We start from the raw sequence: 142,038 nt of genomic DNA on the forward strand, positions 1-142,038 counted from the left end.
AAAACCTGTCGCATACAGGATCTAGTTGACCCTCAGCTGCCACCCTGCTTTGGAAAGCAGGAGAGTTGCCTGCTTTCAAAAATTCCCTCCCAACCTATTGAAGAGGTGTAATTATTTCCTGCGATTGGTTAGGGTAGGCGAGATGGTGAAATGTCCCATGTGTTACAGAATCACAGAAAAAACATCTGGTTGAGACAGATCACAGTATCACAGTATCACAGTATCACCAAGGTTGGAAGAGACCTCACAGATCATCAAGTCCAACCCTTTACCACAGTGCCCAAGGCTAGACCATGGCACCAAGTGCCACATCCAACCTTGCCTTGAACTGCCCCAGGGACGACGACTCCACCACCTCCCCGGCAGCCCATTCCAGTGCCCAATGACTCTCTCAGTGAAGAACTTTCCTCCTCACCTCGAGCTGAAATTTCCCCTGGCGCAGCCTGAGGCTGTGTCCTCTTGTTCTGGAGCTTGGCCACCTGAGAGAAGAGAGCAACCTCCTCCTGGCCACAACCACCCTTCAGGTAGTTGTAGACAGCAATAAGGTCACCCCTGAGCCTCCTCCTCTCCAGGCTAAACAACCCCAGCTCCCTCAGCCTCTCCTTGTAGGGCTTGTGCTCGAGGCCTCTCACCAGCCTCATCGCCCTTCTCTGGACACGCTCAAGCATCTCAGTGTCCTTCCTAAACTGGGGGGGCCCAGAACTGAACACAGTACTCAAGGTGTGGTCTGACTAGTGCAGAGTACAGGGGCAGAATGACCTCCCTGCTCCTGCTGACCACACCATTCCTGATGCAGGCCAGGATGCCACTGGCTCTCTTGGACACCTGGGCACACTGCTGGCTCATGTTCAGGCGGGTATCAATCAGTACCCCCAGATCCCTCTCTGTCTGGCTGCTCTCCAGGCCACTCCGACCCCAGCCTGTATCTCTGCCTGGGGTGTTGTGGCCAAAGTGCAGCACCCTGCACTTGGAGCTATGAACCCATCCCATTGCCTCTGCCCATCTGTCCAGGCGGTCAAGGTCACGCTGCAGAGCCCTTCTGCCCTCCAGCTCAGTCACATCTGCCCCCAGCTTAGTGTCATCTGCAAACTTGCTGATGACTGAGCTATGCCCTCATCCAGATCATCTATGAAGATGTTAAAGAGGATGGGGCCCAGCACAGATCCCTGAGGGACACCACTAGTGACTGGCCGCCAGCTGGATGTGGCACAGTCACCACCCCTCTCTGGGCCTCGGGCCCTCCAGCAGTTCCTAACCCAGCAGAGTGTTACCATCCAAGCCGCGGGCTGACAGCTTAGCCAGCAGTTATGCTGTGTGGGACAGTGTCAAAGGCCTTGCTGAAGTCCAGATAGACCACATCCACAGGCCTCCCCACATCCACCAAGCGGGTCACTGATCATAGAAGGAGATCAGGTTAGAAAGGCAGGATCTGCCCCTTCCTAAAACCCCCCCAATCTGGCTGGACCAGAGATCTTTGCCATCCCCTCAGTGTGCGCAGTTATTGGCCCCAAGAGAACCTGCTCCATCAGTTTCCCTGGCACTGAGGTCAGGCTGACAGGTCTGTAGTTCCAGGTTCCTCCATCCGGACCCTTTTTGTGGATGGGGACACGTTGGCCATTTTCCAGTCTCCTGGGACCTCTCCGGTGAGCCAGGACTGCTGGAAAATGATGGAGAGCGTGCTTGGCCAGCTCAGCTGCCAGCTCTCTCAGCACCCTGGGATGGATCCCATCTGGTCCCATGGACTTGTGGGTGTCCAGATGGCTCAGCAGGTCTTGAACTAGTTCCTCATGAATTTCCAGGGGAACACACTGCTCCCCGACCCCATCCCCCAGCTTAGAGGCCATTTGCCTCCTCCTCCTCTCTCTTACTGTTGAAAACTGAGGCGAAGAAGGCATTCAGGACCTCTGCCTTTGCTTCATCATCAGTTATAGTGTTCCCCTCCTGGTCCGTAAGGAGTGATCCCGTCAACCCTCGACCCAGCACTGAAGAGTTGACACTAAACCATCTCCCCTAAATGGTAGGTGCATTCAGCTTCAACACCTCTAGGGACAGAGACCACCACCGCCTGGGCAGACCATTCCAATGTTAGAGAACCCTCTCTGTGAAGAAATTGTTTCCTAATACCCAGCCTAAACGTCGCCTGGCACAGCTTCTTAACCTTTCCTATAGTCACGTCACTTCAGACCAAGAAAAGGCTCCTCCCCCTCCTTGCTTCTGTCTCCCTTCAGGTAGCTGGAGATAGCGATGAGGCCTCCCCTCAGCCTCATCTTCTCCAGACTGAACAACCCCAGCTCTCTAAGAGGCTCTTCATAGGTCCTGTGCTCTGGGCCCCTTACCAGCCTCACTGCCCTCATTGTCTGAGCAGCTGCAGAACCTCAGGTGTACAGAACTGGCTCCAGCCGGGGACTTGCATCAGCAATGCCAAGATGTCAGTTTCAAATTCTCTTCAATCACCACTGGCTCTTTTGAGAGTGCATAGTTTTTAAATTGGCTAAATTCATAAAGCACATTGTTACTCCCTTGTCAAATACAAGAGCTATGTTATTCGTCAGAGTCCACTCACTAACCAGATCAAATTTAAGCCTGTCTATCTAACCTTGTCTGACAAGTTTAGCACAGAATTAGTCTTCTGTACAAATACTGGACTTTAACCTTTATATAGCCTTCTTTGTGCTTAGTTGGAATAGAGGATCTTTATCTGAATAGAACTCCTCCATTAGAGACCAAAAAAACCAAACACATTGTCAACAAGACTTTCAAGACAGGCACTTGCCCAGAAGGACCTCTCTAGGCCGAAGGTTTTCTGCTCAGAAGGAGCTCTTGTTCTGGAGCACTCCAAATTCCTTTCTTCTCCTCCCCACCCAATGGGTTTGAATGGGGAGGGGACGATGGTGCAAAAACTGCATTCCTCCCCCAGCCTTGCAGGCTTGAAGGTGCCTTTCCACATGTGGAAGCCCACTCTGGAATCAGGCTGGTGGTCTGCTGAATTTTCGCACCCAGCATAAAGCATAAATAGAGCAAGGGAGAAGGCGCAAGGTGGTTCCTGCCTTGAAAGAGTTCCCTCCTTGACCGAGGTCCCAACAAGGCAGCTTCCTGCCAAGACTGAATTCCTGTTTTTGGACCATCCCCACTTTTTGACGTCTCCTACCTTTTTACACGGCTCTCAGTTTTACACTGTCCCTACCTTTGGACAGTTCTCTCCACTGTGCACCATTCTGTGCAAACTTGCAAGCTTGGCAAGTCCTGGCGTCCATTTGAGAGAGCTGCTAGCATCACCCAGACCTGGCTACTCTCGGATCATATGACAGCTGATTTGCTGGCTGCTATTCCGGACTGGGGATCCCTCGCAGTTTGGCTCTCCCCTGCTGAGGCATCACTCTTTCACGAAACCCCTCTCTTGTGGAACACGTGTCCGGAGACATTTCTGAGTTTGGCAACTTTTCCACTCACCTTGGCCTTCTGATGCATGGATCTATACTACTGGATATTGCTTGCAGTGTCAGAAGGCAGCCAAGCCACAGAGAAATCCAGCAAGGGATCATGGCTGAATACCTATCTCACCTCCATGCATAAAGCCTGCTGTTCCCTTAATTCTCTGCTCAGCCTGATTGATAGTGGGGTAAAGCTGTGTTTATAGCTTAGCCTTTTCCATTTCCTGACTTCCTAAATCTCTAAATTTGTCCGTAGCATCCTTTTGAAGAATTCCCAATCGAATTAGGATCTGTAAATAAACCTAAACTAGTTTTGTATATAGTATATGGGGGCAAGGTTTCCAGGAAAATACAGTAATTCTATTTTTATAATTCCTGAGTCAGACACATTAATTCCCTGCCTCCACAACAGCTCCCTTTGCTGAAGATTTTCTGCTGAGAAGGACCTCCCTAGGCTGAAGGTTCTCTGTTCGAACTTATATCTGTATGCTGAAGTCTGACATCCATTGTACCAGGAGCCCTCAGCACTGAGCAGCTGTACACAGTATCATCAGGGTTGGAAGAGACCTCACAGATCATCAAGTCCAACCCTTCACCACAGAGCTCAAGGCTAGACCATGGCACCAAGTGCCACGTCCAGTCTTGCCTTGAACAACTCCAGGGACAGCGACTCCACCACCTCCCTGGGCAGCCCATTCCAGTGTCCAATGACTCTCTCAGTGAAGAACTTTCTCCTCACCTTGAGCCGAAATTTCCCCTGGCGCAGCCTGAGGCTGTGTCCTCTTGTTCTGGTGCTGGCCACCTGAGAGAAGAGAGCAACTTCCTCCTGGCCACAACCACCCTTCAAGTAGTTGTAGACAGCAATAAGGTCACCCCTGAGCCTCCTCTTCTCCAGGCTAAACAATCCCAGCTCCCTCAGCCTCTCCTCGTAGGGCTTGTGCTCGAGGCCTCTCCCCAGCCTCGTCGCCCTTCTCTGGACACGCTCAAGCATCTCGATGTCCCTCCTAAACTGGGGGGCCCAGAACTGAACACAGTACTCAAGGTGTGGTCTGACCAGTGCAGAGTACAGGGGCAGAATGACCTCCCTGCTCCTGCTGACCACACCATTCCTGATGCAGGCCAGGATGCCACTGGCTCTCTTGGACACCTGGGCACACTGCTGGCTCATGTTCAGGCAGGTATCAATCAGCACCCCCAGATCCCTCTCTGTTTGGCTGCTCTGCAGCCACTCCGACCCCAGCTTGTATTTCTGCATGGGGTTGTTGTGGCCAAAGTGCAGCACCCTGCACTTGGAGCTATTAAACGCCATCCCATTGGACTCTGCCCATCTGTCCAGGCGGTCAAGGTCCCGCTGCAGAGCCCTTCTGCCCTCCAACCCAGTCACATCTGCCCCCAGCTTAGTGTCATCTGCAAACTTGCTGATGACTGACTCCATGCCCTCATCCAGATCATCTATGAAGATGTCAAAGAGGATGGGGCCCAGCACTGATCCCTGAGGGACACCACTAGTGACTGGCCGCCAGCTGGATGTGGCACCATTCACCACCACTCTCTGGGCTCGGCCCTCCAGCCAGTTCCTAACCCAGCATAGAGTGTTGCCATCCAAGCCCCAGGCTGATAGCTTAGCCAGCAGTTTGCTGTGGGGGACAGTGTCAAAGGCCTTGCTGAAGTCCAGATAGACCACATTCACAGGCCTCCCCACATCCACCAAGCAGGTCACGTGATCATAGAAGGAGATCAGGTTGGAGAGGCAGCATCTGCTCTTCCTAAACCCATGCTGGCTGGACCTGAGCCCTTTGCCATCCCTCAGGTGCGCTCTTATCACCCCCAAGAGAACCTGCTCCATCAGTTTCCCTGGCACTGAGGTCAGGCTGATGGGTTTATAGTTCCCAGGTTCCTCCATCCGACCCTTCTTGTGGATGGGGACCACGTTGGCCAATTTCCAGTCTCCTGGGACCTCTCCGGTGAGCCAGGACTGCTGGAAAATGATGGAGAGCGGCTTGGCCAGCTCAGCTGCCAGCTCTCTCAGCACCCTGGAATGGATCCCATCTGGTCCCATGGACTTGTGGGTGTCCAGATGGCTCAGCAGGTCCTGAACTAATTCCTCATGAATTTCCAGGGGAACACACCGCTCCCCGACGCCATTCCCCAGTACAAGAGGCCACTTGCCTTCTCCTCCCTCCTTACTGTTGAAAACTGAGGTGAAGAAGGCATTCAGGACCTCTGCCTTTGCTTCATCATCAGTTATAGTGTTCCCCTCCTGGTCCAGTAAGCAGTGGAGGCTCTTCTTGCCCTTCCTTTTAGCATTGATAAATTTATAAAAGTGCTTTTTATTATCCTTCACTGAAGTGGCCAGCCTAAGTTCTAGCTGGGCCTTAGCCTCTCTATTTTTTCTCCTGCATAATCTGGCTACCTCCTTAAACACATCAGGAGAAGCCTTCCCCTCCTTCCAAAGATGATACACCCTCTTTTTCTCCCCCAATTCCTTCAGGAGCTGTTTACTCATCCAGGCTGGTCACCTTCCCTGCCGGCTCATCTTTCGGCACATGGGAACTGCCAGCTCCTGTGCCTTCAAGAGCTCCTGTTTAAAGTAGGTCCAACCATCCTGGACCCCTTTGTTCTCAAGGACTGATGGCCAGGGGACTTTGGAAATAAGTTTCTCAAGCAAATTGAAGTTTGCCCTCTGAAAGTCCAAGGTGTGGGTTTTGTTGTAGTGCCTCCCTATCTCCCTGCATATTGAAAACTCCACTATCTCGTGATCACTACACCCCAGGCAGCCTCCCACTGTCACATCTCCTACCAGCCCTTCTCTATTGGAGAGCAGCAGGTCAAGCTGAGTTTGACCCCTAGTAGGCTCGCTTAACAGCTGGGTCATGAAGCTGTCCTCCATGCACTCTAGAAATCTCCTGGACTGCCTCCTCTCTGCTGAATTAAGTTCCCAGCAGATATCTGGCAGGTTAAAGTCACCCACAAGGACAAGTTGTGATGATCTTGAGACAGCCTCCATCTGTTTGTAAAATATCTCATCTGTTTCCTTATCCTGGTTGGGTGGTCTATAACAGACTCCAACCAGGATGTCAGATTTATTAGTCCTCATACACACGTTCTTCACCTTCATCTGTGCCAAAGAACTTCTCTGCTACCTCAGGTTCCATCTGTTCATCCAGCTCTGTGCTCTCTTGGCACTCTTGTTCATCTCTTTCTCCATCACATTGGATCCTAAACTTAGCCATCACCTCATAGTAGTAACACACCACAGGAAAATAGGTCTTGCCACACACCAAGCCTGCCAGACATTTAATAAGGCAAAAATTTGGCTGTCATCAATTGCAGACTTTGCTTCTAGTTCACACTGAGCAATATGAAATTTCACTTTTCTGTCTGCTCTTTAGACAATGACAGATGTCACTTCTAGATCTTTTATCTTTATAAGAAAGTCTCAAACTACACGGGGGAAAAGATCATGTATTAGCTGATATTCACACTACTGCTAGAAATTACAGCACTGTACATTAAGAAATGTAATTAATGTTCTGTCATGGAAATTGTATCAACAAAAGTGTCAAAGTCTCACAGAGAGTGGATAATTGAAGTTCACTTTATATAGGCCTTGGGCTTAGATCAGAGATAGCAGCCAACAATATAAAATAAAGAGCAAGTCAAGAATAGGATTTGGGGAGGAAAAGATTAAAGGGTTCCCAGCAAAAATTGCCATGTAGTCTGGAATCGGGTCTAGCTGAGTGGGAGTTTTAGCCCTTGACAAAAGTTCTTTTGCAGCCTGGCAGAGGTAATCACTGTTGGCTTCATCTTTAGTGCTCAGTTAGCCCTGACTTGACATGCTTACTCTTTTAAATATTTTTCATTGTTCTTCTTTCCATGAGTCCGAGTTAATATTCAGAAAAACAAGAAAATACTCTGGCTGTGATCATTTTCACAAAGAGCAGCAGACAGCTTCTTTGAAAACATAGGCCTACCATCACCTGAACAAAGCTGCTTTGTACATCTTGGTAGCTCCTTCATGGAGTCAGGGGGCACAGGAGGCATGGCCACTACTTAGTGCTGCTCTAAAGATAGACTTTAAGTGGTCACTTTTGTAATGCTGGTGTTTGTTCTCCTGATACCTGGCCTAGGCATCAATGCCTTTATTCAGGTTTTCTCCACCCTATGTTTGGATGCCATGGGACAAATGTTTCCATTGACCTTAACCTAATTTATTTGTGCAACTCCCAGTTCAACAGCACATTGCCAGGAGGGAGTTTTAGTAGATGTTCATCTGACCTATGCTGGTCAACAGATAAAAGCAGCCCTGGTTTGGAATAATCACAATTACATCTTTGTTTATTTCTCTGCTGCTGCTTCTTTGTGTTTGGTTGGAAGGGTTGGTGTTTTGATTTGGGTTTTTGTTTGTTTGTGGGGTTTTTCTTTTTTTTTTTTTGGTTGTTTGAGTTTTTTTTGTCTGGGTTTGGTGGAGTTTTTTTTCCTAATGAAACTAGGTCAACTCTTCATATATAAAATTGTATTTCTCTTAGGAGCAGTTCCTTTTGGTTTACCTAAAGCTAATTGGAAAGCTATGCTGAAAGGTATTAAACTTCAAAATTAAAAAAGCCAGGCTACCAAGAGATTTGGATCAGTTCAGTTGGATGTTTTTTTGAGTTAGATGAGTAATGCAGCCCTTGTCACCCACCCATAAAGTAGACTTGCAATCTGTTCAAAACTGCAATTGCTGGTACACTGCTGTGTGGTAACAGGATGTCAGCAGTTCCACAGGTGTTTCTCTGCCCCTTTGCACACAAAGAGCTGGAGGCCACATTGGTTTTTCAAAGCTGCTCCTAAAAAAGGATGTAGTCTCTAATTCTGCATGCTGAGCCTACTGCCTTTGGTTGTTCAGATGGAAGGGGAAAGTTACACTGATTCAGACCCAGAAGAAATAAGGGACTGAGCATCCCATGACCTTTTCATTAGCCTGTCCATTCTGTAAAGCATTATTAATGAAGTAGCAGTAACTCTACAGCTGTAATTAGGTTTTTTTCTTACCTAGGATGGACTTGCAGAACATAGGCTGTTTTGAGGAAAATCTAGAGACAGAGCAACAGTAAAAACTGTTGATAATTTCTAAAATAAAAATGTTGATAAATTTTTGTTTGTTTTTCTTTTCTCATGAACTTTTAATAGCGTCCATACTGTTCTTACAAAGTCCTAGAAAACCTGTGAAGTGGTCCAACATCACCAAATTAAACTGAGTTAGCCTGCGGAAATGATCTTTTTTTGAGCCGTTGGATATTACTATGTCCATGTCTCTCTGCCATTCCTTTCCCTTTAACTTTAATTGCTAATTTCAGCTCAAATTCATAAGAAGGCAAAGCTCTCAAAGATCAGTTATTAGAAGTTTCAAGAGTACAAGTGTGGAAGCAGACAAGACCAATATATCCTCAACTGAAAGCAGCTGGGTTTTGTGCTGACCCACAGCAGCCAGGTGACATATTGGTAGCTGTGTACCAGTTACAGTTATGTTATTTCTTAGCGAATTTGTCTTCTCTTTTAGCAGGGGAAAAAGTATTTGAGCTATATGGAGATGTGGTGGAAAACTGGTGGCACTGTGGGAGTAGAAGATATGAAGAAGGCCTGGTGGGGCAAAGAGATCACTTAGACCACAAAGGAAACAGCTGGGATTAGAGATAAAGGCAACAAGGAAACTTCTACATAGACCACAAATGAAACAAGCAGGTCAGTAGAGCTTGCTGTGTAGCTATGGGAATCTGTGGGATACACATTAAAAGCATTTTCCATCCTAGAATTGATCCCTAGAAAGTCCATCCTGGAAAGCAAATTTGTGCTCACACTTTACAAGTGCATCCAGCACATACCCACAGCCTGCAGGACAGAAGGGAATATGCCTTCCTCACCCCAGCCTGAGGATCCAGTTAACTTGGCATGAACCAACATGGCTCACCAGCTTTTGGAGTCATTTTTGCAGGGGTGTGGGACTTGTTTTGAGGTCTGTAGATCTGCTGATTCACATACTTCTATTGCTAAGGACAAAGAGCAAATAAATAAAGATTCCATCTGTGAAGAACTCTGGATCTGACAGCTTTAAGACAAAGTTTCAGACTTGTTCACAGGATCACAGGGTGTTAAGGGTTGGAAGGGACCCAAGGAGATCAAGTCCAACCCCCCTGCCAGAGCAGGACAATCCTGTCTAACACAGACCACAGAGGAACACATCCAGACAGGCCTTGAAAGTCTTCATAGAAGGAGTCCCCACAACCTCTCTGAGAAGACTATTCCATTGCTGTTGCCCCCAGATACAGAGAAGACACATGGCTAGTGTCAGTTTAACTCCAAATTACACTTCTAATCTACCCTTTGATTCATGTTGTGGGCTACTAAAGCAGCTTATATTTAACAGTAAAGTCCTTTAATTTGTATGTCTAATCCTAGTATTTCACGAATTCATTTTCTCTCCTTTATAATTTCCCATTACTGGCACACAAGTTAGAAGAAAGAAAATAAAACAAAACCTCAAACCAACACCCAAGCACAACCTCTCCCTCCCTTCGAGCTATGGTGCTGCTCTGCTTTTGAAGTAAGCTAGCAGGAGGAATTTTTGATCTCAACCAACATCGGAGGGCTTCTAACACCACTAATTCCGCGGGAGTGATGCGATTAGAGCAGAGGAGCAATGGAATGCTCAAATCAGCCTGTAAGGGGCAGGGTTCTGCCCTTGAATCAATTTGTGTTGCTTTTAACGAAGAAATTGCATGGATATAAAGAAAGAGCCTGTGACAGTCTGCTTCTGCCTGATACCTATATTTTAAAATACAGCAGCTGAAGTAATTTAGAAAGAATCTAAGTTAGAATAAGTGTGAAAGAGGACTTTAACCACATTTTCACTCAAAAAAACCCCCATAACCATGGGACATGCATGGCATATTGATTTTTAGTTCAGATGCAGCAGAAAGCAGAATGCTCACAAGGGACCCTTGTAACACAGGAAAATCCTTGGGAAACTGTGCTGATGTTTTGTGAGAAGTTTTCTTACAGAGATTTGTTTGTTTTCAACTGCTTCATTTTAAAGAAAAAATTCAAAAGAAATTTCACTCACAGAAAAGTATTTCCACACTGAGAACTACTTTTCATATGGGGACATCTGAGCATTTGCCTTTGCATGGTATTACCAGAGCAAGGATTTCTCAGAATTGAGAAGCAAAGGGGTAGTAGAGAGAGCTCAGACCATTAAGTGTTTTCATATAAAGTAACAACTTCAGACACTTCAAAGTCCTTATCTCTTTCTTTATAATTGGGGCTGAATACGTTGTGTAGCCTCCTTCTGCTGCTGGTATTTGTACTAAGTGAAAAGGGACAAGACTTGACTACTTTTGATTTTATAGAATGGCATTAATCATTTGAATTGCCACAAAGACACTCACACTCAGCCTCATTGTGTGTCCATTGGCAAGAACTGTCAAGCCTTGAGTGGTTGCTCCAGGTTTGGCTCTTCGCACCTTATAACAGCCTTGGCACCAAACCCTCTGCATTGGAAATGAGTCACTTAGTACAATAGTAGAATCTATATGATTTAGATTTTCTCCAAACCACAATTAAACTTACAAGAAAAAAAAAAAAAGGCAAAAAATGAGAGAGGCCAATTTTATCCAGTAGAATTTTTTAAAAGGCATACATTATTAATTTCTTAATGTATTATTCAGCTCCAGGTTTTGGGAATGGGGATTCTTTCTCTGCTCTAGGTTTTAGCAGTCGTACTGGTTTTTATTTACTGCCCCCTTCTGCTTGCTTATGTGAGTGAATGCTGCCTGGTGGCTAATTAGTCTCAGTTAGCCCTCACTGGATGATAACATTTCCCAGTAACTAGCGAGAAAGAAAACAGCTTTATTAAAAAAGAAAAAAAGTGTGTGTGGGGGGGGAATCAATCAGATTATGGGAAGGTGATCAGTGAATCTCCTCAGACCTCAGTAATTTAATTTCATTACAGAGAAAGAGGAAATGTGATCTTGGTGCATATTACTGTCTCTCATCTTCCATTTATTCTCGATATTTTCTCTTTTAATTTAATTGTTTTGCATACTGCAGTCACAGCTGAACTGAGAAGACAAGGTACAGGCAGCCAAACTTCCTGAGATGAAGCACAGACCTTATAGCAATGTGTAACACTATTCCCAGAGCACCAGGAGAGCTCACGCAGATCTTTTGATGCATCATTAAGTCATAAAGGTTTAAAATAAGGAAGACCATCTATCACTATACAAGGAAGATTTTTAGGTCAGTAAGAGGCAATAATCTGCACGTAAAGCTGATGGAAATAATTAACAGACCACATGAGGAAGTGTCTCCTATTCCTTGGAAGCTTGTAATTTGTTTGTTATACAAGAGCTGTAGAAAATCACTCACAGCTCTCAGAGCTTGCCAAAGCCATCACCAGAGCTTGCTAAAATATCAGAAGGAAGTGAAGAGCATTAGCAGAGAACTAAACAGCTAACCAGATCATGCCATTTCAGTAACTTGCTTAATTACTTATGGTTGAAGAAAGCATAAGGGATAGCTTCAGCACAGAAATCTCCAGCTTTAGCCATTCTTCCCATCTCAACAAAGTTGGAGGAAGCAACAGGTCCTGCAGCATCCCAGACAAAGAGGTAAAGACCAGAATGCAAGTTCCCATCATGCTGAACATGTGTCACTCTGGGACGGACTTTACTTCCATCGTCCAGCATACCTTCCATCTTGTGCAGTAGGTGAGCAGGGCAAAACCAAAATTTACAACCAAGGAAAACTTCTTCCAAAGTGGCAGCAGGGACAGTAGGCTGTGGAAATGAGCTAATCCATGGCCAGCAGACCAAGTGACACTGGCCCTCTGTCCTGTCACACAGAATGCCCTCTGTCCCTACACAGCTGCTCTCACCCCATACATGCCTATGCTCTCTGAGCCTTCCTCCTGCAGTGCTGCCAGCTCAGTCTTCAACCCTCTAACCACTTACAGGAAACAGTCCCTGCAGTAGCAAATTATGGCCCCCTAAATGGTACTCAGCTGCATCGTATGTGTGCTGCTGCTCATTAAATGACAAGCAGCAGAAGAAACTCCTGATCTTTTCACTTATCACTCAGTTGGCAGGAGCTTAGTGTCCTTCCTGGTAAAACAGAGGTTGGCTAGGTGGCTCAAAATCTATGAGGGAGAGTAGAGAAGTGAAACAAGCAAATGGGGGAAAAACACAGCCTCACTTCTTGACTTGGTTTGGGTTCTCTGGTGTTTCGTGGGCTGATCTTCCAGAAAAAAAAAAAAAAAAAAAAAAAAAAGATGTTACTGCATCAAAGCTTGCTGTACAGGCACAAGAAAGCTTGGTTAAAATATCTCATTCTTAGATTTTCCAATTTTGGGTACAAATTTGCATTTGGAAGGATCTTGTTAGGTAGTAGTCTCAAGCTTTTAAGAAGCAAATGAAAATAAAATTTAAATTCTATAGTGACATCAACACAGGCAAAAAATAAAAATGAAGCTATCAGATGGACTTCACCTGGTTCCTGCACTTCTGCCAAGTGAACTCCTGCTAGCAGCAACAGTCTGTTGTACTGCAGTAGGAGCAGGGCTGCAGAGAGATGAAATGCTTTGCCAGCAAGTTTCACAGATACATACTGACTGCAAAGGAGCAATTTGCTGCTTGGACACATTCAGGAATCTCAAGTTTTACTCCAAGTTTCCAAATGTCTTGCAAGGAGCAAACCTCATCTCCATCAGTCTTGTACTCTGCTATGCTCTTGTTCTCCTTAATGACCCTTTTCACCTTTTTTTATGGTTCAACACTGCCTTTGTGTAGCAACTGAAAAAATGCACTGTTCTGAAGGTGAAAAATACTCAAAGAATACACACAAAAACATTCACCTGTGATGTAATTGGCCTCCATGCTAGCATGAGTGATCACTAATGGCCAGGGATCACCAAAACCTGCAAAATAAACTATTTCTGATAAACAGCAAGGCACTCAAAATGCAGTTGTTAGCTATTAATTTTGAAGAGCAGCCCTCTGCAAACTGCATCATCTCTCTTCTGTTAATCTAGGATAATCAAGTGCTGAAGCAGACCACACTCTGCTACATGGCATTGCAGATAGAGTTTGTAATATATCTTTAGCTCCTTTGGCTTTCAGTAGCAATTTTTTTCTCTTTAATTAAAATAATCAATCCAGAGGGTCTCTGCCGGGAAGCGTGTACCAATTATCCTGATGGTGTGGCAGTTACTGAAACTGGAAGGATGAAAAGCTTTGGAAAGCACACCCTGAGTTGTACTCATTTCTTCGGGCATCTGTTCTGAAGGGCTAGTTTGTTTTGCCATGTCTCAGAACAGTTCCAGGGATAAAGGGACATTCAGCAAAGCAAACCATTTCAGAAACCCTGCTGCCCACTGCAGAGACCAGACACAGCTTCTATCACTGGCAACTAGAGCAAATGAGGAAATGGAACATTCCAGAGCATGCATCCATCACAGGGTGTTTCATCTACCAGATACATGAAGACAGACTCTCATCTGGCAAAATAGCAGTCTAAGACTTTTATTCCAGTAGCTTTGTCTACAAAAATAGGGTTTTGTCACAGTGGCTTTATCGTTTATGCAGAAAGCTGTGGTATGGCTTCTTCAAGCCCAGGAGCCTGGTGTGGCTTCTGCATTATTCCAGTCTTTCCCAGTTCAGGAATAAGCAGGTACAAGGGCAATAGGCCATATTAAAAGGACAAGATTATTTAGCTGTTCTGTTCTTTGTTAGTCCATAAGAATCCTTGTTCCTGTGAACACATGTGGCATAGCCTTCCATCAAGATTTTGCTGGCCACTTGCAAGTGCGCCGAGAACTTTACCAGAGCATGAATTGTTCATGATTTGTGCAGGTGTGTTCTCTCAAACCTCCATGTTGTGCCACCACCACTGCATGCCACTGCTAAGAGCAACACAGACTGACTACAATGGGCTGCATAAGGTTTGGTAGGAATGGGGCACAGCACCCCTGAGGTGGGAGCCACCACTTTGATCAACGGTGGTAACTTCAGCTGGTGATTTTCATCCTACAAAGTACTTATTGCTGCTACTTCCAAACAGGTTTTGTTCTCAAAGCAGGAGCCTTAAAAATTAGTGTGCAAGGAAGGGCAGCATCTAAAATGTTTATGCAAGGGGAAAAGTAGATCTTGTACATCCAAATGCGAGGAGAAAGGTAGATCTTGTACAGCCAAATGTCCTGTACTTATAGTGGCAAATCCAAACTTGGCAGCAAACAGAGCTGCTGTGTTCCCTACAGTCCCATTTAAAAATACTAACAGGTAATTAATATAAGATTTTAACTTATTTTAAATCTTTTAGTTGCAGTTTAGCATGCAATGTCACAATGGTATAACTATGCACCACAGTTTGGATCAGAAGTAAATCAATGTACATAACACAATGAAGATCTAGGTGGAGTTTCAGTTAATTCTACTGCTTCCCTTAGCAGGGATTATTTATTACATGCTGGGAGGTGCTCTGACAGCTACTACTGGATGCTACTTTCTAAAGTACAGATGTTAATCACAAAATCATCTCTCTAACCACCTCAAATCATGTTAGGTCGTCTGCTGCAGTACTGAATACTGGTCCTAATGAGAAGTGTGTGGTATGACAGACTGCACAATTTCCTTGACATCTCCAGGGAAGAGTATGAGGTTTCATACAGGAATCAGCTGGTTCATTGCCACAAATATTTCAACTGAACTTCTCAAAGGCTTCAGCACTGCTTACTAGGAAAAAGAAAAAAAGAATCTGAGTTAGAGCAAACAGCAATAAATGGTGTTTAGCCACAGGCTTGACTCATCAGGTCTTTCTCTTTGCGAACATTCCAAGCATGCTGTACATTTAAGTGCAGGTTATCAGCTAAGAGAATTGCAGCACATAAGTACTGCTGCTGCGTAGATCACACTGATCTGATGGCTGGTGACAACTCGCTCAAGTATAAATGAATTCCCCCTGCGTGCTGAACACATTCCACTAAGTCTTACTTCTACAAACAGTTACTTGCTTAACATTAAAAATGAGGTAAACTAATTGTGTTTGCTGATATTACTGATGTAATTAACTTCATAGTCATGTGAATTTGGGGCCAGAAGCCATACACAGCACAAGTGCTGTACTCTGGAAGGAAACATGAACAATTGCATGTTCCTGCTCAGGTGTGCTCTGGGCATCAATCTGAGGCTTCTTCTAAGCGTTTAATATGTTATTACTACTTCAATCCCTTCACTGAGTGGGGTGTTTTAAAGTGAACCAAATTAGTAATTTGATTCTCATATCAATATTATTTTTCCTATGAATTGCCCCCAGAATATTATTTGCTTTTATGCAAATTCAAAGTTAAGTTCTGTACCCTCAAGTGTTTACAATAAAAATACTTTTTTAAAAAAAATAATTCTTTCCTAACTGTGGCTCCTGACTTGTAAATTGGAAAAACATTCAGCCTGATTATCAATCCAGCAGTAATCTCCCAGCACTAAGTGGTAAAATACAATCATAAACATTCAGTGGTTTGTTTTTTCCCCAATTTGATTGAATCAGAATGTAGTAAGACACACTTTTTGTAAACTTATGATGCAATATCCTTTTTTTTTTTTGTGAGGGGAGGGGTGTTGTTTGTTTGTTTGTGGTTGTTTTGTCTGATTGATTTGGTTTTGTTGTTTTTTCTTCCCCAAAAGAGCCCAAGCAGTTTAAGCTGAAAGCGCACTCTTGTGACATCCCTGCACATCTCTCCTATGTTCATGAAACATCTGTTCTCTTTCACTAGGAGAAGAAATCCTAGCAAAGGAACATATGTCACACTAACATTTGTTAATGACTTTATAACTGTGGCTTTGCTTTATTTATTTATTACTCCTTAGCTTTGAATGCTAAAACTAAATGGAAATAAGACCATGTGGTTTAAGAACAATATTTATCTTTCATCCCCAAATGATCAGAAGCGTTCTTTATAGTGCAGGGAGTGAGGGAAGTAGCAAACACACCAAGGACTAACAAGACAACGATCAGGTTATCTAAAGGTATTTAGAACATAAATTATGATGCTACAGTGGAAAGTAACTCTCTTTGCTGTTTCCTTCTTAGAGCACCCCTTGCAATGGTGCTCTAAGAATTAGCAACATAAACAAATTATGAACTCCTGACCTGGGAGATTTGTTTGCTCAATTTTCATTTGTTTCTCTTCTAGTTAATATATTTTCTACCAAAATTCCTGTTCATATTTCAGCCAAGCCTTCAATTCTCTCAGGTTTCTATAACCATCTTACAGTCCATTTTGGATCAAGAAGCCACAGGGAATAGCAAAATAGTAAGAATGTTGTAGACAAAGTATTTTATTCTTTAAGGCAATTAAGCCAACTGAGCAAGATAATACCAGAATAGTAAGACTGTTATGTTCAATAGTTTTCATTAGCACAAACTAAACAGCCTAGAAGGTTCCACTATCTTTACACCAAGTGTAACAAGAGGAGAGTTCACTTGGATGGGGCAATAATCCACAAGTTTAGGATCTATATAATTTAAACCAACTTCCAAACCCCACAACTCTTGGGTCTTTATCCAGTTCACACGGGAGTAAGATAAAACTATAAATAAATACCCAGCATGAGAACTGATACAGAGAATTTTGCTCCCCGTTCTCTAAAAGATGCCAGCAATGGTTCCCAAACCCTAAAAATTATTTTGGTTAAGTTCTTTGCAGTGTACTTGTTTGGAGCAGAAATGAATGTTCTCCACCAGAGTGCACGTGCAGACCCACCATATCCTACAGCTGTCACTGACTCAATAAGGGAGGTGAGGAGTGGGAAACCACAGGCCGCAATTGTATTGTGTACCTTTAGGCTTCCTTAGCAACTTCATTGGGTGTCTTGTCCTCCACAGAAACTGAAAATGGAGACAAAACACCACTTAGAAACATTCGATACAGCTTACTCAGTGATAAATAGTCAAATAAGTTGTTCCCTTTGTTCTGGAGGATCCAAAGATTCACAGCTTGCACTGGGCTGGAAGGGACCCTCAAAAGTCACCTTGCCTAACCCCTCTGCACGCATCAGGGACACCTCCAACTAGATTAGGCTGCCCAGGGCCACATTGTATCTGATCTTGAATGTCTCCAGAGGTGGAGCCTCATCCCTAGGCATTCTGTTCCAGATCCAAAGGTCCAAGTGACACAGTTTACAAAGTCATATTAGGTACAGACATTTTAACTTAGCTTTTGAATTCTAATTGGAGAAGAGTTTAGAGGCCAAACTCCTTTGAAAATCTCCTCAGTGATGATTTTAAGACACATTTTTCTTTGCATTCATTTATATTGTTCAACCTCAACAGCAATAAAAGACAATTTGTAGCTGCAGGGAAACACTGTGAGGCTTATAAATATCACATGCTCTATATTTTTCCTTACAGCAATGCAATTTAAGAAAATCTTTCAAATTAATTCAGATATTAAAAGAAAAAAACAACAACAAAAAAGAAGAGTGTGTTGCATCTCACGCAGCACAAAGGAGAATGCATTGTTTTTAATGAACTTTACATTTAGCCATGTAGCAGAGCTAGAGAAAAACACACTCCCAGCATCCAGCTTAGCAAGACTTCTTCCCACTTCATGGCACAGAATTTCAGTTTGTCATTTCCTGCTCAGGTGCCAAGCAGAGTTATTGCTAGCAGCCACACTGCATCCCTTGAGTCCTGCCTGTTCTTGCAGCTAGTTCAGTGCAAGCAGCCATCAGTGCTTTCCAGAGACAAAGCATCCCAGACCCAGCTGCACTCTTGCACCTTCTGAAGCCTGCCTCAACTCCTCAGCATCGACCTCCTTGTTCCTTGAGGATGTGTCAGAAATCTTGATAGCTGCTCTTTCCTTGTCTAAGTTTTCCTCATGAGCAGAAGAAGCTGCAACATCCAAGACTTCAGCCACAGTTTCTATGAATCAAATTAGAGAGAGAATTGTCTAGTCTTTCCATTCAGCAGCATGAAGGAGGGCAAGCAGCCCAGGCTGACAAAATGTGAAGGCCCCACCTAACACACATATCTTAAATGACTGAGGGCAGCAGGAGCTATTACATGATTGATTTTTATCATGCAAATACAAGTTTGCAAGTGGAACTGCAGGGAAAGTCTCACTCTGGGGCAGAAAATTATAACCATGAACTATTTTCACATTTTTAGATAAAAAGAATTCTCCAACATCTCTTGCAGATACCTTGATTTTATTGCCTGACTGTTGTCAAACTATCAGTGATGTGTAAGATACTAGTGATGAAGTTTCCATGGAAATAATTTTAGTCTGATCAGCACAGACTAGGACATCACACAGACACTCCCCATAACCTTGCGAAGATATCAGCTAATTTAAAGGTAGAAATATCCTGAAGGCTGAAGGTTGAGGCTGAGATTCCAGTGTAGCATGCCTGCCAGTGAGCCAGTGCCATAGTATGGCTGATAGGCCCAAAATAGGCTTAATACATATACTGGCTTGCCCAGGCATGTTTTTCTGCTCCATGAGAGAATCAACCACAAGAAAAGAAGACAGAAGAACCTGGAGCCACTAAGTCTAAGGACTCTGGCCTGCCCAGACTTGTCTTCATCCTGTGGTAAACAAGGTACACACGCTTAGCTTGTGCCTGCCTTGTGCAAGGCCTGTGCTTTTCCCAAATTTGGATAAAGCAAGTCTATGGTTTTACCTAATATGGTAAGGTTTGGCTAACTGCCATTCTGATTGGCTATTCTGTGTCCAAAGAGCAATTAATCTCGGCTCACATTGATGAAAAGAGATATGCAGGTAAACAACGTGCTCTGCCATGCTATTCATGCCTGCTGTTGCCTGCTGCCATTGCTTACTGCCTTATTGTTTGCCTGGAAACCCAAGTGTACCAAGAACAGGCTCTAAGTGTCTCCATGCAACCAGCCTGCATGGCCAGCCTGACATCATGCTGAGACTATATGTGCTAGTTTGAAGCTAGCTAGAATGTTTTGGTGAGAAAAAGTAGATTATAGGCTGTGAAAGGAAAACAATGGTGATGTCTGCTTCCCTCAGAGTCTTGCTGAACAAGAAGAAAGTAAACACTAGATAACACTCTCGCCATTTTGCCTTCACTCTGCTTCTGGCTTCGGGCTGAGCTGCAGCTCCCTAACCTCACTTTCCACTAACTTTGCTTCTTAACCTCTTGGCTGAACCTCTGTTCTTCCTTAGGACAGGGGTAAGGTTGAGAGGGGCAGGGGGAAGGTGCAGGGGTGGTTGAGAGCCCCTCCTGGGGACTCAGGTTTCTGGGAGGGGAGTTGTGTTTCTGTATTACTTTTACCTTGTATATTTTTGTATATTTCTGTAGATATTGTAAATAGCTGCTTGTATATTGTGCTAGCTGTAAATAAATAGCTTCATTTATATTCCCAGAGCCCGGCTGAGTCTAGTGGGGTACTCCTAATGTGTGGGGGGGCAGGGTACACCCAAACCACCACACTGTACATCACAAGAAATCCTGCCTGCACCTGAAAGTCTCCTGCTAAGACCAGAAGTCCTGGAGATGCACAGATCGTCCAGAGGAGTCAGGAGACAAGGTCAGAGATTGTCTGCCTCCTTTCCCCAGAAGCCTGAGAAGAATAAAGTCTCAGCAGCCAACAAGACAGAGTTCCCTGAAAGAGTATGGGCACTGTCTGGGTCTGTGGCTAGCCCCCACGAGTCAGGTAATAATTTTATGAGTAAATACTTAGAAGCCTCTTTGTTATTCTCCCATTGCCTTCTGACATAAGCAGAAAGATCTCCTTGAGATCTTTACTGCTTAAAATTTGAAATGGCTTTCACATCCCTTCCTTGGGCACACCAAGCTGGAGATGGTAGGAGCCACCTCTCTGGTGCCACAGCTGAAGCGCTCTGTACAGGAAGAGAAAGCTGACAGCACTGGTGGTCTGACTACGCTGCCTCCCATCAGCAGCAGGCATGGCAGCCTGCAGCAGCTCAGTATCAAACTACTCACTGTTACTAATGTTAGGCTTGGCACCACCAGCTGCTCTGAAAGGAATTTTAACATACCCAGGACTCTAAGGACAAATGTCCTCAGGCCTCTCAGACACCCTGACATATTTCCACTATGCAACCATGAGTGCACAACCTCTTTGGACTATTCATTGCTTACAGGTAATACTGAACCCTAACAAAAATATCCCCTGCTGCTGCCCATGACAGCTACAGGCACTCTTGAGTGGTGTTTTGCTCCTCTGCTTTATGAGACAATCACAAGATAACAGTGTTGAGAAGAAACATTATCTTGCCAAAGTGCACACACAGCACCAGAGCATGACTAGGCAAACACCAGTAGCACATTACATATGCAGCAAGCACAACAGCAAACCAGTTGTGTTATGAAAACACATCTGTTTTGAATTGAGTAAATACAGAAAAGGAAATTGAATTTTCATTTGTAAACATGAGGGATTTACCCTTTAACTATAGGCAGGAGCATTAGGAAGCTACAGCAATTTATCAGTATAATACCAATTTTTAGGGAGCTATCCCTATCATTTCAATTTAAAAAAAAGGGGGGGGGGGGGGGGAGGGGCGACGGGGGAAGGAAGAGGGGGGAGGAAGAAAGAAGAGAGGAGAGAAAAGAGAAAAGAAAGAGAAAAAAAGGAAAGAGAAAAAAAACAATGAAAAAAGCAGAACTTGCTGCATTCTGTACAAAAGATTTTGTGCCATCTTTACAGACACAGTTTTCATTCTGCTGCAGCTGCACTGAGAGCACAGGATTCTGTGTTTCTAGGCTTTCACAGTAGGACAAAAAACATTCCAAATCCAGGGAGCTTCAGCATCCTGGTGATGGGCATTTGAATTGTCTGAACATCAGTAAGCTCAGCATTCCCCTGCGGAACAAAGCAGTGTGACAGGCAGGGGCTTGCACGCCCTCTGTGACTGACTTAGGATCTCTTCCATTAATAATAATATCCTTCCCTCCAACAGATTTGCTCCCAGTAATAGTAAACAAACCACAACACAAAGCTCCATGCACATGGATTGACTTTCTGAAGATGCTCCTGCTTGTATAGCTTCTTCTCCCAAAGCTTTCAAAGATTTAAGCTTTCCAACTTTCCTAAAGGGGTTTTTATGTGGAATCAGCCCGGACATGACAACAACAACCAAACCTGCACAGGCAGTAGTTTCCTGCAGTTTTCCAAGTTACTTAAAAATACTCTTTTTTGAGTGAAGCAGTTAGCTTGAAGCAGTATCCTTCATATCACCAATTATTTGTTTGGAGCAGTCAAGATGGGACTGGGATCTGCAATGCAGAACACCAGGTTCAATTACTTTAAAAAACAAATTAAAAAAAAAAAAGCAGAAGAATTTGGCTTTATAAAGATAAAATAATACAAGTTACCCAGCATAACACAAATGGAATCTGCCTGGAATGCAGGAGCCACAGCTGGAGCACAAACCAAAGCTTTGGTACTTTGAGCTGCCTATAACATGACCAATGTCAGATGCTAATTCCAAAAGGAAAAAAAATAGTCAAATTTAATTATGGAAACAGAAATAGTATTTCATTTTGGTGGGTTCAGAGAACCACTCATACTAGAATGTGAGGCTTTTGTGTAAAGCTTCTTCTCCATAAGGTCCACTGAAGGTCTCAGCATGTCCCCCAAAACAATTGAACAGGCAGAGCAAAATAATTTCCCATGCATTTTCATCATTTAAAGACCTGCTAATGGAAAACTGTCAGGAGAGTAAAACTCACTTCTAAAAAATCAAATTCTGCCACATCTGAAAAGTGATTCAAGAATGTTTTAGACTGCAAAATGGAGCACAAGAGGTGGAAGTACCCAGCTCCCTGTGCTGGTTTGAGGCTAATTGGAGTATTTTAATGAGAGAAATTAGATCACTGGTTGTGAAAAGAAAATAATGATTAAGTCTATAGCATTCATTGGTTTTGCTGAGAGGGATGAAAAGCCATAAAGTAAACAATTTGTCCCACTCTGGTCTGGGATGCTGAATCTATTAGTTGCTTCCTCCTTCTGCTCTAATGTCTCTCCACTAACCTTGGCTAACAGAAAACAACTTAAGTGTTGCTGGTTGTTTTGTTTGCCTGTCTGGGAAAACAGAAGGTAGCTCTCAGCCCCTTACGGGCAGTTTCCTTTGTCCAGGAGGGAGTTTGTATTTCTATATTATTTCTACTTCATCTATAATTGTAAATACTTGTATCTATGTTATGTATATCTCCTTGTAACTTTTTCTGTGCTGTGAATAGAGCTTCATCTTACTTCCAAGCCATCTGAGCTGGTCTGGTAAATTTCACACAGAATCACAGAAACATCCAGGCTGGAAAAGCCCCTCAGGATCACCAAGTCTAACTTATAACCCTACTCAACAAGATTCACCTTAAACCATATCCATAAGCACCACACCCAAACAACCCTTAAACACATCCAGGGTCGGTGACTCCACCACCTTCCTGGGCAGCTCATTCCAGTGCCTGAAATTCATTTGAATAGTAGGGGGGGAAGTTCCTAACCCAGCACACTCCCTCAGATCTAACGCAGGGAAGACACAGCAATAGCAGCAGGAGACTGCAATTCCCTTTAAGACAAACTTAACACACTTTGATTCCACCATCAGCTTTAAGGAAGATGGAAAAGAAATGTGTTCAGCAGTGTCTCCTGTTCTAAATGCTGAGCTGGTAGTGACAGCTAAGGTCCTTTTCCTTCCTTCCTCTCACTAGAAGCCATTTGCTACCCCAGGTAATTGCCCCGGGTTCAGCATCTCCTTCTTTAGCTTACATGGGCTCAAAGCACCAGCAGCCACACCAGCAGCAGAAAGAGAAGAAAATAATCACCAAGGCAGTTTGGGACAAAACAGGCAAAACACTTCATATATCCCTGTAAAGGGAGCAAATGCTTCAGGTTTCATTGACCAGAAAGATACAGGGAGCTCAGCACTCAGGGCTTGCAAATATCCATTGGGAATATCCCAAGCACTTAGGAATGTCACTCAGAACTACCTGAAATGCACTCTCTGATCACTGGCATTTTATTCAGTGACCATTTAGGACCATAACCAGCTGGAGTAAGTTATCCATCTCTTTGGAAAGAAAATACACTAAACACCGGACTTGAGGAAGAAAAAACTCCTGAGTGGTTAAACACAGACCAATGCCTCTCTCTCACACTGAATTCAGTGCTTGAGATTCAGACACAAACTCTATATGCTAAAATGAATTAGGGAACTAACAACTACTTAGAACAGCACTGATTATTTTTCACTCTGATCAGTTCCTTGAATGCAAGGGACAGAAACTAGTGGCTGGAAGCTCTGAAGCCATTGCTTGTGGAACTGCCCTGGCCTGACCACTGCATTGCTTGGATGTGGCACAAATGCAGCTTCAGCCTTCCCTAACTCACAATGCCTCGCAAGATCCCATGGGCAGTGAGCAGTGGGAGTTGCCTCCCACTGGCATTTCAGCTGTTTTGTAAATGAAACCTGAACTCTGGTTCAGGTTCAGGATCTGGATTTGGTTCAGGCTGAGAATTCAAGGTCTTGGAAAAAATGATTAACAAAGGCAGGATGGGATTTCTAATAATCTTGCTACCCCAGAAATATGTCACCTCATCTACTATCTACTACTTGTCTAATCTAGATAAAAATCCCTTAAGGCCAGCTGAGAGCATAAACCATGGCGGTATGAAGGACATTTTGTTAAAAAATATTTTTCTTCACTCAATAAAGGAAGAGAAGAAGCACACTAATTCAGTCAAACACTTTTTGCAGGTTGATTGTGCATAATGTAGGTCACTAGTTCCTAAGAAAAGCCTCATTAGTTTATACTAATGACCAGAGGACTCACTTCAAGAGAGCTGACTCTGCAAAGGATGAGTAAAAAAAGATTCAGATACTTGCAATGGTCAGACTAGAAGCATTGCAGTGCAAACCACATTAATCCAGAATGGGTTTATGCACCTCATGTGATTCCAAATATATAGTTTTATATTCTGTAGTAAGGATTTGTAGCAATGAGGAGCAATTCACATTGTGGTTGGATCGTTGAAACCTCAAGCCACTGATTGGAATGTGTTGTGAAGAAAAGTGGCTGAAGTTAACAGAAATGGCAAATAAGAAAATGAGGAATTTTCAGCAACCTGTGAAGACAGATTAGTTTGGTAACTTATCAAGCCAAACCCATGCACACTGATCACATTGGGTGACTCTCTGCTTGGCACAGCTGTGCCAGCGGGTCAGCAAAGTCCTGCCCAGAGAACAGTCAGTCTGTGGTGGTAAGCTTGATGGGGCAAACACGGGCTTATCCATACCCAGACGTGTTCCCCTGCCACCCTCCACCACCTTCTGTGCTCGGGGAAGCAACCGTGGGAGGGGAGGGCAAAAGCCCTGCTTTGCCTAATATGGTGAAGCTTGGCAAAGTGCCACTCTGATTGGCTAATCTATGTCCAATGCCCATTAGTGTCGGGCTGGATATTGACAAAAGGAATAAGCAGGTAGCACGGGACTGCTGCTGCCTCATTATGCATCCTGAATTTGCCTAGAGAACTTACCAGGAACAGGCTCTAAATGCCTGCACGCAATCGGCCTGCCTAGCCAGAGTGACATCATGCTGAGACTGCACATCACAAGACATCCTGCCTGCACCTGAAAGTCTCCTGCTAAGACTAGAAGTCCTGGAGATACACAGATCATCCAGAGGAGCCAGAAGACAAGGTCAGAGATTGTATGTCTCCTTTCCCCAGAAATCTGGGAAGAATCAAATCTCAGGGGCCAACAAGACAGAGTTCCACGTGCTTTGGGTACTGTCTGATTTATACTTTGTGAGTAAATACTTAAAAGCCTCTTCCAGTATATTTGCGCTTGCCACTTTAAGAAATAAATGTTCTAGTTTTGCCTGTTCCTTGTATGTATAAATTTCCAAACTGTGCGTTTTTGAACCTGTGAATAAGTTTTCTGGCGAGGCTTACCATGGAAAGCAGTGGCACATTCACCCACTAATCCTCCCCAAACCCAGTTACTCATCCAAACAGCATTTGGAATAGCAGTGAAGAGACCATGTCCTTCAGGATTTACAGAATTAAGAAGGCACTTATGCTCCAAAAAATCAAAGTTTGAAGCTAATTGCTCTTGCAAGTCTATCTGAGAATACCATAACCTCAAGCCTCAATACCAGAGCTGGAGAAAAGTTTATAGCCACAGTTAAAGTCACAGATGCACCCACACTGCCTAACACAAACAGCAGCTTGCCAGTCTGTGTTTTACAGCATTTGTTCTACCTGAAGAAAAATTGATCTTAATCTATGGTCCCCACAGAGAGTACACTTAGGAGAGCAGCAGGAAATGTATCTGCATTAGGCAGTAACCAAGAGTGACACTGCAATAGCTCAAACAAGCAAAAGGTACAGAAAAATAAAATTTAGAGGAAGCTAAAAACTTGGAACTAGATTATCTTTAAGGCCCCTTCTAACACAATGACTCTGTGATGTGTATGTACACAGGAGCTGGAGACAAAACGTCCACTGGCACCTTGCACTTCCAAACACTGCAGAAAGAATAAAAGAAATAACTGCATTTGGAACAGCAGAGGTTCATTGCTAGCAATAACAACACTTGCACCTTCATTTGCAGAGGTAACATCAAGCTATCAACAAATCCAGTGAAAGTTATTGAACCAGGTAATTCTTTTTCAAAGTTCTGAGAGAAAAAGCCTTCCCTAGCTGTGTAAAAATGTAGATACTTTTTTCCCTCTAAATGGAGAGAAAACATGACACAGATGGCTAAAAACAGAACTGAGAAGCAGTTCCAGAAAGATTTTAATTCTCACTTTAAAAACAAACACAATCATCACCAGTTGTTGAGTGCAGGTAAGCACTGAACCAAGTGGTACCTAAGGAACAGAGAACTTTTGAATCAAAATCCCATCTTCTCTACTCTAAGCATTGTGCCAGTGGGAACTATCTGTTAGGTAGCTTCAGGGAAAGGATGTTGGTCTCAGCCTGTGTGTAAACATACACCTACTGCTTGTGAAACCCTTCGTGCAGCCAAGAGCCAGAGGCTGACATTGATTCCTCAGACCCAAGGAACAACTTCAAGGGTAATGCTGCTCTCCTGCAGATGGAGCCTACAGGAGAGCAGTCCCTAAAGGGAGGCTCAGATGACCCAGTGGCAGGAGTCTCTGCAGCCTCCTAGGGCAGGACTCTGGTTGCACAGCAATCACAGTGGCTTAGTCCCATGGGGAACCTCATGTGAACTGCTTATGAGAGCCACAGGCTTCACCTTTGGCTTTGGCATACCTGTTGGCAACAGTCGTTTACAACAGCCTTCACTGGGGATCAGTGCACCACAGAACTGCTCTCCAGTGTGGAGAGGGGGGGTTGGAAGGGACTTCCAAAGATCGAGTCCAACCACCTGCTAGAGCAGGGTCATCTAGAGCAGGTGTCAAAACCAACCTGATGTTTTACTGAATTATGACATTTTTAGTCCTAGTGACCAAGATCACAACATTTTGGCTGCTATGCAAGACTTGGTTACACTGACAGAAGAGCTGTGACTATTTAGTCTGGTTTAGGAATGGCCAGTGAAATACAGCATTTGAGATTATTCCTTAACAGTCCCTGAAGAACCAGGCCACTGAAACAACTGTTTAACCCATCATATGACATGGTCACCTTAATAGAAGATCTTAAAGAAAAGACCTAGAATGGGGTGGTGAAATACATTTTTCATTCCACAGAGAGTAACTGTGGTGCCACAGGCAACATGCTTATGGAGACACTAATTTAATAAACTGAATTACCTTCTGCTCAAGACATGTCAAGGGAGCACCTGAAATAGTTTTCACTGCAAGACAAACTCTGTTAGGAACCCTGACATTTGTTCTTAATGTTCTGTAGTAGGAGGCAAAATTTATAGAACCCACAACACACACACAAAAAACTGACACTGTGTTAACCTTGCACTGCAGCAGCTTCTGAATTAGCGACGACTTCCAAATTAGCAGCAGCTTCCTGCTGTGCTTCCTCCACAGCAGGGGGTGCCTCGGGAGCCAGCAAATCCTTCTCCTCTCCAGTTTCTGAGAGTACCCCAGAACTTTCATCCTGTACTGCAGGTCCAGCAGCAGCTACTGCAGCAGCCTCTTCCATGGCTGTCTCTCCTTCAGTGACTCCACTTGTCTCTTCTTTGTCACCTTGTAAGGATTCATTTAATACAATAAAGAGAGTAATGTGCATGCATGCAACACAAATTCACTAACTACTCTTTACCATCATCCTCACCTACATTTGAAATGGGAAACCAAGACTTGGGATCAGAGTTTACAAAATTAAGAAACCAGTACTTAATCCCCATATACTGTCTAATGTGGCACCATAACAGATGTTTACAAGATGAGGAAACCATATTCTTAATTACCAAGTTTCAGGATTGCTTCAGCATGGTGAGAAAATAAACTGTGTTAAAGCAAGAGACTGCAAGAAGTGGGACTGCAGGGAAGGAGGGAAAAAAAAAAAAGACTCAAAGTGTTGTTCCAAACCCACTCTGCTGAAAGCGCCGATGATAAAGCAGCCATGAATGCCAAAGGGAGCAGGATTCTTGCCCTGTCTGCACCCAGCAATGGAAGTACCACACTGGGAATAAGACATTTGCTAACATACTTAAAAGAGTTGATTAGCCACCAGACTCACGGCTTAGAAGCACTGCAAGCCAAGATGTACCTTCAGTTTGTGCAGGGCTACTTTAAAGATGGCTAACTTGGCTGCCACTAGCTACAGAGGTGCCAAGCCTAGTGGTGATTAGTTTTCAGATGGGTTTTGTGCCATCTAGCCCTGTGTTGCACCAGGTGCTCTGCCCTCCCTATTCCTCTGCTGTACTGAATGACTGTGACCCCTGCAAGAGCCTTCAGGGAAGAAGGGCAAGGTCTGTGAGGGAGAATTAAACAGGACATTCTCAGTGAAACTAGATTTATATAAGAAATACCTTGCTAATTTTACGTGGTTAGCATTCACTTCACTGGAGATACAATGACGTGCTTTTTTTTTACAGGACCCAGCTGTCTTTTAAAGTCTTCTTTAGGCTGCCGTGGACTGGTCTCTTTAGAATCTGAAAACCCCAGTGCTTTCCAACCATACACTACTTCAAACTCAGTTGAGACAAGTCTTAAACACTAACAGCACAAAGCAAGGTCGATGCACAATCATAACAAAAGAAAGTTTTGTTCTACCTGTTCATTGCAGGTTTACCTCTAGAACCAGCTCACCATGTAACAAAACACAACTGAGAATGACATTTGTGATACCATGTCAACTAAGCGAGAACAGAAACAGCTTAAAGGAACATGGTCAGAATTTATTTTATTCCTTTTTTTTATCTGTTTAAAAGCTAAACAGATGAATTTTCACTCTGGATTTTCTTGTGCTAGTTCAAGACTATCATTTTGTGTCCAGGTTTAAACACAAATCTCTTCACAGCTCAGGAAGAAAACAAGATTTGTATTGTGCAACCTGATCATGTCCCTTTAAGAGGATGCTGCATGTCAAAACCACTAAATTGATCACACAAAGAACAGCCAAGCTCAGCATTCAGAACACTTTATTGGACAGTCAAACACAGAGTGTATTAATTCAGAACATCCAGCTTCTCAATTTCAGAACTACCTTCTACAAAGCAGATTCAGTAGTAAGCTCAATATGGTTTGGCCTTGCAAACACAGGTAGCTCTTTTAAAGTCTCACAAGGAAGGAGTTTTACAATAGAAGGCATAAAGTCATCCCAAAGTAGGCTGCAAGGTACGCAATGGTGAACGACTGTCCTTTGTATTTAACTTCCTCGGGTTTGGAAAGAGATTTCCCTTGTATTTTAGTCTGGAAAGTGTAAAAGCAAAGCAGAGATTAGAAAGATTGAATCAGCTTGCATCAAGTCAAAAAGAAAAGTCACTACTAATAAAGAAGGAACTGAAGTTTAAAAGAGGTGCATGAAACAGAAGACAAAACTCACGTTTTGCTACATAAGCAAGTAGAAAGTTCTGCAAGGCAAACATCATTTTACAGTCCAAATGATGTCCCAGACTTTCTACTGCTCCTTCAAGTCAGTCTTCTGACAGGGGCTTATTAAAACCCCACTCAAAATTTGCAAGCAGCTTTCAGTTAAGAAGAGCTACAGAAAACTTTGCCATGTCTTATATAATTTCATTAAGATACCATTAAGTATCATTCCAGCTCGCCAATAAACAAAGAAGCCATTTAATTGTTTCTCTTGCTTTGACAACCTTGTTTGCTACATGCAATTCTTTGTAATAGATATTTGAGATTTGGGCAAAAGGGGAGAATTTCTCTCAGGATGAGAAACTCTGGAAATTATATATATCAGGAGACTCATTCTCTGATTAGCTGCTCCCTAGTATTAAGTTCTCCAAGCTATAAAGTCCTCTTACCACAGGACATAGAGATGCTATGCCGTGACTGTTTGGCATGTTGCTGTTACCAGCACTGTTACACAGCTTATCTTAAGCCTGATTTTATGTGACCCTAAAAAATATATCAGATCGCTTTGAGAGTAGAATTTGTAATCACTCTTATCAGCAGCGCTCACTGTGACAAAGTGTTACAGACTACCTGTACCTACAGAATGAGTGGGGAAAGAAGCTTGCAGAGGCACCTCTGGGAAAAGCAGCACTATAGGAACACTCTGACAAGATAGACACAAAAATAAAACTACGCAGGGAGCAGGAAAAAAGAGGAGAGAGACATCGATTCTTTTGAGCAAGCACACAGAGGGTTCTATAGGAAAAGTAAAAACAGAAACCTCTTTTGAGAGGATACAACTGGGAGCGAAGAAGCTGATTCAACAGTAGTTTTGTATTCTGAGCTGGAATTGGCCACTCAGAAGTCCAGTTAAAAGCTCCTGGTTAAGCATTTATTCAGAAATCCAATACTGAAGATCATACAGGAAACAAGTTTCAATTGTGCTCCCTGGATAGCCTTAGAAACGTTCTGGACTTCTTACTATCAATAATAAGTGTTGGGAATCACGTTCGGTGGAGCGCTATGGGAAGATGACTCTTTATTCACCAATATGGTTAGATGGTCAAATCCACTTTATTTCCGTGATACAGTGACTTATATGCATTCTAACAAGAGGCGTGCTCAGCTTAAGATTGGTTACAGGTGATAATTGAAAGGTTACATGTAATGTGCACATAGGTTAACTTATCACAACATTCCAAGGGTCAACCCTCCAGACCACCCACTCCAGCCCCCTTGGTTATCTAGTCTCTGCCCACTGCAGCTGTGTGTGGGGTGCTCAGTTGTTTACATCTCGATTTCCTAGCCTCGCTGGGAACCAAGGACGTTCTCAGCGCCAGTTACCCATGTTTATGACTTTATGTCCTCGACTGGCGAGAAATTCTTCCACAAATAAGGGCGGCAGCAATCATCCAATATTGGCTGGGGCATTCATCTAAGTTACTAAGCAGCACAAGATTACAGGATGTCTGGAGAGCACTCAGAGTCAGAATGAAGTTACAGAGCACTAAGTACTCTCACTCCAGTCTCAGGTAACAGAGGTGTGGCCTTCGTTAGTCAACAGCACCAGTGACTGTGAGCATCCCACTCAAACGTTTCGGTAGCCTTAGGGATAAAACTCAGGACCTTGCAGAGGTGAACCTTAAGAGAAAACTGGGAATATAACAGATGTCATTTGGAGTGCCCTGGAAGTTCTGCTTAATTAATTCACATCTACCACGTTCTTCGGATCCTATCAGTCAGAATGTCACTAATGTAGCCCTCATTTCTTTCCTGAACACCATGAACACCAAAGGTCTGCTTTGGTCCTAGTTAGATTTTTTTTTTTTTACTTTAAGGACAACACAAGATTGCATTGAATTTGTGGCAAGATTCTCAGCATTTTAAAACATTAAGTTTAAAAAACATATTGCTTCTAACTGCTTAAAAGAAAGGAAACTGAAGTTTTTTTGCCATTCTATATCTTAAAATTTAAGATTTAGAACTTTTAAAGTTCTAAAACTAGAGGCCATATTGTGGAACTTCAAGACAAACAGCTTCAAATTACATGATTTGAATTATTCAAAGCATGTTCTTCCATTGTAACAGAAAAAAAACCCAACCTAACTGAGGACACTTTATTCAAATATATTTTCCCTCAAAGAATAAATTAAATCAATTCTCCAGATGCCAGCATGAGAAAAAATAAGGAACAGCATCAAGTGCTTTAAATGTATTTATTTATGACATAAATAAAAACATAAAAATCCTCTATACGTTTTTTATTGCTGTTCCTAGCAAGGCCATGCTTGCCAAAGTTTTGTCTTTGATGTTAATGCTATCAAAACACTAATTGATGCAGACAGAGACAACATTCCATTACAAGTATTTGAACTAATGTAGTCTAATTATTTAAGCACGAATAGCTAAGTGAAGATCTGCCATACATTTAGGTGGTGTCTGCTTTTCATTTAATCCCAAGATTTAAAAAAAAATCAAATCAAATCAAAGTTATGTGACAGGAAATGGGTCCCATTTACTTTTTTTTTTTTTTCCAAAGTAGTTTTTTTTTCCCTATTGAACTGTGCTCCCTCCTGGCACATGGCCTGCAGCCAAGCTGTTGACCAAGAGAAAGGTACTACCTCCTTCCCCCCGACAAGCAGAAAAATAAAAATTATTTTGACAGCAGGATGCATTTAGTCAAATTTCATTAAGCTTCCAGTAAATTAAATGCAAACACTCAACACACAATTAATGGTTCACACATCAACTCCTTCCATCCCGCAGGTTGATCACAGGCCAGATTCACTGCCTAAACATTAAGCCCATTCCCATGAGTTGTGCAGAAGTAGCTCTGTAACAGAACCCTGTACAAATGTGTTTGTCTTTACTCCCACTAACAGAGCTCAGACAAGGACTTGGCCAAAGTTAAGGCCTGATTAGACAATCCAGAAATCTGTTCTAGATCCTTGCGTACCAAGAGAACAAGAGAGAAGAGCTCAACTCACCCCTGCTCGACCAAGGTTTGGTTTTCCGCCCCTCAGCCCTCTCATGAAGAATATTCATATGTTCAATGTAGTTGCTGCGGGACGAGCTGACTACTCTGTAGGCCTGCAAGGTAATTACACCTAAATTTACTGCTACATTCTTGCAAAGTTCCAGACAGAAAGAGGGAAGAAAGTGGTTCTTCAGCAAGTGCTACATCTCATCTTAAAGGCTTATCAAAGTATGTTAAGCAAGGTTACGAAAAAAAAAATCTATTTTGCTCTACTAACATACTTACTTCTTATTTCTCCACTGTTAACAAATATAATACCATGCAGCTTTCAAAGTGCTGTTTGAATCAAACAGTGTTTTGAGCTAAATATTTAAAAACAACAACAAAACAACGATAAAAAGACAGCCAGAGATTCTGTTACTCCTCCAGAGCTGCAGTCACAGAAGTTTGATGCTATGAACAAGCAGCAGCTACTTACCATTCAAGTGATTAATCTGTGGGAGAGGGAAACACATACATCTCTGGGGTGTGCTAGTCACTGTCCTGTTTCTTGTCATTATCACAAATCTCCTCCACTGGTGGAGTAGAAGGAAGCTATGAAATGGAGGCTTTGGGTATGTGAAGCACAGTCTGATATATTCAGATGCAGGGAAGAGAATGATCACCAAAAAGGTTGACAAAAACAGATGTTTACAAAACTTTAACATGTTTTTTTAAAGTAATATTCTTATCATGAATGAGGTTCATAATCTTCCCCCTGAAGCTTCAGACAGCTTACTTCATATCGGTCTTGCCCACTTTGAGATACTCTTAATGTTTGTGGTTGACAAGAAGAGGTAAGGGGTTGGAGGCAGCAGGTGCCTTACTCTATCTTTGGATGCATTAATTTTGCATAGTCTTAGGTATGTTTTCCACTAAGAATAACAACAGCACCAGATACTGGGTTAACAGTACAACAGGCAAGCACTAGGCATTCAGTTTCTTTAGCTCTCTTGAACTGATTTTTCAGTTAGACTGTATTTATATACTATGACAACCACATTCTATTGACTGTCTTTAATCCAGCACACACCTTATACCATGCCAACTCAGAAAGCACAAACAACTCCATTCCCAAACACTTACATAAAATAAACCACCAAAAGCAGCAACACCAGCAAGGAGGTAGTAAATCATGTTCTCTCCAGAAGAGCCAGGAACACTCCCAGATGACATCTGGCGAGGAGGTGCTACAAAAATAATTTTTGAAATTGATGTAAAGTGCTGCTAAAACACCAGCACAAAACAGAATGAAAGAACCTGATCTTTGTATGGGAAAGGATTACTTAAACAGATGTAACAGAGAGGTACATCTTAGTGATGTTTAGACAACTGAACAACACAGAGTGTGGTGCTTAACTGAAGGAGGTACATGGCTGAGGTCTCCATAAGAGTGTAAGATTTTCTGGGAACTGTGATCTCTGCCTAACAACACCCAAATACTGGATGCAGCCTATACTGAATAAGGAACTACCTAAGGAACAAAACAAACAAACAAAAAAGGACTGTAAAAAAGTTCCTGCCCGAGGTATACAAAGGAATTAATCTGTCCTTACTCAACCTTGCTGCAGTCATAATTAGCAGATATAACAAACCTTCAGTTTAATAATTAAGTACTTTTAAGGAAAACTCTTTTACTTTGAATTCACATTTCCCCCTTCTTAAATGGATTGCTATTTAGATACCCATCCATAACTCAGGTATTGATTGGCAGGGCAGGCAGGATTACATTATTTTAACCCTGATCAAGTACATATTCACTAGATCAGGAGGGTTATTTTTGTTCACTATTTCTGTAGCTTTGGTGCTTGTTATAGAGCATGGATTCTTCAGTACATCTCAAAAAGATCCACAATAAGACCCACGACCATCATTCTGTTCAGCAGCAAAGCTTTCAGCTGAATTTGGCGGCTTCATCCCAAATGAGAAGTGCCTCAATGAAAGGGTGTTTGCTAAACATTAAAACACCTCAGAGCATTTCAATCGGCAGCTGCAAAAATAGTCTCAATCTCAAAACGTTGCCATCGGGTGCTGGATTATGTTCAGTATTATCTGTCTCATGACACACTTCTCCGATCCCTCTCCAATAGCCGAGCATCCTAATAGATCTTCTGATATTTGCATCTGCATTCCGCAGTACTTTGGCATTAAGGCCGCCTTCGCAAAGGCTGCACATTACAGTCGAAGGGTGCTCATAGAGCCTGCATTCATTCAGCACGGCCTCAGGAATTTTTTTTTTTTTTTGCTACTGGTTACACAATTCCTGATGCGCCAAAAGCCATGGCCGCACACACCGGGCTGATTCACGCTGTCCCCAGAGCTGAGGAAGGCGCTGCTTTGGCCGCCCGCTTTCCCCTCTCTACGATTTTTTTTTTTTTTTTTTTTTTTTCCGGGGTGGCAGTGAAGACGAGGGCGGTCCCCTCGCTCCAGGAGCGCGGTCACACCTGCCCGCCACCGAGCCGCTTCCACGGAAGAAATGGGGAGAGATGGCGGAGCACGGCCCCACTGGCAGCCGCTACTCCCAAGGACGAGCCGCCTCGCGGAGCGCGATCCCGCCTGGCTCGGGCTGGGGCTCCTCGGCGGAACTCGGCAGCGGTTTGAAGGCAGCCCGTTCCCAGCAGGGCTGACCAAGCACCCGTCCGGATCCTCCTGCCCCGCACACGGCGGGAGCCGCAGCCGAGCCCCGTCACCAGCCATAGCATGCAGCATCCGACCCGCGACCTTCGCGCGTCCTCCTGCCTCTGCAGTGAGACGCGGCGGCGCGTCACCGTCACCCTCCCTGTCCCGTCCCATCCCGCCCCGCGCGTCCCCCTCCCCGCCTCGCACTGTCCCGTTGACCTCTACTCGGCCCTCGGTCGAGATCCGAGACGGTCTCCGCGTACCACGCTGCTTGAGGCGGCTGGCAGCAGGGGGAGCCCTGCTTAGGCGGGAGGCCAGTGCCTGCGAGGTGGCCCTGCAGAGGTACATGGCGGCGACAGCGATGGCTGGATAGCAGAGCGGGCACGCCGGACTGCCTGACAGCGCGAAACGCGGCGGAGGCAGAAGACACCGATCCTCCACCCCTCTTTCTTGAGGGGCGGGACCGGCGTAGCCCCGCCCCCGGACCTGTGCCCGCGCACCTGGGCACGCTGCCGGCAGAGATGAGGATGACCCGGCGCTGCGGCGGCCTTGTCGGGGAGCGGAGGCTCTGATGCGGTGAAAGAGAGAACCTCCCGTAATGCAGGGATCATACCGGGTACCGCTACTTAAACGTGAGCCAGAGAAATGGAGCCATCGGCGGTCGCTGTTGAGACCCGTGTAATGCGAATTACTGGAAACTCCACAGCCCCAGAACAGGATGAAAGACACCGGGGACTGCATTCATCAAGGGTAAGTGCGGGAAACCTACTTTTTCTTAGTAAAGCAATGTTCCTTCACCAACATAGTTCCTGGAAAAAGATCAGGAGGAATTAACCAGGTTGGAAAAGCCCTTCGAGATCATTGAGTCCAACCTATCACATAACCCTTCTAATTAACTAAACTTAACTAAGTGCCTCATCCAGCCTTCTCTTAAACACCTCCATGGATGGGGACTCCACTTCCCCAGGCAGCCTATTCCAATGCCAATCACTCTTGCTGTGAAGAACTTCTTAACGTCCAGCCTGAACCTGCCCTGGCACAGCTTAAGGCTGTGTCCTCTTGTTCTGTCCCTGGATGCCTGGGAGAAAAGACCAACGCCACCTGGCCACGACCTCCCTTCAGGTAGCTGCAGACAGCAATGAGGACTGCCCTGAGCCTTCTCTTCTCCAGGCTGAACACCCCCAGCTCTCTCAGCCTCTTTTCACAGGGTTGCACTCCAGCCCCTTCACCAGGCTCAGTGCCCTCTGGACATGTTCCAGTACAACATGTTTCTCAAATTGAAGGACCCAGAACTGGACACAGTACTCAAGATGTGGCCTAACCAGTGCTGAGTACAGGGGTAGAAGGACTGCCCTGCTCCTGCTGACCACACTCTTGTTGATCCAGGCCAAGATGCCACTGGCCTTCTTGGCCACCTGGGCACACTGCTGGCTCATGTTCAGTTGCCAGCCAGCATCCCCAGACCGCTCTCTGCCTGGCTGTTCCCCAGCCACTCTTGGGATTGCCTCGACCCAGACACCTGGCACTTGGTCTTGTTGAACCTCCTAAGGTTGGCTTGTGCCCACCTCTCCAGCCTGTCCAGGTCCCTCTTGATGGCATCCCTTCCCTCCAGCATGTCTGCTGCACCGGACAGCTTGGCACCATCAGCAAACTTGCTGAGGGTGAACTCAGTGCCACTGTCCACATCACCCACAAAGATGTTGAACAAGACTGGTCCCACGCCTGATCCCTGAGGAACTCTTTCAAAGAACATCGGAGGCTTGTTAAGCCCAGCAAGCTTGCACAAAAGATTGCTTATGGTGGGAAGCCATCCAAAGCAGGGATGGTCTGGTCCCTCAGGAGCTTGTCCTTTGCAGTTCCCAGGGACTCTCTCTCTGCAGGAACTATCCAGGCTGGGGAGAACCCCAAGGCAGGAAGCATCCCAATATTTATACCTTCCTAGACAAAGTGTCGAGTTACCATTTCTAGGTGCAAAGCACACAGCCAATCACCAGCCCGATTTCAGCGCAGGCATCTGCACGGGTCACTCCTCCTGCCAGAAGGAGCCTTTGCTCCCTCCCCTTCAAGCCTGCACGGCAGGGGGTGAAAACAGGTTTTTCGCGCCTTTCCTCTCCCATTCAAACAACGGCGTTGAGAAGAGCTTGGGCTATCTAGAACAATCACACAGAAAAATGTCCACCTTTGATTTTTGTCTTAAAGCTTCAGTTCTGCCCTATAGGAAGAGAGAAAAAAAAGTAAATTCAGTTTAGGCCAGAAAGGACTGAAGAGCAGCAGCACTCAGCAACTAGACCAAACTTGTAAACAGATGTGTAACTTTAATTACAGCATCTAGAAGACTTCAAAAGTTTGACCTAGTGACTACCTGGTCCAGACAGAGTTCAAAGCTGCTGCTTTAACATGTGAAGTTACAAATGCACAATTCAACATTTGTACAGATTAGTTTTATTACTTCCCGCAAATCCCATTTCTTGTATTTGCTTATTGCTTGTATTCTAAATTTAGCAATGAAAAATGATGGCAGGGCTAGAGTACACTTCTGGAATATCTGCCGAACTTCCTCTGATCTGATGTCTAAGTTTGTAATACACCTCCCAGAAAAACAAGAGAGCTTTGAAAACAGCAATGACAAACTGTAAAACAGAAAAACAATTTCAACACCAGAACAAAATATAAACGTCAAGAAAAGTCTTCACAGCTTCCTTCCAGACTTTATAATTTATTTCATACTTTTACACATGACATATATGAACACAGAATTATTTAGATGCTTTATAATTCTGCTGAACCCATTTGCAGGGCAACTGGTGATCTCACTGAACATATACCATCAACCTAAAAAGAAAGGGAAAGAAAAAAAAGAAAAATAGATAAGATGCATATGGTTAGAAATGTCTTTCAACACACTGCAATTTTAGCTGGACAGCATTAGGAACAACCACAGCACTACCAACGTATGGTGTGCTTAACACTGCTTGCGTAAGCAATTCTTTCATGTGGTATATTAACTACTCTGGGACCATGATGCCCAATAGTTTTTTCAGCTGGCAGGAAAGGACATTAACCATGTACTTTTTTGCCTTGTAATGGAAGTCTACAGGTATTTATCATTCTTATGTGCAATACAAGGGTGAAACAGAGATGTGTTTCCCACTCTAAACTGGTTAAAATAATAATAAAAAAAGATTTAAAGAGAGTGACCTTTGTCTCCTTGCTGCTGAAACACTTAAGTGGCATTATCTTTGCAACCTAAATTTATTAAGTATGTGTAACTTTCCCCAAGGTTGCTCATCCAAGACAAAAATCTGGCAGCAAGCACTCACCCAAATGAATATCAACTTCTGTCTTTTAAACTAGCAATAAGTTAGAAGAGAACAAAAGCCAAGTGTAAAGTATTAAGGAAAATAATAAGGGACAGGGAAGACAAGTCTGTCCTGTATCTTGACTGCTTAGAAGTCAAAGATCTGCAGACTGCTGTTCAGCCAAGTCAAAAGCATCTGTAAATACACCACTTACTATGAACATCCCATACACTTATGATGTCTCTCTGCTTTTCTTCTTTCATACTCCATTACATCATCCTCATGCTGCCTGAAAAGCTATAAAGAGTAGTATGATACAGTTACATAGTGCGCAGCTGGAAACAGAAAACAAAAAGGATTTCTATAGAACATAAAATTGCTCTTATCTGAATGCATGCCAATCTGTAACTGGGACAATGCTAAGTTATCTGTAGATCACCAATTGTCCAGTGAGGCTTTTTTCCTACACCTTTCTCAAACCTTTTCTGCTGGCTGATTGAGGGGGAGAGGTTCCTACTATCAATCAATCCACTCCCTACAACAGGGAAAACCCCAAAGAGAATTCACTTCACTCTTAAAAGTTTTGTCATCAGGAGAGCTCTGCTTATACCTACATTTTCTCAGGAGAGCTACTTGCTCCCTGCTTATTTATAAGCAGTGAATCTTTGAACTCTCCGAAACAGAGAGCATCTTACAGTTGCACTTCACTTAGAAAGGAGGTCTTAACTGACTACAGCTGAAAAAAGAAGAAAATGCATATGTAATAAACATAATAATGTTTAGACATATACCAGTGTCTTTCTTTTTTTCTTAAAGATCCACCGGGGAAAACAGCATTAAACCCTTAAGTTAACACATTTGAATTAATTATTCTATTGTGGCTGTTTTAAGTTTGCATCAGAAGCTTAATAAGTTGCTAGCTGTTTAAATGTAAGTTAAATAAGTTATTCATTTTTATAAATGAAATGCACACCAGAGATCTGGGAGAACATAGTTAATCAACAGATCATGCTTTAATCCTGATACTTGCTATGACCATCCACTACCCCAATCAACTGAACAGGTTGCAATCACTGCCATCAAATCACTGTACGGTTTGGGAAGAATTAAGTTCAATAAAACCAAGTGAAAACACTTACAAAAGCCCACAAGGCAGCACTGGTGCCAAAAGCCAAGGCTACTCCAAACCAGTTTGGTTGGTCATAATTGCGTTTTTTTGCAACAAATGCGGAACGAGTAAAAGCTAAAATGGGAAAGGTTATGAACATGTTAAAGTTTTCCAGATTTTGAATACCAAGTCAATTATCGACACTCAGTCAGGGGGGAAAGCACAACTAAACAACCCACAAGAAAAAAAAAACCACAAATCCAGTTATAAGTTATAAATGGGGCCTGTAACATTGTAGTTAAACTACTTGTAGATATACTGCAGCACACGCTCCCTGAGCTGAGCGGATGGAGTACTGCCCACGGTCCCAAGCAGTGCATTTATCCATCTTTTCTTTATCCACAAACAGCAGACTCTGCACATTTTCTGTTGGTACTGCCTCACTGTTCCCTGTAGAAAGCTACCTCCAAGCTTCTCCCACTTGCCCACAACCGCCCCACCAAGGGCGCCCCCCAGCACAGTCTTCTTCAGGAGAGCCGCACCACAGCCGTAGCTAGACACGGCAGGAGCTCTAAAGGACCTGCAAGCAACACCAAACTAATAAGCTAAAAACCCTAGTAACAATGATTACTGGCTGGGGTTTAAACAAAGAGGCAAACTGCTACTACAGCTTGCTTTAATTCCAGCCATGAAGCGAAGCGTCCTCCAGCTAAGGGGGCCGACATCAGCAGCCCCTCATGCCGCCAGGTTCTCACAGCGCCCAGGTCAGCGGACAGGCCCCAAGGCACTGTCGCGGCCTGCTAACGCGCAATACCCTTGAGGCAGTGGACGACAAACTTTCAGTCCCCCGAAAAGATGCTCCCCACCACCACAGTGACGGCTAATGAGGCCCCACTCTCTCCACACCGCCGCCACTCACCGAGACTCACCGCTGGTGCCACCAGCCGCAACCTTTTCGCCACCCCGAAGGCCACCATCGCCATCTTGTCGGCACGGTGCAGCTCCACCCACGCCGAAGTGGCCGCCCTACGTGCGCGCCGCGGGCGAACGCCCTGCCTTGTACGGCGCCTGCCGGGCCGGGCGCCGGCTGCGCTCACACCCTAGGCTTGCGCAGTCCCTCCAGGCATTCACTGGCAGAATAGCGCCACGCTGCCCGCCCCGCCAGCAGGCTGAGCGGATTGCCCGTTCTCTCCGTGCCTGGAACCGTCTCTGCCAGGCTGGGCACGTACCGCGACCGTGGGTACAGCGACGACCGCCACCCACCCTCTTCACTAAGCCACCACGTCTAAAAAAGGCGCTGTGCCCCTCAGAGCCGATCAGTGAACGCCCTGCGCGGGCAACAGATTGAACTACAAGTACCGGACTACCCACCGTGCCTCCTCTGCGGAGAAGCGCAGCGCCGCCCAACCCTGGGACCAGGCCTGGCCTGGCCTGGTCTGTCCCAGCCTAGCCTAGCCTAGCTTAGCCCAGCACACCTTGGCGGCAGAAGGGGGCGAGGGCGGGCTCGACGACCGCGCGGGGTCGCAGCGCATGCGCGCAGGCCGCGGTGACCCGGCTGGGGAAGCTGCTCTGAGGTGGCCATTTTGGAGGCGCCTTTCTCTGGCCTGCTCAGTTACCACGTGAACCGCCGCCCCGGGGTCGGCGCGGCGCGGGGTAGCCCGGCGCGCAGACGGCGGCCGGGAGGGGCCGGGCCCGCGGCCGGCGATAGTGCGGTGGTTTGAGGGAGGGCGGGCGGGGGGTGGGGAGGCGAGGCAGCAGTAGTAGCCAGATTCCGGCCGAGAGGCTCCCGGCAACAGCGACGGAGCGGCGGGGACGGGACGCAGCCCGCTCGTACACCCACCCCCCCTCCCCGGGGCCCCTCAGCGGCGCCGGAGCTAGTGGCGGGAGCAGGAGTGGCGGCGAGGATGCCTTCGGTGAGCTTGCCGCCCAAGGAGAACGCGCTCTTCAAGCGCATCCTGGTGAGTGGCGGGAGGCCTAGGCTCTGCCGTGGTGGGCCATGGATTGCCGGAGTGGGGTGGAGGGGATGCGGCAGTGGCCCGTACCCGAGCCTCAGCCTCAGCTCATCCCCTAGGATGGAGGGGAGCGGAGACCCGGCGCCGCCCCGCGGGCCCGGCGCCGTGGGCCCGCCGCCATCTCCCCGGCCCTTGCGGCGCTCTGACCGCCGGCTCCTTCCTGCTGAGGCAAGGCCGGGCTGCAGGGCGCCTGTCACCCGCGTCTTGTCTCGCCCGGGCGCGGCCTTCGCCGGGGTCGAGGAATGCCGGAGCCAGATGTGTTTCCCTCCTCATACCCGAGCCAGTGCCCGCCCCTGGGCAGAGCTATGCCCGGACGCGAGAGGCTGCCCCATTCCCCAGCGCTGGCCGCGGCGAAGCACTTCGACGGCTCCGCGGAAATACCACCATGTTCATTCATCGGCTCGCTGGCTGGAGCTGTTCTGTCGAACCCTTCTCTCTTGCTTTTCTTGTTTTGTATAACTCAAGATTTTGCTGTAAATAGTAACCACATTTGTCGGTGGGTGGGGATGATGTCTTTCAAAGGAGGCAGTGGAGAAAGATGAAGGCTCCGAAGTCTTCGTGAGCTTTAACTTGGAGCTAGCTCTTGTTAAAGTTTGACGTTCGATTTTTCATGGACGAAACAAACTGTAACCGAATTTAGGCAGAAAGCCTGGGTTTTAGAATGAGACTAAAATAATGTGCAATCCAGATACCACCTAAGCGTGCACGGTGCAGTTACATCTGAAAGAACTTGTTTCAGCTCCGATGCAGTGTTGCAGGAACCTTACGTTTCTAAGGACTTTGAGTGAATCAAAAATAAAAAAAAACATGCCAGTGAGCAACTTCGGTGGTTTTATTTAGAATATTTTTGTTACCTGGGTTAAGCGCTGTGTTGTTTTCTCTGAAAAAGTCGGTTTTATCTAAAAATCTTGCAACTTTTTTCAAAGATGCTTAGACTACTGTTTTGGATCCTTTCAGAGTTCAGAACTAAGATACGTAGTGTAGTTCTCTTGGAGTAACAACACACATCTCTGTAAATTTCTGTCACTGAAGTGGGGGGAATGTGTGTAATCTCCTGTCACTTTCCAGAATACTTAGTGAAAATGAAATAATCTGTGGGAGTTGTAATCGATGTGTACAGAGATCTCAATATGAGACTTGCAGCTTCAGTAAGTGCATTGTAGCTACTTTTTAACCCTGTAAAGCTTATTTCTACTTAAAAAGCGTCCATCTTGCATCATGCTGTGGCATTGTACTAAGTGTGTAAATTTTGCTGATTACGAGGTGGGAAAGTAGTAGCCTTGTTGCTCACTCATCCACCTTCCTTTGCACTGAGCATGGTTTGTGTGGTTACAAGGCAAACAGGATCCAGGGGCCTGTCTGTGTTTAAAGTGACTGGCTCAGGCTTTTTTTTTGGGTTTGCATTTTTTTTTTTTTTGTTTGTTTGCTTACTGGACTTGGTGCATGACTCTCACACTTTGTGTGGAGGGCAGGAATAAGGAAAGAATAAGAATTTCGTCAGAGAAAATGCTGGCTCAGCATGGGTGAGTTGGATAAAGCTTTACAATGTGGTTCAGGTTAGAAAAGAGGTGTGCTTCAGTTCCAGCAGATCTCTGTAAACTGAAGACATTTAAATGTTGCCCTTTTTAAAAACTGAAAATCTCTAATTAAAATACAAGGGTCTCAGGTACCAGATAGGCAGAAGTTACTCTGACATTTTGATGTTTTCCTTTATCTTGAAGGGAGGAACTTGTGGTGTGTAGTCCAGTATTAAGATTGTCCTGTGTGATGACTAGAAAAAGCTTAAAGCTAGTTTTCATTGCACTGAAACTTGTCTACTGAACTGCTTGACTGCCCTGTTACAATGACCCCACTTGGTGAAGGTTTGATCACGTTTGACTTGAATTAGTGAGGCATCTTTTGGGAAGTCCCATTTATCAATGGAAATCCAAAGAAGCATTGCTTCCTTACTTCTGTGTCTTTACCTCACTGTTCCTCTCCTCAGTGTGCACCTTCTTTTCTGGAAGCTTCATTTTGCCATTTTCACTGCTGGCTGGCTCTTTGGCCCATGGATGGCTAAACACCAGCAAGAGGAGCTTGAGTCTACCTGGGCTGCTGTCTCTCCAGAGGGGCCTCTGAGCCCTGGGCCAGCTGATAAGGTGGTCTGATTGTCTGACCCTGGTTCTGCACATGCTGTCTCCTGGCCCACGCAAACCACAGAGTTGTTCTGTTGAGCATGCCTGGATGAGATTTTTTTTCAGCAGATGCTTCAGGAACCAGCCCAAGTGATACTGAAAGGATGCATTACCCTTCAAATAGATAATTACTGGTACACAGGCTGTTTACACAAATACAATTCGTATTCTGATTTTCATGGAGGTAGTAAACATAGGTGTTAAGCAGGTAACGACCTCATGTTTTTGTAAGTGAAGCATAAAATGGAAAAAAAGATGGTGCATTTTAAATTTCTGAGGCCTCGTTTCTTTGCTCTCTTTAAGAAGTATGCCTACAGCATAAACGTTAAATGTAGAGATTTATAGTAAGCTGCCCAGCTGTCATAGGGAAGGTCAGTAATTAGCCTTCAGAGTTTGAGAGGCTTGTGTTTGTTTTACAGGATCAGTAAATGTGTTCTGCGTGTGGATTTGCTTGCAAGGCAGCATTTCCACTTAACTGACACGTTCTGAGCTGAGAACTGTGTGCACTTTGCCTTTGCATGTTGTGGTGCACTAGACTAACCTCTTCTACTCACTTTGCAGGTATATGGAGATTCTAATAGAAACCTTTTTCCACTTAAAGGCACTCTACAGTTTAATGTTCTTATAGGACAAAGGGATCTGTGTGATTGGTTTGAATAGAAACCCACCCACAGGATTATTGATCACTGTCCTGCTTAAACTTACACTTCCATTAGAAACAAAACTTCTGGTGTATATTGTTCATAAAGTTTGAACTGTTTGCTGTGAGCCTGCAGGTAGATACTGCTGTTCTGCTCAGAGGTTCTGTGGAATTTAGGATCTCTATATTTTTCCCTTTTTGTGGTTGAGTCCGTGTTGTCCTTTGGGACACAGATAACCTCTAGGCAGTCCAGAGAGTACTCGAGAAGAATTCAGATGGAGGCAGAGGAAAGGATAGAACAGCAATGGCAGGAGTCGAAGAAATGGAGAAGCTGACTATTTTGTACCCAGAAGCCTGGATGCACTGTGAAGTAATGGAAAAAGCAGTTTACTCTTTTTCCTCACCTTTTTACAGTAGCAAGTATGGAACTAGTCATTGTAGATATTAAAACTGATTGATTTTTATTTATTTTTAATTAAATATAACTGATGAGTGTTTCTGACATTTTGCTAAATTATTCAGCCACTATGTCTGCTCAAGTACAATTCATCAAATGTGTTCAGTTCCATTTCACAAATCCCAAAGACTATATCCTATGAACTTTTGTTTGGATGTACAAGTTAAATGTATTCAAAAATACATGAAGAAATATTAAATATAAAGCTATTAGAAATGCCATATGGAAGACTTTTTAAATTCCTCTAAGGAGCAGAGGGTAAGGTTCTTGGAGTCACCATGTTCTGACAGTACCATGGTTCAGATACTTCTCCCCAGAACGAGTGGGTTTAGCCTCTAATTGAATACGATTTGAGCAGGGAGAAAAATATCGAGGTATTTAAGAAGTGAAACATCGTTGCATTTTATGGTGCAAGCAAACAATTCAGGTGAGGAGCTAAGTGTGTTCAGGCCTTGTTTAAACAGTTTAACTGATTTATAACTCTAGTACATACTGTGGAAGTAGCACATAATGAAGATGCCATGCTGGTCTGGGCTTTGTCATGCATTGTATGTGGAGAAGAGTTTCTGTTTGTTCAGGACTGGTGATCATCTGTGGTCGTCGTGAGATCTGGAGAACCATAGAGCTTTCATCTCAGTTAGCTTGTGTGCTAGGCATGGCCAGAACCTGTGTCCTCCTCTGAGGCATTGCACTATCCAAGGTGTCTGCTGCAAGAAAAGGGAGTTCGAATCTCACCTTTGATTGGTCGTTTGTGCTTGAGGATGTCTGGCTTTGAGCTGGTCTTTGTGCCTTCTGTGATGGTTTGGGGGTTACCCCACCCCCCCACACTTTTGAATTTGCCCCAGCTAACTCAGACGGACTCTGGGAATATAGATGAAGCAATTTATTTACAGCTAGCAGAATTTACAAGCAGCTATTTACAATATATACAGTTATATACAGTTATATACAGAAATATACAAAGGATAAACAATACAAAAGCACAACTCCCCTCCCAGAAACCTGAGTCCCCAGGAGGGGCTCTCAAACCACCCCAACACCTCCCCCCGTCCCTCTCAACCTTACCCCAGTCCTCAGGAAGAAAAGAGGTGCAGCCAAGAGGTTAGGGAGCAAGGTTAGTAGGAGCAGGGTTAATGAGATGTGACCAGGTCTAAGGCCAAAGCAAGAGTGAGAAACAAAATGGAGAAAAAGTCTTTCTTCTTCCCAGAGTTCTCAGCGTGACTGTGAGAGAAGTTGACATCAATTGTTTTCATTTCACTGCCCATTATCTAGTTCTGTTACCAAAACATTCTAGCTTGCTTCAAACTAGCACAATCCACCCCTTGTCTACTTCGCTCAGAGTATCGCTGAGAATTATCCAATCTAATCTAAACCAATATTTACACCAAAACTATATATACAAGTTCAGTTCACACTTCAATCAGATGTAGGTGATTCAAAAGCTCAGAACAGGGACTCCCAGGTGATGTTGGGTTCGTGCTCACGTACTGTAGATTCTATCGTAGATTCTCTCAGTGTTGGGCGCCGATGTTACCTAGAACAGAAAACTCCTAACAGCTTGAATTTAAACTCTCTCAGCTAAGGTTAAATTTCTCTGTGGAATACACTGGATTTCACCATTCTCCTGCATTACCCAGTATGTATGACCAGGACCTTCAGCAGAAACCACCCCTCGGACAGGTTTCCCTTCACCCGAAGGAGAAAATACCCAAACAGTTTTCCCTAACAGATTCTTCTCACGTACAACAGGAACTTTATCACCGTCTACTGTTTGGACCAAATCTGATTGTGCAGGTCCTGCTCTGTTTACTGAACCTCTACTATTTACCAACCAAGTAGCTTGTGCTAAATGTTTGTCCCAGTTTTTCAGAGTTCCACCCCCCATGGCTTTGAGGGTGGTTTTCGGCAAACCGTTGTAGCGCTCAATCTTCCCTGAAGCTGGTGCATAGTAGGGTATGTGATAGATCCATTCAATACCATGCTCTTTGGCCCAGTTTTTCACAAGATTATTCTTGAAATGAGTACCATTGTCTGACTCGATTCTTTCTGGAGTTCCATGTCTCCACAAGATCTGTCTCTCCAAACCAACAATGGTGTTATGTGCAGTAGCATGTGGAACTGGATAGGTTTCCAACCATCCAGTGCTGGCTTCTACCATCGTTAGCACATACTGCTTGCCAGAACGTGATCGAGGTAAAGTGATGTAGTCAATCTGCCAGGCTTCACCATACTTGTACTTTGACCATCTATCACCATACCCTAAGGGCTTGATTCGCTTAGCCTGCTTAATAGCAGCACAAATGTCACAGTCATAGATGACTTGGGTGATAGCGTCCATGGACAAGTCAATTGACCTATCACGAGCCCATCGGTATGTTCCATCTCTGCCTTGATGTCCAGATGAGTCATGGGCCCACCGAGCTAAGAACAGCTCACCTCGGTGTTTCCAATCAAGGTCAATGTCAAGATCAGAGTTGGTATCAACTTGGGCAATCTTAGCAGCTTGGTCTGCCTTCTGATTATGTTGATGTTCCTCAGTTGCTCTGCTCTTAGGCATGTGTGCATCTACGTGCCGCACCTTCACTGGAATTCTCTCCAGCCGTGCATCAATGTCCTGCCATAGATCAGCACACCAAATAGGCTTTCCTTTCCTCTGCCAACCATTCTTCTTCCAGTCCTTCAGCCAACCCCATAGAGCATTGGCTACCATCCACGAGTCGGTGTAGAGGTAAAGGATAGGCCAACTTTCACGTTCAGCCACATCAAGAGCAAGTTGAACAGCTTTTACCTCAGCGAACTGACTGGATTCTCCTTCTCCATCTTTCGTTTCGGTAACTCTCCTGGTTGGACTCCAAACCGCTGACTTCCATCTTCGCTTGTTCCCAACAAGACGACAGGAACCATCTGTGAACAAAGCATAGTTCTTTTCCTGATCAGAGAGATCACCATAGGGAGGAGCTTCCTCAGCACGAGTTATTTTCTCCTCTGGAGGTTTGGAACAGTCTGTGCCTTCCGGCCAGTTGGTGATCACCTCCACCAGACCAGGTCGGTCAGGATTACCCATTCGTGCTCGTTGGGTTATCAAAGCCATCCATTTAGACCAGGTTGCATCTGTGGCATGATGTGGTGATGAACCTTTGCCCTTGAACATCCAGTTAAGAACTGGCAGTCTAGGAGCTAAAAGCAATTGTGACTCAGTTCCAATCACTTCAGAAGCTGCTTTCACTCCCTCATAGGCTGCTAGAATCTCTTTCTCTGTTGCAGTGTAATTTGTCTCTGAACCTCTGTAACAACGTCCCCAGAAACCAAGAGGACGACCACGTGTCTCATTTGGAGCTCTCTGCCAGAGACTCCAATTTGGACCATTGTCACTGGCAGCCGTGTACAGAATGTTTTTAATGTCCGGACCAGATCTCACAGGTCCTAAGCCCACTGCATGGACTACTTCTCGTTTGATCTGATCAAAGGCTGCTTGTTGTTCAGGTCCCCACTCGAAATTGTTTCTCTTACGAGTCACATCATGCAGAGGTTTGACAATCTGACTGAAACCAGGAATGTGTAGTCTCCAAAATCCCACCACACCAAGAAAAGAAAGTGTGTCCTTCTTACTGGTGGGAACTGCCATGGTAGAGACTTTGTTAATCACATCCTGAGGAATGTAACGGCGACCATCCTGCCACCGCACTCCCAGAAACTGAATTTCTTTGGCAGGTCCTTTGACCTTGTCTCTTTTAATGGCAAAACCTGCTTGCAGCAGAATGTCAATGATTTTGTTACCTTTCTCGAAGACTTCCTCAGCAGTTTGGCCCCACACAATGATGTCGTCGATGTACTGGATGTGCTCTGGAGCTTTACCTTTCTCCAGTGCATTGTGAATGACTGAGTGACAGATGGTTGAGCTGTGTTTCCACCCCTGAGGCAAACGATTGAACTGGTACTGGATTCCTCTCCAGGTGAATGCAAACTGAGGCCTGCACTCCTTTGCTATGGGAATAGAGAAGAAAGCATTAGCAATGTCTATGGTTGCATACCATTTAGCCTCCTTCGATTCCAGCTCATACTGGAGTTCCAGCATGTCCGGCACAGCTGCACTCATGGGTGGCGTCACCTCGTTGAGGGCACGAAAGTCAACTGTGAGTCTCCAGTCGCCCGTAGGTTTACGCACAGGCCAGATGGGACTGTTGAAAGGTGAATGAGCTTTCTCGATGACAGCCTGACTCTCCAATTGACGAATCAGCTGATGAATGGGCAACAAAGAGTCACGGTTAGTTCTGTACTGCCTATGATGAACAGTTTGAGTTGCAATTGGCACTTCCAGGTCCTCTATGTCATGATGTCCCACAACTGCAGATTCATCAGAAAGTTCAGGTCTAACAGACAATTTCAATTTATCATCCTCAATCTCTACAGATGCTATTCCAAAAGCCCATTTATGACCCTTAGGATCTTTGAAACAACCTTGTCTCAAAAAGTCAATTCCCAAAATGCAAGGCGCATCAGGACCAGTTACAATAGTATGTGTCTTCCACTCTTTACCAGTTAAACTGATCTCAGCCTGTACCTTAGTTAACTCTTGAGATCCACCAGTGATTCCAAAGATAGAAATGGACTCTGTCCCTTTGCAATTTGATGGCAATAAAGTACACTGAGCACCTGTGTCAACTAAAGCCCTGTATTTCCGAACTCTTGAACTGCCAGGCCACCTAATGAATACATTCCAATAGATTCGGTTCTCTCCACTATCCCTTTCCTCCTCCTGGCTGGAGGCAGGGCACCCCTAATGCTGAACATGGCATGTAGGGTGTACACAGTGATTGGTGTTGTTGTGAGAGAAATTGCAACTGTTGGAACAATTGCAGTTGCTCTCGGGAGCTGAAGAAGTGACAGCTACCTTCCTGGCATTGCTGCCTCTGTTTCTGCCACTCTGCAGATCCCTGAGCCTCTTTGAAAGAGCTGAAGTAGGTTTACCATCCCATTTGTTCATGTTCTCACCGTATGTGTCACGCAGAAGTATCCACAGTGACGCACGTGATTGCTGCTGTCTGGGTGGAATTTGTCTCCTCCTAGGCTGGAATTGCCTTGCAGGAGGTGGGCGTCTGTTCCTGACTGCAGAAACATTCACCCATTCAGATGATGCAGGAATGGTATCCTTGACCAGATTGGAAATTGAGGTTGTAAGATCCTCCTTCAGTTCTTTCATGCTCTCCTTAATGCCATCTCTAATACCATCTTTAAGCTCTGTAGTCATAGTCTTTATGGCACAGATTATACCAGAATGTGACAAGCTGTCCTCAATCTGCCTGAGCTGATCAGTGAATTCACCAACAGTGAAAGATCTTCCATTATCACTCCTTGCTAGAAACTTACTGGCCAAGATGTTAGCATAGGATGAAGGAGCAAGCTTAATCAGCTTCTTCATGAGACCTGTTCCCAAAGGAATATCATCAGGCTCATGAGTGCCATGATCTCCATAAAGCACTTCCTTCACAGCAAACTCCTTCAGAAGCTTAATTCCCTGCTCAACAGTGTTCCACTTCTTGGCAGCCCATGGCAAATCATCTCGGGAAGGATATCTCATAGCCACAGCCAACAGCAGGCGTGTCCACAAGCTAACCCTACCAAGAGGACTTGCTAGGTGTTTGTCCACTCCACTCTCCTTAGTGAGTGGTCCCAGCTGCTTGGCAGACTTGTCTCCTACCTGCAGAGCATTAGCACCAATGCCACGGCATCTCACTAGCCAGCTTAGGATTGGCTCACCTGATTCCCTTGTGTATTCCTTCCTAACTTCCCTGACCTCTCTGAGTGGATCCTTTGAGCCTTGGATGTCATCTTCCTCCTCTTCCTCCTGTTGTTCTGGTGGTGCCTGGCCTAACACAATCTTCCTCATAGCATTCCTAAACTCATTGGAACCATCCTCTCTCCTGGCAGCTAACCTCACAGCGCTCCTCTCACTTGAGTATTGTTGTCTCAGCACATCTACAAGGTCTCGCAGACTAACTGCCTCCTCTTCCTCCTCTTGCTGCTGATCACCAGAGGTCCCATCTCTTACATCCTCCTGCGAACCACTCTTTGTCTTAGCTTTTGCCTTAGCAGGTGCCAGAAGGGCCTGAGCAGCAACAGACTTGGATGTGTCTGCTGGAGGATTTGAATCTTTAGGAGTCTGACTTGGTGGGTTTGAATCCTTAGGGGTCTGACCTGGAGCATTTGAATTATTTGAGGTCTGACTTGGAGCATTTGTATCCTTAGGGGTCTGACCTGGAGCTTGTGAGTTCAAATCTGCCTTGCTTTTAACAGGAGGATTTTGGTTCTGGTCTGCTGGCTGGGGGTTTGAATTAGCTGAGCTGGTGTCATTAGGATTTGGACTGACTGGGCTAGCGTTACCAGCACTAGTGGGATTGTTTGCCTGTCCTCCTGGGATGCCTGCCAACCCTGAGGTGTTTTGATTGTTGCTAGGGACATTCTGATTTTGGGTATCTGCCTGTGCTCCTGAGGCTCCTGCTAAACTCTGTGGATTGTTGTTGTTTTTGTTATCAGTGTTTATGTTAGTGGTGGGAACACTGGCTGTGTTCCCAGAACCTACAGAGGAGGGTGGAGAGGCTGGCAAGGGGGAAGCCGATAACTGTGTTCCCTTGTTTTGCTGTGAAAGAGACTGCTTCTGAGACACAGAATTTTTCCTAGCTCTTACAGAAACTGGTTTTGAATTTTTCACCAATAATGCCAAAATTAATATGAATATTAAAATCATGAGGCAAATATTAAAAACTGTGAGAAGAAAAACAGTTTTACACGAGCATGTACCTATGCAAACAGTTGGAATTCCTGTCTTTGGCTGAATAACTCTCATTAGAGCCATATTTAAAGCAGAATTTCCATTGATTGTCACATTATTGACCAGAGCTCCTGTAATATCCTTGGTAATATTCTCAGAGATATTAAAACCAGCATAACCAAGAATAAAATCACCCCAGCTCCAGAACATATCTGAAACCTTAGCTTTAGCCTTATTATAAGCCAGATCAATGAAATAAGCAACAATTTGACCTTTTAACCAACTAAATACCAAGAAAACAAAACCAGACCAGAGCAATGCACCAACCAAATACAATAGCTGCTTGATTAGCTTCATCTTAATTCCCAGAGCTAATTTCCACTCACTGAAATATCTAGCCCCACGTTGAGAAAGCCAATTAAAAAAATGATGGTTTGGGGGTTACCCCACCCCCCCACACTTTTGAATTTGCCCCAGCTAACTCAGACGGACTCTGGGAATATAGATGAAGCAATTTATTTACAGCTAGCAGAATTTACAAGCAGCTATTTACAATATATACAGTTATATACAGTTATATACAGAAATATACAAAGGATAAACAATACAAAAGCACAACTCCCCTCCCAGAAACCTGAGTCCCCAGGAGGGGCTCTCAAACCACCCCAACACCTCCCCCCGTCCCTCTCAACCTTACCCCAGTCCTCAGGAAGAAAAGAGGTGCAGCCAAGAGGTTAGGGAGCAAGGTTAGTAGGAGCAGGGTTAATGAGATGTGACCAGATCTAAGGCCAAAGCAAGAGTGAGAAACAAAATGGAGAAAAAGTCTTTCTTCTTCCCAGAGTTCTCAGCGTGACTGTGAGAGAAGTTGACATCAATTGTTTTCATTTCACTGCCCATTATCTAGTTCTGTTACCAAAACATTCTAGCTTGCTTCGAACTAGCACACCTTCCATTATGGCTTTGACAAGTGTCCTACTAAAAGATAAAGGAACTTCCTGATGCTAAAAGCCTATTGAGCTGTATCTCTTCAGTGCCTTTGCTGTAAAGATGGCAAATCTCTCCTGCTGGGCCATCTTCCTGTTACTTCATTCCAGAATCTGCTCCCTGTCCTTGAACCTTCAACTGGACAGACCTGCGCTGCACCTTCATGAATGCTTTCAGCAGCACTAGTCCTTATAAAACAGTGTTCTGTCTCATGAAAGTTTAGGTGCTGACTTTAAGTTTGCTAAGGTGGCAGACTTGTAAATCTTCTGAGTGATCTTGAATCAAGATTAAAGTCTGATTTCCAGAATTTCACTTTTTTAGTAGCTAAAAAATGAGCACATTTTGTATGTGGTCACTGTTATATTTGCATGACTGGGCAGTCATCAAGTGTGCTCACCACTGGAGTTTCACCACTTTGTATCTCATCTGAAGTGTGGAATTTCTGACACGGCTGTTCCAGTACCTTGGCTGTTAAAATGGGAATTGCTTGGTTTTCCTTTGCTAAAAGGAATACCCTGCTTTGCCTTGCCAAAAGTAGCAGGAAAAACTATGTCTTGGTTGAAATGTTGCTGTGGAAGTAAACAGACATGCTGCTTTAAGCGCAGGTACTCTTTTTTTTTTTTTCCCAGAAATATTTCTGAGACTTGCTAAAGAAAATAATTACTGTTCGAGACTCTAGGATACCATTAAAGAATTGTTTGAGGAATACTGTTGTTGCTTAAGCCTGTTCACCAGATTAGGCCATTTGTTTTCACTGGGGCTGTCAGAAGGTTTTAGGAGAAGGATTCCGTGCTGTAAATTTCCGAGGAGCACAGTAATCTTGTTCCTTACCTGTTTCAGTTATGAAAATAAAAGACTTAAACACATCCTGATTTCTTCCTGGCTGTAAGATCATAGCCAATCTTACGTTGTTATGGCTATAGATACACTAAATGGGCCCAGAGTGGGTTTTGTAAGGATGTAAAGCTAGTTTAATTTGGGACAATTTTATGTGGTGCCACCCTTTATTACCCTGTACTCACTCTAGAATTTGATCAAGTTGTCTTTGTTCTTTGTTCTTGTTATTCTTAATGATTTGTTTTTTCTGATTGGACTTTTTGGGCATCTCAAGTTTAAATCTCTTGTCCACTGTAGTGCAGTGTCATTGCAACAGGAGATGTGAAGGTGTTAAGATGTTTCCTTATTTTGCTGATAGAGGATTTAGGGAAAATGGATTCCTTGCTGCCCTTAAAACTGAGGTCAGTGCAACCTGTTACAAGGATTTCTGTTTGCTTCCATGATGTCATACAACAGGGCAGCAAGCCTTGTAATGCTGAAGAGCAGCCTTTCTTACCCTACTAGCCACCTTTAACTGTTTTGCAATGTCTCAGTGCTACAAGACATCTCACATATCTCAGAGCTAAGGGGACATAAGGGCTCCAGGGTAATGGGCAGAGGTCAGATGATCTTAGTTGGCATGAACAGTTTCACAGTGATTCTCCTCAAGAAGGAAAGATGAAAGTCTAGCAGACCTCATGTTGAATGATGATTTCTCAGCAAGGCTTGCTTCAATGAGTGAAGGAAGCTTTCTATTTCAGTTCAACAAGAGCTGTAACTGTCAGCAGTTCTGTCCTGACAGGTTTCGTCAGATGCAGGAATGAGGCCAATTCAAAAGTATATACATAGCATATATATAAGCAGGTTATCTTGGGGGCAATAACTGCGCACCTGAGGGATGGCCAAGGGCTCAGGTCCAGCCAACATGGATTTAGGAAGGGCAGATCCTGCCTCTCCAACCTGATCTCCTTCGATGATCGGGTGACCCGCTTGGTGGATGTGGGGAGGCCTGTGGATGTGGTCTATCTGGACTTCAGCAAGGCCTTTGACGCTGTCCCCCACAGCAAACTGCTGGCTAAGCTGTCAGCCCATGGCTTGGATGGCAACACTCTGTGCTGGGTTAGGAACTGGCTGGAGGGCCTAGCCCAGAGAGTGGTGGTGAATGGTGCCACATCCAGCTGGCGGCCAGTCACTAGTGGTGTCCCTCAGGGATCAGTGCTGGGCCCCATCCTCTTTGACATCTTCATAGATGATCTGGATGAGGGCATGGAGTCAGTCATCAGCAAGTTTGCAGATGACACCAAGCTGGGGGCAGATGTAGCTGGGTTGGAGGGCGGAAGGGCTCTGCAGCGGGACCTTGACCGCCTGGACAGATGGGCAGAGTCCAATGGGATGGCATTCAGTAGCTCAAAGTGCAGGGTGCTGCACTTTGGCCACAACAACCCCATGCAGAGATACAGGCTGGGGTCGGAGTGGCTGGAGAGCAGCCAGACAGAAAGGGATCTGGGGGTGCTGATTGATACCCACCTGAACATGAGCCAGCAGTGTGCCCAGGTGTCCAAGAGAGCCAGTGGCATCCTGGCCTGCATCAGGAATGGTGTGGTCAGCAGGAGCAGGGAGGTCATTCTGCCCCTGTACTCTGCACTGGTTAGACCACACCTTGAGTACTGTATTCAGTTCTGGGCCCCCCAGTTTAGGAGGGACATCGAGATGCTTGAGCGTGTCCAGAGAAGGGCGACAAGGCAGGTGAGAGGCCTTGAGCACAAGCCCTACGAGGAGAGGCTGAGGGAGCTGGGATTGTTTAGCCTGGAGAAGAGGAGGCTCAGGGGTGACCTTATTGCTGTCTACAACTACCTGAGGGGAGGTTGTAGCCAGGAGGAGGTTGCTCTCTTCTCTCAGGTGGCCAGCACCAGAACAAGAGGACACAGCCTCAATCTACGCCAGGAAAAAATTAGGCTCGAGGTGAGGAGAAAGTTCTTCACTGAGAGAGTCATTGGACACTGGAATGGGCTGCCAGGGGAGGTAGTGGAGTCGCCGTCCCTGGAGCTGTTCAAGGCAAGATTAGACGTGGCACTTGGTGCCATGGTCTAGCCTTGAGCTCTGTGGTAATGGGTTGGACTTGATGATCTATGAGGTCTCTTTCAACCTTGATGATACTGTGATTTTTATTTTTTTCCTGCCCCAGTATTAAATGAAAAGGTACATATTCAGTGTCTTCTTCCTCAGATCAGTTTGCATTTATCCTGTTCCTCTAAGTTATCTTCTGCCAAGTAATGCTAATTAGGAGTGTGTTGGTCACTTCCAAAGAGTAAGGTAAGCTGTGCAGGAGGAAGATTTTGCAGCCACTTAAATTAGGCAGTTGCTAGAGCTGTCTTAATACAGATCACTTCTGTTCATTGACACTGCAGAGAAGTATATGGGGACGCTTGGTTTAGATTTGACAGCAAAAAATTGTGCAAGTTTGTTCCAGAGTTTTTCGGCATTAACATCTGTAAGGGTTGTGTGGGTTTTTTTTCAGTAATTTGGTTCATATGTCTTATATTTGTCATGGAACTGAATCAGTGTAGTGGAAGCTTTTGCCCAGAGCTTCTGAGATGCTTGATGTGGTTAGTGCTCAGAAGATCCACTGATTCATGGTGAGTAGTTGCTCCTAATGCTTCCAGCTTTCAGAATCTTCTTTACTACCTTTAGCTTGAATCAGCACACCTTAGTGACTTGACTTGATCTAGTTGAGCTGTGGGGACAGAGTCTATGCTGGGAAACAGCCATGGGCTGCCCAGTGCCTGAGTTTGGTATCTTTTAAGTTGATGCATCTGGAGGGGCTGGAAGAAACAGATAATGTGGGACTGGCAGACATGCATGTCATGCATTGTAAGCACACATCTCAGCTCACGCTAAGGCCAGCTATGCCTGTCAGAAGTCTGATGGTGCTCTGGCTGCTAACATGATGCTGCAGGTGTACATGGCTGTCTCTGGGAGAAACTGCAGTTTCCTGAGGAGTATGTTGCTGTAGTTCAGTTGTCCACCTTGGTTTTGCTTGAGCCTCAGAAGCCCTGAGGGAAGAGGGCCTTGTTGAATCCCTGAACTGTTCTGGCAGAGGAGCCAGTTCTCCATGATACATTCTCCTGGGGATTTTCAGATGCAAATACAAAATTTACCTGTGCCCAGGTGTATATCAGTTGTCCTATCTGGTAACTCTTGTTAATGTGGTGGGGAATAGTCTTGCAGTTTGTTGCCTTTTACTTATAATGCAGGCTGTATCACCCGCTGAGGAAAAGGCTGAGTACAGTAAACTAGTGATGAGAAGTTCGGTTTCTGTCTCCCTTGTCTTTTGGGGCTGGGTCCAGTTTTGGTGCCCGTGCTAGAAAGGCAGGTTTTTGCTTTCTGTGTTGTGATTTAGGTGATTCTTTGCTTGAGTCCTGTGTGGTGGCAGTGTGGGATCACTGTGCTATGAAGCTTCTAGTAAGCTCCATGGTAACTCCTGATGTTGTGCTGAGGTAGAGCTATTAACTATTGATGTTTATGAACACACAGGACACTTTAATCTGTGGTGTAGTGATTATAAAATGTCTTATAAATGACAAATCTGAGTTGGGATGGCTCTGAAATGACTTAGTTATTAAATGCTTGAAGGACATGAAGACTGCCTTGTGATAGAGGATTTGCACTTTTGGAACTGAGTGTGTGTAAAGTATTCCATATGTTGTTACATGTGGAACATGTAGCAAAATCTGCTCTGCTATTTGCAGGGCATTTGATGCTGAGATAGATGCTTGCATGTCAGAATGCTACAGTTGACTATTATCTATAGTTTTTAGTTGGAAAAATAAGTATTTGGCTATTACAGTGCCTGTTTTAAGAGGGAAGGAATATGTCAGGTGCTGACCTAAGGGAATGTCAGCAAATGTGGTGCCTGCTCACGGGTAGCATGCAATTAGGGAGGCTGCTTATGTTCATTTCAAACTTGCAGATCTAAAATTCCCAAAATGCACTTAATAAAAATGTATTTGCTTGTACAATATGTAAAGAAAACCATCCTGAATTAAGCATCCTGATAAAAGTAATCTCTCTGCTGTTGTCATCAGCCCTGAAGAGAGCAACTCTAACCATGGCCTTTGTACGTAACCTTACGGGTAACTGCAAGAGTTGTGTAAGAATCTCCGTCTTAGTTGGTAGTTGTATGTTTGGTAACAAGGTTCACAAGGTAGGTACACTGAAGAAGGATGCCTCAAAACTGGAAAACTCTGGCAAGGAAGGAACAATAGTTAGCTAGCTGTAGGTAAGCTGTAAGTAGTGAAATATTTTCACTTTTCTTTATGGCAGCCTTCAAGAAAGAAGTGCAGAGGGATTCATTTGCACTTGGCATGCTGATGTGTGTATCTGTAAGATATCTGCTGGTTGGAGACTGATTCTGCACAGATGCCCTAACACAGTTTAGGGGTCCAAACAGTGGAGCATGAACCTTTCTTTCACCTCAGGCTTGGAATTCTAGAGAATGTAGGCTAGCTCTGTTCCTTACAAGTTCACTATCAGTCTCTATTAATCATCATGCATTCAAATTATTTGAGTAAATACTGGGGAGAGCGATGTGAGCAGTGCAGATGTAAATTCTCTTCTATATGCTGTGGTCTTGCATGATTTTCAAGGAGTTACACCTTATGAATTCTATGCAGAATTAAGTATTTGCTTTAATATTTAAATATTAAAGCAGGTGCTATTTATTTGCTGTAAATACACAAAATGAGCTAAAGTGTATACAGAGAATCTTTGTGTGTTTGAAGTAGGCTGTAATTCTGGCCACAGGCATCTGTAGAGAAACTTGGCAGATATCTTAAACATTTTGGTAACTCATGAAAGGAAAACCTTTGAAGGGCAGGTAATGTTGATGGAGAGTCAGATTGTTTTCAAGCATTAGCCTTAACCTTCCTTTTTAGAAGTGTAGCTTTTATGTTTCCTCATTACTTGATGTCACAAGCAATAGGTGGAGCACTTAGCTGTCAGGCATGACTGCTGGTTTTGGGAGTGCCTCTGTGCAGGAATTTAGCCTAGAAGAGGCAATTGTGCATCTTTTAGTGGTCTCTGAAACAGAAACAGGTTGCTGCTGCAGAACAGGTGTCCCAAACTAGAGGTTGGAGGCCTGTGGATGACTAGTCCTCCCAGATACATAGCTTGTAGACATTATCCAGGTAAAGACTGTTCCTGCTTCCAATGAGCCTGTATCTTCATGTCCCAAGAACAGCTGCTGTCACAATTCCTGCTTTTGTAATTATACTTTTTTTTTTTTTTTTTTAATTACTGGTTCTTTTTTCCTCTTACTTGGAAGCCACTGACTCCCTTGAGAATCATGGAATCAGCCAGATTGGAAGAGACCTCCAAGATCATCCAGTCCAACCTATCCTACAGCCCTTTCCAGTCAACTAGACCATGGCACCGAGTGCCTCATCCAGTCTCTTCTTGAAGACCTCAAGGCACGGTGCCTCCACCACCTCCCTGGGCAGCCCATTCCAATGGGAAATCACTTTCTCTGTGAAGAACTTCCTCCTAGTATCCAGGCTATACCTACCCCGGCACAACTTGAGACTGTATTGAGGATTTTATCTCATAGCTGTGCATTACTCAAACTCATCTTTCTTTGTATTATTCTTTTTGTTCTTCTTTTTCTCTCTTCAATATTTAGTCTCCTTTTTATGAAAAGATCTGTCATGTTTCTGTTGATTGAAGCCCCAAGTTCGCCAAGGTTTATACCACCCATGGTGGCATATGCTGTATTTCTAACTTCCTTCTCTCTCATTCACACCTTTCTTTAAGCTTCTTAGCCTGTGACCCCTTTGGAGAAGGAGATAAGTATACGCAGGGCTTAAAGCAGTAGAATCTCAGTTATACTGTTAGAGTCACTGTGATGGAACAGTCTCTTTTCTGGTGAAAGATGAATCATGTCAGTGATTTGTTTGTTTCCTTTCTTCTACTGTGAAAGCATAGAGTGCACACAGAACACATAGAGAATAAAGAAACTCATAAAGCTACACAACCTGAAATGCTTCCATTAACAGAATGAAATAGGCTCCAAATATTAACCTGGAAGGCTGGAGAAATTGTGTATAGTGAATCACTCCAACCTGTCTTCATCTAGAAACGCTTGAAAACAGAGATCTTTGATGCTTCACTAGGGGATATACGCAGCCCTGACTAGTTCTTCATTTGGTGCTTCAGGTGATACAAGTACATAATCAGTTCCTCATCATGTCCAGTGTCCTGTAGGTTGATGAAAACTTTTCCTTTAGATGTAAGTGATATAAACTCCTGAAATTTTGCCTCCCTCTAGCGTAAGGGTAGAATTTGCCATAATTCTCAGTGAGTTTACAGTTACAAATTCCTCTGCAGTTTAAGTTTGTATTACTCTGAAAAAAATCTGTGTGCAAATATTTCCAGTCTCTAGCATATATACACCATCCCAGCTGACTGCTGGAACTTCAGTGGGAAAGACTGGAGTATGTGAAATGGAACCATTTGGAGATAAGATTTCATGTTCGTAGTCAGCGTCTGAACAGCTGTACTTAAAGGCAAATTGCAAAACCCCAAAGAACTCTTCTGCTTGTGACACTACATTAGTTACACTGGAGATATGTTCTTCAGTTGCCGTGACTGCACCACTTTAGTGACAGGTTTTTCTACTTTCACACCTACCTAGGTGGGAGTGACTGGTGCTGCTTTTAGGGAGGAGACCTGAGTGGTAACTTTGACTGATGATTTCAGTGATAGCAAAAAAATCCCAACCAACAAATGGGCTCGATCCTGTTGTGTTGTCACCTTTAAGCTCTCTGTCAGCTCTGACCAGTGAGTCAGCCAGCTATTTGAAAGCAGATAATGTCTAAAAGGTGTGAATAATAACCAGCTAAGTTTGATAATTAAAAAAAAGCCTATACAGACTTCCTCTTACCTAACCCTTTGTCTTCCTTTGCTAGATGGTTTGCCTGGATAATTTTTCCTGTCCTTGGTGATGCAGGGCGTTGTCTTTTGGAAGTGTTTTAAGTCATGGTTGGACAGGGCTTTGAGCTGCTTGATGTAGTGAAAGATGTCTCTGCCCCAGGCAAGGAGATCTGACTAGATGATGTTTGAATGTCCCTTTCAATCCAAATGATTGTCAGTACATTTCTCCGAGACCATCTTGCTTTGGATGCCTCTTCTCTGAGTGTCTTCTTTCTCTTCTACTGTTTTCCAATGATTCCCTTTCTCCAAAGGGTGATGGCAGGATAGAGGGAGCAGGACCCTTGGTTTGTGATGTCCCTTAGTCTTCAGCCTTGCAGTTTCAGCTGTATGACTTCAGCACCTAGAAAATAATGCTTCCCCTTAGTGGTACACCATCTTTTTTACATCTTTGAAGTTTATTGGTGTTTTCATCTGTGCTTTCAAAGGGTAAACTGGGCACTAAACAATATATTTCGTGATGCAAACCCAAAATTAAGCTATGCCATTAGCTTTTTTAAGTGTTTCCATAACACTCATGTGACTTTAAAGTTAAATTCTTAGAGCTTCCTGTGTGATACGAGGATCTTTTGGGTTTGTCTCTGCTCATGTGTTTTGATGGGAGTGCTTAGGGGACAGATGGTGTCCATATATGTTTATTAGTGCTCTTGCATAGTTAATTTGGAGCAGCCCAAGGAAAGGTGGAATCCTGAACAACAGCTTATGTATCACAGTATCACCAAGGTTGGAAGAGACCTCACAGATCATCAAGTCCAACCCTTTACCACAGTGCCCAAGGCTAGACCATGGCACCAAGTGCCACATCCAACCTTGCCTTGAACTGCCCCAGGGACGACAACTCCACCACCTCCCCGGGCAGCCCATTCCAGTGCCCAATGACTCTCTCAGTGAAGAACTTTCTCCTCACCTCGAGCCAAAATTTCCCCTGGCGCAGCCTGAGGCTGTGTCCTCTCGTTCTGGAGCTGGCCACCTGAGAGAAGAGAGCAACCTCCCCCTGGCCACAACCACCCCTCAGGTAGTTGTAGACAGCAATAAGGTCACCCCTGAGCCTCCTCTTCTCCAGGCTAAACAACCCCAGCTCCCTCAGCCTCTCCTAATAGGGCTTGTGCTCGAGGCCTCTCACCAGCCTTGTCGCTCTTCTCTGGACACGCTCGAGCATCTCAGTGTCCTTCCTAAACTGGGGGGCCCAGAAATGAATGCAGTACTCGAGGTGTGGTCTAACCAGTGCAGAGTACAGGGGCAGAATGACCTCCCTGCTCCTGCTGACCACACCATTCCTGATGCAGGCCAGGATGCCACTGGCTCTCTTGGCCACCTGGGCACACTGCTGGCTCATGTTCAGGCGGGTATCAATCAGTACCCCCAGATCCCTCTCTGTCTGGCTGCTCTCCAGCCGCTCCGACCCCAGCCTGTATCTCTGCATGGGGTTGTTGTGGCCAAAGTGCAGCACCCTGCACTTGGAGCTATTGAATGCCATCCCATTGGCCTCTGCCCATCTGTCCAGGCGGTCAAGGTCCTGCTGCAGAGCCCTTCTGCCCTCCAAATCAGTCACATCTGCCCCCAGCTTAGTGTCATCTGCAAACTTGCTGATGACTGACTCGATGCCCTCATCCAGATCATCTATGAAGATGTTAAAGAGGATGGGGCCCAGCACAGATCCCTGAGGGACACCACTAGTGACTGGCCGCCAGCTGGATGTGGCACCATTCACCACCACTCTCTGGGCTAGGCCCTCCAGCCAGTTCCTAACCCAGCACAGAGTGTTACCATCCAAGCCGCGGGCTGATAGCTTAGCCAGCAGTTTGCTGTGGGAGACAGCGTCAAAGGCCTTGCTGAAGTCCAGATAGACTACATTCACAGGCCTCCCCACATCCACCAAGCGGGTCACCTGATCATCGAAGGAGATCAGGTTAGAAAGGCAGGATCTGCCCTTCCTAAACCCATGTTGGCTGGACCTGAGCTCTTTGCCATCCCTCAAGTGCGCAGTTATTGGCCCCAAGAGAACCTGCTCCATCAGTTTCCCTGGCACTGAGGTCAGGCTGACGGGTCTGTAGTTCCCAGGTTCCTCCATCCGACCCTTCTTGTGGATGGGGACCACGTTGGCCATTTTCCAGTCTCCTGGGACCTCTCCGGTGTAGGATGACTTGAAAACTGTCAACTGTATATACACTCCTGTCAGACATCCTGCCACCAGCACATGTCAGCTGAAGTCAATGAGATTCTGTTGTGAGTGACATCCTAGTTTCTTTCGGACTGGGGTCTGTGCTCAAGCAGTGTGTGTGTGTTTTTTTTTTTTTTTAATACAAAAATCAGGGCAATGCTCTCATGTTAATATGAAACCTGAGAAATTCCAGCACTTAGTTCAGAGCATAAATTGGTGCTTAGAACATTTCCGCTTCCTCCTTTGGCTTCTTTTCAAGGATTGGCATAGTGAGTGGATTGACAAGTGAATACTAAAATCGGTTTTAAGACTTCATGCTGTGAGCCATGTTTACATTGCAGTCACCTTGCATAATGAAATGAGACTCAAAGCCCAAGCAGATTGTTAGAGCTGTGTTTAATAAACCTGTAGAGAAATGTTTTAATTTCCATATGGCAGGACAGTGTCAGTATGGAGCAGTTGGGTGTATATGAGATCTGGGTAATAGTTGAATATGAATTGAGTATAAGAGGTTGCCTTCAAGGGTAGTTTAGGACAAGTTCCAGTGATTCCATTTTATTCCCTGTTGTGTGGTTGGTGGAGATTGTATTGTGGTGTTTCTGTGAAAGACAATGGATCCAAAGTGAGTGGAATGCTTCCTTACATACATGAGGACATAAGACTTGCTTTTGTTAGAGGACAGTTGAATTTCTGTAGGCACTTCTGCTTTCTGACTTGAGAAACTGCTGTATGCTAATGTGGCTTCAGCTACACATGTAAATTCATCTTCATGTTAACAGACTTTTTTTTTCTGCTGATTGAAAGAATTTTTAATCACAAGAAGCTCCTTGTAAACAAGGTTTATTAAAATAGTAATGCATTTTCTAAGAGCCCTAGCTTGGTTGTGGTGGTGGGATTGCAGAAATGTTTTCACTCCAGATTTTTAAAATAAATGTACTCTGTTCTTCTTCACCAGAGATGTTACGAACATAAGCAGTATAGAAATGGGCTGAAGTTCTGTAAACAGATCCTTTCTAACCCGAAGTTTGCAGAACATGGAGGTAAGTTTTCTATATTTCAGGAGTAGTAATTTGTAAATTTAATATCTATAACGCTTAATTATTTTGGCCATCATGTTAAGCGCTGGTAAGATTTTTAGTCTTAAATACTAGTCTTAACAGTAGTTAGAGCTTGAAATTCTTTCTCTGAAGAAAGTCCAACATCCATTATAGTATGGTGCATGTTTTTGATACAGGGGTGTATTGCTTACATCACTCTTCAGGGCAAATGGTTAATTCACTCACACAGAATCGGAGGACACAGAGAGACTAAATATTGCTCAGCATAGTGTCTGTCATCTTCGTCGTCTGCTACTTTTTCTAAGGAACATCTTGCTGTAAAAGAAAGTCTTTATCCCTTTCTGTACTTTCAGCTGGTTCTGAGTATTGAGATCCAAGTTCCAGAACAGAAATGCTGTTTTTTCCTTGCCAGCTTTGGGTGGATGTGTGGAAGTCTTAGTGCTGTGAATAAACAGTTCAGTAGTTATAATACTTATTTACAGTAAAGAAGACCAAACCACAAAAGAGCTGTCTGCAAAGTGTTTGTGGAGCAGACAGTTTTAGTGCCTTTAGAATAAAACTTCGACTTCTTGGTGGAAGTAATGTGTGAAGTTTGTTCGTATGATATACCTAAGTGAATAACCTGCCAGTGTATTTTTTTGTGTGAAAAGATGCTGATAACTTGAATCTAAATTTGCATCTATACTATATTTAAAGTTGCTATGTTAAGCTTAAAAACCCTATGAAAATTAATCACTGTTATTGTGTTGTTTTTTAGAAACTTTGGCAATGAAAGGACTAACATTAAACTGTCTAGGAAAGAAGGAGGAAGCCTATGAACTTGTGCGCAGAGGCCTCAGGAACGACTTGAAGAGCCATGTCTGTATCCTTTTCTAAATGGGCCTTTCCCTTATGGGAAAGGTTCATTTCTACAACATCTGATTTATAAGACTAGCAACAAAAGCTAATGCTATTAAACTTTAACGTTTAGAATTTTAGATTTAATTTCCAATCTGTCACAATTTCCTGACTAAGCCATCCAGAGGACAGATGCTTGCTCCTTGCAGTCATAGTTAGCTCAATTACTGTTTTGCTTTGCATAATATGTATTTTTTTTCTGGAACTCTGAACTTGTGATGAGGTGAACTAGATATTTAAGCATGTGATTTGCTTTAAAAACATGAGTAGTTGCCATTACATTGATAAGGACTTGTCACAGAATGTAGGAAATGCAAGCACTTCAGTTGTCTAATACAAGCCCTTAATCAACAGTGTGTTTGAGTAAGCCTCGGTCTTTTCAGAGCTCCTGCTCCTGTATTTCTTCCCCCAGTACATGGAAAGTGGAGTTTACAGCATGTTATAGGCATCCTGTACATATTAGCAAACAATTCTCTGTCTTCAGTTTGCAAGCAGTTTCTTTGTACAGCTGAGGAAAAGGTGTGTAATGACGGTAATAACATTACTGTCTGTCTATGAAACAGCTGAAGAGCTTTTTACCAGCTTTTGTGTCACTGCCATGTCACATGCCATCTCCAGTTCTGTAGGATCCTTAACAGAGTTTTCAGGTTGGCATGTCTATGGCCTCCTTCAGAGGTCAGACAAGAAGTATGATGAAGCTATCAAATGCTATAGAAATGCACTGAAGTGGGACAAAGACAATCTTCAAATCTTGAGAGATCTTTCTCTGCTACAGATTCAAATGAGAGATCTTGAAGGTTACAGGGTAAGTACTGGGTAATATGTACTGCATTTGTTGTCAGCTTCTAGAGGCCTGTGGCATATTATTGAGGAAACAGGCTTAGATGCAGAGTGTTAAAGCTGTGTGTTTCTCAATACTTCATGAAAGTAAAAGCAGATGTGCAGCTGAGGAAGTTTTGTCAAGTATACAGAATTACTGGCATAAGAAATTATTTGTTTCAGCTCAGTGCAGAATTGTTTGCTGCTTTTTTTTATGCTGCATAATCCAGCTGCAGACCATCTCCAGACTTCTTAAATTATTTTCCTGGCAGAATTCCCACAGGTAGAAGACAGTGTGTTCAGAATATGTTTATTCAGGCAAAGGAGTTTCTGTTTCCTAGTAACTTTTTAGCATATATCCCTCTTCCTTCCAACAGTTTTCTTTTGGCAGTGGGTAACAACTCAAAGCAAGCAGTATGCTGTGTGGACCATCGTCTTCTGCTTCATAGCCATCCTGGGCATTAGTGACAGCACAGCTCCTTTTAGGTCCAGATATTTCCTTGTGTTTTCTGTGAGCTGTAGGATTCTGGATCAGAACTCTTAATTTGCCCCACTCCCCCCTACTTCTTTACTGATGTAATACACAAAATGTTTAGGTCACTGCCGTGTTTTCTTCTGCTTGTTTTGTAGTAAAGCTGAATGCAGTTTGGTAACTTAGACTGGACTCCTCTTCCTGCCTGTTAGTGCAGCACCTAGTTATTTGTTGCCTTGATTCATCTGTCTGTTTGCTACATGAGCTATTTGATGCAAAGCAGCTGTTGCAAAGTGACGGTGTCATGGCTGTCATGCTTCTGTAAAGCACAACATAAGTTTTCTGTTGTCTTCATTCCGAGTGCTACTCCTCATATGGTTACTTTTTTTTTCTCTTTTTGAGTTGCAAGCTGATGTCTGGTTTGCGAACGCTTTTTTTTTCTTCAAAAGTAGCAACTCGTGTTCATGGCACTTATTGCAGAAATGTCTGTGCAGTTCAGGTTAAGCTGTAGCTTCTGCTATGGTCAGTAGATCTTACTAAAGATCAGACAGAAAAATGACTGTAGAAGATTTCTTTGTTTCTTAACGTGCCATTCAGAGAAAGATGGCATTGTTAATTTGAAAGAACAAGGCAACAACCCTTAGTTCCCACTGAGTCGTATATTTTGTGTCTGGGTTTCGGCTGGTGTTGTAAGGTATTCCTTGTCTCTGAGGGGAAAAAAAAACTTTTGAGATTTTTACCTGTGAGTCATTGGATAATATTTTATGTCAGGTTTTCATCTTTCCATATTTTCCTTGCACCTTTAAAGTTGGGGTTGTTAAAGCACGTTAGTTGGTCTCTTCATAGATTATTTCCTTTTCAAATTGGAGCAAGGTTGGTATCACAGTATCAAGAGTAAGTGGTGTTCTGAGAGCTGTATAGAGCCATCAACTAACACAGGTCCTCAGCAAACTTATTCTTTAGTTAGTATGTTTCCTAATCACTTTTTTCATATTAGTTACATAAAAATTTGACTCCTCTTGCTGACGCAAGATAGCCACAACTTAGCATAGGTGCCAAAACCAATTCGCCGCTGTGTGTTCTCTTGGTCCTTGAATAAGTGTACATGCAAATCCATAACTGCTAATCATACAAGCAACACGTTTGTAGAATGCATTAAAGATTAGGTTACCCAGCAATTCATGACTGATCATATTCTAGTTTCTGAAGAATATTATTTTACTCTAAAAACGAGGACTACAGTTGTGGGCTTGCTTTTTTGGCTTTTTTTCACCCACTAACTTCTAACCCCTCCTACTTTAATATTTTAAGTAATCTCTATTCTTGTCAAACTGCTGTAACTAGTTCTAGTTCTTTGTTACTCCTGACAACTCATTCTTTTTGGAGGTACTAACTTCTTTCCTTTACTGTAAATTACTTGGAGGTGCCTTTCAAGAGTCTATAACAAAGCAAGGAATAACTTCCCTCAGATTAAACTAGCACAATACAAAGCAAAGCTGTTGCATGCTCCAGCAGTAATTATCTTGTTGCCAAAGAACAGAGTTACACTTGTATGACCTACTTTGCCTAACAACACTTGTAATCTTTTAATACCTTCCAAAGTGAATTTGAAAACAGCAGTGTATAGTAAATGTTCCTGCAACTCAGGTCCAAGTGTCCTTAACTGCATTCTGTTTGTAAGCAGGAAGACAGGAAAAGCACTTGTGTCAGACCTTAACAAAGCTGGCCTGACTCAGCAGCAGTCAGTTGGACATGTGTTGTTTTGTGTGTGGGTTGGGTATTTTTATGTAATCAGGACCATCATGGTGTTTGAAAGTTTATTCTTTCTTTTGATTAAAAAAAAAAACAGCCTAAGTTTGCATTTTATAAAACTAATTTTCAGTGACAGTCTTTAAATATTAGAATATCAAAGATGGGTATTGCCTAAAGGACTCCACAGAGCATTGGAATAAAGTCAGGAGAACTAGCAGCTGCCTTTTTTGCAGGAAACAAGATATCAGTTACTTCAGCTGCGACCTGCACAGCGAGCATCATGGATTGGTTATGCTATTGCTTACCATCTCTTGGAAGACTATGAAATGGCGGCAAAAATTTTAGAGGAATTCAGGAAGACACAGCAGGTAAGAGCTAAGTATGACATTCTTGTATGGATTGCAGCTTAAGCCAGAAATCAAACACTGCAACTTCTTATGATGTGAAAACTTCATGAAATTTCTTTAGATAAAGCAGTTAAATCCCCAGTGTGTTCTGTGGCTGAACTTTGTCATGTGTCTTACTTTCCTATGTAGACATCACCTGATAAAGTAGACTATGAGTACAGTGAGCTGCTGCTGTATCAAAACCAGGTCCTCAGGGAGGCAGGACTCTTTAAGGAAGCCTTGGAGCATCTTTGTACCTATGAAAGGCAGATCTGTGACAAACTGGCTGTCGAAGAAACTAAAGGTAATTACTTTTCAAAGACGTGCTTAGATAGGTAGTACACAATGGGAGTGCCTGCCAGCTTTTCCCAGCTTTGGAACTGCCTCCGGTTTGCTTTTACAGCAACTTTAATTCTGCAGTGGTGAGAGACTGCTTGTCTTCCAGCGGTTGGGTCACTATTACATTCTTCTCTCAGGTTGATAAGACACCAGTAGAGTACAGACATAATGTTCTGAAACTTAGGAGCTGATGAGCATTTCACATGATCCTGAATTGATGTCCTGAAATTCTTTGAATAATGTGCCTGTGGTGTTATACCTTTGACAGTGGTGCTGACAGGAGGACACTTGCTGGAAGGACAGAATGGTAACTCAGCTATTTGTGCAGTGTGTGGAGATGGACTCTTTAGCTGAGCAACCCATGTACTATCATTGCCTTACTACAATCCTAGTGTATGGTGTTGTAACAGAGCTAGAGAATGCTGTGTTTTCTATTACACACCTGTAACTGCTGAGTGACAGAAGTTCAATTCTTGCTGCTTAACAAGTGCCTTTTCTAGAAGCGTATTTGCTCCTTCTTTTCTTGAGATGTACTCAGTTCTTCAGTGCAGCTTCTAATCTGCTGAAGATACTGTTTGTTTATGACCCACACTGGAGTCATTTGGATGATAATTGAAGCAAAGAGAAAAAAACTTTTAACTCTGTACTATTATTCATGTAGATGTTGTAGCTAGCTCTGTCTTTCTGCTGAGGGTGCTCTCAAAGTCTTGCACATAAAAGCTAGGAATTGAGTAGTGACGCTGATGGAGTGTGTGTGGTACTTCATCAGGGAAAAGGACTGCCTGTGGCTGTGAACAGTTGCTGAAAACCTTATCTGGTTTGCATATAGATGGGAATGAATGTAGATATTATCACAGACCATTTTTCAGGCATAGGAGCAGGAGTTTTAGTATGAAAGATTTTCTTTTTTTTTAAACTATGTGTTATTAAGGTTTTTGATGAAGGTCTAAGACTGGTACTGAAACAGGATTTTCAAATAGAACTTCACAAAGCAAAACCCACAACTGAAAAACAAAATCTTCTATCAAGTTACCAGAAAAAAGGGTGGAAATACCCTTTGCAGGCTGTGTGCTTTCAGCAGGGTACAACTGATTCATTTTGGGGGGCACAGCTCCTGTTGTGCTGTGGGTCTAGCTTAACTGTTATGCATACTACAGAAAATCCTGCTTATAAATGAGTATTGTCTGCAAATGTTAATTAAGTGCATATGCAAATGCCATTGTATATTAAGTATGACTGAGAACACTGAAAACAGTATTGGCATTTACCACTATTAGACAACAATTGTAACTTTCACCTCATAGGATGAATTTGGCTTTGTTTTCCAGATTTTGCCATTCTCAGGGAGTAAACTGTTACGTTTTCCCTGGCATTAGATACTGCATGTAGTCCTCAAGTTATCCTATTGGTGGGAAGCAAAATCTGTTCACAGAATTGCATGTCAATTGACATGCAAGAGAGGTGATGCTGACTCTTGAAATGCGCTGAGAAAATCTTACATTAAGGACCTTGTTTTCCATGTGGTGTGATCTTTCATTGCTATTGACAGATGTTAGGCATAGCTTTGCAAAATGCAGTTTGCTGTTGAGAAATGGGAAATTGAGTTCTCTTGCAACTCCAACATCAGTAAAGATCATGTACAGTTGCCAGATCTAGACTTTACTTAAAACACTTATACCTTGATGCATCACTGAAAGGAAACTTGCTTGTGGAATCTTGAATTCATTGGTCAGATTAATGACTTCATTTAAAACATGGAAGTTAATTTTATGAAATACCAGGCTAAAGAAGTGTTCTTTTTTTGCAGTTCTGTGATTGTGGTTTGGTTTCGAAGGTGCAGTATCCATGAAATCCTGTGTACTGCTTGTAATTGCCTTCTGTAGTAAAAACTATGCTTAAAGTAAGCAGTCATTGGCTAAGGAGGAGAAAACACCATGGTCATCTTGCTTTTGACATTGCATTGTTGAATTTCAGTAGTTATTTGCCAAGTTGTTGAATCTTACTGTGGCTGCACCTCTTGCACAGTTGCTGTACTTCTTGCCACTGTGATATTTTTTTTCCTAAGAGAACAGAATCTACATGGAGTTAAGGATTATCTGTCTTCTACCATAGAATGATTAATATTGCATGCTTCAGTATCTTGTTGCCTTAATATAAAATGCTTGGATTTCACACAGGAGAGCTCCTGCTTCAGCTTGGCAGACTTGAAGAAGCAGTTGAAATCTACAAAGGACTTCAAGAAAGAAATCCTGAAAACTGGGCCTATTATAAAGGCCTAGAGAGGGCACTTAAACCAGGTAACATGTTGATATGCTGTAAAGAAGCTGTTCCAGCGCATTTTAAATTTATGTACATACAAAAAAATGTCCTGCTTTAAATAATAGAGCATGCCTACATACCACAGAAGACGTGTTGTTTTTTGTTTTTTTTAAGAAAGGCTGGAAGTATTTATTATATTGTTACCATGTCTTATTTAAGGCAAAAACAACAAAAAATGTAGTACTCTTTGTGCAAAGTTGAAAAGAAGATAATTATTTCTTAGAAGATAGTTTAAAATTAGAATTATACTGTTTCTTCTGGCTTAACCTAATGTTGTAAGGCAATCTATTAGGATTTGGAAAAACAAACACGATTCTCCTGAATGCTTTTCTTTGAATATCTTAGTACAGTGATAAGCAAGAACACTTTAAGAAGAGATAAGCAGTTAATCTCCCTATACAGGAAGGAGAATTTACAAATACTGAGTAACTGACATGTATGACAGCTTTGGAAAGAGTCAAATGGAAGTTGCTGTCCTTTAGAAAGTGAAGTGTATATCTGTTAATTGCTGTCTATTCCAGTTCTTAACCAAGTAGAAATCATTTTGCCCCATCTTTCCAAAAAGAAGGAAAAAGTAAACTGTATTAATTCTATTCCAGCTAACATGATGGAAAGGCTAAAGATCTATGAAGAGGCCTGGACTAAATACCCAAGGGGACTAGTTCCAAGAAGATTGCCTTTAAACTTTTTGTCAGGTAAGTGCTTGTTTCCTGAGCAGGTAGTGACCACCAGTTTTGTTTCTTAGATGCTAATGTTTTAACAGCATAAACAGTCTGTAATTGATGAGTGATGTGTGGTAAACCAAAATCAACAGGTCTCTTTCCTCTTAAGGTGAAAAGTTTAAGGAATGTCTGGACAAGTTTCTAAGGATGAATTTCAGCAAAGGTTGCCCACCAGTTTTCAATACTTTGAGGTCATTATATAAAGACAAGGAGAAGGTAGGTTTTTCTCAAACTTTTTGTTTTCTGTCTAACTCTTCTCTACCATTAAACAAATGAAGGAAACTTAATTTTTGTGAGCACTGTTAGTATGTTATGGCCCAGTATACCTAGAAGAAAATCAAGTACAAGCATATGTAGTCTTGGGTCAGGTTGGTAAATGTAGAAAACTAAGATTTTGCTTTGTGTGAAATGCATAAATGTTAATGGAGGCTTTTAAAAAAGATGTGAGATTGGGTGCATCCCCATTTGTGTTGTAATTCAGGATATTGCAGAACTCTCACCAAAAATAACTGGTTTGGGTAGCACAAAGTACTTTGAATTGAAATAAAATATCATCTTGCCCACAGAATTTGATTTGTTTGGATTTTTTTTTGTCATCTTTTATGTGTAGGTGGCAATCATAGAAGAGCTTGTGATAGGTTATGAGACCTCCCTACGAAGCTGCAGGTTATTTAACCCAAATGGTGAGTGCAAAGACTTCATGGGAGTAATGTCCAGTGTAAGGACTGAACGCACTCCAGGGATGGGGAGTTAGCGGGAAACGATGAAATGGTGATGTGGAGTTTTTCCTTTTTTTTTTTTCCCCCCTGAACCATAGCCGTCTTTGGAATGGATTTAAGCTGTCAAATACCAAGTTTGTATTAAAAATCCACTCGCTTACTCTATATTTTTTTTTGTCCTGGATCCACGAATCTGGTCATCTCTTTTCAGTTTCAAGTTCAAATATTCTGTTTTCAAGAATTGATTTTATCATTGTCAAGGAAATTGAAATTTGAATGCTACATTAAATATTTCATTACAGAAATGTCAAATAGATAGTCATAGTACAGTCTTCAGTAGGGGGCACTTGTGGAACTGGAGTTTGTGTTCTAGGGGACTTAAAATGTTTTCCAGGTTTTGACTAACAACTATTTTATTGTGGGCTATGGTTCTAGGTGTATTGAATCTGGGCTTCAGAGTTTCCTCTCTGGTAGCTTTATGATGCTTTTTCCAGTCAGTTTCCCAATCATTTCATTACAGAAAATCTCCCAAGAAAAGAACCTCTGCACAGAATCTCAGCAGTGGCTAGTCTTGAAATTCTGCATTTGTTATAATGGTGTAATAATTACCATAGCAGGAATTGCAACAGATGTTAAAACTTTGCAGAATAATCTTAATTAAAAAAAAGTCTTTAAGAATTGAAGTCATCACCACTTCCCTGCTTTGCAGAAACACAAATGCAATATTTTATTATTAAATTCTCAGCTTAGTTGCTTTGAGTTTAATGCTGTAGGTTACAATATGCCCACTTAATCCCTGTTAAAATTTGTCCAGACCTTTGAAACACATTTGTACTTCTCTGATTGAAGGCAATGAATTATCATTGTTTCAGCTGAATTCAGTATCTGCTTTGCTATTAAATTGCACTCACAAACAATCTTCTCCTACCCTTAAAATGAGAAAGTGCATGTAGTTACATGGTTAAATTATATATTCAACCAATGAACCAGAATCTTTTGGTAGAACTAGAGTGCCCATCCCCTCTTTAATTTTTCCCTTTCAAGATGCTATGTTTCATAGTCAAAATCGAGTGGTGAATTTAACGTTTATAACTAATAAGTAGTATTTTTGGATTTTAAACAGAGCTCTCTATCTTTCAAAACTGGCTTGTGTATAGGAATATTCTCAAAGTTGTCAGAAGTGGAGACAAACTTTTTGAAGCTGGAGTTTGGAAGAGCCAACCTGTCTGATTTGAAAAGGTTCAGGTCTGTGGATTGAGAACATGTCAGTACTGCAGTCCCTTGAGTAGTTAAGGTGCAACACCTGTATTCACCAGCACTCTTTGCTATACAGAAAACTGTTAGCGATCATCTCAGATAACCATTCAAGACCACTGGGAAGGATTTGAACTGGGGCGGAGAATGGGAAAATACCTATGTTAATGAACTCCAAGAAATAATTGTAATAACCCTATCTCTTATAATGAATTTGAGATGCAGGGGGAGCAATCAGTGTTAAAAGCTAAACAATTTGGTCTGTGTTCAACTGTCTTTTTCCAAAATATGAGGTTCCTGGAGATAGTCATAATAATGCCTGGAGTCCAGGTCTAGGACATTCCTTGCAGGAGCTGGAAAGAGATTTAACTATTTTTGAGGTTGAGTGATATTTTGGCCAAAAATTGCCAATAGTAGAGCAATTTGAGGTTATAAGCTACAGGAAAGGGCCTGCCACCAAATTTATTTTCCCAAAATGTGAAGTTCCTGGAGATGGTTAGAATGGTGCCTAAAGTGAATGACTATCACAGTCATCTGGAAGCAGATATGAGTATTTTATGAGGCTGAGCAATTTTTCAGCCGAAAATTGCAGATACACGGTGAGTATAGAATCATAGGATCAACTAGGTTGGAAGAGACCTCCAAGATCATTCAGTCCAACCAATCACCCAGCCCTATCCAGTCAACTAGACCATGGCACTAAGTGCCTCATCCAGTCTTCTCTGGAACACCTCCAGGGACAGTGACTCCACCACGTCCCTAGGCAGCCCATTCCAATGGCAAATCACTCTCTCTCTGAAGAACTTCCTCCTAACATCCAGCGTATACATCCCCCAGCACAACTTGAGACTGTGTCCCCTTGTTCTTCTGTTGCTGGTTGACTGGGAGAAGAGACCAACCCCCACCTGGCTATAGCCTCCCTTCAAGTAGTTGTAGACAGCAATGAGATCACCCCTGAGCCTCCTCTTCTCCAGGCCGCACCACCCGAGCTCCCTCAGCCTCTCCTCACAGGGCTTGTGTTCCAGGCCTCTCACCAGCTTTGTCACCCTTCTCTGGACATGTTCCAGTATCTCAACATCTCTCTTGAACTGAGGGGCCCAGAACTGCACACAGTACTCAAGGTGTGGCCTGACTAGTGTTGAGTACAGGGGCAGAATAACCTCCCTTGTCCTGCTGGCCACGCTGTTACTGATCCAGGCCAGGACGCTATTTGCTCTCTTGGCCACCTGGGCACACTGCTGGCTCGTGTTCAGCCTACTATCTGCCAACACCCTCAGGTCCCTTTCTCCCTGTCTGCTCTCCAGCCACTCTGTCTCTGGCCCGTAGCTCTGCTTGGGGTTTGTGGCCAAAGTGCAGAACCCTGCACTTGGCTGTGTTAAACCTCATCCACTGACCTCTGCCCACCCATCTAGCCTGTCTAGGTCCCTCTGCAGGACTCTCCTACCTTCCGACAGATCAACACCTGCTCCTAGCTTGGTGTCATCTGCAAATTTACTGATGCTAGACTCAATCCCCTCATCCAGATCTTCAATAAAGGTATTGGATAGGACTGGGCCCAGCACTGATCCTTGGGGAACACCACTAGTGACTAGGTGCCAACTGGATGTGGCACCATTCACCACCACTCTCTGGGCATGGCCCTCTAGCCGGTTCTTGACCCAGCACAGAGTGAATCTGTCCAAGCCACGAGCTGCCATCTTTGCCAGGAGGTTATTGTGGCAGATTGTGCCAAAGGCTTTGCTGAAGTCCAGGTAGACTACCTCCACAGCCTTCCCCACATTCAGCAGGCAGGTGGGTAACCTGATCATAAAAGGAGGTCAGGTAATTGAGGTTATAAGCAAAATGAAGGGGCCTAGCCCTAAATGTCTTTTGATAGTGTCAGTTTCCTAGAGATCGTCAGAGTAATGCCTAGAGTTAAACACGTGCACATTCCTTACAGAAGCTGGAAGCAGATATAAGCAGTTTTTGATGCTGAGTAATTTTTCAGACACAAATTGCAGATACAGGGCGAGCATTCAAGGCTATAAGCTAAACAAAGAGGTCTAGCTCCAAATTTGATTTTCCAAAGTGTGAGGTTTGTGGAGACGGTCAGAATGATGCCTACAGTTAAAGGGTAGCATTTTCCTTGCAGGAGCTGGAAGAAGATAGGAGCAATTTTGAAACTGAGCAATTTTTCAGCCAAAAATTGCCAACAGAAGGTTGAGTGTTTGAGGTTATAAGCCACTGGATAGGGCCTAGCCACAAAGGACAGCTAGAATGGGGATCTATAAGGAAGCAGCCCAAGGAGCTAGAGATCTGGTTAGGAAAGCCAAGGCAGAGTTTGAATTGAATGTAGCCAGGGAGGTCAAATGGAACACCAGGAATTTCTGCAAGTATATTAACAGTAAAAAGAAGACCAGAGAGGGTGTGGGCTCCCTCAGAAAGGAAACAGGTGAAATAGTTGCAAGTGACATGGAAAAGGAAGAGGTTTTCAACAACTTCTTTACCTCAGTTTTCACTGCAAAGGCCTCCAGCCACACTCCTGGAGCCATGGAAGATAATGGCAGGGACTGGAAAGAAGAACTGCTTATAAGTGAAGATCAGGTTCGTGATCACCTGAAGAACTTGAAAGTGTTCAAGTACATGGGACCTGATGGGATACACCCACAGGTTACTGAGAGAACTGGCAGATGAGGTTGCTAAATCCCTCTCTATTATATTCCAAAAGTCATGGCAGTCTGATGAAATCCACACTGACTGGAAAATGGGAAACATAACTTCCCATTTTCAAAATGGTAGGAAGGAGGAGCTGGGGAACTACAGGCCCGTCAGTCTCACATCTGTGCCGCCCAGTAAGATCATGGAGCAGATCCTCCTGGAGGCACTACTGAGACAGGAGAATAGTGAAGAGGTGATTTGGTACAATCAGCATGGCTTCACCAAGGGCAAATCCTGCCTGACAAACTTGGTGTCTTTCTATGAACAGGTCACAACATTAATAGATGAGGAGTGAGCGACTGATGTCATTTACCTGGACCCCAGCAAAGCCTTTGACACTGTCTGCACCTCATCCTGGTCTCCAAGCTGGTGAAACATGGGTTTGATGAGTGGACCACTAGATGGATAAAGAACTGGCTTGATGGCTGCACTCACAGAGTGGCTGTCAGTGGGTCCATGTGTTATGAAGGGGAAATTAATACAGGATTTTTTCCCCCCAAGATTAATAGTTTATTACCCCAGACCCAAACATTATTTTTTATAATATTCCTATTTTTGCATGGTCACGGAAACACTTGACAGATAATAACTAGATCTAGTAACAACCAGCAAAAAATACATGAACATCAATTGAACTGTAAGAGAAGATTCCTACAGTCAAATGCCACTTGTGATCAATATACCGCTTGCCCACTAGATGGACTCAATGAGCTCTTTCTGCTTATGACAGGAGGCAATGGAGAATTACAAAGAGGCTTTTAAGTATTTATTACAAATTATTATTAGCCAACTTGTGGGGGCTTCCCACAGTCCCAGACAGTACCCAGACACTTTCAGGCAACTCTGTTTCGTTTGAGACTTGATTCTTCCCAGACTTCTGGGGAAAGGAGACAGACAATCTGTTGTCTCCTGGCTCCTTTGGATGATCTGTGTATCTGCAGGACTTCTAGTCTTAGCAGGAGACTTTCAGGCAGGATGTCTTGTGATGTGCGGTCTCCGCATGATGTCATCCTGGCTATGAAGGCCAATTGCATGGAGGCATTTGGAGTCTGTTCCCAGTAAACTTGTGACAGTGGAGTTTCCAGGCAAACAATAAGGCAGTAAGCAATGGCAGCAGGCCATAGCAGACAAACACAGTGGCAGATCAGAACGCTTTGTTTACCTGCGTATCTCTATCATCGTGGGCTGAGATGAATTGCCCTTTGGACACAGAATAGCCAATCAGAATGGCAGTTAGCCAAGCTTGACCATATTAGGCAAAGCCATAGGCTTGCTTTACCTAAATTTGGGAAAAGCATAGGCCTTGCACAAGGCAGGCACAAGCTAAGCATGTGTGCATTGTTTACCACAGGGTGAAGACAAGTCTGGGCAGGTCAGAATCCTTAGACTTAGTGGCTCCAGGTTTTTTTGTCTTTCCCGTGGTTGCTGCTCCCTATAACAGATGGAAGAGCAGAAAAACATGCCTGGACAGGCCAGGGCATGTATAAGCCTATCAAGCCTACCATGACACCATGTCCAAGTGGAGGTCAGTGACAAGCACAGTCCCTCAGGGTTCAGTCCTGGGACCAGTCTTGTTCAATATCTTTGTTGGTGACATGAAGAGGCATTGAGTGCATCCTCAGCAAGTTTGCTAATGACACCAAGCTGTGTGATGCACCACAGGATGTTAGGGGTTGGAAGTGATACAGAGGTCAAGTCCAACCCGCCTGCAGGACAATACTGTCTAACACAGATCACAGAGGACCACATCACAGTATCATCAGGGTTGGAAGAGACCTCACAGATCATCAAGTCCAACCCTTTACCACAGAGCTCAAGGCTAGACCATGGCACCAAGTGCCACGTCCAACCTTGCCTTGAACAGCCCTAGGGACGGCGACTCCACCACCTCCCCGGGCAGCCCATTCCAGTGCCCAATGACTCTCTCAGTGAAGAACTTTCTCCTCACCTCGAGCCTAAATTTCCCCTGGCGCAGCCTGAGGCTGTGTCCTCTCGTTCTGGCGCTGGCCACCTGAGAGAAGAGAGCAACCTCCTCCTGGCCACAACCACCCTTCAGATAGCTGTATACAGCAATAAGGTCACCCCTGAGCCTCCTCCAGGCTAAACAATCCCAGCTCACTCAGCCTCTCCTCGTAGGACTTGTGCTCGAGGCCTCTCACCAGCCTCTTCACCCTTCTCTGGACATGCTCAAGCATCTCAATGTCCCTCCTAACCTGGGGGTCCCAGAACTGAACACAGTACTCAAGGTGTGGTCTAACCAGTGCAGAGTACATCCAGACAGGCCTTGAAAGTCTCCAGAGAAGGAGACTCCACAACCTCTCTGGGAAGCAGTTCCAGTGCTTTGTGACCATTACAGTAAAGAAGTTCCCCCTTGTGTTGAGGCGGAACCTCTTTTGCTGCAAATTAGACCCATTGCTCCTTGTCCTATCGCAGGGAGCAAGTGACAAGAGCCTGTCCCCCCCACTCCTGGCCAGCCTTCAGATACTTATAAACATTTGTTAGATCCCCTCTCAGTCTTCTTTTCTCCAGATTAAAAAGCCCCAGGTCCCTCAGCCCCTCCTCATAAGCCATGCCCTCCAGTCGCCTAATCATCCTTGTAGCCCTCTGCTGGACCCTCTCCAGTAGATCCCTGTCCCTCATAAGGTGGGGAGCCCAAAACTGAACACAGTATTCAAGATGAGGTCTCACTAGGGCAGAGTAGAAGGGGAGTAGAACCTCCCTTGATCTGCTGGACACACTCCTCCTAATACACCTTAGGATCCCCTTGGCCTTCTTGGCCACAAGGGTACATTGCTGTGCCATGGTTAACTTGTTATCCACCAAGACCCACAGGTCCCTCTCCACAGGACTTCTCTCCAGCAGATAACTTCCTAGCCTGTACTGCTGGAGTTTATTATTCCTCCCCAGATGCAGGACTCTGCACTTGTCCTTGTTGAATCTCATTAGGTTCCTCTGTGCCCAGCTCTCGAGTCTGTCCAGGGCTCTCTGGATGGCCACATAACTTTCAGCTGTATCAGTCAAGCTTCCCAGTTTAGTGTCATCAGCAAACTTGCTGAGCAGACACTCTGTGCCCTCATCAATGTCATTGATGAAGATGTTGAAGAGGAGCGGCTGCAGAACTGATCCCTGGGGGACAGCACTGGTCACAGCTCTCCAGCTGTGCACCATTGATCACCACCCTCTGAACTCTATCTTGCAACCAGTTCCTAACTCACCTCACTGTCTGCTCTTCCATCCCAAACTTCCTCAGCTTGCTCACTAAAATGTCATGGCAGACGGTGCCAAAGGCCATGCTAAGGTCAAAGTAGACTACATCCACTGGTTTCCCTGAATCTACCCATTCAGTTATGGCATCATAGAATGCTATGAGGTTAGTTAAGCATGACTTCCCCTTGGTAAATCCATGCTGACTACTCCTGATAACCTTCTTCTTTTCCAAGTGCCTTGAGATGCCCTCCAGCAGAAGTCGGTCCATCATTTTTCCGGGGATGGAGGTGAGACTGACTGGTCTATAGCGTCCTGGAACCTCTTTCTTGCCCATTTTGAAGACTGGAGTGACAATGGCTCTCCTCCAGTCCTCAGGCACCTCTCTGGTCTGCCACGATTTGGCAAAGATGATGGAGAGTGGTAGGGTAATAATACCAGTGAGTTCTCTCAGCACCCTTGGGCACATCTCCTCGGGGCCCATGGACTTGTTAATGTTTAATTTGTATAACTGATCTGTAACCCAGTCTGCACTGACCAGTGGGGAGCATTCCCTCCTCTAGGCTTCCCCTCCTTTATCCACGGTCTGGAGTACATAGAAGAGTTCAGTCTCAGGTGCAAAGACCGAAGCAAAGAAGGCATTCAGCAACTCTGCCTTCTTCAGACACATTGGAGGGAAGGAATGCCATCCAGAGGGACCTGGACAGGCTGGAGAGGTGGGCACAAGCCAACCTCATGACCAAGTGCAAGGTCCTGCATCTTGGTTGAGGCAATCCTAAGCACAAATACAGGCTGTGCAGTGACTGGCTGGAGAGCAATGCTGACGAGAGGGACTTGAGGGTGCTGGTGGATGAGAAACTCAACATGAGCCAGCAGTGTGCACTTGCAGCCCGGAGGGCCAACCAGATCCTGGGCTACATCAGAAGTGTGGCCAGTAGGTTGAGGGAGGTGATTCTCCCCCTCTACTCTGCTCTGCTGAGACCCCACCTGGAGTATTGCATCCAGTTCTGGAGCCCCTGTGACAAAAGGGATGTTGAGATGCTAGAGCGTGTCCAGAAAAGGGTCACTGGGTTGATGAGAGGGTTGGAGCACCTCTCCTATGAGGACAGACTGAAAAGAGTTGTGACTGTTCAGTCTGGAGAAGAGGAGGCTCAGAGGTGGCCTTATGGTGGCCTTTCAGTATCTGAAGGGGGCCTACAAAACAGCTGGGGAGGGATTTTTCAGGATATCGGGGTGTAATAGGACTAGGGGAAATGGAGCAAAGCTGGCGGTGAGTAGGTTCAGACTGGATGCAAGGAGGAATTTCTTCAGTGTGAGAGTGGTGAGAGCCTGGAATGGGTTGCCCAGGGAGGTGGTTGAGGCCCCATCCCTGGAGGTGTTTAAGGCCAGGCTGGATGAGGCTGTGTGTAGCCTGATCTAGGGTAGGATGTCCCTACCCATGGCAGGGGGGGTTGGAACTAGATGATCCTTGTGGTCCCTTCCAACCCTGACTAATCCTATCTTTTTCTATTCTGCTTCCTTAGTCTAATTCAGTTCTGCATCAGGACTCAGCCTTGCACATCTGGATGTGGTGATTAAGGTTGCAGTTGGAACAAAATGCAACACTCTTCTGACCCACTGACTCACTTTTGCTTTCCCTTAAACCCACAATAGTATCTCCTCAGGTCTTGTCAAACCCTGGGCTTACTTGGACCGAGGTGGTTGGAAGGACTTCCAGGCCTGGTATTTTGAATATAACAAACAAAATCCCTACCCTCATTTTTTCTCCCTCCAGATGACGGTAAAGAAGAGCCTCCAACCACTTTACTTTGGGTCCAGTATTACTTGGCTCAACATTACGATAAAATTGGACAGCCATCCCTGGCTCTAGAATATATAAATGCTGCTATAGAAAGTACTCCCACTTTGATAGAACTCTTCCTTGTGAAGGCAAAAATCTTTAAGGTAAGTTTGGCTTCTTATTAGTGACCAAAGGTTATTAATTTGGTATGATCAAAGACTTTTACATCTGATGATGCTTTTCTGTAATACTTTTGGATGTGAACATTGAAGCATGAAGCTGATATTAAGCAAGAGGCAGGGAGAATCCATGGTGGGATTTTAGATGAGGATATTGTTTGTCTACTTCAGTCTTCTACTGCGTATGAATAAGCCCTTATGAAGGTTAAGTTGGTAAAGTACAAATACACTGCAAAATGTTTTTGTGTTAAAAATCACAGTAATATATTGAGTTAATCCTTCAAAAATCCTTTTCCTGTTCTTGCTCTTCATTTTTGTAACTGCTTAAAAACAATTTCTCAACTACACTGTAGAATTTTGTCAGAATGGGATTGTCCAAATTGTCCTTTAAACACTTCCAGGAAAAACCTCTTGTGCCAAAACCCTGTAGCTCCATAAAGAGGGAAAGTAATTGTTCTGCCTTTCTATTTAAACGTCTGTTGCTTCCTTGAAGAAAGCTATTTGTATTTTCTTTTAAAGTCTAAAGTCTGTACTAATTATTTCAGTAAGTAGCTAAAGCATGCATGTTTTACAGTTACTGTATTTAACTTGAACTTTTGTCTCTTTAAGCATGCTGGAAATATTAAAGAAGCTGCAAGATGGATGGATGAGGCTCAGGCTTTGGACACAGCAGACAGATTTATCAACTCCAAATGTGCAAAGTACATGTTGAAAGCAAACTCCATTAAAGAAGCAGAGGAAATGTGTTCTAAATTTACAAGGGTTAGTTGCTTTTAACTATAACTCTTTTGAATAATGTGGGCCTAATCTCTTGTGCAGTTATTTTGTGTTCACTTGCCACTCACCTTTACTATAATCTTTTAAGTTCTGTTTTGGAGGAACTGTGATTGCTTGCTAACGGTAGTCAATATAAGGGTTTGAATTAATTTTGAGTAGACAAAGTATAAGTAGAAGCTCCAAATCTTGGGTTTAATCACTTTTGCCAGGTAGGAAAAAATTAGATTGCATCAGCTTTGAAGATAACTTCTCAGAAAATTATTTTTTCAATGTACTCTTTGGGTTTACTGTTAATTCTGTAAGATCCTCGAAAGATCTATTTAAGCTGCTCATGTCTCTTATTCTTCTCAAATGATTGTAAGTTAGAGAATTCTCCTGAAAAAAAAATGGTGTGGGTGCTAGGTGAGAGGCTGAGATGTCTCTGGAAGACACAGGTGTCAGTTTTAGTTAAAATAAAAATAAAAATAAAAATAATCTTGCAGCTGCCATTGTCATGCCACATGCTAGAATTTCTCTGCCACTTCTCTTCATACTGCAGTGTGTGCTTTGTGCATACAACATTATAAAAACACTGAATGAATGTCTCTTACGTCCTGAAGATGAGCAATGGTCACAATTAAATGGTCACTGCTTGACTATTCATTTTTTATTTCTGACTCTTCATATAAGTAGGACATAGAAGAATCCTTTTTATCATTATTATTCTTAATGAGCAAAACAAGTGAATGTTAATTGTAACATTCCTGACTTTCAGGGCTCTGGTTTTGAAATTTAGCACTCTTAATAGCCCCCTTACCTGTGCTTTTAATTAGGAAAAAATAAAAGAAATGGCAGTTAACAAGTTGAATGGGCTTTATTTTATTTGTTTTTCTTTTAATAAGCTGATTTTTACTTTTAGGAAGGAACCTCAGCAGTAGAGAACTTGAATGAAATGCAGTGTATGTGGTTCCAGACAGAATGTGCTCAAGCTTACAAAGCAATGAACAAATTTGGAGAAGCACTTAAGAAATGCCATGAAATTGAGAGAGTAAGTATCTAGTTAAAGTGCCTAAGTTGGGAAATGCTAGCTTAAGTTTACTATGCTCATAGCCTTCCTTTCTGAGCATTAAGAAGATATGTCCTGTAGTTTTACAGGATGTGTCATGTAGTGTTGGTTACTGGGGAGCTGATCAAGTGACATTTCCTTCTGAAAATGCTGTTGTAAACTATACATTACAAAGAGAGTCTATAAAATAATTTGAAGATAGACTGAAGGACAGAAGACTCTCAGAAATAATCTTATTTTTGCCAGACTACATAAAAATATCTACTTGGGTACAAACCAAAGTTTGTGTACTAAGGTAGGTCTAAAGCCTATGTGGCTAAGCTGACAAGTGCAGCACTGAAGTAAAGGAAACTTGTCACTTGGGGAGTTGTTAAGCCTGTAGAAAGCTATCAAAAATATTAAATATAGTCTCAATTTAAAGAAAAAACTATTAAGCTACAGTTGAAAAGACATTAGTGGACTTCTTAATGTAGGAATTTTATCAAAAAAGGGGGATACTTGCACAGTAAATGAGATTCATAGTAAAGTAAGCAAAGTAGTTTGAATGCACAGCTACTAAAAAAACAAATGTGTGTTGGGATTTTGGTTTTTTAAGGAGATTAGGGTCTAGGGAAAAGGCCAGACAGCTGATGTGTAAATAAAGTGCTCACAGAGGAGAACTTAGTAGGAAGATAGAATCACAGGATTGCCAGGGCTAGAAGGGACCTCAAAGATCATTTAATTCCAGCCCCCCTGCTATGGGCAAGGACATCTCATACTAGTCAGATCCAGATAGGCCTCTTTGCAGATAGATTTACCTGGACCATACTATGTTCATGAAAATAATTCAAATAAATGGATGTAAAGTCCTTTGAAACGATTTTTATGTAAGAAGCTACTAGTCTTGTGCATTGTCTTGCGTACCAGATGAGGTCAGCAAACAAAAAGCTAACTTAAGCCACCCTAAAACACCTTACTAAAGAATTAAGTCACCATGTTTAACTTATTTATTGAATTAATTCACTTAGGTTGGAAGGGACCTCAGAGATCGTCTATTCCAGCCCCTTGGGCAGGGACATCTCTTAACTAGACTCAGCTGCTCAGGGCCTTATCCGGCCTGGGCTTGAGCACTCCCAGCGAAGAGGCAGCCACAGCCTCCCTGGGCAGGCTGTTCCAGAGTCTCACCACCCTTGTACTGAAGAACTTCTTCCTCAGTTCCAGTCTAATTCTGCTTTCCCTCAGCTCCAAACCATTTCCCCTTGTCCTTTCTACAGACACCCTCAAGAAAAGTCTGCAGCCTTCCTGTAACATCCCTTTAGGTATTAGAAGGCAGTTCTAAGGTGTGATGGTTTGGATCTTATCCGCCCCCCCCCCCACTTTTGGAATTGCCCTAGCTAACTCAGAAGGCCTCTGGGAATATAAATGAAGCTATTTATTTACAAGCAGCACAATATACAAGCAGATATTTACAATATATACAGTTATATACAGAAATATACAAAGAAAAAATAATACAGAAACACAACTCCCCTCCCAGAAACCTGAGTCCCCAGGAGAGGCTCTCAAACCACCCCAACACCTTCCCCTGCCCCTCTCAACCTTACCCCAGTTCTCAGAAAGAAATAAAGGTGCAGCCAAGAGGATAAGAAGGAAAGTTAGTGGCAGTGAGGTTAAGGAGATGTGGCTTGGTCTGAAGAGAAAGGCAGAGTGAGAGACAAAATGGAGAATGTTATCTAATGTTTTCACTACTTCTTCCCAGAACTCTCAGCGAGACTGATGAGGGAAGGAGACACAACCATTGTTTTCCTTTTCACGGCCTATTATCTAGTTCCTTTCACCAAAACATTCGAGCTTGCTTCAGACTAGCACATAAGGTCCCCCTGGAGTATTCTCCAGTTGTATGAGATCGTAACTACATGGAGAAGCTGAACAGGGGAAGCCTTTTTACCACTCCTCAGACAAACAAGGGTACATCAGGTAACAGTGAGGAAAGTAGATCTTGAACAACAGGAAGTGGATTTTTAAGTGTAGAATTCATTACCACAGTATTGAATGGAAGTGCAAAACAGATTTTTGACTGCAAAAAAAAAAGAGGAGTCCACAGAAGAGACATTCTTCAGGTGCTGTTTAAGTAGAATGAGTGTCCCTTAAGCTGCAGGTGGTAAGAGGGTAGATACTGTTAGGAGGTAGAAGTAGGTGTATTTTGCTTCTGACCTAAGATGCTTTCTGTTCTTTTCACTTACTTGTATTTTGGAGGGTTTTGTTAACTGGCTTTTCTAAAAGTCAGGGTGTACTTGACAAAGAGCATACTTTTACTGAACTGCTCCTTTGAGGAGAGTGTATTAAAGTCAGGGCTAATAGCTATGTTTTGTTGGTACTTGCTAAATAACGTGATGTGATGTCCTGTCAGCATTTTGTAGAAATCACGGATGACCAGTTTGACTTCCACACGTATTGTATGAGGAAGATTACCCTTAGGTCTTATGTGGACTTACTAAAACTAGAAGATGTCCTTCGGCAACATCCCTTCTACTTCAAAGCAGCACGAATTGCTATAGAGATCTACTTGAAACTTCATGATAACCCCTTAACAGATGAGAACAAAGAACACAAGGCTGATACAGGTATTCCACACTCAGGGTTCATTGTATATGCAGTTGCACTAGTTAGAGGATGCTGTCTGAAGTTCCAGCATTCTTAACAGTCCTTAACTGTAGTAGCCAAAATTAAAGAGAGTTTTTTCACAACTCAAAGTCAACAAATTGTGACTGCGCCTGCAGGTGAAAGAGATGTTCTGTTGAAAGTTAAACTAAGAGCTGTCTTTATTTTGTTGAGTATAAAACAGTTATGTTTTTTGTAGTGACAATTCTAATTCTTAAGTAAAAACATGTTATGGAATGGCTGGGAAAACATGGAATTGTCATGGTTGTTGGTTCATGAAATAACATATTGAAGCAGTTGTGTCTTGTGGTAGATGCAAGTGTTTTATCAGTATACAAAATGTGACTAGGTAGCAACTGAAATTTTATCATCTCTTCTGATAGAAAAATGTTTAAATCAGTCAGTTTCTTTTTCCGCTCTGGAGATCAGCTGAAGTGATTATAGCTTGAGGCACCTCAAATGGTATGAATAGAGACTTCTGAATCCTTCAAGAGGAATTTGTTAGGTTTTAGTACTTCTCAGTTCATTTGTGGCTTGAGGTTCAAATTGAGACAAGTGGAAGTGTAGTAGAATCTCTTGTAACTACTTTCTGATGTGCTTTAATTCTCCAAGCTTTAATTGGATGGAGGACATGAATGAAATGTAAGATGTCATTAGGGCACTAAAAGCAAAGTTGGAAGTGTCTGTGCCAATGTCTGACTATTTCACCTTATTTTTGTTAGGCTAATTACTACATAAATGTTGTGTAATGTCTAAGGAATAAATAAATGTATGTTGATGTGCACTTTTACACCTGCTGCTGGATCTGGGGAGCTGTGCAGTAATTACTTTGTTTTGCCTTCAACATGTTGCTTGCTGTTGAGCTAACTCCTTTTGCTCTGATTTCACAAAGGAGTTCATGAGTTCTGAAGAGCAGCATGGACTGTGAGGTAGCCTGTTGACAGCAAATAAGCTTTCAGAAATGTAATGGCAGCGTTGCTAGTTAGTAGGTAGGGTTTAAAGAGGGTGATGGTGTTTGACAGCTGATGAAGATTTAGGATTAGACATCACCATTGTCTGGTTTTGCCCTTTGATTGTGTACAGCAAATATGTCTGACAAGGAGCTAAAGAAGCTACGGAATAAGCAGAGAAGAGCACAAAAGAAAGCACAGCTGGAGGAGGAGAAGAAGAATGCTGAGAAAGAGAAGCAACAGAGGAACCAGAAAAAGAAGAAAGATGATGACGATGAAGAAATCGGAGGACCGAAGGAAGAACTTATTCCTGAGAAACTGGCAAAGGTGCTTACTATCATAATCAGTCACAGAGGTGTCTAGGGATGTTAGTGAGCACACACACAGCTTGAATGCCAGAGAACTTACTGATTTGCTTGTAATGCTTTCCTAGAAAGTGTTTGTTTGATAGGCTAGCGGGAATGTATTTAGTCCTTGGTGAGTAGCTTATGGTCATAAAAACAAAAAGGACAACAGACATTCTCCTTTGACTTATCCCTAACCTCTTGAGGCAAGAAATCCACCTGCAAAGAGTCCTTGCATGGAGTGAATTTACTGATGATGTATGACAGAAGGCAAAGGCTTGTCTCTCTCTGGGAAAATATCATTTGTAACTACCCCAGAGCAATTTTGGAGACTTGACAGTCTGTTTAACACTCAATATTGAGTGAAAGATGCAAAGTTTGTAGCAGAGAATTATATGCATTGCCTTAGGAGAGCAACTCTGATGTGGCTCAGAAGTAGCTAATTCTGTTCTTACAGAGTTCCAGGGTTTAAACTCTGTGACTTAGTTGTGTCTCACTTCCTTGAACCTGTAGGTTGAAGCACCTTTGGAAGAAGCCATTAAATTTTTAACACCCCTGAAGAATTTAGTGAAGAACAAAATAGAGACACATCTTTTTGCCTTCGAAATTTATTTTCGAAAAGGTAGGTGAGAAAATGAACAAAAGCAATTTGTGATTTAGAAAGCTGCATGGGAGGATTTAAGCTACAACTGATGAGGCATGAGGAGTCAGTTCCTCCTAAGACACACCACTTTTCATTGGACCAATACCCCAGCCATAAGCAGTCTGTGAAAAAACAAAGCTTGAAGATTTGGTGATTAACAGATTGATGTACTGTGTTTAAATTGGTAAGCAGTGAGAATGGTTTGGTTGTAAGGGATCAGCAAGATCATCCAGTCCAGTCCCTGTGTAGTCAGCAGGGACATCCTCCATGAGATGAGGTTGCTCAGAGCCTTACTGAGCCTGACCTCGATTATCTCCAGATATGGGGCCTTAACTGCCTCCCTGGACAGCCTGTTGCAGTGTTCCAAGTGCAGTGAGACTTCACTTAACCTTGCCATCTTGCCCCTGTTATGTGTTTGGATCTGTAGTTTGCAGAAATACATGCTGTAAAGGAGAGGTGTACAGCTGCTAATGAGAACTGGTCCTTTGAAACACTTCCAAATTCTTGTTTCAGTTCAAGAGTAGGCATAAAAAATTTACTATGTTCAAATTCACTTTCTGGTTAACAGGCTTAACTCACTGATTAAATAAACCTGATGTAAACGTGACTATTGCAGGGCACTCAGCTTTAATTTCTTCTGACCATTCCTGTTTCAAACACTAAATACTCCTGCAACATAATGCTCTGAGTTACACACATTGTCTTTTGCAGAGAAGTTCCTTTTGATGCTTCAGTCTGTGAAGAGAGCTTTTGCTATTGATTCTAGTCATCCTTGGCTTCACGAGTGTATGATTCATCTCTTCAGCACTGGTACGTATGTTTAATGTGGCTCAATCCATATGTGCTTCCAGATGATAGCTACCTGTGATAGTTTGGGTGTTACCTGCACCCCCAGACTTTAGCAGTCACTCAGGCTAGACTCAGCTGGCTCTGGAAGTTGAATGAAGCTTTTATATTTACAGCTTAGCACAATATACAAGCAGATATTCACTATATATACAGCTATATACAGAAGTATGCAAGTTAAAAGGTAATACAGAAACACAACTCCCCTCCCAGAAACCTGAGTCCCCAGGAGGGGCTCCCAACCACCCTTCCACCTTCTCCCACCCCTCCTTACCAAGGCAACCCCCGACGTTGCCTTGTGCCCAAGGAACAATGGAGGGTAGGCCAGGGGGGTTAGGAAGCAGATGGATTAATCAGGTTAGGTTGGAGAAAAATGCAGCCCACAGCCTGGACAGAAAGCAACAAGTTTGGATTCTTGTTCCTATACCTCTCAGCAAGCCTGTGAGTGAAGTAGACATCACCATTGTTATCCTTTCACAGCCTGTAATCTAGTTCTTCTCACCAAAACATTCTAGCTAGCTTCAAACTAGCACAATCCACCCTTATCTGTTTCACTCAGACTATTGCTGAGAACTGTCTGATCTGATCTAAAACAGTATTTACATTAATGAATATTACAAGTTCAGTTCACACTTCATTCCACCTATCTCAGATGTAGGTGATTCAAAAGCTCAGAAAACAGCAAACAGTTTGTCCTCTCACAGATGAGAGAAGAACAGGGACTCCCTGGTGACGTTGGGTTCGTGCTCACAAACTGTAGATTGTATCATAGATTCTTTCATTGTTGGACGCCGATGGTACCTAGAACAAAAAACTCCTTGCAGCTTGTATTATACACTCTGAATTTAAACTCTCTCAGCTAAGGTTAGATTTCACTGTGGAATACACTGGATTTCACCATTCTCCTGCATTACCCAGTAGGTATGACCAGGACCTTCAGCAGACACCACCCCTCGGACAGGTTTCCCTTCACCCGAAGGAGAAAATACCCAGACAGTTTTCCCTAACAGATTCTTTTCACTTACAACAGGAACTTAATCACCATCTACTGTTTGGACAAAGTCTGATTGTGCAGGTCCTGCTCTGTTTACAGAACCACTACTATTTACCAACCAGGTGGCTTGTGCTAAATGTTTATCCCAGTTTTTCGGAGTTCCACCCCCCATGGCTTTTAGGGTGGTTTTCAGCAAACTGTTGTAGCGTTTAATCTTCCTGAAGCTGGAGCATAGTAGGGTATGTGGTAGATCTACTCAATACTGTGCTCTTCGGCCCAGTTTTTCACAAGATTGTTCTTGAAATGAGTGCTATTGTCTGATTCAGTTCTCTCTGGAGTTCCATGTCTCCACATGATTTGTCTCTCCAAGCTAAGAATGGTGTTATGTGCAGTAGCATGTGGAACTGGATAGGTTTCCAGCCATCCAATGCTGGCCTCTACCATCGTTAGCACTTACTGCTTGCCAGAACGAGATCGAGGTGAAGTGATGTAGTCAGTCTGGTATGCTTCACTGTACTTATACTTGGACCATATCTCACCATACCATAAGGGCCTGATTTCGCTTAGTCTGTTTCATAGCAGCACAAATGTCACAGTCATGAATGACCTGGGTGATAGCGTCCATGGATAAGTCAACTGACCTACTGCGTGCCCATCAGTATGTTGCATCTCTGCCTTGATGTCCAGATGAATCATGAGCCCACCGAGCTAAGAACAGTTCACCTCGGTGTTTCCAATCAAGGTCAAGATCAGAGTTTGTATCAACTTGAGAAATTTTAGCAGCTTGATCTTCCTGCTGGTTGTGTTGATGTTCCTCAGTAACTCTGCTCTTAGGCATGTGTGCGTCTGCGTGCCGCACCTTCACTGGAATTCTCTCCTGAGCATCCTCTTCTCTAGGCTAAACAACCCTAGCTCCCTCAGCCTCTCCTCATAGAGTTTGTGTTCCAGGCCCCTCACCAGCTTTGTCACCCTTCTCTGGACATGTTCCAGCACCTCAACATTGCTCTTGGCTTGATGAGCGGCCCAGAACTGGACACAGTACTCAAGGTGTGGCCTGACCAGTGTTGAGTATAGGGGAAGAATAACCTCCCTCGTCCGGCTGGCCACACTGTTCCTGGTCCAGGCCAGGATGCCATTGGCTCTCTTGGCCACCTGGGCACACTGCTGGCTCATCTTCAGCCTACTATCCACCAGTACCCCCAGGTCCCTTTCTTCCTGGCAGCTCTCCAGCCCCTCTGTCCCCAGCTTAGGGTTGTTGTGGCCAAAGTGCAGAACCCTGCACTTGGCCTTGTTAAATCTCATCCCATTGGCCTCTGCCCACCCATCCAGCCTGTCCAGGTCCCTCTGCAGGGCTCTCCTACCTTCCAACAGTTCAACACATGCTCCTAGCTTGGTGTCATCTGCAAACTTACTGATGCTGGACTCAATCCCCTTGTCCAGATGATCAATAAAGATATTGAACAGGACTGGGCCCAGCACTGATCCTTAGGGAACACCACTAGTGACTAGGTGCCAACTGGATGTGGCACCATTCACCACCGCTCTCTGGGCTCAGCCCTCTAGCTGGTTCTTGACCCAGCACAGAGTGAATCTCTGTAAGCCATGAGCTGCCAGCTTGGCTAGGAGCCTGTTGTGGCAGATGGTGTCAAAGGCTTTGCTGAAGTCCAGGTAGACTACCTCCACAGCCTTCCTCACATTCACCAGGCAGGTAACCCAATCATAAAAGGAGATCAGGTTGGTCAGGCCGGACCTGCGCTTCCTACACCCATGCTGGCTGGGCCTGATCCCTTGGCCATCCTGTAGGTGCTTTGTGATGGTGCTCAAGATGACCTGTTCCATCACCTTGCCTGGCACTGAGGTCAGGCTGACAGGTCTGTAGTTTTCTGGCTCCTCCTTTCGACCCTTCTTGTGGATGGGTATCACGTTGGCCAGCTTCCAGTCTTCAGAGACCTCTCCAGTGAGCCAGGACTGTTGATAAATGATGGAGAGTGGCTTGGCCAGCTTATCTGCTAGCTCTCTCAGCACCCTAGGATGGATCCCATCTGGACCCATGGACTTGTGAGGATCCAAATGTCACAGCAGGTCCCTTACTTCTTCCTCATGGATTAGAGGGGGACTATACTGGACCCTGACTCCATCTGCCACTTCAGGAGTCCAGTTGTCCTGGAGCCAACTTGTCCCACTATTGAAGATTGAGGCAAAGAAGGTGTTAAGCACTTCTGCCTTTTCCTCATCCTTTGTCACTATATTCCCCTCTCTATCTAACAAGGACTGGAGGTTGTCCTTGGCCCTTCACCATTCATATATTTATAGAAACGTTTTTTATTTTCATTGACAGCCATGGCCAGCTTAAATTCTAAATGGGCTTTTGCCTCTCTAATTTTTTTTCTGCAAGACCTAGCAACTTCCTTGAACTTTTCCTGGGTAACCTCTCCTCTTTTCCAAAGGTGATATACTCTCTTTTTAATCTTTAATTCCTTCAGCAGCTCCCTGCCCATCCAATCTGGCTGCCTCTCTCATCAGCTCGTCTTCCAGCTCAATGGCACAGCCTGCTCCTGTGCCTGCAGGAGTTCTTTATTAAAGTAGGTCCAACCTTTCTGGACCCCTTTGTTTCTAAGGGCTGTTTCCCAAGGAACTTTCTGAGTTAGTTCCTTAAATAGGCTGAAGTCTGCCCTTCAGAAGTCCAGTGTGGAGGTTCTGTTGATGCCCCTGCTGGTTTCACCGTATATTCAAAACGCTATAATTTCATGGTCACTGGACCCCAGGCAGCCTTCAACCACCACATCTCATACCAGCCCCTCTCTATTTGTGAGCAGCAGGTCAAGCAGGGCTGCCCCCCTGGTAGGCTCACGTAACAGCTGGGATAAGTTGTCTTCCACACACTCTAGAAACCTTCTAGACTGCCTCTTCTCTGCAGTGTTTAAGTCCCAGCAGATGTCTGGTAGAAAGGTGGTTGAAGTACCTTCTAGTGGGTCTGAATCATTGAGGGTCTGACGTAATGCCCGTGAGGCTGAATCTGGTTTAGAGTTAGAGGCTGTTCCCTTAAGATTTGAACTAAGTGAAGAAACAGCAGAGATTTGAACAGCTGGATCTGTTGTTTGGCTGCCTGACATGTTATTGTCAACAACTGAGGTTTTGGCAGTTGTCCCAGAACCTGCGAGAGGAGATGCAGCAGTGGACATGGCGGTCTCTCTCGCTCTTTCCCTGAACAGACATTGTTTTAATTTTCTGCAGACCTTATCTCCAATGCTGTTTGTGAGGAAACTTGTCTTTTTTTTTTTTTCTTTAAGTACCCCCATTCGAATTTTCCATGAATAATGTTACCGTTAGTCCTAAACCCAGAATTATTGGGGCTAACATCACACATTATAAATATACCACTGTATCACGTGTAATATCCACCACAGGGATCAAGTAACTAACTCAGTTTTAGGCAAAATTACTCGTATCAGAGAATATGTTTCAACTGTTGTTACATTACTTGACTTACTAAAACCACAGTTGGTAACAGTTTCAGTAATATTAAAGCCCACCCAGCCAGGAAGATATTCTCCAAAATCAAAAATACATTCCTTTAACCTTCTTCCACAGAAGGGAATCTAGCTTGGCAGTGATCCAGTGATGGAAATACCATAAATATAATGGATAAAAAGTACTGCTGATCAACCAAATAAGCCTCATCTTAACTTCCAGACTTAATTAACAGTCACTGAAATTTAGTTAGTCCCACATTGGACACCAAAATAAAGATGTGGTGGTTTGGGTGTTACCCATCCCTTACTTGTATGAAATCCCCCAGACTAGACTCAGCCAGCTGGAAATTAAGAAATTAAGCTTTATATTTACAGCTTAGCACAATATACAAGCAAATATTTACAATATGTACAGATATATATAAAAATATACAAGTTAAAAATTAATACAGAAACACAACACCCCTCCCAAAAACCAGAGTCCCCAGGAGGGGCTCCCAACCACCGTTCCACCTCCTTTCTGCCACTTTACCTTATCCCAGACTTTGGTTTATGTGCAAGGTGAGTTTGGAGGATTGGCCAGGAAGGTTAGAAAGCAGAAGGGTTAGTTACACAGAAAGTAGTCTAGGGCTAAAAGTACAGGCATCCAGAGACACACAGCGACTATGTTATCTGTGTTTACGTTCTTGCTTTTATACATCTCAGCAAGCCCATGAGTGAGGTAGACATCACCACTGTTTCCTTTTCACAGCCTATATCTAATTCTTCTCGCCAAAATATTCCAACTAGTCTCAAACTAGCGCAATGCATTGGAAAGCTTTTTAAACAACTGATTCATGCTAAATTAAGTCTGTTACAGTCTGCAGCTGGATTTAGTAGTTATTCCAACAAGAAGTATTTTGATGAACCCCTCAAGAAGTGAGTGAAGAAATGGAAACTGCAAAGGGAGCAGTCTGTCTGTTTTGCTGACATCCTATGTCAGTGTGTGAGGAGAAGGCTTAGAATTCTGTACTTCTTGTTAGAATGTTGGAAGGATTCCTTGCCTTCACTTGCCCCAGATGATGGCTACAAATTAGATGTAGGAACAGACTTATAAGACCTCAGTCTTTGAGCCTAATAAACTGTAATCAGTAAGAAGGAGAGTGTAGTGGAGTCACAAGGCTCTGGGTTTTTTTGAACCAGGAAACAGTCCCAGTTAAGCTTTTTCCAAACAGATCCAGTTAGTTACTTTTTGGAATTTCATGCATCTTCCTTTGAGGGTTTGTGTTTTGTTGTGGTTTTTTTTTTTTCTTCTGAGTGAAACGAATAATGTAAATATAACAAGTATAATTAAATGCTTAAAGCAGATGTTAATGTGATTACCTGTGCTCACCTCAATTAACATACTTTTTTCCAATTTAATAGTATCTGAAAGTAAGGATCTGCCTGATGCAGTTAGAACAGTGTTAAACCAAGAAATGAATCGACTTTTTGGAGCAACTAATCCAAAGAACTTCAATGAAGCTTTCCTTAAAAAGAACTATGACTCATTGCCACATAGGTTATCAGGTATTTCACCTTGATCCTTTTTCTGCCTGCCTCTGTACTTTCTGTCTAGCAATGGCAGCTCAATACGTATGAGCACCACTGATGTAAAAATCACTCTTTTAATCAGGAATGCTGTTCTGCTCTGGGTTTGTGATAAGTGTGACCAGCAGGCTGTCTGTGGTCTCCTTCGTTTTCTTCTGTATATTGCTAAAATATCAATTTTGGGGCCTCTGTGTCCTGTTGCTTCATTCCTGATGCATGCTGAATGGATCACAAGGCTGTAACTGTGAAATAGTTGGTATGAGCATGAGAAGTAGCATTTATGAATTGCAGAGTCTTTTTGATGTGTATTTGAAGAGGCTGGCAGCTAAGAGGAATGTGCTAGGTGCTCAGCAAGTCAGGCAGCACCCAGAGCTACTGGTGTGGCTGACTAAAGGAGCTTGAACGGTGCTGGTTTCCCTCTTAGAAAGGGCTCTCTGTCAGTAGTGGCCACATATTACAGCAAGCACCACGTGGGAAACAGGACACAAACTTCCCAGGAGAGGGCATTGCTGTTGTGGCTCAGTCTGGGCACAGACCTCGCCCCAAAAAGCAGTGACTGCTCTTGCGCCTTTTCTGGTATAAAGTCCCTTCAGCTGCACCTGCACCTTGGGATCTGGGACTGTGTCCTGGTTGTGTTCTGACCTCATATTGAAAGAAGAGCTCTGTGTGCACATCTCTCCTGTGCCCTGGTTTCTGTGTGAAGGAGATGTCAGCAGTGGTGGTGGAGGAGGCTACAGTGTGTTGCAGGAGGTCTGATTTATCTTTGCCACCTGGAATTACACAGTGCACTGCCAAATGCTCCTACCCTGCGTTATAGAAAATGTTTATTTGTTTTAATGCTTTGCCTAGCATCAACAAGCAGAGCTAAAGCTGCTCTTCTGCTTGCTCAGCTGTCAGGCTTTGATGCTCCAAGTGGTTCCATTCTGAAGTGCTACTGTAGCATTCAGTATCCCCACTGTGTTTGTATATAAGACACTTGTGGTCATCCACTGAGTGATGAAACTATTTTTCCTCCTTTAGCTGCCAAAATGATGTACTATTTAGATCCTTCCAGTCAGAAGAGGGCAGTGGAGCTGGCAGTGACCCTGGATGAATCCCTTATTAACAGAAATCTTCAGGTAACAGTGATCTATTAACAACTTCTGGTATATTTATGGTAACTTTATGCTAATTATGGAGGTGAAGGGAGGCTGAAACAATTGCTGAAACAATTTTTGTGACTTCTAGTAAGGAGGTCGAGTTGTAAGGTGAGAGGAGGGGATATTAGGTTCACCTAAACTTAAATTCATAGTGTCCTTTTCACACATTTAACTTAGTTCTGTTGTAGCATGGAAATAACAAGCTAGCAGCAAAACCATGTAATGGGAAAGTTTATTGAACACAAGAATTGATGTGTTCAAGCTTCCCAGTGCCCTACGAGATGTAACTTACACAGGCAGCAGACTCTGTGAAGGCTTTTTATACTCATCCACCTGCAAGCTGAGTGAATTACCTTAGCTGTAGTAAAAGGTGCACATGCACATTTTGGCCTTACTATGTAGATAAGTCAGAAGCTTACCAAGTTTCAAAACTCTGCTCCGTTCTGCTGGTCATGAAATAATCTCTTTGTGCCACTGCCACCATGCGGCTTTCCCTGCTCCACCACCTTCGTGTGTGACTCAGCTCTGACCTGAGATTCAAAGTATTTGAGAAAAGGTAATTTTCTTGTAGTATCTTCATCTGTTTTCTTCATAAAGAATTAGTAAATACAATTTTTTCTTCCTATGAGTTGACGCTGGCAGATCCTTACCTAACAAAGAGAAGGAATGAAATGTCCTCTCCTTTTTGTAGTCTTTTTTAAAACTGTTTCTGCACCCCAGTGTCCTTTGGCATCACTACAAGAGTGCCCAGCACATTGAACTCAGTATTAGAGAGCTTCCTTGGCAGGACGTGCAGGCTTTAGAGCATTTTGCTTCTCTCCCTGGTACCTTTTCTTTATTGTACTCATTGTCTGTGTGGACTCCAGATATTTTCAGATCTATTTTAAGTTAACACTGGTGAACCTTTTAGTAAGTTTCTTGTTCTTTGCTTGGCAAAAATCAGCATTTCCAAAAAAAAAGTCCTATTTGGAAATACAGTGAGTTCAACAGAACTTTAATTATGAAGGATCCACAACAGTTTTGGACAAAACAGAGAGGGAAAAAGAGACAAGAAAAGACAGTTTGCAATGGTTTGTAAACCTGCTTAGGATGTTGAAGACTCAGATCTTTTCTGTAGCCAATCTGATTATGGGACACAAATTCATACCTTCTATATCTTAAGCATATTTTAGCACTCCTCTTGTTTGAGTTCAGGCTTTTGTGTGACTGAGTAGTCTCAAAGAGCTTAAGATAGATTATCAATAGCTTGAGAAAACAGCTACCTTCAACAGCATTCTTTCTACCTCCAGCCCCTTACATTTTATGATTCTATTTTTTTGGTCCTATAAGGAAATGGTGGAAGATTAAAATGTAATAAAAAATGCTTGGTTCGTTTGGCAGTGTTGCCTTAGGAGGACTATGAGAAGGATTGGCTGACTCAGTGCCATTTAAAGATGATAGATGAAGCATTGTGATAAAACTGAAAACGCTCAGCTGAAGCCTTCTTGGCACCTACATAGAGTTCTCCCAAGCTGCTGGATGGCAAACTGAACATGCTCTAAAAAGTTGAGCATCTGAAGGAGTCAAGGCATTCAGTGAAAGGCATTTTTGTGTACAAAGATATCAGATTCAGTCAATTTCATTGCACTAAACTCCATCTGTCTGAGGTCATATTGCAGGCATAGACCTAGGTACCTTTAACCTTCTGCAGATGCCAGTGTCACAGAGAGCAAAATGTGACGAATAGGGGATGGTGAAGAGGACTTGATAAGCCCAGAGCAGGAGGACAGACCACTTGATCTCAGTACACAGAGTAAAGAAAAGCTACAGTAGATGTCAGAGGAGTGAGAAGAGGCTGGCTTGCCATGCTGATGCTGTTGTGGATGGGCGTTAAAGGCTGCTGGGCTTTAGTGAGGCTCAGGAGATTGGTTTCTCATGTTTGGAATGCAAGTTAAAAAAAACACCCCAGGAAATCTCACTTTTGTATTTCTAAATCGTGAATAAAAATCGATAGGAAAATGCAGATTTATCTGAAAGATGTGATAGTAGCTGACTAACGTGGTTTAATCACAGAATCAACCAGGTTGCAGGAGATGTCCAAGATCATCTAGTCTAATCTATCCAGTCCTATCCAATCAACTAGACCATGGCACTAAGTGCCTCATGCAGTCTTTTCTTGAACACCTCCAGGGATGGCAACTCCACCACCTCCCTGGGCAGCCCCTTCCAATGACAAATCTCTCTCTCTGTGAAGAACTTCCTCCAAAGTTTGGTTCATTAGTTACAGACACATTTCATTTAGTCTCATATCCCTAAATACAAAACCTTTTTTTCCTACTAAGGTTTTATTCCTTCTGGAAATGCTTTTCCATCTAATTCATGGCTATTCAGCTGCTGCTATTTTTACATTTTAACTCTATTCCACTACTTTGCTATTTCTGCCTGAAAGGACTTATATAGGTGTCATTACTTGGAAGTTACAGTATCTATTTTAGATTCCTTGTTTTGCTTTGAGCACACTAACGTACAAGTGTGTATTATCCATTGCTGAAATGTTCGGTGTATTCCAAGACTGAGGGGGCAAAAAGAAAACATTTAGTTGCAAGTAAACCTGATTCTTGCTTGCCAACTAGCAAAACTCAAAGTTCTAAAGGAAAATAAGGATGAGTGACAAATGAGTATTTCCATTTTCAGTTAAGGTTTCTAGCTGCTTTTAAAATCCCTTTCCTAACTGCATTATTTTGAATCAAACTACAGTGATGTTGCAGTCACACTACAGCAATGGAATGGTCTGAATTGGAGGGGACCTCCAAAGGTCATCCAGCCCAAACCCCCCTGTAGTCAGCAGGGACATCCTCCATTAGAGCAGGTTGCCCAAAGCACTGTCAGATGCCACCTTGAATATCTCTAGGGGTGAGGCCTCACCTACCTCACTGGGCAACCTGTTCCAGAGGTTTCACTACTCTCATGGTAAAGAACTTGTTCCTAACATCCAATCTGAATCTTCTCTGCTCTAGTTTGATATTTTGTGCTGTGTGTAGCTTAAAAAATGCCATTTGCTATTGGTAGAAAGTGGAAAACAATGCCTGGGGGTTTTCTTTGCCGTATTGTGTTTCTGGCTTGTGAGTGTTCAGAGGAATGTTTAAGAAACCATAACACTTCTTTATTTTTCTCTTTAATTAGACTTGTATGGAGGTATTAGAAGCTTTATGTGATGGTAGCCTTGGAGACTGTAAAGAAGCATCTGAAACTTACAGAGCAAATTGTCATAAGCTTTTCCCTTACGCTTTGGCTTTCATGCCCCCTGGATATGAAGAGGATATGAAGATCACAGTTAATGGAGATAGTTCTGCAGAACCTGAAGAACTGGCCAATGAAATATGAACAACTGTATTGAAGAAAAAAAAATACATTGGACCATATCTGGTGTATAATATTTTTGTCACGCACCTGCTGAGTTGTTCTCACTTACGTGGAGAACAGAAGGAAAAAAAAAGTTGCCTTCTAATAGTTTTACTTTTTTTTATCCTGCTGACAAAGTATGTATATAAAATGTCTAACATATTACTGCATAAGAGGTTGTTTGGTTTCTTAAAAATTAAGAGCTGCTAAAATTGAAGAAAAAAAAACCCAACCCTATCTCCCTACCCATGGTTTTTAAAATAATTTATATGAATATAAAGGAGGCATAGAGCCCTTGGAGCAGGTGTGTGGCAGAAATATTACTTTAAATTTGTCTTGTGAGATTACTGTTATCTCAGACAGCAAAAACTGCTGTTTTAGCACTGGATCCTTTCACTGAGCACAAAGAGTTGATGGGGGCTTTAGCATCTGACTGATTCTTTTTTTTTTTTTTTTTTTTTTTGATGCGGAGATTGTTCTGTCCATAGGAAGTAAGCAATGGGAACCAGAACATCATCCAGAGAAACCCGCAGTGGGGGCATTGTGTTGTGGATGCTGGGACGTAAGGATATCAAGCAGGATTAAGGAACATAGTGTGTTCAACAAGCGTGTTGTGGCTCTGAGATTCACTGTAAGCCATCAGTCTGCTGTTCTTGCACCACAGTTTTTAACTGAAGGAACCAGTTCAAACTCCATTCTCTCTCTCTTTTTGAACGAAAGTGGGGGTCGGAGTGCAGGTTGGGGTGGGGAGGATGATTGCTGTTCTTGAGATGAACCTATCAGCACAAGTCAGCTAAAACTTTTAAAACTGTAATGCAAGAACCAAGTAAAATCATGCACTGTGATGTGGCACCAACTAATCAGTCAGAGTACACATTTTTTTTCACCTAGAGTGAAACCAGAATGAGAACATACTATGGCTTGAAAGCTGCAAAGAGAACTCGTGACTACCATTGTGACTACTCAAGAGACTCATAGTTGCAAACCTCAGCAGGCCTTGTTCACATTATGCAGATATTTAAAAAAAAAAAAAAAAGTGCTGCAGTTTAGATACCTCTGAAACTTTTCCACAGTGTCACAGGTTTGTAATACTTGAAGCCCTACATTTCTAAGAATATATTTCTTGCTCAGTTGTTTCAGGCAAGCCCGAGACTTTGTAACTTTTAAGGGGCCCAAGATTTTCTTTTCAATAACAGACCAGCTTCTTATTCCTGCAGTTACAGATGTAATTTCCTTTGTCAAACATAAGGTACCAAATATAATGCAATAAAACGTTTTGAAAAACAATTGTGTGAATATTTAAACCAATCTCTGTTGTACTTCTGCAAATGAATGGGTTCACTCGAGTGCAGCTCAGGGTTGGCTTACTGTGCTGTCAGTTACACCAATAATGTCACTGCTGATGAGTGATTGAGTGTAAAGTGCAAATACATTATATGTAAATACTGAATGTCTGGGAAGTCCTATCACAGAATGCTTTACTATTTGGCTTTAAAGTTCCACCAGTGTCACATTGAACTTTATTTTCCAAGTCAAGCTTTAGTCTACAAGTTTATTGTGTTAATAATATAGATAAGTGCTCAAATATATTCTGGTTTGTTTGTGTTTTGGGTTTTTTGGTTTGGTTTGATTTTGGTTTTTTTTTGTTTTGTTTTAGCGGGCTCATCATATTTAACAGAGCAGAAAATAAACTACAGCTTATAAAGTGAGTGCCTTCTTTGCTGCAGGAGTTCAGTTAGAGTCAGCTGTGGTGTGGGTCACAGCCTTCCTCTGCCACAGCATGGAGTTCAGTGATTGATGTGGACAGCTAAGAAATCCAGGAAGACTTGTGAGGGTTTGCAGTTTTCTCACTGTCAAAAGGAACAGGTTTTTGTTTCTGGTATCTTCAGCACCTCTTTTCATGGTTAGACTACCCTTGTGTATGTTTGCAGTGTAGTTACATGTCAGAGGTGTACATTGTGTTGCTATATTTGTATATAATCTGCTGGGCTTTTAGGGTCTAGAGTACCTAAAGAACCTTGAAGTGACTGGTATCTATTCCTAGGTCTCAGTGTTTTCCACAGCCTGAGATCCTTGGACTGCATGTCTTCTGCAACTACTAAAGATGGTTCAATCTTGCCTACACAAGCTATGAGCTTTTGGCCTTGCCTTTGAGTATTGCTGCCCTTTCCTTGGCTTCTGAAGCTTAGCTGAAGGCAGATGAGTGCTCACTCTTTTTAATGGATTGTGAATTGCATCGAGCAATTGAATTTTTTTTTCTTCCCAAATTCTGGTTTTTGGGTGCTGCCTCTAAATGAGATTATTTCCTTCTTCACTGCTTGTTTCTATGTGAAAATAGATGAATGAAAAACAAGAAGTTATTATCTTTTATTATGCAAGTGGGAAAGGATATTTCTATGAGCCCTCCAGAAGCTATACATCTCTTGGGATTTCCCCAAAGACACTTCTTCATAACCTTGCTGGAGGGCATCCATAGTGCTTCAGAGGTGATGCTTCTGGATTAAAGAGGTCCCTCATCCCCTTCCAGAAGACTGCAATACCAGGAAATTAAACTAAGTCAAAAGTTTACTTGAAGAAGATTCTTTAATTGGCAAAAGAATTGCTGTTCCTTCATCTTCACAGCTCTCTTGTGAGGTGCAATGCTAACTTCTGAGGAAGAGTTGGAAATGAATTGCAATCCAATGCAGTGAGCCTGGTGAAGTATTAGCAGATTCCCATGCTACACTGGAAACTTCCCCTTGCATGCAGAGATCCAAAACCAATCCTTGATGCTTGGCTGCCAAAGCAAGTGAGCAGTGATTGCAGTCACAGACAGAGTGACCTAGAAAATTGACTTACAGATGACCTAATTTGGTCCAATTCCTCATGATTTTCACTGAAGAAAGATGTTTTCCCCATTAGTTAACCCACTGGTGATGCCATGTATTTTTTTTTCCTAGGGGACAAAAAATGTTAAGCCAACAAATTTCCCTAGAGACTGTAGATGGTGCAAATGCACATTGCATGAAGCAATACCAGAATCAGAAGTGGACTTGAAGTTGTAAGTAACTGAAAGGGGCTGTTTGTCCCAAGATGATATGTGAGGTACTCACTTTTTCCACATGGAGAGCAGGGCATTCAGATGTGGTTATGTGAACAAGCAAGTGAAATAGTAACTCATGTCTTTACATCTTAAATGCCTTAAGAGCCTCTATATTCCACAGATGTGTTTTTCCAGCAGAGGTATTAATAATACCATGTTCATAGAGAGGAGTTGTGTCCTGCTGTGTGTGGCATGCCAGCCAGAGCACAGAAGGAAGTTTGTCACTCAGTTTATCTCCTAGCTTGTGGGAGAAAATTCCAAGTTTCCCAGGGACCTGTCCAAGGCTAGATGAGGTATATATAACTGGCCTCTTAGTTCTTCCTTTTAGTCTTTGCTTTGCTTTGTTTTTCCAGGTCTGGAGATGCTCCAGGTGAGCAGCAGACTACTCTTCAGCCAAATTGAATTGTCACTGTCTTTCTAGAAGGAAAACACCAATGAGAGTAGGGTGAGATCAGGCATGAGGGTCCAGAGGTGCAGATACGATTTCATTATCATGAGCAAGTTCAACTGAAAGACTTCAGGTCTTTGTCCAAGGTGATGCCTTTGGCTGGAGCAGTGGTCCCATTGCTGCTGCACTGTAGCATCCCATGCACTACAGCTGTGCCTCAAACCCTAAGCAAAGCAAACCAATGGCGTAATCCAGCTTGAGACCCGCATTCAAATGATTTGATTTTGCCCTTTTCATGATCACTTAGCATGTTTTTCTAAGTGTTCTGCATAGCTTTGAAGTCTTTCCCCTCCCTCCTAAAAAAGTCTGCTCTAGAAATGCAGTTTGTACCAGAGAAGATCTCAAACTGGAAGAAAGAATTAAGAACCCTCTGAGCATGTAGTGCTTTGGGCTTCTGTGGAGGAAAACTGATGCAAATGGAGTATTGTTAGTCATATCAGTAAAGATTTGAGCAATTTGTAAGTTGGGTAAGGAAAGTTAAAATTCCAGGTGAGGGAAGGCAGTTGCTGACTGAGCTTGGGGAAAGACTCTTGCTTCCAGGAGTAGGTCAGCTCTGAGGTGTTCTTGAATGTGGTAGGGGCAAAGGGTGTACACATTTACCTGACTCCTGACCATGCTGGCATGATTCTATTTCCCGGAAATCAAAGCTGCAGTCTACAAACACCAGTTTTAATTTCTGTTTTGGACAGAGACTTCTTCCCACGAGCATACAGCCAGTAGTAGGCATAGCAAGGAGTAACTGATAGAGTGGCTCTGCAAAAGGAGACTGAAGTGAGTTGCAAGGAAGTGGCAGAATAGAAATTCCATTTTAGGTTAAGTATAAAATAGTTTGGTTTTTTTTTATTACTAGAAAGATGAATGAAGCTGTAAATATTGTAAATGCAGTCTTCCCATGCCAGGGAAGCTGTTAAATGTGTATTACTTCCAGAGTGGTACAAGCAACTAGTAGTATGTTCACAAAGATTCTAGCTTTGTATGTTGGTCTTCAAGTAAATCATGGCAGAAAACCCAGGAGGATGAAGCTTGTCCAGTTTACAGGGGACCGTATCAAAGGGTTTGTGTGAATATTGCAAGAGAAATATTAATAGGAAATCCAAAGCATCTGAGAATAGCTCTCCTGTTTGTTGTTTTAATTGAGGAGGTGATGCCTGTTAACTGTTGATAACAAAACACAAGAAGTTTTACAAAATATTTCTGCCTGGCACTGCCCATTCAATATCTACCTCTACTAGTCTTAGTCTAGTTCAGCTACTGCATCATTTTAGCATCTAATGTGGAAAAGTCAATTTACCTGGTTGGTGAACAAATGTGTGATGATGGATCATGTTTAGTTTTAAACTGTAATGCAATAAAACCACAAACTTAGCAACCAACTTCTGATGTTGGTTCAGTGCAGCAGCATATTTATTGCTTCATTGCTGACCCATTAAAAAAAACCAAAATGTGACAAATAACTATAAACACCAGGTTACTTGCAATTGTACTGGGATTTACTTTCCCTTCCAGCCTTCCTAAATGGTTAACACTGTTGTACTGTGTTTTTACGCTCTTCTCTGGTGGTAGCAAACATCAAAACTGGCAGGAAGTCAGACAATGAATAAAAATGCTGAGTTCTGTTTGTAAATGAGTGTTAGTGTTTCCTTGTAGGCTTCAGTGTCTTAGGTGCCTACCGGCTTTGTAACAAACAGTGCTGTTTTCTGGTTTCCCATTGTGTTCCCTCCATCCTGAGGGGTTGGAAACTGGGATATGGATATCACAAGAGGGAGGAAGATCATTTGGAGGCTGTGCCTTCCTTTAGAGTCAGGCTGAAAGAAACCCCGCTTTGGCAGGGAGCTGTCCTTCCTATGCCACAGGCTACTTGTGTGTACAGTTGAGGCAAGCCCTTGCCCTTCCAGGGCACAGCTAATGTGAAGATTTGGGAAGTGCTCTTGCTAATGGATTGATTCAAAGGGCTTTGAAAGGCAAGCTCAATGAAGAGGCATTTGCTGTTTTCCTCAGGTCTGGTTTGTGGGATCAAAATAATGGATGTCAGTAGCCCTCACTTGCCCCATCCATAAGCTCACAAAGGCTGGCTCAGTATCCCCAGACAACTTGTGGCTTTAAGCAGCCAACAGACAAACCACTATAGGAACACTGACAAATTGGAGCAAAATAAATACCTGGCATAGAACAATCTCTAGAGTGTTGTGAACCTGGAGCAGGTAGCATCACCTGTAAAGCTAACTACTTTATGTAATAAGTTAACAGTTCCGCGTAACTTTGCAGTGGGCACAAAGGGCTCCTGCAGCTTGCAGCTTCTACCTGGACAAGGGTGAGGCACTGAAGTGATTGTGGCAATAGTCTCATAGCCACTCTTGCAGGTGTGACTGTTCCAGAGCACTCCAAATTCCTTTCTTCTCCACCACAAGTTTGAATGGTGAGAAGGTGGCGCAAAAACTGCTTTGCCCCCCTCCCCCACCCTGCAGGGTTGGAAGAGGAACAGCAAAAAGTGCCTTTCCACATGTGTATTGACCTGTGTGGAAGCCTGCACTGGAGTCAGGCTGGTGGCTGGCTGCGTTTTCACAACCCATATAAAATGGCAAATGGACACCTTGTCTAGAAAAGCATAAATAGAGCAAGGGAGACGGTGCAAGGTGGTTCCCACCTTGAAAGGTTTCATGTGTTGACAGAGCCCCTGACAGGACAGGTTCCTGCTGTGACAGAATTCCCGTTTTGGACCACCCCTGCTTTTGGATGACTTGTACCTTTTTACACAGCTGTTGGTTTTACACCATCCCTGCCTTTGGTTCTTCCCACTTTTGCACCGTTCTGTGCAGACTTGCAAGCTTGGCAAGTCCTGGGGTCCTTTTGAGAGAGCTGCTGGCAGCACCAGACCTGCCTACTCTCAGACCACATCACAGCCAACTTCCTGGCTACCATGCTGAGCTGGGGAGACCCTAGCAGTTTGGTTCTCCCCTGCTGCTGCTGAGGCAGCATTGCTTCCACGAATCCCTGTCTTGCATAAGCCATGTCTCAAGACATTTCTGAGTTTGGTGGTTTTGCCACTCGCCTTGGGCTTTTGCCGTGTGGATCCAGACTACTGGGTATTGCTTACAGCATCAGAAGGCAGCTGAGCTGCAGAGAAATCCAGCAAGAGATCGTTGCCGAATACCTATCTCAGCTCTGTGAGTAAAGCCTGCCGTTCCCTTGATTCTCTGCTCAGCCTGACTGATAGTGGGATAAAGCTGTGTTTATAGCTTAGGCTTTTCCGTTTTCTGACTTCCTAAATCTCTAAGTTTGTCCGTAACATCCTTGTGAAGAATTCCTAATCGAATTAGAATCTGCAAATAAACGTAAACTCCTTTAGTTTGGGGGCAGGCTTTTCAGGAAAATAAAATATTTTTATAACTCCTGACTTGGCCACAAGAATTCCCTGCCTCCACATCAGTGACAAGGGAGCTTGGTACAGCATGGGTTGCTTTGCACAGATGGTACCCTACCAAAAAAATGTCATCCCCTAAAACCCAGCATCCTCTCCTTAGCAATGGCCTTAGTAATGTCACTTCTCTGTTGTGAGAGGAGATGCATTCACCCTCAGCAACTGCCTGCCTTTAACTTTTAATACTTTCAAATGTCACCCTTCCATTCTGGGGAATGGCACCTCCTGCTGTCTACACAAGTGCAGGAGCTGTACGAGGAGCCAAGGGTGCCTGGCAGTCCCTGAATTGTTTTATCTGCAGGGATCTCTCAGGACTGGCTTTTTGCCAGCACCCCTCTATTCAGTAAGACACAAAGGATCTTCCTACCTTCTCATTACACTTGTGGAAAGTGCTTTGTAAGTCTCCTGTGCAGCAGCAGCAAGACAAGAACCTTCTGTGGTCACTGTCCCCCAAATCACTGAGGTGATGCCTCCTAACTGCCCAGGTAACTGCTGCAGCTAGCAAACCTCACTGGGTATTACTGGAGGTGAAAAGCCAGCAGGTTGGCTCATTGTACAGCAGGAAAAGCAATGTCAGGTTCTGCTCTCTTAAAAAAAAAAAAAAAAAAGGTCACAAAGGTAACATTCTCATGTGTGCTGCACTACTTCTGCAATGCCTAAACTGTTGTGAAGCAGGGCAAGGAGGAATCCTGCTTTGGCTGTCCCTCAGGTATGCTGTAGGTGAAGCAGTCTGCAGTATTCCAAAATTCACCTCAGCTGCTACTTTATTCCCACCTTGTCGTCATGCAGATAGCTAGGATGCGTAAATGTTCTGTATCGAGGGGGAAGTAAAGAATGCTCAAAGATGCGGCTGTTGAGTGGTTCCTGCAGTAAAATCAGTGATGTTGAGGGGACAGAGTGTCTGCTCAGCAAGTTTGCAGATGACACCAAACTGGAAGGCTTGGCTGATACATAGAGACCTAGACAGGCAGAGCTGGGCACAGAGAAACCAAATGAGGTTCAACAGGGACAAGTGCAGAGTTCTGCACCTGGGGAGGAATAATAAACTGCACCAGGACAGGCTGGGAGGTGATCTGCTGGAGAGCAGCCCTGTGGAAAGGGACCTGGGAGTGCTGGTGGATAACATCCATGGGACAGCAATGTGCCCTTGTGGCCAAGAGGGCCAATGGGATCCTGGGGTGCATTAGGAAGACTGTGTTCAACAGATCAAAGGAGATTCTCCTTCCCCTCTACTCTGCCCTGCTGAGACCTCATCTTGAATACTGTGTTCAGGTTTGGGCTCCCCAGTTTAAGAGGGACAGAGACCTGCTGGAGAGAGTCCAAGGGAGGGCTAAGAAGGTGATCAGAGGACTGGAGCACTGCCTCATGAGGAGAGGCTGAGGGACCTGGGGCTATTTAGTCTGGAGAGGAGAAGACTAAGAGGGGTTTTAATAAATATTTATAAATATCTGAGGGCTCAGAGTCTGGAGAGGAAGTGACAGGAGGCTCTGCTCACTTGCTCCCTGTGATAGGACAAGCTGTGAGTTCATGAGGGCTTTTTCAGGATTTGACATTTCCTCCTGAATGGCCCAAGAGCCGTTGCTCCTTCTTCTACAAGTACCACAGCAATGTCCTCTCAGCTTCTGAGAGCAGGAACAGCTGCATTTCCCTGGCTGTACTGCATACAATTACAACCCAAAAATAGGAAACTTGCAACCAGACACTTGAATGATCTGCTGACTTTTCTCATAGTTGCCTTTTTTATCTACAAGCATTTTTATAAGGTTTAGGAAAATGTTGGCTTCTCTCTGCTTACATTTCAAGGACTGTTTATTTTCTCATAGGGATCACCAAATAGTCAGGATTCTGCATCTCTCTTCATATGCAGTATCAACATCTCCATTAAATGTAGCTGAAAGATCTTTTGTGTGTGTTTGAGTTGGGAAAACAATCTTTGCTTTATTGCAAAGTAAACTTGTTTGTACTTTTGAACTCCTGTTTTCTCCCAATGAGCATCTTTCCACCACACATCCTTTACCTACTGTTTCCTAAGTTAGAATGCTGATCATAGAATCACAGAATGGCTTAGGTTGGAAGGGACCTATGATGTGTTGGGAACTTCCCCCCCCCTCCCCCCAATTAAAATTTACCAGACCAGCTGAGATGGCTTGGAAGTAAGCTAAAGCTCTATTTACAGCAAAGCTAAATGTCCAAACACATATACACAATATATTTACAGGTATTTACCATTAAATACAATTAAGAACTAATACAGAAACCAAGTCTTCCCTTCTGGACAAAGCCCAGAATGGGCAAATGCTTCCCTCTGTTTCTAGATAAAACAACCAGCAAAGCTCAGCTGTGACCTAGGCAGCCAAAGTCAGTGAAGCAGAGCAAAGGAGCAGCAAACAGAGCCAGCACTCGAGAGCCAAGAAGAAGGAACTGTATATATTTTGGCTTTTTATACATTTCAGCAAACCAGTGAATGATACAAGCTTTACCATTATTATACTTTCACAACCAATGATCTAATTTCTCTTGGCCTCTTGATGCAACCCAGGATACAATTTGCCTCCTGCAATGATGGTGGAGGATGATTACCTCTTTCAATTAGATTTTAACAAGACTGAACTGAGACTTCTTTATGTTGCTGTATGTTGTGTAGAGCAGCATCCCAGGCTGTGAGCCACCTAACCCATCTAAAACCCTTTCCATGCAACAGCTGAGAGGCAGAGAGCCTGACCCATGCCCTACCACCTCTCTCCCCAGTCCCATGCTTCTCCAAGATGCAGCACAGAACAACCCCTTTCTTAGGCAGTCTGGATTTGCTTAGCTCATCCCCATGCCCAGGCGACTTCAATGCACTTTTCAAACTGGGTAAACTCACTGGGTATGCTTCTGACTGCATTACCAGCCTGGTCATGTTTCCAAAGCTTATGCCATCTGGCTAGGTGAACCTGAATCACAGGGAGGTGGGAAAGAGCAAGGCTTGCCCAGCTCTTGGATTCCCACTGTCTTTTCTCATCATTTTATTCTGTGTTATCCTCTGTGACCAAAGCCATGGAGGGAGAGGAAGCCAGGAGCACCCAAAGAGGTGACTAGGTGATAGCTGCCACTGGACAGCTGATCTCAGTCTTCCAGCTCCTTCTGATGCTGAGGGTTCTGGAGATCTTACTCCTGGATGTGATGCCCCTGGCAGAGATGAGCTGAGGTGACTTCACATGACATTACTGATGGGATTTGACCGAAACAGACTGAAGTGGGGACAGTTTCCAGATTAAAAAGATAGAACAGGGGAGAGTTACCCAGTTTTCTTACAGGTGGGATTTTTCTATTCAGTATTTTAGTTAAAACAGGAGTAGGACTTGATAATAAATAGCAGCCTGGGAAAAGGAGGAAAACTTATTCTTGTAGAGATAAGTAACAAATGAACATCTGAAGAACCTGTTGCCAGAAAATACAATACACAACATACCCTCACATCAAACAAAGTCTTGAGTCTTTGGAGCTTACAAATGCAGTCAAGTCAATGGCAGCACATAGTACAACTGGATTTGCTCACTGCCCAGGAGTGATTGATGGGCCATGGTGCAGACAGGTAAATATAGAACCTTTGGGACATTTGATGAACCCTTCTGCAGCACTGCTTTGGGATGTGCAGAAAACCCTTGAGCACAGCATGTACAGCTGCAGGGAGAGAGAAAGCAGGGACACAGCTTTTGGTTTAACACAGCCTTAGCAGATTGAAACACTTCAGAACAGCTTTGCTGTCCACTGGTGCTGTTTGCATCCCTGCCATTAAGATGCTCTGGTGCTATTAAGATGCAGGTTTTCTGATCTGCCACGGGTGAATCAGCCCAGTGAAGTAGAGGGAATGGACAGTACTGTAGCAGGGATGCACAGTCAGTGTGTGGATACAGCTCTGGGATTTGTAGAAGAACCTCAGTGATAAGCCTGATAGAGTTACCACAGAAGCAATTCAGTTATCAACTCAGCTACCTGGACAGTCCAAAAGGCTCATTCTGTTCCATCACTGACATCCAAGAGCCACACGGTGCTATGTTTCTGTACATACCCAAGCAACATTTGAAGCCCTGGCAGCCATTCCAGCCCATGAGAAGGGGTTCCATGTGGGTGCTCCTGTTAGACCATCGGCACAGAGATGCAGATTCTGCCTTTAGCGTTAAGGGACTCATTTTTCTCTGCCCACATCTGGTGGGGGATTCTCACAGAAGGTTTGTCAGACAGAGGCTACGATCATAGAATCACAGAGTGGCTTAGGTTGCAAGAGACCTCAGATATCGTCCACCCCAACCTCCCTGCCATGGGCATCTCACAACTAGACTTGGCTGCTCAAGGCCTCATCCAACCTGGCCTTGAACACTCAGGGAGGGTACATCCACCACTTTTGTACCAAAGAACTTCTTCCCTAGATCCAGTCTAAGTCTACTTTCCCTCAGCTCCAAACCATTCCCTCTTGACCTGTTGCTAGACCCTCTTAGGGAAAGTCCCTCTGCAGCCCTCCTGTAGGTTCCCCACAGGTACTGGAAAGCAGGTCTAAATGATGTCATATCCAGTGGTGAGACTTATGATTATAATTCACACAACCTAGAAGTTACACTGCTCTGACTATGAATGTCTCGGACTATGAATGTCTCGGTCTTTTGTCAGGCACACAGCAAGGATAAAATCCAAGCAGAAGCCAAGACTGGTCACACCTTCCCTTGCTTTTAAGCTCTTAGCATTATAGCTTTGACAAGAACAAGGCCACAGAAGTGCAAGAGAAAGTCAGATTCCAGTAACTGGCAGTAAAAGCAGCTGTGTCAAAACTTCATCTCAGTGCAACGATAGATGAGGTATTTGGTTTTTAACAAGGTATGTTAACACTTGCTTTTCAGTCTGATTTAAGAACCTAGCACAGAGACTCCTGAAAGACTACAACATTTCTGCCTTTTGTGCTTTATCATAAGCATTCTATCAACGGGAGGTCAAACTCCTGAGCTTGCAGAGTCAGGTCCTGCAAGAGCAGAACTTTTCCTGGCAAAACTGTTGTGGAGGGCCTGTAGGCCAGAAAATAGGCTTATTTATGCCTTGCCCTGACTGGACATCTCTCTCTGCCTGCACCAGAGGTAAATATCAAATGAGCACAAAGGGGCACAACAGACGTGGTGCCATAAAGTCAGTTGCCCAGGAAACATGATTGTGTAAGCCCCCACACGCCCAGCTCATGCCTGCCTAGTGCTAGGCCCATGTGATTCCCATATTTGGAGTCCAGGCCTGTGGCTTTTCCCTAGTATGGTAAAGTTTGGCTGACTGCCGAACCTGATTGATCATTTTGGTGGCCAATGAGCTATTAATTCTCAGCCGACAAAAAACACTGTTGGGAACTGGCTGAAGGAGAGGGGGCATGAGAAGCTTGTACAATCGAGCCTTGGATGTGAGGTCTGAGTATTGGAACTGCAGTAAACTACAGCACTGCGTGTGAAGAAGCTCAAAGGAATTTGTCCTTGAGCCTTCTGATAAACAGCTTCTGTGGGACTGTGTCCAAGATAGGACGGAATTCAGCTATAGCAGTAACCGCAAGTAGGGAGGATTCTGCAAACTAGATGCGCCAAATGCTAATTAACAGTACTGCACTGCATGTTGGTTTTGTGCTTACTTTACTCACCCTAACTGAAAAGTATATGCTTTGTAACTTGAAGCCTGTTGCTTTCAATAAAGTATTGGATTGCCTTGAAGCTAACCCATATTTAGTCGTCTCTCGGCTTTCCCAAATCCTGTTCACAAGTGGCACTCAAAACAGCCCTGGACTTCTGGACTCCCCCCCCTACGACTACTTTTGGACTCTTCCTGCAGGACCCATGCTGCGAGACTCCTGCTGCTGGACCCGAGTGGCTGGATCCGCACGGCTACGCCTGCGCTGTGGCACCTGCGCTGCTGATCCTGTGACAAGCGATGGCAACTGGACGACTGGACCCTGCCTGTGATCACCTCAGACCCCTACCCTGTTGCGATGCTGCGATAAGCCATCTCCGAGTCGGAAGCCGACTGACTGCTTGCTTCCGGGCATCGGCAGCATTTTGCCGAACTCCGCCCCCGCCCCCGCCCCCTTTCTTTGTCTGCCGGCTCCCTCCTCCTGCGCCCACCCCACCCCTTGCTCGGGCTATGTTTCCGCCCCTTCTTCTTACCAGTGGGTGCCGCCCCCCTGCTCGCCTCGCTCCACCTGCGGGGGGGTGGAAGGGCCAATTCGTGCATGCTTTGATTGGTTTCTTGGCTTCTTTCCCTGTTTTTCCTCCCTGCTTCTCTTCTCTGATTGTCTGATTCTGACTCATCTGCCTTCCCTTTGTCCCTGCCGCGCGCACCTTCGCCACGCCCTTCACCTTGCCGCTCGGCGCCATCTCTATGCGAGTACGGAGGTGGAGGCTTTGTCCAGGTCTCCTCGCTGCCACATTCCTCGCCTCCCGAATCAGCTCATCCCAGGGGGATTTCGCTGGCACCTGTTCCTCCGTCAGTGGGTCCGGAGGTTTGGGGGGGGGGGGGGGGGGGTTTGCGGAGGAACATTTCCCTCCTGTTCTTTTGTCTCAGTGGGACCGCTCCCCCCCGGGGGGGTCCGGAGTCTGCTTGACCCCCCCGACTCCCGCTTTTGGAGTGACTAACAGATATTCCTTAGCCACCTTCCAAGTTTCTTTCTCCTGCTTGGCTGTTTTCAGAGCCTGCTCGACTCTGCCCCAAGCCTTTAGATGTTTTGCACACCCAGCAGATTTCGTTTCCTCTGCTAATGCTCGGGTGCATTTATCCCACACCTCTGGGTGGAGAATCTCCACCGGCTGGTCAATGACCCCAACTTGTAAAAGTCTTGCAATAGCAAGAGTGAAATCCCTAACCTTACAATTTATATGCCACTGATTACGCAACTGCGATACGACCTTCACAAGAGCCTCCATGGTCCTCGGAGTCCCTGGGGAGCGTCCCCCCTCTTCGCGAACTCCACCTGCTGAGCCGATCCCGCAGCTCCGACAGCCGTTCCTGGAGCACAGGTGTTCTCCCGGGTTTCAGCACCACTTGTTGCCCCTGTGAGGGCAAGCAGTGACCTGGTTCAGGAACAAGATGGTGACCTGTTCCTGGCCACTCGTGACCACAGCTCACACACACCGGTGCGGTGGAGAACAAATGGTGTTTATTCGTGTACAGTGCTGAGTTATATAGTGTGAAGATAAACATAATTTCCGTCTGCTTACATCACCACTAAATATTATGGGTTATGGCAGTAAGGAGAGGGGCCCCTGCCTTTCCATACATCCCGTTATCTTCCAGATGCCAGACCCTAGCTGCCCACAATTTTCATTACAACTCTGAGCAGGAATTTGGTAGGTATTAGTTTCTTGCCTCATTTTCAATCTTTTTCAGATCCTCTCCCATTACAGAAAGAAATTTTATTTCCTTACGAACCCATCGTTTTCACTTTTTTTGCTATTTGGATGAGATCAAAACCTGTTTAGAAAATGAATTATTTTCCTTTGTAATTCTGAGCAGGAAAGTGGTAGGCATGATAGTATGCCTCATTCTGCATCTTTTTAGGAGCCCCTCCCACTGCAAAAAGAAATTTGCTCCTAGGCCATTTCCTTACATACCACCCATTTTCACTTTTCTTGATATTTGGAAGCAGAAAAAAGCTGTTCAGAAAATGAATTCATTCTCTATGTAACTCTGAGCAGGAAAGTGGTAGGCATGAATAGTATGCCTCATTCTGCATCATTTTAGGAGCCTCTCCCATTGCAGAAAGAAATTTGGTTCTAGGTCATTTCTATACAAACCCACCATTTTCACATTTCATTGTTGTTGGAAGCGAACAAAATCTTTTCAGAAAGTGAATTCATTCTCCTTTTTACTTTGAGCAGAAAAGTGGTAGGCATGAATAGTATGCCTCATTCTGCATCTTTGTGGGAGTCTGTCCCATTCCAGAAAGAAATTTGGTCCTAGGTAATTTCCTTACGCACCCCATTTTCATTTTTCGTGCTATTTTGAAGCGAAAAAAAGCTGTTCAGACAATGCAATCATTCTCCATATAACTCTGTGCAGTTAAGTGGCAGGCATGAATAGTATGCCTCATTCCGCATCTTTATGGGTGCCTCTCCCATTGCAGAAAGAAATTATATGTGAGGCCATTTCCCTATGAACTCATAATTTTAATTTTTTTTTTGCTATTTGCATGAGAACAAAGCCTGTTCAGAAAATGCATTCATTCTCCTTCTAACTCTGAGCAGGAAAATGGTAGGCATGAATAGTATGCCTCGTTCTGCATCTTTATAGGTCCCTCTCCCACTGCTGAAAGAAATTTGATGCAAGGTGTGATGGTTCCGGTGTTCCCCCTCCCCCCACACTTTAGAAATTACCCTGACTAGACTCAGCCGCCTCTGAGAATATAAATGAAGCTATTTGTTTACAGCCAGCACAATATACAAGCAGATATTTACAGTATATACAGTCATATACAGAAATATACAAGGTAAAAAGGTAATACAGAAACACAACTCCCCTCCCAGAAACCTGAGTCCCTAGGATGTGCTCTCAACCACCCCTGCACCGTCCCCCTGCCCCTCTCAACCGTACCCCAGTCCTAAGGAAGAATAGAGGTTTGGCCAAGAGTTTAAGAAGCAAAGGTGAGTGGAGGGTGTGTTAGAGAGATGCAGCTCAGTCAGCAGCAGCTGAAGGCAAAGTGAGAAAATGGCGAGAGTGTTATATAATGTTTTCATTTCTCCTTCCCAAACTCCTTTGCGAGACTCTGAGGGAAGTAGACATCACCATTGTTTTCCTTTCACAGCCTCTAAGCTAGATCTTCTCACCAAAACATTCTACTCTGCCTCACTCTGCATCTTTTTTTGGAGCCTCTCCTATTCCAGAAAGAAATTTGGTGCTAGGTCATTTCCTTAGAACCCCTCATTTTCACTTTTTTTTTGCTATTTGGATGAGATCAAAACCTGTTTAGGAAATTAATTCATTCTTCTTGTAACTCTGAGCAGAAATGTGGTAGGGATTAATAGTATGCCTCAATCTGCATCTTTTTCGGAGCCTATCCCATTGCCAAAAGAAATTTGGTTCTAGGTCATTTCCTTACATACCGCCCATTTTGACATTTCATGCTATTTGGAGATGAACAAAACCTGTTAAGAAGATGAATTCATTCTCCTTATAAATCCAAGCAGGAAAGTGGTAGGCATGAATAGTATACCTCATCTGCATCTTTTTTGGAGCCTCTCCCATTGCAGAAAGAAATTTGATGTGAGATCATTTCTGTAGAACCCCTCATTTTCACTTTTTTTGCTATTTGGACGAGATCAAAGCCTGTTCAGAAAATGAATTCATTCTTCTTATAACTCTGAGCAGAAATGTGGTAGACATGAATAGTAGGCGTCATTGTGCATGTTTTTAGGAGCCTCTCCCATTGCCAAAAGAAATTTGATGCAAGGTCATTTCCTTACACAACCGCCATTTTCACATTTTTGTTCTATTTGGACAGGAACAAAAACTGTTCAGAAAATGCAATCATTCTCTCTATAACTCTGAGCAGGGAAGTGGTAGGCATGAATAGTGTGCCTCATTCTGCACCCTTTAAAGAGCCTCTCCCATTGCAGAAAGAAATTTGATGGTAGGACATTTCATTACAAACCCCTCATTTTCACTTGTTTTGCTATTTGGACAACTGCAAAACCTGTTCAGTAAATAAATTCATTCTCCTTATAAATCCAAGCAGGAAAGTGGTAGCATGAATAGTACACCTCATTCTGCATCTTTTTTGGAGCCTATCCAATTGCAGAAAGACATTTGGTCCTAGGCATTTTCCTTACATACCCCCCATTTTCCCTTTTCATGCTATTTGGAAGCGAACAATATGTTTTTAGAAAATGAATTCATTCTCCTTATACCTCTGAGCTGGAAAGTGGTAGGCATGAATAGTATGCCTCATTTTGCATCTTTGTAGCAGTCTGTCCCATTCCAGAAAATAATTTGATTCTGCATCATTCCCTTAAGAACCACTCATTTTCACTTGTTTTGCTATTTGGATGACAACAAAACTCGTTTAGAAAATGCATTCATTCTCCTTATAACTCTGAGCAGGAAAGTGGTAGGCATGAATACTATGCATCATTCCACATCTTTTTAGGAGCCTCTCCCATTGGAGAAAGAAATTTGATGATACATCATATGCTCAAGAACCCCTTGTTTTCACATTTTCTTTCTATTTCTAGGAGATCAAACCTGTTTAGAAAATTAATTCATTCTCCTTATAGCTTTGAGCAGGAAAGTGGTAGGCATTAATAGTATGCCTCACTTTGCATCTTTTAATTATCTGTCCCATTGCAGAAAGAAATTTGATTCCTCTAAGAACCCCTCATTTTCACTTTTTTTCTTATTTGAGTGAGAGTAAAACCTGTTCAGAAAATGAATTCATTCTCCTTATAACTCCGAGCAGGAAAGTAGTATCATGAATAGTACGCCTCATCTGCATCTTTTTTGGAGCCTGTCTTATTGCAGAAAGAAATTTGGTCCTAGGTCATTTCCTTATGTAACTCCCATTCTGACTTTTCATTGTATTTCAAAGCGAATAAAAGCTGCTCAGAAAATGCATTCATTCTCCTTATAACTCTGAGCAGGAAAGTGGTGGGCATGAATAGTATGCCGCATTCTGCACCTTTGTAGGAGCCTCTCCCATTGCAGAAAGAAATTTGATTCTATGTTGTTCACTTAAGAACCCCTTATTTTCACATTCTTTTGCAATTTGTGTTTCTGCTTCAAAGGAAAGGATCTAGGAGAAGTTTCTTTTGGCAATGTGTGAGGCTGCTGGAAAGCTGCAGAACGGTGCATGTGATTCCAGGCTAGGCTATTACTGGCTGGGTCTGTAAGCAGAATGAGTGCCTTTTCTAAACAGCATTTGTATTGGTCTGAAAAGCAGCAAGGATCAAAATGTGTTTCTGCTTCAAAGGAACTGAGCTAGGAGAAAGTTTCTTTTGCCAATGTGTGAGGCTACTGGAAAGCTGCAAAATGGTGTATGTGATTCCAGGCTAGACTTTCTCCTAAGTCCTTTCCTTTTAAACCCACAAACATTTTAAACATCGCTTTTCAGCAGAGTACAAAAGCTTGTTGGAAAATGCACTCATTCTCCTTGTAAATCCTGGCAGGAATAGCCTAGGCTAGAGTAGCATGCACCATTCTGCTGCTTTGTAGCAGCCTTATAGTTAGCAAAAGAAACTTTCTCCTAGCTCATTTCCTTTTAAAACCACAAACATTTTAAATATTGCTGCTTTATGGACAACTAAAAAGTGCTTAGAAAGTGCAATCATTCCCCATATAAGAAAGCTGGGAAAGGCCTAGCTGGAGTAACTTGCACTGTTCTGCTGCTTTCTAGCAGCCTTACGTACTGGCAGAAGAAACTTTCTCCCAGACCCTTTCCTTTTAATCAGAAATACATTTTGAACATTGATTTTCTTTCACCTCGTAAGTCCAGTCCAGAATGCCCTTGGCTGGAATAGCAAGCACCATTCTGCTGCTTTCTAGGACCCTCACAGAACTGTAAAAAACCTTTCTGCTAGGTCCTTTCTTTTTAAGCAGAAACAGAGTTTGAACCTTGCTTCTCTTGAGACCAGGACAAAGGCTGTTTAGAATATGCACTCATCCCTCTCCTAAGTCCAGTCAGAAATGCCCTCGGCTGGAAGGGCATGCAACTTTCTGTTGCTTTTTATAAGCTTCACACATTGGCATAAGAGACTTTCTCCTAGGTCCTTTCCTTTTAAGCAGAAAGACATACTAAACTTGCTGCTTTTTGGACCAATACAGATGCTCTATAGAAAATTAACTCTTTCCCTTCACAAGTCCAGACTGGAATGCCCTCGGCTGGAATGGCTTTCAACTTTCTGCTGCTATCTCTAAGCCTCACAGATTGGCAAAATAAACTTTCTCCTAGGTCCTTCCCTTTTAATTCCACACACATTTTTTATCTTGCTGCTTTTTCACAGTATCACAGTATCACAGTATCACCAAGGTTGGAAGAGACCTCACAGATCATCAAGTCCAACCCTTTACCACAGTGCCCAAGGCTAGACCATGGCACCAAGTGCCACATCCAACCTTGCCTTGAACTGCCCCAGGGACGACGACTCCACCACCTCCCCAGGCAGCCCATTCCAGTGCCTAATGACTCTCTCAGTGAAGAACTTTCTCCTCACCTCGAGCCGAAATTTCCCCTGGCGCAGCCTGAGGCTGTGTCCTCTTGTTCTGGAGCTGGCCACCTGAGAGAAGAGAGCAACCTCCTCCTGGCCACAACCGCCCCTCAGGTAGTTGTAGACAGCAATAAGGTCACCCCTGAGCCTCCTCTTCTCCAGGCTAAACAACCCCAGCTCCCTAAGCCTCTCCTCGTAGGGCTTGTGCTCAAGGCCTCTCACCAGCCTCGTCGCCCTTCTCTGGACACGCTCAAGCATCTCAGTGTCCTTCCTAAACTGGGGGGCCCAGAACTGAACGCAGTACTCGAGGTGTGGTCTGACCAGTGCAGAGTACAGGGGCAGAATGACCTCCCTGCTCCTGCTGACCACACCACTCCTGATACAAGCCAGGATGCCACTGGCTCTCTTGGCCACCTGGGCACACTGCTGGCTCATGTTCAGGCGGGTATCAATCAGTACCCCCAGATCCCTCTCTGTCTGGCTGCTCTCCAGCCACTCCGACCCCAGCCTGTATCTCTGCATGGGGTTGCTGTGGCCAAAGTGCAGCACCCTGCACTTTGAGCTATTGAACCCCATCCCATTGGCCTCTGCCCATCTGTGCAGGCGGTCAAGGTCCCGCTGCAGAGCCCTTCTGCCCTCCAGCTCAGTCACATCTGCCCCCAGCTTAGTGTCATCTGCAAACTTGCTGATGACTGACTCGATGCCCTCATCCAGATCATCTATGAAGATGTTAAAGAGGATGGGGCCCAGCACTGATCCCTGAGGGACACCACTAGTGACTGGCCGCCAGCTGGATGTGGCACCATTCACCACCACTCTCTGGGTCCGGCCCTCCAGCCAGTTCCTAACCCAGCACAGAGTGTTACCATCCAAGCCGCGGGTTGACAGCTTAGCCAGCAGTTTGCTGTGGGGGACAGTGTCAAAGGCCTTGCTGAAGTCCAGATAGACCACATCCACAGGCCTCCCCACATCCACCAAGCGGGTCACCTGATCATAGAAGGAGATCAGGTTAGAAAGGCAGGATCTGCCCTTCCTAAACCCATGCTGGCTGGACCTGAGATCTTTGCCATCCCTCAGGTGCGCAGTTATTGGCCCCAAGAGAACCTGCTCCATCAGTTTCCCTGGCACTGAGGTCAGGCTGACGGGTCTGTAGTTCCCAGGTTCCTCCATCCGACCCTTTTTGTGGATGGGGACCACGTTGGCCATTTTCCAGTCTCCTGGAACCTCTCCGGTGAGCCAGGACTGCTGGAAAATGATGGAGAGTGGCTTGGCCAGCTCAGCTGCCAGCTCTCTCAGCACCCTGGGATGGATCCCATCTGGTCCCATGGACTTGTGGGTGTCCAGATGGCTCAGCAGGTCCTGAACTAATTCCTCATGAATTTCCAGGGGAACACACTGCTCCCCGACCCCATCCCCCAGTTTAAGAGGCCATTTGCATCCTCCTCCTCTCTCCTTACTGTTGAAAACTGAGGCAAAGAAGGCATTCAGGACCTCTGCCTTTGCTTCATCATCATCATCTTTTGGAAGAACACAAATGGTGTTTAGAAAATGAACACATAGTGCTTATAAATCCAGCAGGGAATAGCCTAGGCTGGAATCCCATGCACCATTCTGCTGCTTTCTACCACTCTCACACAATGGCAAAAGAAACTTTCTCCTAGGTACTTTCCTTTTAAAACCAAAAACATTTTGATACCCATGAGCCAGTAATGTGCCCTTAGTGGCCAAAAAGGCCAGTGCCATTCTGGAATGGATTAGAAGGGCTCCCAGGAACTCCAGAATCTCATCCAAGTGCTCCCACTGACACTGAGTGCACTGTCAGCCCCTCCTCATGCTCCCAGCATGGCTCCAGTGTCCACTCAGTGCTCCAAGCAAAAAGCTACCTCCAACTACCCAGGCCTCCTAGTTATCCCTGTGTCATCCTGGTCCCTCTCAGTGCTTCCAGTCCCTTCAAATTCCCTTGCCAGTGCTCTCCCCGTTTTCCTAGTGCCCCGAGTAACCTCTAGATCTCCTTGCCAGTGCTTCCTGCGTGGCCCCAGTGACCTCTCTGTTTCTCCCAGTATCCCAAACTCTCTTGCAGTGCTAGCAATAACAGCAAGTGCTGCCCAGTCTCTGCCAGTGCTCCCACTAACAGCCAATGTCTCCCAGTGCTCCCAGTCCCTGACGGTGCTTCCTGTAATTCCCAAAGCCTTTCCCAGAGCTCCCAGTAATGCCCGGTGGCCTCCCAGTCCTGCGTAATTCTGCCCCAGTAAATGCCAGGGTTGCTCAGGTCCTGAGGACACCCAACTGCAGTGTTGCCTGATGTTACCTTGTGGGGGAGGTGCCTGTGGCTGCCTGTCCGAGAGTGCCTGGGCTCTAAGTGGAGCTGTTGGACAGCATTAACCTTTGTCTCTCTTTTCTTGCAGTGCCCCCAGAAAGGACTTGGAGTGGCAGAGGTTCAGAGCGCTGGAATCCTCCAATGGTTTAATGCATGAGAGCAAGAGGCAGCAGAGAGTCGTGGCTGCCAGTGATAAATGCAGTGCCTGCAGGGTGATGTCAGGGTAGTAGAGCTTGGTGAGCATGCAACAGGGTGGGAGCTGCAGCCCTGTGCGGCAGCTGTGCTAGAAGAGAAAAGCAGCAGGGGCTCAGCCGTGTGCCAAAGGTGCAAATGTTAGCCAGAAGGATGTCCCTGGTGTGGGTGGAGAAGAAGGAACAGAGCCTGTCAGCTGTCCTTGTCTCTGGCTTTCCTTCCCTCATGCCATATAGGGGGTGAGGGCTGTGATGATGAAGAAGAGGAGCAGGTGAGTGAGGGGTGGGGGCAGCCTCCCTTGCAAGGGTGCTTGCAGCCCTGCACATTTGATGGGCCTGAGAATTCTTGGAGGGGATTAAAACACACTGCAGACTGCATTAGTGTGAGGTGCTCCAGGAGAAGAAAACTCTGTTTTTCCTCTAGCAACTGCAGAATGGTATTAATTCTTGTGTAAACAGATCCCCCTGTGTGTTCTCTGTTGTAGGTAAATCCCTGAAGAGTAGATCAAAGAAATCCTGAGTAGCCCCACATGGTGTTTAGAGCTGTACCTATAGACTGAATCTGTATGGATGCCAAAGCATGGAATTTGACTTGTGTGTGGTGTGCTGTTTGAAAAGCAAATAGGCAAAGCGGCAGCTCGCTGAGCTGGCTGCCCCGGCCAGGAGTACAGGCGGTCTTGGCTCTCCGTGCTGCCTGTGTTTGCATGTGGGCACTGCAGTTGCATAGCGGCGTGTGCTGTCAGTGCTCAGTGCTGCCACCGTGTGTTTCCTTCTCCACACTGCAGTTACTCAGTTGTGGCAGTCCCCCATGCTCCTGCCTCATTTCTAAATTCTGTGCATGACTGAAGTGCCTGAAAGCTGAGGGTAGGGGAGGAGAGGAGGGGAAGGTGAGGGGTGGGAGGGAGAGATTAGAACTTGTTTGGATTTCTAAGTATTCGAGTGAGGAGTTAAAAGTGGCAGCCACATAGAGCGCAGCGCTGCTCTGGGAGCGGGGCTGCTTTGGCACCTGCGCTCTAGGGCTCCGCATTTCGACGCATACACCAGTGGGAGCGAGGCAGAGCATCCCGATGGGAGCTGAAGGGAGTGGAAGTGACACTGAGCTGGCTGCAGACGAGTGGCGCCAAAGACAGCAGCATGCAGGAACGGCCTTTCAGGGCCAAAGGGAAGCCTCGGGCATTCCCCGGGAGAGGTCCATTCTTTTTCTCTCACAGCAGAGGATTTTGGGCAGATGAGTTGCTCAGCAGTGGCGCATCTGAGATGCGTTTTACAACAAGTCCCGTAAGTAGCCTTTGCAGCCCTGTCTGCACGTGTCCCTGAGCCACCTGTGCTGGATTCTCTGGTGCTGCTGTGGCAGGGGGGTTGCACAGGTAGCTGTCCACAGGTCCCTCCCAAGTGCTAACATCCTGGGCTCTGTGATCAAACTTCGAGCAGGTTGCATGCTCAACTTCCCATCCTGTAGTAATTAGAGCTATGCAAGCTGTGTGTCTCCGCTGTGAATAGAGGAGCTCTGCAAACAGCGTGCCTCTGCCGTGAATAGGGGACGTACGCAAACGGCGTACGCGTCTCTGCCGTGAATAGGGGATGTACGTAAATAGCGTAGGTGTCGCTGCTGTGAATAAGGGGAGTTATGGAAATGGTGTAGGTGTTGCCACTGTGAATAAGGGGAGTTATGGAAATGGCGTAGGTGTTGCCGCTGTGAATAAGGGGAGCTACGCAAGTGGCGTAAGTCACTGCTGTGAATAGCAGAGCTGCTCAAACTCCTCCTTTTTTTTTCTCTTTTTTTCCTTTTCCCCCTCCTTTTTTCCTTTTTTTCTTCTTTTTTCCTTTTCTCCTTTTTTAAAATCTTTTTTCTCCCTTTCCCCCCTTTTCTCTTTTTGCTTTTTTTCCTCCTCTTTTTCCTTCTCTCCTTTTTCTCTTCTTTTCCTCCTCTTTTTCCTTTTCTCCTTTTTCCCTTTCTTTTCTCCTTTCTTTCCTTTTATCTTTTTTCCCTCCTTTTCCCCTTTTTTTTCTTTTTCCTTTTCTTGTCTCCTTTTTCCCTTTTTTTCCTTTTTCTCCTTTTCTCCATTTTCCCCCCTTTCCTCCCTTTCTTACCCCTCGTTTCCCTCATTTCTCCCTTTTCCTCCTTCTTTTTTCCACCTTTTTCCTGAGGAGTGTTTAATGTTCTCTCACGAGTCTGCTTGGAACAAAGATTTTCAGCTGCATTTGAAGTTAATTCTGCAGCCTTTCTTTAGCAGACCCTAGTGGCCTCACTTGGAGAAATAGAATCCTAGAATGGTTTGGCTTGGAAGGAAACTTAGAGATCATCTTGTTGCAACCCCCGGCCAGGTACACCTCTTAGTAGATCAGGCTGCTGAAGGTCCCATCCAAGCTGCCTTTGATCACTGCTAAGCTTGGAGCCTCCTTAGGCAGCCTTTTGCAGTGTCTCACCACCACAGTTGCTTGCTAGCACTCAGTAAAGTTTGAGTGAATGACTTCTTTAGAAAGGGAATCTTTCCCACCCTAGATTACCAAGAAATGGTTCATTCTCTTTCTCTTGGTCCTCTTCAGGTTCTTGGAGAGTACAAGCCCTCAGTGGTGTGTGGTGATGATGCTGTGCAGGCCAAGGCAGGCTTTGAGCAGGCTGTCCAAAGGAAGCATGCTGTCTGGTGCCGGCAGAAGCTGGAAGCCCAGCACAGGTAACTTAGAGAAGCATGCGAGTGCTGATTGCAGTTTGCCTTTTGTTGTCTCTTGCAGCACTTGAACTTTCCAAAAGAATAATTGTGTTCAGCTGGATAGATGGATTTGCCTGCATTCAAGTTGTTGCCAGGAGCACTTGAAGCAGGCCATGGCTGTAAACGTGCAGCTGGTGCTTCCAAAGCCACTCCATGTAAATCTTTGCTGCCGTTGAATTCTGCAGTCTCTCCAGCAAGCATGAAATGAGCTGAAGGAGCATCAGAAGCAGCATGGCCATTCCCCCAGGCAGCAGGATGTTTGAGACAAGCACAAGCTCATCCAGGAGGAGCAGATCCTGAGGCACATCCCCCACAAGACACAGGTGGCAAAAGGGGCTCAGTCAGGTAAAGCTTTCTGTAGAGTTTGCGCTCCTTCTGGCAGTCAGTTGCACATATTCAGATGAGTAGAACCATGGAGTCATTCCTGTTGGAGAAGTGCTTCCAAATCATCCAGTGCAGCCCTTAAGCCAGCACTGCCAGGTTACCCCTAAACCATGTCCATGAGCGGCACAGCTGTAGGACTTTTCACTCCCTCCACAGATGGGGACTCCAGCACTGTGCTGGGCAGCCTGTTGCAGGGCCTAAGAACTCTTTTGGGGAGGAGACTGTTCCTCCTGTCCAACTTAAACCTTCCCTGGTGCAGCCTGAGGTCATTTCCTCTCATCCTGTCATTTGTTAGTTTGAAGAAGGGATCAATCCCAGCCTGGCTCCAACCTCCAGAGAGAGGGCATCCACGACCTCCCTGGGCAAGCTGTGCCAGTGTCTCCCCAGCCTCTCGGTAAAGAACTTCTTCCTAATGTCTGTTCTGAGTCTCTCCTTTTCCAGCATTAACCCCTTCCTTTTTGACTTCCTTACAAGAGAAAGGCTACTTTTTTTTCCCACGGTGTGAGCAGATCAAGAGGCTTAAATGAACATTTCTGCTCTGCACCCCAAACTTCAGTTTGAACTGCATAAACGTGGGGGCCAAAACCCCCAGCGGTCAGAAATTCAGGCAGTAATCCACCCCCATCTCTTTGCTTTCTTTCAATGCTGTTTTTCCCTTGTTTCTAGTCTGGTGAAGACTCTTCAGTTTTTAGGGGGACATCTCTGAACCTGGATGCGCACGGAAAGCGAAACAAGCGCAGACAGTCCTCATGGTCTGCCCCTGCCGCTCGTCCCCTTGCTGTGGTGTGGAGCGTGCAGGGTGAGTGCAGCTTGGCCTTTTCCAGTTGGCAGGGGGTGGAATTTGTTCTTCCTCACATAGAGCTCCTAAGTGCATAGAACACAGGTTTGCTGCATGGCAGCACTGGAGAATGGAAGCATCCTGAGACTGTCAGACTCACAAGCATCTCTGCAGTCTGTCTGTGCCATTTTGCCATGGTTTGCAGCTCTGCCCCAGAGGGTTGTTCTGAGCTGCCTTTCATAGAACCAACCAGGTTGGAAGAGACCTCCAAGATCATCCAGTCCAACCTATCCCCCAGCCCTAGCCAGTCAACTATACCATGACACTAAGTGCCTCATCCAGTCTTTTCTTGAACATCTCCAGGGACAATGACTCCACCACCTCCCTGGGCAGCCCATTCCAATGGGAAATCACTCTCTCTGTGAAGAAGACATCTGCTGCAAATGAAGCACTGCAGCTGAGCAAAGGCAGAGGCCACCAATCTCAGCAGGAGCCAGGAGTGTGCACTTGTGGCTGAGAAGGCCATCAGGATGCTGGTGTGCGTGACGAGTGTGAGCAGCAGGTTGAGGGAGGTTCTCCTGCCCCTGTTGTCTGTCTTAGCGAGGCCAGCCCTGGGGTGCTGAGTCCAGTTCTGGGCTCGCCAGTTGAAGAGAGACAAGAAACTACTGGAGAGAGTCCAGTGGAGGTCCCAGAGGTGCTGAGGGGCCTGGAGCAGCTGTGTGAGGAGGAAAGGCTGAGAGCCCTGGGGTTGCTGAGCCTGGAGAAGAGCAGCCTGAGAGGGGAGCTGATGAACGCTGATCAGGAGTGAAAGGGTAGGGGCCAGAAGGATGGGGCCGGACTCTTGTCAGCAGTGTTCAGTCACAGATGATGGGGCAGTGAGCTCTAAGTTGAGCCCAGGAGGTTGCAGCTGGATGTGAGAAGAGACTTCTTTGTGAGGGTGCTGGAGCCCTGGAGCAGGCTGCCCAGAGAGGCTGTGGAGTCTCCTTGTCTGGAGGGATTCCAGCCCCATCTGGCCAATGCTGAGCAAGCTGCTGTGGGTGTCCTGCTTTAGCAGCAGGATTGGACCAGAGGTCCCTTCCAACCCTAAAAATACTCCAAGCCAATGAACAAAACCCTCTCCAAAATGAAACTGCTGATAGTGCCGAAAAGGTGAGAAAGTGACAGTTTTCAAGACCTCTTCACTCTTTTCTTCCCCTTCCAGGCTGTTCTTTATATTCATTAAATTACCAAAGAGTTTGGGTTGGAAGTGACCTCAAAGCTCATCTAGTTCCAGCCCCTGTGCCCTGGGCAGGGACAGCTTCTGCTAGCCCAGGTTGCTCCAAGCCTGTTTGGGTTTTTTTAGTCTGTTAATTAAAATATTTTAAGTGCTGAGAAAATCTGAAGCAATTCTTTTCCCCTCAGGACAGAGAGCACATTCTGTGGCCTCAGGATCCGAGAGCATGCAGTCTGAGCCCAGAATGCCTGAAGCAGAGGAGATGCCAACTTCCTGCCTGCCTGCAGAAAGCAGAGGATTCAGGGAAGTGTTTGGTTGGTGAAAATCAGGTTGGGAAATTTTCCTCTGAACCTCTTAATTGTCAGTGTTTTGTTTTATGAGAGGGCGGATGAGAGAGTTGGCGTTGTTGAGTGTGGAAAGGAGAAGGCTCTGAGGAGACCTTCTTGTGGCCTTGCAGCATCTGAAGGGGGCTCCAGGAAAGTTGGGGAGGACTTTTTAGGGTGTTGTTCAGCATGAGGGTGGTGAGAGACTGGAAGAGGCTGCCCAGGGAGGTGGTGGAAGCCTCATCCCTGGAAGTTTTTAAAGCCAGGCTAGATGTGGCTCTGGACAACCTGCTCTAGTGTGAGGTGTCCCTGCCCGCGGTAGGGGGGTTGGAACTGGCTGATGCTTGAGGTCCCTTCCAACCCTGACTATTCAGGCCCTGCTCACTCCACATCACAATGAGGATAGTAAGGCAGTTTTTTTCTCCTAGCCAGTATGACTGCAGTACTCAGCAAAAGGTTCTCCTCCACACCTGTCCTGAGGCTTCCTCTGGTGAAAAAAAAAAGGCAGCCCTGTTGAACTTGGACTGTAAAACCCTGGAACATTTTCTTTGTCACTTCTGTGGGCCTCACCTTGCTACAGTCCTCATGGGCATAAGATGAGAACCTTTTGTGTCTGTGCTATGTGGTTGTAGACTCTTTAAGGCTAAGATCAATTATTCTGTGCATAAAAGTGGGAAGGAAGGGAAAGGGAAAGGAAATGGAGGGGGGGAAGGAAGGAAAGAGAAGGGAAATGGAAAGGAAATTGAAAGTGAAGAAAAGAGAAGGGGAAGTGAAAGGGAATGGGAAAGGGAAAAGCAAAGACCCGCCTGTATTGGCATAAACCAGTGGAGCACCTGGGTAAAATGACTCTTTGTTCACCAATATGATTAGATGGTCATAATCCGCTTTATTTCCATGATGCAGAGACTTATATGCACTCTAGCAAGAGGCATGCTCCACCAAGATTGGTTACAAACAGAGGGTACAGGGTTACACGTAAGGCATGGATAGGTCAGTACACCATAACAATCTGAGGGTCAGCCTCTGGGGCTGGCTAACCTCTGCCCACCTGCAGCTGCACTCCACCCCCTGCAGCTGCATGTGCCTGGTATCTAACTCCCAAGATGGACTCAAGGACGCTCCCAGCCTGGGTTGCTCATTTCTGTGTCCTCTGCTAGCAAGAATTTCTCCAACACTCCTGGAGGGCAGGAAGGCTGTGCAAAGGAAATCTGCATGGACGGACCAAGGTCAGTTAATGAGGTTTAAAAAAGCCAAGTGCCAGGTCCTGCACTTGGGTCACAACAAGCCTGTGGACGCTGCAGTCTTGGGGCAGAGTGGCTGGAAAGTGGCCATCAGAAAAGGCCCTGGGGGTGTTGATCAGCAGGCAGCTGAAGATGAGCCAGCAGTGTGCTCAGGTGGCCAAGGTGGCCAGCAGCATCCTGGCCTGGATCAGCAGTGGTGTAGCCAGCAGGAGCAGGGCGAGGATTGTCCCCCTGTGCTGAGCTCTGGTGAAGCTACACCTCAAATAGTTGTTGAGTTTTGGGCCCTGGCTCCTAGAAGGCTATTGAGAGGCTGGTATGGGTCCACAGAAGGGCAAGAAAGTTTGCAAAGGGTCTGGAGCACAGGTGTGGTGAGGGAACTGGAGGTGTTTAGTGTGGGAAAGAGGGGGCTGAGGGCAGACCTCATTGCTCTCTTCAGCTCCCTGAAAGGAGTTTGGAGTGAGGTGGGGGTAGGGCTCTTCTCTCTATTACCCTAAGACAGAAGGAGAGGAAATGGCCTGAAATGGTGCCAGGGGAGGGTCAGGTTGGAGATTAGGAAGAATTTGTTTGCTGCCAAGAGTGGTCAGGGATTTGCACAGGCTGCCCAGGGAGGTGGTGGAGTCCCCATCCCTGGAGGCTGTGGCTGTGGCACCTGGGGACATGGTTGAGTGGCCATGGCGGGGTTGGGTTGATGATTTGGACTCAATGATCTTGGAGGTCTCTTCCAGTCAAGACAATTCTATGGCTCTAATTTATCAATGGCTTCACAAGGGCAGGGTGCTCTTTGAACTCTCCTGCTTTGTGTCTCCTCGTGTCCTGTGGCTGTGAATCGTCACACAGCTGATGGTTATGCTGAGGAAAGCAGTGCCCTGCAGCAGCTGGCATTCATTTGACTTGGTTCTCCTTCTTGCTAGAGTCCAGCCAGTGCTGAGCAGCCCAAGAAATGCTGCTGGGCATGGGGACATCTAGGCTCCAGGCTGCGCTTCCGTCACTGCTGCTCGTAGCAAGGAGTCTGTAAACATAGTGGTGAAGGAACTCGGCAGGAGCCTGGATTTGGAATTCCAGCTGGCAGATGGTCAAGGAAGACAAGTAAGAGACATTTTTCATGTTGTTTCTTTGCTGTTTTAGAGTTCTCTTCATTGCCTTGTGGCAGCTCAAGCCAATCAGGGCTGGGGAAAGGGAACACTTAGCTCTCAGCATAAAACTTTGGTGTCTGACTGCTTTCAAAGGGTGAGCAGAAGGAGGCAAAAGAGAAACTTGAAAGTGGGAGGAGTGCCTGGCAGCCCCTCAGGCAGTGCTGCCATTCAGGCAGGCCTGGCCAGGGTGCAGAGTTGGGTGGGGAGAAATGGAATAAAATCCAAGGAGGACAGCTGTAAGTCTTGCAGCTGGGAAAGAAGCAGCCCAGGGAGCAGGATAGGCTGGGGGCTGGGGGCTCTGGTGGACAGAAGGATGCCTATGAGTCAGCAATGTGCCCTTTGTGGCCAAGAAGGCCAGTGCCATCCTGGAATGGATTAGAAGGGCTCCCAGGAACTGCAGAATCTTATACAAGTGCTCCCACTGACACTATGTGCACTGCCACCCCCTCCTTGTGCTCCCAGGGTGGCTCCAGTGTCCACTCAGTGCTCCAAGCAGCCCCCAACTTCCCAGGCCTCCTCATTATCCCCGTGTCATCCCAGCCCCTCTCAGTGATCCCAGTAACATCTGATGCCTCCTAGTGTGCCCAATGACCCCAGTCCCTGATGGTGCCGACATTGGTGCAGTGCTGCGTGTTCGTATGGACGCAGCACATGCACTCTGGTGCCTCATACTCTCACCCTCATTAGTGCTGCTGCTGTCATGGTTTGGTGGGGAAGGGCACAGCTGCCCACCACATGTGAACTGCACTGCTCTGTACTCTCAAAAGGCACTTTCAGTCCCAGGCTGTTCGCAGATTGAGGCTGAGTTTGCCCAGACCAGAGCCAGCAGGTTTTTATTACTTGGTGCTGTTTCCAGTATTGCCCAGTGCCTCCCAGTGACCCCCAATATTACACAGTCATGCCTACTGTTGCCAGTAACCCCAAACTTCTTTCCCAGTGCTTGCAGGAACCCCCAGGTCTCCTTCCCAGAGCGGCTGCAGTGTCCTCCCAGTTACTCCCAGTATCCCAAACTCTTCCTGGTGCTACTGGTAAGACCAAGTGCTGCCCAGTTTCTGCCAGTGCTCCCAGTAATACCTGTTGTGCTGCCCCTGCTTTCCAGTGCACCCAATAACAGACAATGCATCCCAGTCCCTCCTAGTGTTCCCAGTAACTCCAAAATCCTTTGACCTTCAGTCACTCCTGCTGCTCCCAGTAACTCCGAAATCCCTTCCCATAATCCCAGACCTCAAAGGTCTTCCCAGACCCACACTCATCCAAGTGTTCTCCATAACACTCTGTACACTCCCAGTATGGCTACAGTGTCCTCCCAGGCCCTCCCAGTAACTCCAAATTCCCTTCCTAGTGCTTCTGAGGCTTCTAGTGTTCCCAGTAATCCCCCATCTCCTTCCCAGTGCTGCCATTGTTCCCAGTGTGGCCCTCGTATCCTTCTAGTATCACCAAGTCTCTTCCTGCTGCTGCCAGTAAACGAAGTGCTGCCCAGTCCCTCTCACTGCTCCCCATAATACTTAGTGCTCCCCAGTCCCTGCAGCATTCCCAGTGACACTCCATGCCATCCAGCACTCCCAATGTAGCCCCAGTGCACCCTAGTCCCTCCCTCTGCTCCCAGTAATTCCAAAACCTGTTCTCAGTACTCCTAGACCTCCCTGTGCCTGCCCCCGTGCCGTCTCCTGTGAAAGCTAACAAAAGGATGTCCTCCAGATATGGTAGTGGCTTAGTAGTAGGGGTGGGATTGTGAGCTTGAGGCAAGACTTGGTGATCTCAAGGATCTCTTCCAGCCTCAACAGACCTGTGGTTCCATGATACTGAAATGACAATCACGAGAGGGCAGTTAGTGTCAGCTACTGCATATCACATAATATTTACTTATTTCCTTCATGGCTCTTTATTACATTGTGCTCAAGGAATCTGCACAAGGCTGCCCCGGGAGGTGGTGGAGTCACCGTGCCTGGAAGTGTCCAAGAAGCAAGATGGAGGTGCACCCTCAGCAGGTTTGTAGATTGCCCTAAGCCGAGTGGTGCTGTGGAGAAAGCAGAGGGACAGGATGGCATCCAGAAAACACCTGGGCAGGCAGGAGAGCTGGGTCCAGGTGAAGCATGTGAGATTCAACAAGAGCGAATGCAGAGTGCCGTATGTGGGTGGGAGCAAGCCTGCCTGTCACTGCAGGCTGGGGGCAGAGGCAATAAAGAGCAGCCATGGGGGTGCTTGGGAGAAACTGAGTGTGAGCACATGGTGTGAGCTTGCAGGCCAGGGGGAGTCTGTCAGTGTCTGCAGGAGTGTGCAAGCATCTGTAGAAGTCTGTCCAGGTCTGTAGATGTCTGCAGGGGTCTTCTAAAAGCTCTGGAGGCTTTTCTGAGTCTGCAGAGGTGTTCGAGGGTCTGGAGGCATCTGTAGGTACACTTAGGGGTCTGGAGGGCTCTATGGAAGTCTGTGGAGTTCTGTAGGTGTCTGTGGAGGTGGTTAGGGGTCTTTAGAGGTGTCTGTGGTGCTGTAGGTGTCTCAAAAGGCTGTAAAGGTCTTGAGGTGCCTTGCAAAGGTCTCGAGGTGTCTGTAGAGGTCTTTAGGGGTCTGCAGGGTTCTCTGGAAGTCTGTAGAGGTCTTTGGGGGTCTCTAGGGGCCTCTTAAAGATATGTAGGGGTCTGCAGGGGTCTATTGAAAGGTCGGGAGGGGTCTCTAGAGCTCTCTAGGAGACTGGAGTGGTCTGTAGATTTCTGTAGGGGTCTGCATTCAGTAGGTGTCTGGAGGTTTCTGTTATGGGTCCGCAGGTGTCTGCAGGCATCTTTTAAAGGTCTGAAGTGGTCTGTGGAGCTCTGTCAGGCATCTGTTAAGTGTCTGCAGGAGTCTATTAAAGGTCTGGAGTGGGCTGTTGTGGGAAGCTTTCTCCTGCAGTGAAGTATGGAATGTAAACATCAGACCCTGTGATGAGAAGTGTCCTTGGAGCCTCGCAGGCTCCCAGGGGCCTAGGCTGAGAACCATGAGCAACCCACGCACAGCTGTCAGGGGGTGGAATCTGCCGGCCCCTGGGGCGGGCACAGCCCAGGGGGCTGACCCTGGCCAGCCCCCCTGGGTGGGAGCCTCAAGGTGTTTACTGTAAGCTAACCTATCTCTGCCTGACACTTAACTTGGAGCCAATCTGTACCTTCCACTTGTACCAATCTTAAGCTAAGTTAGTTGTCTACACCCCCTTTGGGGGCTATAAATGTCATTGCATCGCCCTAATAAAACGCACTGCTGCACAGTAGCCACAGAGTCGACTCTCAGTGCCCCGATCTCTTGCCGCACCAGTCTCCGTCCTCCAACAGGCTGTAGGGTTCTGTAGAGGAGTCTGTGGGTGTGTGTAGAGGTCTTAGGGGTGTGAAGAATTTGGCAGGGATCTGTAGAGATCTGTAGACACCTTTGTGTCCCAGGTTGAGGCTATAGGGTTAAAAAAAATTTCTGGAACTAGAAGATTCTTATTCAATCCCATAATTCTGCTATCTCTTTTTAGACTGACAACAAGGTCAGTTCGCTCTCCTTTCCTCCTCCTCCTGCCCTGAGTGTGTGGTGGGAGCCAATTAGTCGCGAACATGTAAGCAGTAGGCCTCTTGGATGGCGGAGGCGTTGGTGGCGGGGGGAGAATTGGAGCACTGGAGAGTGTAGATACAGTTTTTTGGGGATGGGGGAAACTTCAAGGGGGTTTGCCATGGTAATTGCTTTTGTAATGTCTATTGCTGTTTCTTCTCTCTAAATATAATTCTGTATTTTCTCTCCAATTTGATTTTGAGAGCTTAATCTCTGTCAGCTCTTTTTAAAAAAAACACAACAGCATTTTGGTGGCCTGTACAGGGAATGAGACGGTTGGTTGTGCATGGACTGAATTGGAGAAAAATACAGAATTGGAGCTTAGGGGAAATGGTGCCTCTTAGTGAAGCTGGCATGGAGAGTTGGAAGGCTTGGAGAAGTGAGCCGCTCCCCTCCTGGGTGGCGGAGGGGGGAGAAGGAAGCAGGGAGAAGCAAGCTGAAAGGTCTGAGGTGGTTGATGATGCTATGGGACCCCTGCCCCTGAAGCGGCCACGACTCTCGCTGACCCACAGCGCAGTGCCAAGTGGCCCTGCATGGGGCGAGCTGGAGGGGTGGGGGAGAGCAGAACAGGCAAACCCGTGTAAGTTTTCCCCTCTTGATGGGAATCCGCAGTCAGTGGAAATGCGGGCAGTGGAAACGCAGGCGGCTCCGGCTGTGCTGGTAGCCTCTCCTGGACCCGTAGATCCAGGCAGCGTTTCGAGGATGGCGCCACGCAGACGCAGTGTTGCCCTCTGTGGCAGGCTGATGGCCGTGGTGGCCACCCGCTTGCTGGGCGCAGCCGCTCCCTATTCAGGGGATGAGCTGGTGACTGTGGAAGAAATGGCCGTGCTTTGGTACCCTTCCTGTCTCAGCACAGGCAATGAGTACGGGCAGGCTGAGGCTGTAGACGGCGAGCCTGCATTTGGAGTGTGTCCTGCTGGGGAAGATGCGGAGAGCGGCGATGGGGATCCCCTTCCCCCGCTGTGACTCAGTCTTAACTTTACAGTGGCGGAACTGGCAGTACGGAGCATGGTGGGGGGAGAGGGGGTTTGCCCCACTTCCCAGGCACACTGTCTGGTTCTGCACACAGTAGCCAGCCAGGACTAGCGGCAGTGGCAGCTCTGGTGCTGAGCTCAAGCAGCAGGGCGAGCCGCAAGGGTACCCTGATGGTAGTGGCTCCTCTGGACGGTGAGGCAGTAGTGAGGATGGGCGCTGCTGGTCAGGCAGTGGTTGTAGTGAATGGCATTCATTCTGTAGAGGATCTCTTCCCTATTCTGCCACCTGCTCCTCATCCACCACCAGAACCTCCTCCTTCTCAGTTGTCTGTTGAGAAGGTGGAGGGAGAGGTGCTGGGAAAGGTTAAATAAATTTGAAGTAGACTGGGGAAGGAAGAAAAGGGCACGGACTGGTGGTGTGGGGGTACAACCTGTCCAAGGGGTGGTTATCTCCTGGTGGGGGAAGTCCAGAACATGTATGTTGGGCAATGCAGGAGGGTGGCAAGATCAAGTGCAAGTTTTGATTTGGACTGAGACAGTTTGAGTTTAAAGTATGTGCAAGTTGTTACTGAGTTTCTTTCAGATAGTGGATGTCATCCAAGAAGTCTCATTGGATGAGAAGAGTTGTGTCCAGGACCTGAGCGACAGATGGATTTGAAGGAAGAAAAAAAAACCCACAATAACCTTAAGGGAGATGGGGGAGGGGCCAAGTGGCAGTGAAGCAGCAGAAAAAACAGCAGCTGGGGAAGATAGGCAGGCACAGCTGAAGCAGCAGAAAGCCAGCAGAAGAAGGGGGAGAACAAGCTGTGTTTCTAGACATTAAGCTCTTGATGCTCCAATGAAATTATATTAATTTATCTATTGTTGCCATTATATGGCCTATCCCTGGAGCGTTCATCTTTCCCCTATGTCTGAGCTAGAAAATCAGCTCAAACGGCCACACTTTGAAAGGTCTGAAGTTGTCTGTAGGAGTCTGTAGATGTCCCTAGGGTACTGCAGGGGTCTGCAGGCACCTATTAGATGTCTGGAGGGGTCTGTAGTTGTCTGTAGAGGTCTCTAGAGCTTTGTAGTGGAATGTGGGTGCTTGCAGCTGTCTCTAGGGATCTGTGGAGGTCTGCAGGCACCTTTTAAATGTCTGAAGGGGCCTGCAGAGCTCTATCAGGGTGTGTAGATTTTCGCAGGGTTCTGTAGGAGTCTCTAGGTAACTTTTAAAGGTGTGGAGGGGTCTGATGGTGCCTGTAGAGCTTTGTCCATGTCTGTGGTGGTGTGTAGGTGACTGTGGGTGTCTGCAGAGGTGTGAAGGGGTCTGTAGATATTTGTCATGGTCTGAAAGAGTCTGCGCAGGTCTGTAGATTTGAGTAGATGTTTGGAGGTTTCTGTGTGGGTCTGTAGGTGCCTGCAGGCATCATTTAAGGCTCTGGAGGGGTCTATAGATGTGTGCAGGGATCTGTTAAATATCTGGAGGGGTCTGAAGGGGCCTGTGGAGCTCTGTAGGGGTCTGTATGTGCTTGCAGGCATCTGCAGGGGTCCGTAAATGCCTGTAGGGATTTGCAGGGGTCTGTTAGTTGTCTGTAGAGGTCTGCCTGGGTCTGGAAGTGCCTTTTAAGGGGTCTGTGGAGGTCTGGAGGGTTCTGTAGAGTTCTGCAGTGGTCTGTTAAAGGTGTCTGCATTCAGTGAAGGAGTTCTTTGGCTCCAGGACACTTTTGTCTAATGTCTCTAAACTGTGACTGTCCCAAATAAGATAGAGGTGCACTGGCAGCGTGTTTGCAGATGGCCCCAAACTGAGTGGTGCTAGAGAGAAATCAGAGGGACAGGATGGCATGCAGAAAACACCTGGGTAGGCAGGAGAGCTGGGCCCAGGTGAAGCTTGTGAAGTTCAACAAGAACAAATGGATAGTGCTGCAGCTGGGTGGGAGCAAGGCTGCCTGTCACTGCAGGCTGGGGGTGGAGGTGATAAAAAGCAGCCCTGAGAAGGCCTTAGGGGTGCTTGGGAGAAGCTGAGTCTGAGCAGACTGCGTGAGTTTGCAGGCCAGAAGGAGTCTGTCAGAGGTGTGTAGGTGTTTGCAGGCTTTTATAGAGGTCTTCAGGCGTATGCAGGAGTGTGTAGAAGTCTGTGCATGTCTGTGTGTGTCTGTAGGGGCCTGTTAGAGGCTTGTAGATGTCTGTAGAGGTCTGCATGGGTCTATAGATGTCTCTGTGGGTCTGGAGGGGTCCGTAGTTAGATTTTAGGGGTTTGCACGGATCTCTAGATATCTGTAGGCATTTGTAGGTGTTGTGAGAGGTCTTTGAGTGTCTGTAGGCATCTGTTCAGGTGTGTATGGGTGTGTAGAGTTGTGTAGATGTCTGCAGGGGTCTCTTAAAGGCCTGTAAAATGTTCTAGGGTCATGTTTGGGGATTCCAGGGTCATGTAAAGAGGTATGAAATGAGGTTTTGGGGACATGAAAAGAGTTATCATGGACATGTAAATTGGTCTGGGGTCCTCTGGGGGCTCCTGAGGGGTCTCTGTGTTTGGTGGCCACAAGGCAGCAGGCATCTGCAGGCTGGTGCCTTGCTTTGTGTTCCGTGACTCTTGACCAAGCAGGAAGCACAGGGGATGGGAGTTCCAGCATGAAATGGGTTAAAGGATGAGGCTTCCTGTGAAATGCCTTTGGGGTTTATTTAAAATTGTCTCGCTGTTTGGTTTTTTTGGGGGGCTTTTTTTCTTGTTGATTGCTGGTCTCCCCACTTTTTTTAGGGAGCTTAATTGCTTTACCCAAAATCAAGTTGGAGAGATGTGTGGAGCCTCAGCCACAAACCCTGACTGTTGGGGAATGCTTTGATAGCAGAACGCAGAGCTGTTGGAAACCCAGTTCCTCCTTGCAAGTGGGTGGGTCGAGGTTTTAAATCCTTGCTGTAAATAGCATTTATGGGTTTAGAAACCTCCTTGAAATTATATATTAAATTGTTGGAAATTTTTTTTTTTGTTAAAATAGACAGTATTTACCCATATATATTAACTCTTTTTTTGTTGAATGTTGTGGGTGTTCTTTTCTTTTTTACAGAGAATAAAGATTATGGAGGGAAAACTGAGGTGACTTGAGAGAAGGGAAGTGATATTTTAGAGGAAAAAGCTGAACAGGTCTATTGGGAAGGAAATGAAAACTCTGGGGGAAAAATCTGAGGTAAACAAGAGGACACAGATGACATTTTATAGGGAAAAAAGTGAGTTAGTCTCTAGGGGATAAAAAAGGAAGATTGTAGGAGGGAAAAGCTGAGGTGATTGGGTGGGACAGAGCTGACATTATGCATGGAAAAACTTAAGGTAATCCATAAGGGAGAACATGACCATTTTGGAGGGATATCCAGAGGTAAGCGAGGGGATGTGGGTAACATTTTAGAGAGACCTAAGGTAGTGTCTGTGAGACAAGATACTCTTGGTTACCACAGATACAATCGGAGGTGAGTCCCTTTGCCCAGAGTGTTTTGCCTGTCTCCCATTCTCCAGCCCGATGCCAATCCTCATCATGATGCCTCTTGCTTAGCCATTCCATGCCACACCTCTTCCACCACTGGTGCCAGCTGATGTCTGAGGAAGGAGGACAAACTTAGGCTTCAGTAGCACCTCCTCCTCTGTGCCTGAGGAAAACAGGGACTTTCCCGGGGCACCACCCCTGGTCTGAGTGCCTTTGCACTCAGCTGGCAGCTCGTGTGGGGTGCCCACCTCCTTAGCGGGGTGCGGGTGTAGATGCCCCTAAAATGGAGAGAAGGAGCCTCCGTGGGCCTCTGGGACCAGGGCTGCCCTGTTGGTGGGGGCCTGCTCAGTGCTGTGGCATCCCACGCGCTTTTTGATGCCAGCAGCAACTGCAGTGCCCTGTAAGCAGGATTGTGCAGCCTCTGCATCCGCTGCTTTGCGTGCCCAGCTGGATTTGTCCAGGGTTCACTCCTTGCAGCCCATCTCCAGTCCTGACCGGGAGTCTGCCATGCACCACTTGGGTGAGACAAGCCAAAGTGGGAGGGCTTTGTGGTGCTGGAGCTGCCTGCAGGTGGGAAGCTGGCCGGGTGGTGCCCCTGGGGAGGTGCCCATTTCCCGCGGGTAGGGAGGAAGAGGAGCCACTGAGGCCTAAGCCTGTCCTCCTTCCTTGGTGAAAGCTGGCACCAACAGCGGAAGAGGCATAGCATGGAATGATGAGGCCAGAGGTGTTGAGAACTGGAGGGGTGTCATGCTGGGGAAGAGGAGATGGGCAAGGCACTTTGGGCAAAGGGAGCTGCCCCTGACCGAAGATGTGGTAAGACGAGAGCTTTGCCGTCACCTCGAGTGTGTCCTGGCTGGCTTTGCGCTGGGCGACCTCCCTGTAAGCAGGACTCGGTCTTTGCATGTGCGTTGTTTGCCTTTTGCTGCTTTGCTCCTTTGGCTGCCTGGAGCCCAACTACCCTGTAAGGAGGGCGCGAGCCGATGTCCCCATGCCCATGGGGGAAAGGGATCAACCTGGCCCCCGAGCCCCCCCTGTAAGCGGGGTAGGGTCCTTTCCACAGCCCCGGCAGCTTGTCAGCTGTCGGCTGCCTGTGCAGCGTGACACCCTGTAGTAGGGACGTGTCACAGCTTTTGTCCTTTGGCCATCCCTGAAGGCCTTTGGTGTCCCGAGGCCTCCCTGAGCTCCACAGAGTGTGGCGAGGCAAACTCTGACCCTCTTCTCTCCTGCTCCGGGGTAAGGATGGCTGTCCCAACAGTGTCTGCCCAGAGCTTGCTCCCTCTCCTGGGAAGAGGTGTGTGTATGGCCCCCTGCCTTGCCTCTGTGTGTGTGTGTGCTTGTGTGCCTAAGCGTGCTTGTCGTTTAGGTTGCTGTGAAAAGTGCTGCAGCTCAGCTTAGGCTTCCCAGGAGGGAAAGAGGGGCTCTGGCAGTAACAGGGGAGTCTCCTTGGAGTCCCTGAGTGGAGTGGGAGCTCAGCTTGCCCCTCCTTGTCCTGTAGGGACACAGTGAAGGCCCTGCAGTTGAGGGCCTGGATGTCTGCCTCCGTGGCAGCCTGTCCTGTTGTCAAGGTGGCAGATCAAGAGCCCTGTAGTTGGGGTCTGTGTGATGAGTTGTGGAGCCTTCTGTCCCCCTCTGTGTGTCGCCAGGAGCAGCCCGAGGTCCCTGTAAGCAGGGCCTAGGAGGCTGTTTTAGGCAGCTAAGAGGAGCGTGCCTTCCTGGGCCCTTAGAGGGCCGAGGTGGCTCCCTGGGCTCCTGAAGAGGTGTTGCTGTGCTGCAGGCAGGAGGGCCGGCCCGTAAGTTGGGCGCAGGCCAGAGCCCATGGCTCCATAGGTGTTTTTGGGAGTGCCGAGGCAAGAGCGGACGCCCTGTAAGTAGGGCGGTGCGGTGCATCGTGGTGCCTGGCGGAAGGTTGAAGGAGGATACACACCCTGTAATCAGGGTGTGTATGTCTGGCCCCAGGCTTTCAGAGGCATGGCGTCAGGTTTGGCTTAGCGTGTGCTCCTCGGCCTCAGGCTTGCAGTTGGAGCCTCCCCTGCCATGACCCAGTCCTTTGGCTGTGAAAGCCTGCTGCCTGGCTACTGAGTCTGCTTCCTGTAGCTGCAGGACCTGTTTGAGGTCTCAGTATCCCCAAACTGTTCCACAAACCCAGAATATTCTACATAAACTTTTCTTGAAAGTGGTTTGTAAGGATGGGAAGAAACTTCTCAGTGAGATGGCTGACTTCCAATCCTTGGACTTGGCATTGAAGTTGAGACATGGTCTTGAGCTCCCTCCTTTGTGGAGTTTGGTTATGGTCAGACCCATGATCTTGATGATTTTTTGTTTCAAATTGAAATGATTCAAAATGGCTATGACATAAAGCTAAAGCTCTGCTGTAGCCTGAGTTTATGTAGTGCCCATGCGGCCCTCGACATTAGCTGTATCCTTTTTATTGAGTACATCCAATGGTGAAAAGTCCGCAGGAGATGCAGAGTTCTCATCTCACTGAAGATCTTACAAAAGCTGTGTTTTGCTGCTCACCACGCATGTCTCTGCTACAAATGTGCAAGTGGGAGGAGTGGCTTCTTGAAGCTGTGCTGCTCTTCAGGCCCATCTTACTAGGTTGGGGAGCTGCAGAGAGGACACCTCAGGAAGGTCAGCAAAGGTAAGTGTGGAGTCCTTCATGTGGGGAGAAAGAAGTATTAGATGTTGTGTGTTGTATCATTCATCCAGCTGTGTTCTAAAATCTCTTAAGAACAAGTGTTGGCTTGGTAGAGTGTATCTATTTTGTCTATTATATATAAAGGCTTCTAGACTATAACCTCAACTCCTAAGTAGAGCTACATAAGGTTTTATATATACACAACTCATATTTTAAAAACAGTGAATTTTCCATTGTGTGTGTTTCTAGCAGACATAATGAGATGGGTGAAGAGACAATTATCCTTAAGGACATTGCTAAGGTATTGAAATGACAGCATGGTGATGATGGCAATGGGAAAGGCTCTTTGAAAGCACATGTTAAAAGGGATGAAGGTTCTGGGGCAGTTAGAAATGTTCTTAGGAGACATTTGTATAGAGGCCAAAGAGGGGATGGTGCAGATGAAGAGAATGTTATCTGGAGTTGTAAGGAGCCCAGAAGAAGACAGGAGAACCAATTCTAAACTGGCTAGGAAAATATTGTGTTAGAGATGCCAGCATTCTAGAGGTTGGAGACAAATAAGGCCACTTAAAAAGGCAAGTGGAATTGACAAATACATAGAAAGCTCTCTTGCTAAGATTACACTGTGGACATGCCTTTTGTTGGCTGTGCTACTGAGGTACCCTTCTGCAGAAAGAAATTTGGTGAAACGTCATATGCTTAAGAACCCCTCATTATCACATTTTTTCCTACTTGACCAAGAGCAAAACCCATTCAGAAAATTAATTCATTCGCCCTATAACTCACACCAGTAAAATGGTAGGCATGAATGGTGCGCTGTTGGAGAAATTCTTGTTAGCAGAGCACACAAGAATTGATAAACAATGACCAACCCGTGCTGGGAATGTCCTTGAATTCATCTTGGGAGTTTAGATAGCAGGCACAGGGTAGCTTCCCCCCACATGCAGCTGCAGGTGGGCAGAGTTTAGCCAGCCCCAGAGGCTGACTCTCAGATTGTTATGGTATGCTGACCAATTGATGCCTTACGAGTAACTCTGGACCCTCTGACTGTAACCAATCTTGGTGGAGCACGCCTCTTGCTAGAAGTGCATATAAGTCATTGTATCACGGAAATAAAGTGGATTTGATCATCTAACCATATTGGTGAACAAAGAGTCATTTTCCCATAGCGCTCCACCGAACGTGTTTTCCGACATTTGGCACCCTGAACAGAGGAATCAGGCGTAGCAAGCCGGCCGCAGGTGAGACTGTGTTAGGAGGCCAGAGGGTTGGCCCGAAGAAGAGGGGGTTGATTATCTTGTGGGACGTTCTCCGCATCGGAGAGAGTAAGCGTCATTCCGTGCTGCTGGGCTGGGTAGCGCAGCCCGGAGGTGGCAGTAGTCTGGACGTTCATTCCGGAGTGAACAGCCCGTGTGTGTGTAAGGCAGGTATGGCCCACAGTGGATTTGCTGGGGCACCGCGTCTGCTGGCGTATTTATCTCATGAGAGAAGTTCGCCAGACATTGAGGTCTGAGAGCTGCTGGCCCGGGCGTATGCGCAGGGTCATGCGAGTAAAGAGCCTCCCATGATTTTACAGTCGAAAGTGCAGCAGGAGGTCGGAGACGCGCTGTGGGACGCGGTTCTTAGCAACGGTAAAGACGCTGAGTCGACCCGACACACCCGTAATGGCGGCTGCCCGTAGCGACCCGCCGGCAGCCAGTTACAATCGCTTCTCAGCTTGAAAAAGTTTTCGGACCTGCTGCGTGGAGGACGGCTGCCTGCCGCTGTGTGTACTGTGTCGAATCTAACGCTGTAGCACCGTTGCCAGCTGCTGTGGCGCGACCGCCGGCTCTATTATCCGCCGAGCCCCCCCCCCCATGACGCGCCCGCGCGTCCCCGCAGATGACTGCATGCGATACAGGACACAGACTTCTAGTTTTCAGCTGGTAAGAGACGCTACTGAAGGTACAGAGGAACGAACGGTAAATGGACCGACGGCAGACGCGACCGGACCGGATGGCTCGGGACCCTCCCTTTCCCGCGGCTTGGCGGAACAGTCTTCAGATCCGCCCCCCCTCCCCGCCCCCCCATCTCCAACGGACCGCATCACGGAGTCCCGTCCACCCCCTCCCCCCGCCCCGCGAGTCTTCAACGGCTGGGGGGCTGTGGGAGATGCTGAGGGGATGGGTGGTGTGGGAAGAATTTGTGGGTTTCCTTGAGTCGTTTCAGAGTTTAGTCAATTTGCGTTTGTATGGCTACAGGGGGATTAGCAATTCGATAGCTCACAGCTTAACCTCTGCTTTTTTTTTTTCTCTCTCTGTCTTGAAGAGTCCGAGAGGACAGACGGCAGTTTGGAAGTTTTCAGAGTAGATTTCATATTGTGTACTAAGGATTGATAGTGGGAGAGGGAGGGACGGAAACAGCAAGTGGTGGCTGACCTGAAACAGCTGGGGCTTGGGCAAGATGGAGGGCCGAGGACAAAAGCGGCGCTGCGGCTGCTGGCCTCCTCCCCCTCCTCCTCCCCCCCTCTTGCCACCTGTGGAGGGCCCGCAGGGCCTCGTCCCCCCCCCCTCCCCCCCCCCCCCCCCCCCCGGCCCGTTGTTTCTTTTACTGATTTTTTTCTCTGCCGGAGTTATCTCCTCTTACAGATTTTTTTTTTTTTTTTTTTTTTTTTTTTTTTTTTCCCCTGCTAGGTGGCAGCAAAGCCTCGGAATTGTTTTGACAATGCCAGATGTGAGGAGAGAGCTCTTCACTGAGGGACTGATTGGATACTGGAATGGGCTCCCCGGGGAGGTGGTAGAGTCACTGTCCCTGGTGCCCTGGAGCTGTTTAAGGCAAGATTGGACGTGGCACTTGGTGCCATGGTCTGACCTTGAGCCCCGTGGTGAAGGGTTGGACTTGATGATCTCTGAGGTCTCTTCCAACCCTGATGGTACTGTGATACTATGCTACTGAAGACAGATGTCAGAAAGTTTATGGAAATGATAGCAAGTATGACGAGGACGACTTAGGACCATTTTTACCCCTCTTACAGGCATGGACGCGCACAGGTGTATTTTTTAGCCACCTGATAATGACGGTTTGCACTCGAAATAATAGCTAGTTCCTA

At 45.1% G+C, this 142,038-nt stretch overlaps 3 protein-coding genes across 11 annotated transcripts; 1 reads left to right on the plus strand and 2 right to left on the minus strand.

The window, feature by feature from the left end:
- Window positions 1–14,758: 14,758 nt before the first annotated feature.
- MGARP (mitochondria localized glutamic acid rich protein) lies at window positions 14,759–35,578 on the minus strand. 2 transcript variants are annotated; one of them, XM_064150013.1, is made up of 7 exons: window positions 35,357–35,577; window positions 33,561–33,664; window positions 32,446–32,548; window positions 27,395–27,628; window positions 18,240–18,383; window positions 17,300–17,348; window positions 14,759–15,196 (listed from the first exon to the last, which is right to left on the minus strand). In XM_064150013.1, the coding sequence occupies exons 1-6, from the start codon at window positions 35,439–35,441 to the stop codon at window positions 17,302–17,304; spliced, it is 717 nt and encodes a 238-aa protein (XP_064006083.1). In that variant the 5' UTR covers window positions 35,442–35,577; the 3' UTR covers window positions 14,759–15,196; window positions 17,300–17,301. The 2 variants fall into 2 exon arrangements, with proteins under 2 accessions (XP_064006083.1, XP_064006082.1); XM_064150012.1 differs by lacking the exons at window positions 14,759–15,196; window positions 17,300–17,348 and having other exon boundaries at window positions 17,739–18,383; window positions 35,357–35,578.
- A 2,211-nt stretch (window positions 35,579–37,789) lies between these two features.
- Window positions 37,790–40,803, minus strand: NDUFC1 (NADH:ubiquinone oxidoreductase subunit C1). Its single transcript, XM_064150023.1, has 4 exons — window positions 40,420–40,803; window positions 39,532–39,635; window positions 38,607–38,689; window positions 37,790–37,925 (listed from the first exon to the last, which is right to left on the minus strand). Coding segments are annotated over exons 1-4 (252 nt in total). The 5' UTR covers window positions 40,484–40,803; the 3' UTR covers window positions 37,790–37,924.
- A 59-nt stretch (window positions 40,804–40,862) lies between these two features.
- Window positions 40,863–100,182, plus strand: NAA15 (N-alpha-acetyltransferase 15, NatA auxiliary subunit). Of its 8 annotated transcripts, XM_064150014.1 has the most exons (20): window positions 40,863–41,458; window positions 63,453–63,537; window positions 64,313–64,417; window positions 65,100–65,257; window positions 67,729–67,863; window positions 68,032–68,185; window positions 70,398–70,517; window positions 71,139–71,234; window positions 71,371–71,477; window positions 71,872–71,944; window positions 80,910–81,079; window positions 81,704–81,856; window positions 82,770–82,898; window positions 85,306–85,519; window positions 86,640–86,833; window positions 87,364–87,472; window positions 88,205–88,303; window positions 94,211–94,354; window positions 95,396–95,493; window positions 98,677–100,182. In XM_064150014.1, exons 1-20 carry the CDS (start codon window positions 41,405–41,407, stop codon window positions 98,875–98,877), a joined length of 2,598 nt encoding a protein of 865 aa, XP_064006084.1. In that variant the 5' UTR covers window positions 40,863–41,404; the 3' UTR covers window positions 98,878–100,182. The 8 variants fall into 8 exon arrangements, with proteins under 8 accessions (XP_064006084.1, XP_064006085.1, XP_064006087.1 ...); XM_064150015.1 differs by lacking the exons at window positions 80,910–81,079; window positions 81,704–81,856; window positions 82,770–82,898; ... (5 more) ...; window positions 95,396–95,493; window positions 98,677–100,182 and adding exons at window positions 73,138–73,225; window positions 80,659–80,746; XM_064150017.1 differs by lacking the exons at window positions 80,910–81,079; window positions 81,704–81,856; window positions 82,770–82,898; ... (5 more) ...; window positions 95,396–95,493; window positions 98,677–100,182 and adding exons at window positions 73,104–73,225; window positions 80,659–80,710.
- The last annotated feature ends 41,856 nt before the right edge of the window (window positions 100,183–142,038 follow it).

Source organism: Pogoniulus pusillus, chromosome 10 (genome assembly GCF_015220805.1).
Source record: "Pogoniulus pusillus isolate bPogPus1 chromosome 10, bPogPus1.pri, whole genome shotgun sequence".
NCBI classification, from domain to species: Eukaryota; Metazoa; Chordata; class Aves; order Piciformes; family Lybiidae; genus Pogoniulus; species Pogoniulus pusillus.

Bases quoted from the DNA above. Each gene is read 5' to 3' on its own strand.
- MGARP (XM_064150012.1), bottom strand. From the start codon at position 35,441: ATGTACCTCTGCAGGGCCACCTCGCAGGCACTGGCCTCCCGCCTAAGC. The intron at 32,549-33,560 runs GTAAGTGTTTGG...ATTACCTTGCAG, and splicing joins CTTTTGGTGGTTTATTTTAT to GCCTACAGAGTAGTCAGCTC. The intron at 18,384-27,394 runs GTTAACACAGTG...TTTGATTCATAG, and splicing joins AGAAGCTGCTGCAGTGCAAG to AAACTGTGGCTGAAGTCTTG.
- NDUFC1 (XM_064150023.1), bottom strand. From the start codon at position 40,483: ATGGCGATGGTGGCCTTCGGGGTGGCGAAAAGGTTGCGGCTGGTGGCA. The intron at 39,636-40,419 runs GTGAGTGGCGGC...TTCCCATTTTAG, and splicing joins GGCACCAGCGGTGAGTCTCG to CTTTTACTCGTTCCGCATTT. The intron at 38,690-39,531 runs GTAAGTGTTTTC...TACTCTTTATAG, and splicing joins GTGCTGCCTTGTGGGCTTTT to CTTTTCAGGCAGCATGAGGA.
- NAA15 (XM_064150014.1), top strand. From the start codon at position 41,405: ATGCCTTCGGTGAGCTTGCCGCCCAAGGAGAACGCGCTCTTCAAGCGC. The intron at 65,258-67,728 runs GTAAGTACTGGG...CCTTTTTTGCAG, and splicing joins GAGATCTTGAAGGTTACAGG to GAAACAAGATATCAGTTACT. The intron at 81,080-81,703 runs GTAAGTTTGGCT...TGTCTCTTTAAG, and splicing joins TGAAGGCAAAAATCTTTAAG to CATGCTGGAAATATTAAAGA.